Consider the following 144,179-nt stretch of genomic DNA (forward strand, 5'->3'; position numbering starts at 1 on the left):
ATGATCCCTAACGACACCTAAGGGGTCATATGGTGTCCTATGACCCCATAGGACACCATATGACCCCTTAGGTGTCATATGACCCCTTATGACACCATACGACCCATAACGACACCATATTGTGTCCTAAGGGGTCCTATGGTATTCTAAGGGGTCATAGGACACCGGATGACCCCTTAGAATACCATGTGACCCCTTAGAACACCATATAGTGTCGTTATGGGTTGTATGGTGTCCTAAGGGGTCATATGGTGTCCTAACAGGTCATATAGTGCCCTATGACCCCTTAGGACACCATATAACCCCTTACATGTTGTTAGGGTTCACATTGTGTCCTAAGGGATCATATAGTGTCTTATGACCCCTTAGGACACCATATGGTGTCATTATGGGTTGTATGGTGTCCTAAGGGGTCATATGGTGTCTTAAGGGGTCATAACACACAATATGACCCCTTAAGACACAATATGATCCCTAATGACACCTAAGGGGTCATATGGTGTCCTATGACCCCATAGGAGACCATATGACCCCTTAGGACACCATACGACCCATAATGGCACCATATTGTGTCCTAAGGGGTGATATGGTGTCCTAAAGTGTCATACGACACCATATGACCCCTTACGACACCATACAACCCATAACGACACCATATTGTGTCCTAAGGGGTCATAGGACACAATAAGACCCCTTTAGGACACCATGTGACCCCTTAGAACACAATATAGTGTCGTTATGGGTCATATGGTGTCCTAAGGGGTCATATGTTGTCCTAACGGGTCATATAGTGTCCTATGACCCCTTAGGATACCATATAACCCCTTACATATTGTTAGGGTTCACATTGTGTCCTAACGGGTCATATGGTGTCCTATGACCCCTTAAGACACTATATGACCTCTTAGGACACCATGTGGTGTCATTATGGGTCGTATGGTGTCCTAAGTGGTCATTAGGTGTCTTATGATCTCTTAGGACACCATATGACCCCTTAGGACACCGTATGACCCGTAATCACAACATAAAGTTTCCTAAGGGGTCATATTATGTCTTAAGGGGTCATAACACACCATATGACCCGTTAAGACACAATATGATCCCTAACGACACCTAAGGGGTCATATGGTGTCCTATGACCCCATAGGGCACCATATGACCCCTTAGGACACCTTACGACCCATAACGACACCTTATTGTGTTATAAGGGGTCATATAGTGTCCTAAGGGGTCATAGGACACCCGATGATCCCTTAGGACACCATGTGACCCCTTAGAACACCATATAGTGTCGTTATGGGTCATATGGTGTCCTAACGGGTCATATAGTGTCCTATGACCCCTTAGGACACCATATAACCCCTTACATGTCGTTAGGGTTCACATTGTGTCCTAAGGGGTAAAATGGTGTCCTATGACCCCTTAGGACACTATATGACCCCTTAGGACACCATATGGTGTCATTATGGGTCGTATGGTGTCCTAAGTGGTCATTAGGTGTCTTAAGGGGTCATAACACACCATATGACCCGTTAAGACACAATACAATCCCTAACGACACCTAAGGGGTCATATGGTGTCCTATGACCCCATAGATCACCATATGACCCCTTAGGACACCATACGACCCATAACGACCTCATATGGTTTAGCATATTGGGTTATATGGTCTATGGTTATTGTATAGGGTCGAGGATATAGCATATTTGGTCATACGATCTAGGGTATTTGTTATAGGTTTGAAATGGTTTAATTTTTATGGTTGTGGCTATCAAACTATAGGGTATAGAGTATAGATTATAGGGTATAGAGTAGAAATTTATCAAAGTTTAAAAAATTTCAATGGAAGTCATTTGGCTAGCGCCATATTTGGTGCTAGCCAAATAAGTTGCACTAAAAAACAGTTATATGGGACCCTTGAACCATGATCCAAGCCCACATTCTCTCATTTTGTCTTCTTTCTGCGCATGATCAGACAAAAAAAACATTTTTTGCATGGTGTTGACATTTTATGCAAGGTTATTTTATACATTCCATCAACTCTCCACCACCTTTTTTTCATTTGGCAACATCAAAGAGGAAGAACATAGTTTTTTTTTATCAAATTTGAATAATTGAGGTAATATTTTCTTGTTTTTAGAATTCAAATACTTATTAAGTGTTATTTTGTTTAAATGTTAGAATAAAAGTGTGAGTCAAAATTGATTATAATCCTATTACATTTACATTAGATTTAACAATGCATTTGAAGGAAGTTGCATAAGAAATTATTTGTTTAGTGGTTTAAAACAAAATTTACAATTTCATACATCCTTTTTAAGATCTTATGAAATAATTTAAAAAAGGAATACATGAAATAATTTCAATTTCATATATCCATTTTAATATATGCATAATTAGGACAATCATAAATGCATTAGGACTGTCCTAACATAATTAGGATAGTCATAGATCCATTAGGACTGCCCCTTACACCTCTTGAAATCTCTTTATGAATTCACTTTATTCTCTTTTATGTGCATGTACATGTAGAAATCATCATGATGCCGAGGAAATGACCAAAAAATGTAACACTGGAAGAGTGTGAAGCTAAGAATGCAAAAAAAAGAGAAGGAATGAAGCAACTTTGTGAAGAAAGGAAATTGAATACCATAGAAGAAGAGGTTCCAATTGAAGAGGTTCCAATTGAAGAGGAACATGAAATATCCATCCAATCTAAGAGAGAGACAAAATTGGCCACCCAAAGGCAACAGATGCAAAACTTTCGTGCAATGAGAAAATTGAATCCCGAGGTTGAGAGCATGTCTACCACAATTCAAGTTGAAGGCACCCCATCTCTTACATCTCAAGTTGAAGGCACACCATCTCTTATTGGCACACCGTTGGTGTCTACAACATCTCATATTGAATGCACTCCATCTATGACATTTGACGTTGCAAGTAATTCACGACTGACATCAAGTATTGGAGCTACACCATCTTGTACACCTCAATTTCAAGGTATGTCATCATTTTCATCTCTGGTTGAAGGTATGCCACCTATCCCTAATGTTGTTGACATTCCTAATCTTGAGGTAACTCAAAGTTTGAGAACACCTCCTAGAGTTTTGCATAGAAAGCCTAAGTATTTGATTGATATTGATGCTAATGTTTTGAAACCAATGGTTGACAAGATTCCGAAGTGTACTTGTCAAAGACATGCTAACCGGATATGGAAAATATTTTTTGAGCCTTTAAATGAGACAGGAAGATGTCATCTATTTGTTGAAATGATGAGAAATCTGAAATTTAGGCCCATAAAGAAGATTCTTGGGCTAAGAACATCGATTGAATCAAGTGACAAATCTATTGTGAAGAATCTGATGAATGCATATGATATTGTTGGTTCTAAGTCACGCACAAAAGATAGTAATGCCACACAACGTGTCATTACATCAACAATTGTAAGCACTCAAACTAAGAAAGCTCGCCTCCTTCGAAAGACAAGTAAACAATTGAAGATAATTAGACAAACTCTAATGAGAGCTATGGGAAGGCGACAAAGAGCGGAGGATCCATATAACAATGAGTTATGGGCATTTTCCGGTAGATTACCACGGAAAGATAAAGAAATTGTTGAAGCCTTGAGATCCCTAATTGAATATTTTTGGAAGAATAACACAAGGGTCTCTCCAAATAAAAGAGATGTTGTAAGAAGGAGGATTGGTAGTAAAATCCGTGATCCACATCCAAAACATTTTTTGGATGACTCAAACACAATTTTTTGTCAAGTTTCAATGTATGTATCCTCAAATTAAAATTAGTCAAAGATTCTTTGAAATGGTAAAGCCTTTTTATGTCAAAATAAATCACACACACACAACTTCTTGTTGTAGAGTTACATATTGAATTTTCTAACCATTATGATGTTTATCAACACGTGTATAGATTTGCATGCTAACAATGTTTTGCAGGAATGCAACATAAATGGTCCACCGACATCTTCAAGGGAATTCATATCTAGCATCTTATGTGAAAGAGTAGATGGTCAAGTATATTACAATAAGTGTTGCTTGGATGGCACATGTGTTGATTGTGGTGGATTGCGACATTTACAAATTTGTCAACATATGGATATTGGACAAGAAATTGGTAATGAATTAGTAGAATTTGGAAAATAGAAGATAGTGGCGTACATGCTAAAAGATGGAAAAGAAAAAAAAAGGCGTGAATTGGTTAGTGAGAAGATTCCAGTGTATCAGTTTATGGGCATCTTTCATGAGAATATAGTGTATGAGTATGCAAGGCATAACCATCGTGCTCGTTGGTTGGAATCACAATTTAAGCTATGCAAGGACACATTTCCACTTCATACAATCATTTCAATTGTTGACTTTGCAGAGAACTACACACTACAACCGCAGAATGAGGTGCAATCACAATATTACAACTCCACACAAGTTGCTATATTTGTGCATATAGCATTCATTCATGCACATGATAGTATGGAAGAGGATAGGAAGATATTGAGTGTGTATCATTTTTACATCAATGATGATCACTCACACTCTACAGAGTTTGTGCAAGGTTGTTTTCAAATATTCTATGATGATTTGGCGAGCTGAGGCATATCATTCCGTCAACATATCATATGGTCAGATAATTGTGCATTGCAATTTAAGAACTCTCAGATGTTTTATTGGTTGAGTAGGATGCATAAGTTGACTGTTATTGAACATATGTGGAATTTCTTTGAGGCTGGGCATGGAAAAGGGGAGCATGATGGTGCAAGAGCATGTTTTAAAAGAGCTTTAGCATGAGAAGAGTTAAAGTACAGAGGGAATGCAAACTTGAAAGATGAAAAATCAATTGTTTAGTGGTGCAATGGTACAATTGGTCTAGGTAATCAAGGAAAGTCTTCAGTTCGCAGATTTTTTTGGTTGGTAGATGATACTAACATTGCAAAATTAGAAGATTGTTGTACATTGACAAGATCAAGTGAGCTACACTCTTTCAAAAGCTCTAATGTAGGTTCATGGACTATCCATACGCGACGGATGACATGTTATTGTTCTTCATGTAGATATGGTTCCTATAATGAGTGTGAGTCAAAGGAGTGGGTGGACGAATGGTGTATGAGGCCTCTAATCCCACTTGAGACATATCGACCTCTGAGTGAACTACAACTAGCACAGATGGAAGCATAAGTTGACTTTGACCATGTGTCAGATTTAGTCCGACCAGGTAAATTATCCACATGCAATTTTTTGTACTTTAATATTTTACCTTAGTTGTTTGCTAAATTCTTCTCACTTTATCATTGTAGGGCATGTTTATGCAGTTATTGCAGTTGAAGACAATGAAGAAGGAACATATTATTACCTATGTTGTTGTGTGGACACAAAAAAGAAATTGGATTGCCCTGTGGTAGATGGAGAAAATATTGAGTACCCACAAGATCAATAGTTTTTACTGGTACATGGCTTAGTAGGTACCTAGTGAAGAAGTCTAACTTGTGGTTGTTCGAGGACTTTGAGACACATAGGAAGATTCTTCATTATTCTAACCTTGTTGTATCTTCAAATGTTCATTTGATCAGATATGGGGGTAGACCACTAAACAAGAACCTATGGAAGGTTTGTGAGTCTGACCATGAGGCCATACTAGACACGATAAAGAGTAGAGCAGATCCAGATGGTTCATTAGATTAAATGTAAATGTAAAAAATTGTAATATCAATCTTATTTGGATATATGTACATGACTTGTATTTTTGAATACTCGAGGCATTGTAATATAAAAAAATGTGTTTTTGTCTTGTTTTATGTGATTTTATGTAAATAATGTCATTTTGGACCATTAGAGATCACATGGGATCATTTTGTGAAGTTTTAGGCTAATATGGTAAAAGATGTAAAAATTGCTCATTTGTTGCCTATCACTCACAGTGTGAAAAATTGTCAAAATTTGGCATTGTTTTTTTTGATGTTAGTGACATGTAAGAACGATTCATATGATCCTGCGGTATTGTGTTTTGGAACTCTAAAAAATCCTCTCTCGGTTTAGGTAGACTAGGATCCAATTGCTCGTGGCGACACTTTCTCGGTTGCGACAAAAAGCGTCAGATGAGTTCAATGAAAAGTTGCACAATGCCACATCTTTCAATCCGCTCGTCATGGCACCGAACCGTTAGCTCGTACGCATTGAGGTGGCTGGGTTTATGCTAGGAATGCCTTCTTTTTGCTCTCCAACTCACCCGTTCGTTGTGGGCCACACCCTAGCAGAGAAATCGCCTAAGTGCTCAAGTTGCTCAAAGTTGTCAATATTTGGAATCACGTTTCTCGGCACCCGTTAATCATAAGAATGAGCCATCTAATCCTACGGAGTCGTGTTATGGCACTCTAAAAAATCCTCTCTCGGTTTCAGTAGACTCAGATCTAGTTGCTCGTGGCGACGCTTTCTTGGTTGCGACAAAAATTGTCAGATGAGTTCAATGAAAAGTTGCACAATGCCCCATCTTTCAATCCACTCGTGGTGACACCGAACCATCAGCTCGTACATGTCATGGTGGTTGGGTTTATGCTAGGAATGCCTTCTTTTTGCTCTCCAAATTGCTCGATCGTTGCGGGCCACACTCTGGCAGCGAAATCGCCTAAGTGCTCAAGTTGCTTAAAGTTGTCAATATTCAGCATCGCGTTTCTCGGTGCCTGTTAATCATAAGAACAAGCCATCTAATCCTGCAAGGTCATGTTATGGCACTCTAAAAAAGCCTCTCTCGGTTTTGGTAGAATCAGATCCAGTTGCTCGTGGCGACTCTTTCTCGGTTGCGACAAAAAGCCTCAGATGAGTTCAATGAAAAGTTGCACAATGCCCCATCTTTCAATCCGCTCATCACGGCACCGAACCGTCAGCTCGTACGTGACAGGGTGGCTGCGTTTACGCTAGGAATGCCTTCTTTTTGCTCTCCAACTCGCCCGATCATTGCAGGCCACACCCTGGCAGCAAAATCGCCTAAGTGCTCAAGTTGCTCAAAGTTGTCAATATTCGACATCACGTTTCTTAGCGCCCGTTAATCATAAGAATGAGTCGTCTGATCCTACGGGGTCATGTTATGGAACTCTAAAAAAGTCTCTCTCGGTTTTGGTAGACTCAGATCCAGTTGCTCGTGGTGACGCTTTCTTGGTTGCGACAAAAAGCGTTAGATGAGTTCAATGAAAAGTTGCAGAATGCCCCATCTTTCAATCCGCTCATCGCAGCACCGAACCGTTAGCTCGTACGTGTCGGGGTGGTCGAGTTTATGCTTGGAATGCCTTCTTTTTTCTCTCCAACTCGCTCAATTGTTGCGGGCCACACCCTGGCAGCGAAATCACCCAAGTGCTCAAGTTGCTCAAAGTTGTCAATATTTGGCATCGCGTTTCTCAGTGCCCATTAATCATAAGAATGAGTCGTCTAATCCTGTGGGGTCGTGTTATGGTATTCTAAAAAAGCCTCTCTCGGTTTCGGTAGACTCGGATCCAGTTGCTCGTGGCGATGCTTTCTTGGTTGCGACAAAAAGCGTCAGATGAGTTCAATGAAAAGTTGCACAATGCCCCATCTTTCAATCCATTCATCGCGGCACCAAACCATTAGCTCGTACGTGTTGGGGTTCCCGGGTTTACGCTAGGAATTCCTTCTTTTTGCTCTCCAACTCGCCCGATCGTTGCGGGCCACACCCTGACAGCGAAATCGCCTAAGTTCTCAAATTGCTCAAAGCTGTCAATATTTGGCATCACGTTTCTCGGTGCTCGTTAATCATAAGAATGAGTCGTCTTATCCTACGAGGTCATGTTATGGCACTCTAAAAAACCATCTCTCGATTTCAGTAGACTCAGATCCAGTTGCTTGTGGCGACGCTTTCTCAGTTGCGACAAAAAAGAGTCAGATAAGTTCAATGAAAAGTTGCACAATGCCACATCTTTCAATCCGCTCGTCACGGCACCGACGGTCAGCTCATACGTGTCAGGGTGCCTGGTTTTACACTAGGAATGCCTTCTTTTTTCTCTCCAACTCGCCCGATCGTTGCGGGTCACACCCTAGCAGCAAAATTGCCTAAGTTCTCAAGTTGCTCAAAGTTGTCAATATTCAGCATCACCTTTCTCGGCACCCGTTAATCATAAGAACGAGTCGTCTGATGCTACGAAGTCGTATTATGACACTCTAAAAAATTGTCTCTCGGTTTCAATAGACTCAGATCTAGTTTCTCGTGGCGACGCTTTCTCAGTTGTGACAAAAAGCATTAGATGAGTTCAGTGAAAAGTTGCACAATGCCCCATCTTTCAATCCGCTCGTTGCGACACCGAACCATGAGCTTGTACATGTCGGGGTGGCTAGGTTTACGCTAGGAATGTCTTCTTTTTGCTCTCCAACTCATCTGATCGTTGCGGGCCACACCTTGGCAGCGAAATCGCCTAAGTGCTCAAGTTTCTCAAAGTTGTCAATATTCGACATCATTTTTCTCAGTGCCCGTTAATCATAATAACGAGCTGACTGATCCTACGAGGTCATGTTATGGCACTCTAAAAATGCCTCTCTCGGTTTTGGTAGACTCAAATCCAGTTGCTCGTGGTGACGCTTTCTCAGTTGCAACAAAAAGCATCAGATGAGTTCAATGAAAAGTTGCACAATTCCCCATCTTTCAATTCGCTCGTCACGGCACCGAACCGTTAGCTCGTACACATCGGGGTGGCCAGGTTTACATTAGGAATGCCTTCTTTTTTCTCTCCAAATCGCCCGATCGTTGTGGGCCACACCCTGACAACTTAATCGCTTAAGTGCTCAAGTTGTTCAAAGTTGTCAATATTCGGCATCGCGTTTCGCGGCGCCCGTTAATCATAAGAACGAGCCGTCTGATCCTACGGGGTCATATTATGACACTCTAGAAAAGCCTCTCTCGGTTTTGGTAGACTCGGATCCAATTGCTCGTGGCGACACTTTCTTGGTTGCGACAAAAAGCGTCAAATGAGTTCAATGAAAAGTTACACAATGCTCCATCTTTCAATCCGCTTGTCGCGACACCAAACTGTCAGCTTGTACACGTCGGGGTGGCTGGGTTTATGCTAGGAATGCCTTCTTTTTGCTCTCCAACTCGCCCGATCGTTGCGGGCCACACCCTAGCAGCGAAATCGCTTAAGTGCATGCATTAGATGAATAGAAGTTTATGGGCTATGCAATTTTTTTAGAATGTGTATTGGTACAATGGTGTCTTACATTGTCTAATTTTGGTTCTTTCCATGTTTCCTTTATATAGTCTTATTTTGACTATAACTATTGAATTTGTGTTGATATCCATAAGCTTGTGTCTTGGATTACAAACACATATTTAGGTTCAAAGCTTAAGTAACAATAAACTTTGTGCAATTATTCATTTAATCATTTGTACTGCAATTATGGATAACCATGATAAATGATTTTCATTAACCAAAAATCTACAAATCCATGCAACATTGTATACCATTAAAACTATCAAATATATCCAGTACAGACAAATAGGCTTGCCAAAAGCCATATGGACATAGAATTTCACGTATTCATAAAACAAAACATATCTTCAAAATTGCTATAAAGGCATACAACATGATATCCAATAAAGTCAAATAGGGGCTTGCCAAAAGCCATATGGACATAGAATGTCACATATTCGTAATACAAAACATATGTTCAAAACTGCCATATAGGCATACACCATGGTATCCAATAAAGTCAAATAGGAGCTTGCCAAAAGCCATATGGACATAGAATGTCACATATTCGTAATACAAAACATATGTTCAAAATTGCCATATAGGCATACAACATAGGACCCTATTCTATTCATTTCCCTCTAGGGGAAGGAAACAAATCATGAGATATCTTTGCTTGTCGAGGGGATGGAGATGTATATGATGCAGGTGTCTTTCGAGTACGTCCACTCGACCTCCTCTCTAGAATTTTTTGTAACTCCACCTGATACAATGAAAAGAATGATGTTAGCATATACAAAAATTGAATTTTAGAATGACATATAATAGAATAGTCACTTACCGCATACAAATAATCATGATGTTCATCCACAACTGGTGCACGTTCATGATCTGGAGTGACAAGCCCCTCCTGTAAGCATCACAATATAAATTAAACTAAATACAAGTGTCGCTAAAATTTTCAATAACATATTATTAAGATAACAAATGTAATGCTAAATTTACTAAATTTACAAATATGTCTCATACTTCTGTTAAAGCAGTTGAACTTGCTACTGCTGCAACAACACCGCGCTCCATTGACGCGCGGACAACAGGAGGAGTCTTTGATGTCAACATCTGAAAATTAAACAAAGTATATTGATTAATTGCCAAAACTATCTATACTATTTAATAACAACATTAAAGATAAATTATTTACCTCGGTGAAATATTGTCGATGAAATACACTGCGAGGTGTCGATGTTGAAGCTCTAGCATCAAACTATTTGACATCCAAAATGAGTAATTAGAAAATCATTCACATAAGGTTAAACTATCTACATATAATAATTATATTTCTTCACTCGTTGTATACCTATGGAGTCGACGAAGTTGTGAAAAAGGGTGCTACAGGAATGTTGCTAGTATTGTGAACACTTTGACCTTGATTTTTTATCATAATAATTTACTAATTTAGATATATTCTCAAATTTACATATAAGATTTAATAAAAAGAATGAAATGAACTTGTAATGAAATTCACCTGGGTATCAATGCCAAATGTTTCGTTCAGCAAGGATTCTGTCATGACAATGTTCTCTGTAGCAAACTCCGCTTGCGCATGTGCATTCTCAGAACTATTAGGATCATAAGTGCAAAGAGAACCACAAGATCGACAAAAATGAGATGGAACTTGATGCCTAGAAGAATCACCATCATCACTCGCATCACCCTCTACTAGAGGCCTAGCATACGGTATAAGGGTCTGAGTGAGTGAGCTAATGGAGTCTAGAGTTTCGACCTCAATACTCTCCTTCACAATGGAAGGAATAATAACATGCTCCACCATAGGTCTAGGCAAGGGTCTTGGTGGGATATTTGGGTCACGCTGTGCACCCTCTCTATCATGTGAGGAACCCCCACCTCTACCTTGGAAATCTAGAAAATCAAAATAGTTTGGGACCTCATTAAGGACAAACTCACAGTATAGTTTTCTCAAAAAGTATTAGGGTACCTCATGATTATTGCATGAGGGCTGATCAAATACCATCCACCACCTATCCCAAAAATTGTTCTTAATCCCTTCATAATGACACCAATGAATAGGGAATCTCCTACATCCAGGGTGTAAAGGTTGATTCGTTCAGGGGCCCGTAAAAAGAGCACACAAGTCAAATTTATTAATTTTCTTTTTCTTCACTGCCGCATATGACAATTTGTCAGCATAAAATTGCTTTTGTTCTTCCTTCTTACTGGACCAAAAATTTATTTGCCCACTCACAGATTGTATGTGAGATACAATAGATTGCAAAGAACTGGCAAGGTTTGTACTATGGGAGTTTGTTCGAGTGGGATTTTTTAGCCTCGTGATTAAACCTTCAAGCTCTTTTTGGCTATTTTCTATTTGACCTAATAGGTTTTCTTGTGTACCTATGGGATGTCTAGGGATTGTAGGAGGTTCTTGATGTGCTTCTTCTTCAATATGGTCTTCATGAGGAGGTGATTGAGTGTTTCCAACATTTTCTTGCCTAATCTCATTTCATGATAATGAAAATAAATTTAAATCAATAAACCTAGTTTAATCTTCAAATTAATAAAAAAATGACAATAAGAAAACAAAAATACATACCTCTTTGAGCTCTTCGATGGCATGGTGGCATTTTGATGAGAGATGGACAACTTAATGCCCAATATCAAGCTTTTACAAAGGGCGAGCACAAGAAAATGGCACCCCAAATCGCCAAAACGCAGGTTTGGGAATGCAGGATGCATCCAAAATATGGAAATGGGTTTTTTTAAAGTTTGAAATGCTCATAAGGCGCACATTTTTTATTTTTTTTGAAGTGTGGCACCTTTTTGGTACCACAACTTCGTGCATATACCCTAAAGTGTCAAATCATCATTTTGGGGGGTATCTTGTGTGATTATGCCTCTCTATCTTGTGCTTTTTCATTTTGTTTCTATGGATTCTCCTAAATTTCCGCTTCTAACTCCACATTATTATGCATCATGGAAAATTAAAGCATGGATTAAGTTAATGGAAAAATGATTCATTCATTAAATAAATGGAACAATGACAACACCAACAGATCCTAAACCTAATCCTAATGCTCAATTGGAATGACATACTAAAAATTCTATGGCTCTTCGAACTTTGAGAAAGTATGTATCAGATGACCTTATTTTTCACATTGAGAAATATACTATACTAAAAGAGGCTAGGGATATCTATGCCAAATTGCATGCTCAAGTTGATGAGATTAGGGGCTACAAGATTGATAATAAACTCACAATGTTGGATCCCAAAGATTTTGATACACAAAAGAAACTAAGATACGAGAAAATATTAAGGATTGTAGCATTGACAAGAAGGATGCTCAATTAGTTTACATTTTTTTGGACAAGATTCCTCATTAAAGTGCCTCATTCACTCCACCATCATTTGATGTATTCATGAAGATGTTGATACTTGAGCAAGGAAGTTGATCAAGATGGGGGTTCTCAAGTCTTTAAAGTCCAAGGCTTTGGTGGATAATCAAGCGAATCAAAGGAATCAACGAAAAGGCAAGAACTAGAAGTAGTCTAAGCCAAAGCCACAACAAGATAGAGCACAATCATCCTCTCCACAACAAGGCAATTCTTCATGCTCTTCCAAGATGGGATATACAACTAAGAAGGAGAGGCCACCTTGTTCATATTGCAATAAAAATGGTCATGGTGAGGATCATTGTTACTCAAAGAAGATTGATGAGTTGACAAATATCATTAAGAAGAACAACATTAATTTCTCATCTGCCTACAAGAAGAAGGAATCATTTCCTTCTACTTCCTCACAGTCAAAGGGAAAAGGGAAAGCAATTGTGGCTAAAACAAGTTCTTCATAGTAGTGGATACTTGACTCGGGTGCCTTGCATCATATGGGTTCTACAAACGAGCAATTTTCCTCATTGGAGCCATCTAAGGTACCTCACATTTTCATTGGTGATGATCAATACATAAGAGGAAGTCGATGGAAATGTGTGGTTGCCATGGATGATGGAACTTTTGAGAATGTTCTCTATGTTCCTAACTTGACCACTAACCTTCTCTCTATCTACCAAATCACCCACTATGGAAATAGGAAGAAAGTCGAGCTTACAACTAATTTAGTTGTGGGAAAGGAACTTGAGAATGATGCCTTGGTAGAAGTGAAACAAGCCAATCACAATTCATAACTTTATTCATTCTCCTACTTTTTGCCTCAATCTCCTTCTATGGGCTTTTTCACTCATTCAAATTTAGAAAGTAAGGTATGGCATGAGTTGTTTGGTCACCTCAACTACCACTATCTTTAACAGATAAGAACTAAGGACATGGTCATAGGTCTAACTCAAATCAGTTTTTTAGAGGGTTTATATTCAGAGTGTTCCATGGGCAAGCATCCCGTAGAGAATTTTGATAAGGGGAAGTATTGGAGAGCTTTGGAGGTTCTTCAATTGGTTAACTCATTAATTTCCAAATAGTAATTTTAAATAAATAGTATTAATTTTTTTATGTATAGATAACACATACTCAAACCATAATATATGTTCGAACTTCTGTAAACTTAATGTATTATTAATTTCCAATCCGATCTGGTCGATGTTGATTTGACTTGCCTTGATGCTTCCTTGAATGTTGGGCATGTTCTTCTTATACTTCTCTATCAAGGGTGGAGGGTTGTGAACTTACCTCAAGTTGTGACCACTAAATGGGAAGTGTCCCTTCCTTGCAAATCACATGACTTTTCATGTCTCTTCGCTCCTCTAATATTTAATTATTTTTTAAACTAATCATCTCGTTGTAGAGGAGACTGGTATTGCTAAGTGGGGGAGATGGTCAATCAAACAATGAGTCTCATTGTCTTTGATATACAATATTTTGACTATTGTCAATAAGCGATTGTTCTGATGATCCATAAAATTGTGAAGTCTTACTTCATAAAATATTTTTATTTTGTGATCTTAAGAAATTTAATGTTTGAATTGGGTCAATGACAATTTGTTCTTCCCAAAATTGCTTGTCCTCAAGCAATGTCATGGGAGGATTGATTAAGATTATTCCTATTATGAAAAAGACTTTGGTTTTAAAACTCCTAACTTTACCTTTATGAAAATCTATCACACAATTCGCCTTTATTGTGTTCCTCTGATATTATCACTAATTGCCAACTTGAATTACTTAACCAAGGCATTGAAACTTGGAGGATTTGTAATTTTAAGATAAGTTTTCTCTCATCAATTGTAATTGTAATAACTGTTTTGGTTGGTCCTATCGATAGCTCTTCAAGACAAAGCAAGGGAAAACTTCGCATATATGGATAAGAGGATTAAAATAATGACTTGTATATATGACCTTCATAACTGTTTTGGTTCACTCTTGTTATTCTCATATTCTAGATCAATCCAAAAATAGTAATCATACACATGGATATAAAAACACATAGTAGAAATGCCAAACACAGAGCATATGCATAAAAACACGAAAAATACACATGGATATAATAAAACATAGAGCATACACACAAATACAAGAATTGTTAGACTCCTTATTGACTAGAATGCATTCATTTATTTATCTTTACCCTGTAAGCTCACAAGATCATGCTTGTATACCATTTGCAATGTCCCTTTTTTGTAAATGCCCTAGATTTCCCCTAGAATCAAAATTCCAAGTAACATTCTTACTAGGGTTAGAAACATAAACTTAATCATAAGATATCTCTAATTTATTGGGGAAATTCAACCACAGGGAAGCTAGAATAAGGTGGCTCAATAAGGTGCCTTAGAGATTCTCTACCCTAGGCCCAAGATTGGATATATCATCCATCTTAGCATCATGTGGCTTGTGGCATACATATGAGGTGGTGTACTTAGTGAGGTGTCCTATAACCATTCTCATTCATCTTGCTAGCCATTTACCACTTCCTATGATTGGATTTCTTAGTATATTAATTTGCCATGATAGAGGGATGAGGAGTATTCACAATAGGGTGCCTCAGAAGTCCATCCTTTCTAAGCCCAAAGGTAGTACCCCTTATACCCCCTTGGCGTAGTGGGACCATTTGATTACCGCCAATAGGTGATGTACCTAGAAAAATAACCCATCATCATAGCACTCTTGGTAATCCCTCATTACCCCTACCATGATTGAAAAATAATATATATATATATAAAATGTCAAGTATTCTATATATCTATTTATTAAATAATCTTAAGCAACAAAACAATATGAATTAGCAATGAACAGATGGAAATAATATTCATTTTGCTATAATAGATAGTCATAAACATCAATACATCACTAATCAGTAGTGTGCAGAAATGAATAGTTTTCATTGTGCTATATATAGGGAACTCATACCCAAACGACAATATATGTTTGAACTGTTGTATACTTGAATGTATTATTAATTTCGAATCTGATTTGATCTATGTCAATTTGACTTCCCTTGATGCTTCCTTGAATGTTGGGCTTGTTCTTCTTACACTCCTCCATTGGGGGTGGAGGGTTGCGATCTTCCCTCAAGTTGTGACCACAAATTGCATGACTTTTCATGTATTTTCACTCTAGTATTTTATTATTTTCTTAACTAATCAACCTGTTTTAGACGAGATCGCTATTGCTAAGTGGGGGAGAGGCTCGATTAAACAATAAGTCTCATTATCTTTAATCCACAATATTCCAATTACTGTGAATAGGCGATTTTTCCTATGATCCATGAAATTGTTTAGTCTTACTTCATAAGACAGTTTCATCTTGTGATCCGTTGAGTCATTTAATGCCTAGACATTAAACAAGGATGGACAATAGTTTATTTTACTTAAACTGGGAATGCAATAGTCAAAGGAGATTTTGGAATGAGAAGCACTACATATTAGAATTGCAAAAAATATATATCAAAAATTGGAATATTCTGAAGCTTGTGTAGTCCCATTTTGGTCTCTGAATGAACAATAATTTGTCGAATGTTTGGTGATACGAACAAAAATTTGTAGAAGGTTTTAGTTCATTTGAAGGTCAGAGATATCACATTTGGAATTTGTAGTTTTCTGATATTTAATTGATGCGGGAGTATCTATGGCTGTAGAGAAAAATTGCATCATTCAGAAATATTTTATTTTCATGTTACTGTCTAGGGTGTTAATATTTAAATGAATAAATTTGTATTAAGGGCTTAAACATTTATTAAATATTTTGCTAAGTTCTTTAGTATGTATAATTATGAGAGTGGGACACATGTTAGAAGTTGTCATAAGGCATTTTGGAAGCATTCACCAACCTAGGCACCCACATGGGAGAATAAAGAAACTCATGGACACTTGTTAGTGGTGGTTAAATGATCCTTTGGAAGGAATCTCTAGTTTTGATGTGGTATTTAAGAGTTATTTTTCATTTATGTCATATGCATGTTGACACATGTCACTTTCATGCCTCCCTAGATTTTGGTGCCCAATCTTGTTTATACTTGGATGTGTTATTTTTTGGTGTGGGAGGAGTTACAAAGCATCTTTATGACAAGAACTTGATTGTACAAGAAAGCGATGATCATGTCGAGGTCATCTAAAGCCATTTGCTATATTTAGGAGATGCCAACCAAGAATGGCATGGGGTCTCCAAGGTGGGTTTGTTGTTGGTTTTAGAATTGCAAAAGTTGTATTCCTCCTCACAAACATATCTATTAAACTAGGTATTGCATTAAAGTTTCTATCTTTCAGGTTGATGATGAGAAGACATTGAAGTTGGAGAGTTAAAGTTTGTAGGCAAAGCTCTATCTTTCCAACATTGTAAGGTCTAATTGGCCAATGCATGTAATATATTTTTATTTGAATTCATATTTTTTATTCAATAGAAGAAAAAATTCTTTCACTATATTGCAAATTTAGGCATTTTTTGTGTTTTTGTGTTTTTGTCTTTTTGAGTGGTGTACCCCTTCATCAAGTGGTATCAAAGTAGAAGTTTGTAAGTGTAACAATGGATCGTTTAATTTTAGGTGGTTTGCACAAGGACTGTGGTTGTGGGTCCATGATAGAAGTGAGCAAAGATGCATCCACAAAGACCTTTTGGTGTAAGAAATGATGGTGGAAGAGATATTGATATAGATGAGGGTTTTATATCCCTCAAGAGACAAGTCCAAGCATTACAAGAAGACCTATGTAGAGAATTTGATGTTAGAAGACAAGAGGAAAGATGATGAATATGAAGAAGAAGAACAATCTATAGGAGACCAAGAAGCAAGGAATCTTGAAGAAGATAGACTTTTGAGAGCAATTTCCAAGATTGGAAAGAGGCTAAAGATAAAAGTGTTTACATTTTCTAGAAATCTAAATCCAAAGGAGTTGATTGACTAGATCAATGATACGAAGAAATATTTTGAGTATGAAGAAATATGCAATCCTAAGAATGTCATGTTTTCCAAGACCAAGCTAAAGGCTCATAGTAATATTTTGTGGAAAGAATCCCAATTAGATATAAATAGAAGAGGAAAAGATAAAATAACAAGATGGGACTAGATGGTGGACAATTTGAAGAGACAATTCATTCCTATGGACTATGAGCTTGATTTGTTGAAGGATATGAAAGGGTTGAAGCAAGCCAAACAATCTGTTAAAGAATATATAAGAGTTATATCGAGTCTTGATTAGAACATACCATTTCATGGCCAAGAAGGAGAAAGTATCTTGTCATATTAATGGGTTGAAGCTGAGTATCCAAGAGAAGATGAGTTTAGTAAAAATATCTATAGTTTAAAATGCATATCAATTTTCTTTGAAGGTAGAAGGAAGTTGAATTCAATATTTGAGAGCAAGCAAAGAGGAAGAGGGCGTCGTGGAAAGACAAGTGGATGGGCTTATGGAGGCCAAAATGAGAATAAAAGAAGAATGATGAATCTAGCAACAGTCGGAATCAAATAGGAGATAATACCTACCGTTCCCATGACCAAAATAATGGAGACCAAAGAAGAAGTGGAAGAGGATGTGAATTGAGAAGAGGAGGCTTATGTTGAACCCATTTCTAGTGTGGATAAGAAGGATATAGAGCCTATGAGTATCCCCAACATCAAGGGAGGAAAAATCAAAGATCTGAGGTTACTGCACAAGTTGCCCATGTAGATGAAGATGTTGAGTCTTTACATTTCAAGGATGTAGAGAATAGAGAGGATCTTTTTACTAGAAGAGCTTTATTGAATGAAGAAAAAGAACCAACTCAAAGGAAGAATCTATTTTACACATGATGTAAGTGTAATGGTAAAGTTTGTAATGTGATTATAGATGGCTTGGTCCTACTGATAATCTTGTTTGAGAGGAAATGGTTGGTATGTTGAAGTTAGAGAGAAAAAGGAATATAAATCCATATCACATTGGTTGGTTGCAGAAGCACCATAAGGCTTTGGTTAACGAACAATGTTTGATAAATTTGAAAATTAGACAAGGATCGAGAGTTCAATGCAAGTTGAAGTCATTGAAGGAGATAGAGGAAAATGTATGCAATAATGTAACAATATGTTTAGTTGATAGAAGAAAATTTTTAGATGGCATGAAGCATGAGCATATGTGTTTTACTTTGATTCCAAAATCTAACAAAGAGGAAGTAGAAGATGTACCTATAGAAGTTACATATTTGCTGTATGAGTTTCAAGATGTTGTATTTGATAACGTCCCTAAAGGATTACCACCATTAAGAAAGATTAATCACTAGATAGAGTTGATTCCTAGAGAAACTTTGTTGAACAAGGCAGCTCACAAAATGATTCTAGCAGAAAGTGAAGAGGTAAACATACATGTACAAGATTTGTTGTAGAAGGGATTGATTCAAGAAAGTTTGAGCCCATGTGAAGTACCTACAATATTAGCAACGAATAAGAATGAGGAATGGAGGATGTGCATAGACTCCTAAGCTATCAAAAATATTACTATCAAGTATATATTTCCTTTGCCAAGGATGGACAACATTATGGATTGATTGAGTGGAGTTGAGTATTTCACAAAGATAGATTTAAAGAGTGGATATCACCAAATCCAAATTAGAGAAGGAGATGAGTAGAAGACAACCTTCAAAATGAAGGACGGATAGCACAAGTGGTTAGTCATGCCTCTCAGGATAACAAATGCATGGATCATATTCATGTTGTTCATGAAAAGGTATTAAAAGAGATATTGGATAAATTTGTTATTATTTACTTGGATGATATTATCTTTTTTAGTAAGAAATTGGAGGAGCATTTAATGCATATTTGCAAGGTCTTTGAAAAGATGAGAAGAAAAACCACTGATTAACATCAAGAAGTGTAGTTTTGTGAATAAGGAGTTTGTGTATCTAGGATTTGTTGTCTCAACAGATGGTATTAGAATGGATCTAGAAAAGGTGAAGGCTATCCTTGAATAGCCTACGCCATAGAGTGCTACAAAGTTGGAGTCTTTTCATGGTTTGACAAGGTTTAATAGAAAGTTTATTAAAGGTTTCAATCGTATCTGTGCACCACTAACTAAGATGATGAGAGGAGACAAGAAAGAATCCAAATGGGCTATAGGTGTAGCAAGGAGTTTTGATTTGTTGAAAATAAAAGTTACAGAGCAATCTGTTTTAGTACTTCAAAATTTTAATAAGGTATTTTATGTAAATTTTGATGCTAGTGGCAATTTCATTTGAGTTGTTTACAGTAGGGATCGTAAAAATGTTGCCTAATTTAGTGACAAGTTGAATGGTGGAAAGAAGAAGTATTGTGCTTATGATCAAGATTTTTATGCTACAGTTCAAGCATTAAGAAATGGAGACATTATCTTTTGGCAAAAGAGTTTGTTTCATTTATTGATCATCAAGCTTTACCATATTTGAATAGTCAAGGAAAGTTAAATCAAAGACATTTGAAATGGGTTAAATATTTGTAAATTTATACAATTATTTTGAAGCATAGAAGTGGAAGATCTAATAGAGTTGTAGATGCCTCAAGTAGGAGACGAAATTAGTTGAAATAAATGTAGGTTGAAGTGATTTCGTTCAATGAACTTAGTCATTGACTGCTATATAGGCCTCCTAACTATGTTTGCCTTGAATCTATTATCATATCAACCTCATAAACTCAGTCATATCCTTACCTTTGATTCTTCTTTCTACCAACCTTAATGCTCCTGCAATTTGTCTTTTTCCCAACAGACCATATCATACCATCTTCTTTGTGCCTCATTGTGTTTTTCCAGAAGCTCTCTTTTCTTTCTCAAGATCCTATCTTCATGTCACTATCCTTGTCAACACAAGCCTCCAACTTTCATGGCTTTTAACTACCCACATGGAATTAATTCTTGGATAGACCTATAGCATGATGCATCTAACTTTTTCTTGCCTAATTGACTGTTATATAGAGGGAATTTTCATTTTATCCCACCCATAGTTCTATGCTCTCATTGCCTACTAATGGAATCTAATGGCAAGAGACACTACATAAGTGTAGATAAGTGTATGGGAGTTGTCATTGATAGCAACCCAGCTCAAAGATTCCATCCAAATTGTATAGATTCATCCTATCGGAAGTATGAAATCCAGTTATACTTATGTATGGAAGGTGGAACACAATGTTTGGCAGTATGGGAGTATTTTGAGTAGAACTTCACTTTGGTTGCACATATTTTTTTGCGATAATACAGGTAGTTTGTTGGAAGTCTAGAGTAGCTTATTCCATAATCTTAGCCTCTAGTGTTGTCTTTCGTGCAAGATTGAAGATTCGGTATTCAACATTTCAGGAAGAACAATGTTATTTGGTTGACTAGTGATGTAATGTGTTATGTGGAATTATTGGAATGATTTTGGTGATTGATGTTGTGTTTGAGGTTTCTTGACGGACATGTGGGAAGTGTGTAGTCAATTTATTTTGGTTCGCATATGCATTGGTGAACAAATTCAACCAACACATCTTACACGTTTCATATTTTGCAAGTGTTCTTGAAGCCAACTTGTTGGCGAACTAAATTCATGTTGTGGATTTATGTAAGAGATTGGAAAGTTCACTTTATATATCAAAGATTATGTGAGTGTTATGTATGTGTAATTGTGCGTAGTTCCACGTACACAATTGAAGGACTTTTGCTCTAGATTAAAGCAGATCAACAAAATAGAGGAGTAAGTCTCAAAAAAGTGAGATAGTTGTCTTTTGTGCTTAAACTAGAACTATCCGAGACATTTATAGATGCCAATTTATAGTTCAATCTTGTTGTTACTCTTTTGTACTTCCTTTGGAAGGTAGCGAGCCTTCTGAGTTTGTAACCCTTAATGTAATTTGAGAAGTGAGCTCTACGTAGTGTGCCTAAATCTATGTGCATTCCTATGTAAACTTTTCACATACTTCTAATAGAGTATTATCTTACCATCGGTTCTTAGAAGTATCTAAGAAGGAAGACTGAGAGTGGGTGGGGGTGAATCAGTCTTCACCGGATTAGCAAATTCAAAAATAGATCTAATAAATTGCAGTAATAAGACAGATAAGTAAATTGAAGGCCCAACACACAGCACCAAAATTTTGTCGTGGAAAACTTGGTTAAGGGAAAAACCACAATGGGAACCTACCCATAGTAAGATCATACTTTGCAGTAGTATGTGAAAATATATTACAATGGGGAATGCGCATGCATTCCGGCACACTGCCTAGAGCTCACTGCTCAAATATAATGGCTCGGAAGGCTACATCCCTCAGGGAAGTCTCACTGACTTACAACAAGATTCAGACTATAATCCGGAAGAAATGAACTGAAGAAATAACATCTCCAAATGCTTGATTACAGTTCTAGTTAAGCACAGTTGTCTGCTCAGCAACACCAATCTCCACACAACACTTCATCGAAGGATAGATCTCTTTTTCACACATATACCAATCTATGATAATGTAGACACAATATCGACACCTAAATTACATGAATATATCACCTATATATACATTTCATCAACCTTGATAACAAGGTCGACTAAACCCTCAACCTTCAATTACAAAATTATATCACATGATACAAGGATTGACCACCAGACCAATATAATGATTTACATAGCATAGCATGGACCTAAATTAAATTCCCAAATGCACAACTCCACCAAAAATCACACCAAGACCAACCACAACACGGTACACCACCAAAGAAAACTGCATAACACAAAAATCATCACTTGTTGATAGAAACCACCAAAAACTTGCACAACGATCAATGCGGATCACCAAAACAAATAGGACATGACTAGGAAACACCAACAAGGATGCTAGAATCATCAGGAACAACTGCACCAACACCACTTATTAAATCTTCATCAATCAACATCTGAAACATAGGAACACAACTAATCAACAACTGTCACGAAGAAAGATAACTTGTGGAGCACCAAATCACGAACCATTTGAAATGAAGATACACAAGACCATCCCAAGCAATATTCCAAAATCTTAGCACAAGATCTGATCACACCGGAATATACCGGAGGATATACCGAACTCTGCAAAATTGTGATCAACAAAACAACACTGCAAAAACGTATCATAAGATCTTCCCAATCTTCAATCACCAGAGTAATACACAAGAATATGTTGAACATCAATGACATCAACATATCCTAGCAGAAACAATGACCAACAATATCCAAAAATCTCCCCCTTTGGCATTGATGGCAACATATGAATTGTTAGGGTTTAAAGCAGATCCAAAGCAAATATGAACTAACAATTATATGCAGATTTAAATACAAAAGATAAAGAAATAAAATAGGACACATATAACACAAAGATTTAACGTGGTTCACCCAGAATGGGTTACATCCACCATACACAGCTGTCCAATCTTTCTTATTATCCAGCAAAAACAGTACAACCACCTTACAATGCCTTAAGCATCCCAGCCGCTTATAACATGCGTTTTTAGGGCAAAAACAAAGTCGGCCTTTTTAGGGTTTTATTACAATGTCGGTTTTCATCAAAAAATACCAAAATTTTTTTTTTTCTCGGGGGCTCCCACCTCCGAATCCCCACTTTTCTCGGGGGCTGCCACCCCCAAACCCCTGCCCGGAGCTCGGCCCGACCCCGGACCCCGGCGAGGATACGTGCCGAGTGTACAGTACTTTGCTGATCAGTCGCCACATTTCAACAATCTCCCATTTGGAGACTGATCAGGCTCCACACCGAACAATCTCCCACTTGGAGACTGATACTACATGACACCATTGTACATGCAACATACACTGGATAGAACACTAGGACTCAACTGGTATAAATTCCACATTTATCAATCAAGAAGACCAACAGAAACTGATGAAGAAATCAGCTTATCCTGTGGAATTGCCTTCGTGAACATATCAGTAGGATTCTCACTTGTGTGAATCTTCTCAGGCCGTAACTGACCCTCCTCCAAAACAGTCTGGATGAAGTGGTACCTGAGCTGAATGTGCTTTGTCCTTGAATGAAAAGTAGAGTTCTTCGCAAGATGAATGGCACTCTGGCTATCAGTATACAATGGGCTATCCTCTTGTGTCTGACCCAATTCCTCCAGAAAACATTGCAACCAAATCATCTCCTTGCTGGCTTCTGTAGCAGCAACATACTCAGCTTCAGTGGTTGAAAGTGCAACAACCTTTTGTAGCCTAGAAGTCCAATTGACTGCAGTTCCCCCTATAGTACTCCTCCGTGAATCAATATCACCTGCCAGATCAGAGTCAACAAATCCACTCAGAGTAGCATTAGATCCTTTGAAACATAATGCCTTCGTAGTAGTTCCTTTCAAATACTGAAGAATCCATTTCATAGCATTCCAATGTTCCATACCCGGTTTACTCATAAACCTGCTCACAACTCCCATTGCATGTGCAATTTCTGGCCTTGTGCATACCATTGCATACATCAGACTTCCAACAGCTGATGAATACGGGATGTTAGAAAAAGAAAGGTTAGAAAAAGAAAGCATTCAAAGAGAGGTTAGAAAAAGAAAGCATTCAAAGAGAGGTTAGAAAAAGAAAAACATAAATTCTTTGAGGAACAAATAAAGAAGTGTATAAGGTAGTTTGACACACTTCTACCAGAACTGTGCAACACACTTAAGGAGTTCAAAACTTTATACAGAGACATTTGTAAGACAAACCTTGAGGTGGCCTTCTACTACTCTCATGACTTTGGCTTCTACTGCTGGTGTTGGCTCTAGGTATCCTACTGCCACCACCTCAAAGTTTCCTCACTTGGCTCTAGCTATTTTGCCACCTAGGTGGGAGGAAGGAGAAGAAGATAGAGACCTTGAAGATGGGTGGTTCATGTTGGACTCGACTCCTTACCCCGCTGATTTATGGGGCAAGAAAGATGATCCAGATCCTCCTTGTTAGGATTAATAATAGTCCCAAAGATAGTGAGAGGGGGGGGGGGGGGGTGAATCAGTATCTAACCAGTTGCCAGATTATTTAACCTTATTAAGTATTTTGCATTCTAAAACAGTGTACTAGTAAACAATAATTAATGCAATAAATAGGAACAGTAAAGACATCATAGAAAACACACCATAACAAAAGATGTTTAACGAGGAAACCTGGTGTGGGAAAAACCTCAGCCGAATTTGTGACCCACAATATTCACTCACTAGCCAATGAATAAAGATTACTTACAAGAGGGTCCTGCACATGTAGGAAGGCCAACTGCCTAGAGCTCACTGCTCAATCTACAAAATGGAAGTCTCGCTAACTTACAAATGGATTATGAAAATCCAATATAATGTACTGCTATAATTCAACATCTTCTATGCCAGGTTCAGTACCGGTTTAAGCTCATACTATAACCATAAACCTTATACAAAAATCTTCCTTAATATTCGCTCAACACTTCTACCATCATATGTCCATCCATTATTACAACATGATTTACAAGATCTCATACATATATGAGTCTATGACAATATGCCATGCTGACTTTACAAAAGATATTTACAATTAAATATAATAAACAAAAGTTTATTCCTGTTTGTTGAGATGTCAGTATACATTGTTGCCGCTATCGGTGAAGTGTCGGTCGGTGTCGGTGTATGCCGATGATTTACCAGATGAATGTTGGGTGGCTGCCTGTAGGTTGCCAGTAGGTTGCCATCAATGACAACACCATCATTTCTCACTAGAGTGTAGAATTCCAACAATCTCCCCCTTTGGCATTGATGGCAACACTCATGAGAAAAATCCAAAAATCTATTTCCAAAAATGAAGTCCAAAAGGTTACCAAAAATGTGTGCTCGCCCTGAGTAGATGATCTCCTCTTATTAGCCATTTTTCTCTGTCCCCTACTCCCCCTTTGACATCAATGACAAAGGTTGTCAAAAATTGTCTAATAAGTGCAAAATTTCAACTTGAACTTTGTAACCGGTTGGTTACAATCTAGAATATGTATGCTAATACCAAGTTTAAGTTGTGTATAATGTTAGAGTTTCAAGCAGATCCAAAGTAAATATGAACTAACAATTATATGTAGATTTAAGTACAAAAGATAAATAAATAAAATAGGACATAGGACAATCAACATCCATTGTACACAACACCACTGTACATGCAACATCCACTGTACATGCAACACCCGCTGAATAAACACACTAGGACTCGACTGGTATAAATTCCATAATTATCAATCAAGAAGACCAACAGAAACTGATGAAGAAATCAGCTTCTCCTATGGAACTGCCTTTGTGAACATATCGGCAGGATTCTCACTTGTGTGAATCTTCTCAAGCCATAACTGACCCTCCTCCAAAACAGTCCGTATGAAGTGGTACCTGAGCTGAATGTGCTTTTTCCTTGAATGAAAAGTAGATTTCTTCGCAAGATGAATGGCACTCTGGATATCAGTATACAATGTGCTATCCTCTTGTGTCTGACCCAATTCCTCTAGAAAACATTGCAACCAAATCATCTCCTTGTTGGCTTTTGTAGCAGCAACATACTCAGCTTCAGTGGTTGAAAGTGCAACAACCTTTTGTAGCCTAGAAATCCAACTTACTGCAATCCCCCCTATAGTAAAAACATACCCTATAGTACTCTTTCGTGAATCAATATCACCCGCCAGATCAGAGTCAACAAATCCACTTAGAGCAGCATTAGATCCTTTGAACCATAATGCCTTCGTAGTTCTGTTAAAATACCGAAGAATCCATTTCACAGCATTCCAATGTTCCATACCTGGATTACTCATAAACCTGCTCACAACTCCCATTGCATGTGCAATATCTAGCCTTGTGCATACCATTGCATACATCAGACTGCCAACAGCTGATGAATACAGGATGTTAGACATTTTATTAACCTCTTCCTGTGCCTTTGGGCACATCTCCTTAGTCAATTTGAAATGACTAGCCAAAGATGTACTAACTGTTTTTGCATCTTGCATGTTAAATCTTTTCAACACCTTCTTTATATACTCACTTTGGGACAAATTTAAGGTTCTATTTTTCCTATCCTGTGTAATCCTCATACCGAGAATTTTCTTAGTTGCACCCAAATCCTTCATAGCAAATGACCTAGCTAATTTTTGTTTAAGATCATTTATATATTGCATGTTAGACCCAGCAACAAGCATGTCATCAACATAAAGCAACAGGATAATATAACTGCCATTATCAAATCTCTTAAAATATACACAATGATCAGAATGACATCTATGATAATCGTGTCCAGCCATGAAACTATCAAATTTTAAATACCATTGTCGGGGTGCTTGCTTTAGGCCATACAGACTTTTTTTCAACCTGCACACCAAGTTCTCCTTACCTTTGACCTCATATCCCTGTGGTTGCAACATGTAAATTTCCTCCTCCAAATCTCCATGGAGAAAAGCTGTTTTGACATCTAATTGTTCAAGATGTAAATCATCTGCAACCACAAGACTAAGTACAGTTCTAATTGAAGTCATTTTTACAACTGGAGAAAATATTTCATCATAATCTATACCCTTTTTCTGTGCAAAACCTTTTACCACAAGTCTGGCCTTATATCTTTTCTGACTTCCTTCCTCCTTCCTCCTTCTTCAACCTATAAACCCATTTGTTAGGCAACGCTCTTTTTTCTGCAGGTAAAGGGACTAAGTCCCAAGTCTTATTTTTCATCAAGGAGCTCCCACTGTTGTTTGGCATCTACCTGCATTGCTTCTTCATATTCTTTTGGTTCACCAGAATCCGTTAATAAAATAGAATACAAAGAAGGAGAAAATCTTTCAGGGGGTCTACTTGACCTCGTAGAATGTCTAACACTTGTAGGAGTTTGTGGGACAATCTATTGTTGCTGAGCATTAGGTACCTGTGGCATTTCATTTTCAGGAATCTCATCCAACACCACATATTCTTGCTTGTCCTGTTCATGCTTCTTTTCTTGCAGCTGTTCTTTATACATGACCTTCTCATTGAATATAACATCTCTACTTCTAATTATTTTCTTATTTTCAAATTCCCATAACCGATAGCCATATTCATCTATCCCATATCCAATGAAGGTACATTTCTGAGATTTAGCATCAAGCTTGGTTCTGTTTTCTTTATCAACATGGACAAAAGCTTCACAACTAAAGGTTTTCAGAAAAGAATAATTTACCTTTTTACATGCCTCCTCTAGAATACCACCATCCAAAGGGGTTGAAGGTCCTCTATTTATCAAATAGACAACAGTATGTACAACATCTTCCCAAAAATGTAATGGCAATCCAACATGCAATCTCATGCTCCTTCCGCGTTCCATGATAGTCCTATTCATTCTCTCTGACACACCATTTTCCTGTGGAGTTCCTGGAACTGTCTTCTTCTTTTGAATCCCATTTAAGGAGTAGTACTCTTCAAATGCTTTGCTGTAATACTTACCTCCATTATCCGATCTGAGACACTTCAACTTTTTCCCTGTCTCATTCTCAACCAAAGCTTTCCATTTCTTAAAAGTTTCAAAAACATCTGATTTTTGTTTTAGGAAATATACCCATGTTTTTCTGGTTGAGTCATCAATAAAAATAACATAATAACAAGAGCCACCAAGAGATGATACCTGAGCCGGTCCCCATACATCTGAATGTACAAGCTCTAACTTCTCACTCTTCTTCTCTTTCCCAACCTTGAGAAATCTGACTCTTTTCTGTTTACCATAAACACAGTTTTCACAGAACTCTAAATCAATCTTCTTTAGTCCTGGTAATAGATTTTTGGAGTGAAGGGTTTTCATCCCTTTCTACTCATGTGCCCAAGCCTATGGTGTCATATTATCGAATCTGTTCTTGCAACATCTATTGTTGTTGTCCCTGCAGTAACTTTATCTATAGCAGCTAGGGTAGAGTAAGTGTTACCTGTACACAGATATAATGTGCCTACCTTCGCACCTTTAGCTATTACTAATGATCCTTTACTGACCTTCCACATACTGTTTGAGAGGGTAACTATGCAAGCTTCACTACCTAGTTGCCCAGCAGAAATTAAATTTCTTTTTAAATTAGGAACATGTCTTACCTCCTACAGAAACCAGTTATTTCCATTCTGCAACTTGATCTTTATCTTTCCTTTTCCAACAATTTGACAGGGCTCATCATCACCCAAATATACCTGTCCAAAATCACCTTGAACATAATCTAGAAAATATTTTCTATGGGGTGTAGCATGAAATGAAGCCCCAGAATCTTTTACCCAGGAATCATTAACATTATCCAAACATAAGATTAAAGCATCTCGTAAAGTATTACTTGCAATATTAGCTTCCTTACTGTCATTTTCATTTTTGTCTCCTTCTTTGTTTTTCCGAGACCAACAGTCTTTCTTTAGATGACCAGGCTTTCCACAGTACCAACAATCTTTCTTTCCTCTAGATTGAGAGCATCCTTTCTTTGACTTCCCTCGCGACTTCTCATTCCTAGGGCCTTTTCCTCTTTCCTTTGATCTTCCTCTATTCTCCACATTCAAAACACTACCCGATGATGTTGGAGTCTCACCTGTGCTTTTCCTTCGCATTTCCTCTCTTAGGATAACACCAACAATATCATCAAATACCAAAGTATTTTTACCAAAGACATAGTTACTTACAGCCATAACCAAGCTATTCCAGCTTTCTGGCAAAGAACATAAAATCAAGAGAGCCCTAACCTTTTCTGCAAAGGTAATTTTTACCGAAGACAGTTGATTGGTAATTGTATTAAATTCATTTAAGTGCTCTGCTACAGATCCTCCCTCACTCATTTTCAAATTAAACAAACGTTTCATAAGAAATACCTTATTTGAAGTCGAGGGTTTCTCATACAACTTTGCCAATGTCGCCATCAAATCTACAGTTGTTTTTGCTTCTGTTATATTGAATGCTACAGACGGTGCAAGGCATAATCGAATGGATCCCAGTGTCTTTCTATCTAAAATGTCCCACTCTTCATTTGACATTATGGTCGCTTTCTTTGCCCTTCCTTCCAATGGCCGCCACAAATCCTTTTGATACAGGTAATCCTCCATCTGCATTTTCCATAACTAATAGTTCTGGCCGTTAAACTTTTTGACCTTGAATTTGGAATCCTCCATTGCTCCCACTCAAATCTGAGAGTCCTGCCAATTTACAGAAAACCTCGCTCTGATACCAATTGTTAGGGTCTCAAGCAGATCCGAAGCAAATATGAACTAACAATTATATGCAGATTTAAATACAAAAGATAAAGAAATAAAACAGGACATAGATAACACAAAGATTTAACGTGGTTCACCCAGAATGGGTTACGTCCACCATACACAACCGTCCAATCTTTTTTATTATCTAGCAAAAACAGTACAACAACCTTACAATGCCTTAAGCATCCCAGCCGCTTATAACATGCATTTTTAGGGCAAAAACAAAGTCGACCTTTTTAGGGTTTTATTACAATGTCGGTTTTCATCAAAAAATACCAAAAAAAAAAAAATTTCTCAGGGGTCGCGAGGATACGTGCTGAGTGTACAATACTTTGCTGATCAGTCGCCACATTTCAACATGAATGTGGTGCAGTGAAGGTAGGGAGACCCAATTAAGGATAACCCATCATTGCAGCCTAACACATAAAGCATGCAAATATTCCGGTAACCGGTAACAAGATGCCAGAAATAGTACAAAGAACATTTGGTAACATAACATAACACATAACTAATAAATAATACAAACAATTTTTATTAGTGTAAAGAATTACACATGCCACATGCTAGATCATATTTTAGAATACAAACAATGCTTACAACACAATTACAAGATCTGCAGATCATCCACATATCGGATCGGCCTCCAAAAACAGTCTGTCAGTTCTACCCTAATCCGGACCTCAGCCTTTCGACCTCAGTCCATCGAATCAAAATCTTGCCGGATCTACATCTTCGCTCGATCTCTAAACTTTGTCTTCAATCTTCTAACTTTTGTCCCCCTCAAATGATTCACAAACTTCCATTTATATCGTCCGTAAATTATAACAACTTAATCAAGTCGGCTCAAAGACCAACTGGTTCATGAAATGTGTAACGGTAACATGTCAGCTCAAATCACTAAGAATAACTTTCAAAATGCATAAAACAACGCGAAGTCCTCCGGGAACATCAAACACGACACAAGAAACATAAATCCACGATCCATAAGAATCGTAGATCAACCGCAACCCGATCCAACTTCGCTCAACACACTGCTAAAATAACCGGTAAGAACATATCAACTGGGCTAATACTAGAATCGATAACTCATCAGGGTTAAATCCAAATGCCATGAAACTCTAACACGATAAAAACAACGAACACAAGGGTATGAACCCAAAACAACAACGCTAAACACTCAAACACGAAGAAATGCCACGATCTCAAGCAATTCCTGTTGGCATTCTGGTGATGTTTTGATTGTCATTGATGGACACACACTTTCTTGATGTATGAGTTATGCTCAACCGGTAATTGTTCCAACCGGTATTATCGGTGTTTTGCAGAAGATGTTAACCAATCACATATTGACTGAAGACCTCAAGTGGTATGGAGAACCCAAGCGGTATGAAGACCTCAAGCGGTTCGAGGATCTCAAGCAGTATGAAGAAACAAAGTGGTAGTTAACATTTTCCAGTCTTCATTTTTGACAACCGGTAGTCGGTATATTGTATGAACCGGTATTACTCTGTGATGAGTTACCAACTGGTATTTCTGTGATGAGTTATCATCCACCGACACTTTGGCGGTGATTTTGCGTTGTGTTACCAAATGTGTCTAGATGCATTGAACCTAGGAACTTGTAGTTTAATCCTATTGAACGGACATAAAATCAATTTCCTTTATAAGGACATCATGTCTAGGGTTTGTATGAATGAAAGATGTATGATGTATGAGAAGGTTATGTGTGATCTTTGCATAGAAGATTAGGTCTGTGTGAAGAGTTAGAGTGTGGAGATATTGAAGACTGAAGTAATGCTGAAATGCCTTAACAATGAGCTATCAAGGATCTAATCAAGCATATTGTGCTAGTATCTAGATCACTCACTTGTTGATTACTCATATCTTCGACAAGTCTAAAACCCTTAACCGGGTAGGCCTAGCAAAGCCTTTGTAAATCCTCTAACAAGGTGGTTCACAACCGTGGATATGAAATCCTTTAGCAATGTAGTCTTTAAAAGGACTTATCTCCTAACAGAGATCTAGATTCCTAACAGGATCTATTCTGGTAAAGAACATTGTATGACCTTAACCGGTCTGGTTTCTATTCTGCAGATAGTTACTTGTGAGTTTCTGCTCACCGTGGTTTTTCCCATTTGGGTTTCCACATCAAAATATCCTGTGTTATGGTGATTGTGCTTTTGTGGGTGAATGCTTTATTTGCTATTTGGTTTGCATTTAACTTTACCGGTTTATTAGTGAAACTGTTATACCGGTTATCTACTAAACTATTTAAGTGTTTGAGTTCAGTATTTTTTGGTATACTAATTCACCCCCCCCTCTTAGTATTCATCAATTGGTATCAGAGTCAACCTATCTATAAGTCTAACCACTTGGAAGGAGATATGGGGGAATACACTATGAGGGAACTTACTCATCGTCTCACTCAGACTGAGAGAGCCTATGATGAACTCAAAGTCAAGTATAAAGCCTCTTTGGCCAAAAGAAGAGAACATGTTAAGAAACTGATGGAACTTACTGAAAATAGCTCTTCTGATGAAGCTAACATGGATGCCCTAGTTGAAGAAGTTGAAAAACTAAATGAATCCAAAGCCAACTTGAGAAAGGAGTTGGAAGGATTGACTATCAGAATGTGTCAAGAGCTTGAGAACCGAAGGAAAGCTGAAGATCTAGTAAAAGACAAAGATCATGAGATCTCCAAGTTGAAGCAAGAAATCAGTGCCCTTACCGCTCATCTCCAAGAGAGTAAAGTGGAAAAAGAAGAAATGCAAGGTGAACTAAACATGGCTATTTCTGAGAATGCAACCTTGATGGAATCTAATGCTGCTATTTCCAAGGAACTTACTAAGTCAAAGGAGATACTTGCCAAATTCAATCAGAGTACTGCTAAGCTAGAGCAAAAGCTTGAATCGGCAAAACCGGTAAAGAATACCACTGGACATGGTTTCTTTGCGTATGAGGAAGGTGAAACCTCTAGAATAAAAGCTGAAGTGTCAAAGAAGCAACCAACATCCAAGGATAAAGGTAAGAAAAAGTTTAAACCTGTTTGCTTCAATTGTCTCAAGGAAGGACATACTGCTAATGTGTGTAGAAGAAAGGCCTACAATAATTTTCCTTGTTTTCTAAACAATAAGCCTATATCCAATAGATTCAATGGAAACTATTATGCATGGAACAAGTTTAGGCATAGATAATTTAAATGCATTTTTGTTTTGCACAACACTGGGAGATACCCTCCAAGGACTCAAGGAGTTATCCCGGAACCCTCTGTGAATCGGAATCCCAACCGGTATATTACCTATGACCATCGGTCAGGTGGCTATCAAGCGGCAACTGGTTGGAGAGCAACCTGTGATAACTCAATGATGAACGGATAGTACCAAACTGGTACTGAGAGGGGGGGATGAATCAGTACAGACAAAAACACAATCCTAAACCGGTTTGTCAGCAAACACTGTGCTTTGACAGACAAACAGTAACATCAGTCTTAAACAAAGTACAACCGACAAAACCCAGAATAACTGAGACAAGCATAAACCGGTTGACACTTATCTTTTCATACATTCTAATACTTCATATCCATTTCACCCTAGTGCATGAACAGGTAATCTATCATCAAAAGATATATAAGCAACTAGATCAACATAATTTACCTTTAGACACAAATCACTCAAACCATCACAAGAATATCACCACACATGACACACATATTTTTCACGTGGAATTCCAATTGGGAAAAACCACGGTGGGGATGAATACCCACAAGCTGTTTTTGAACTCTTTAGAAGTCCGCTCTATTAGAAGCCTTGTCCAGTTAAGGACTAATATAATAGGTTCTGTTAGGAACCGATCCTATTAGGGATCACCTGGTTAAGGGATGGCTAGAATACCCAATTAAGGGTTAAACCCTGTTAGAGGTTACCTTGTTAGAGGATTTCAAGAACTCAATGGTTTTGAGTCACCTTGTTAAAGGATTTATAGCAAGCCGGTTAAAGCTACCCTGTTAAGGGATTTCCCAACTGTTGAGGTGGCTAGAGATCAACAGGTATTACAATGATCTGGTAACAACACTCAATGCCAATGCAGATCCGCTTTAGCTCCTCTTCACCTTCTGCACTTACACTCCGCAGGTATCAATTCTCTCCTCTGGTCTGGCAAGCATCACGTATCTCTTCTCTTGGATACACACACACAACTTTTGCCAACAACCTCAGTAAGAGACACAACATCGACCTTATAGGAAATAGATAGGTCAGTAGCATAAACCCTAAACCCAAAACCTGTTAGGTTAAGGAATTCAAACGGTTCAATCTTGACCGTTGAGCATATTTCATTAAATGCAACAGTCTTGATCCAATCTCAAGACATTCTCCATAGTTCATTTTCCACCGATTTCATGGTGGCTGATAACCCATCACGCGTTATCACCATTTATAGGCTTCACACATTCTCGAGGTAGATAGGGACAATCTCCTTCATGCAAGATCCTTCACGCGCACAAAGCTAACGTAGCAACATGATCTGTTCTTCGTTACAATGCTAACTCATCACACAAAGTCACCGGTTGAGCCACATAGGCTTGAAGCACTTCAACCGGAAACCCTGAAGTTGAGACTACCAACCGGTAGTCACACAAAGCTTCCATGTGCCAGTTCCCATAACCACATGCTGGTTCACCTTAAACAAACACACCGCTTCACTTTGGCACAAATGTCGATTCACAATGTTATACCGGTTCTCACATATACCAGTTCTTGGTAACATACCAGTTCTCTCCTCTTCAGCATATTGACATCAATGACAACATACAATGTCATCATGTCTTCATACAGGTTCACATAATGCCAACAACCTATTTGATTTGTCATGGTAGCGGTCATACTGCTGCAACATGTAGAAGGAAGAATGGTAGTATGAATAATGGACCATGGAGATCACCTAGAATGGTATGCTATCATTGCAACAAACCGAGACACACTGCCATAATCTGCAGAATGAGAAAGAACCTATCGGATGATATACCGATCACTCCAGAAGGGAAGATTGATGTTGGAACCGTTCAAGCGGAAATGAATAAAACCTGGAAAAAGAAACCTGGAGAAGTGTCACAGGATGAACCGGTTTCTGCACCTAGTGTGAAGTCTCTGAACTGGCAAATTGAGCGTCAGAAAAGCTTAGGGGGAGGATATCAGTGAAATATTTGAACCCTCGGTTAATATCCGTTAAGGCCTTAACCAGTATACGATACTTGTCAATCAACATAAGACTTGAAGTGGTAAAAGGAAAAATTAGGGTTTGTATCCTAGCGATGATGCATTTATTATGGTAGGTGAAAGATTGTTTAAAAGGGATTCTTGACGCTATTTTCACTTATCTATTTTCAAGTGAAGAATTTTCAAGAGGAGCGACAAAGAGGGATTCGTCTAGCGATTCATAGCGAATTCAAAAATCTTGCAGAGGAGTCCAGCAGACTTTCAATCTATCGGTGAAAAACACTAAGTGGTGTTCCAAGCAACCAAAGTGGTGTGTTGTGAGCAACATTGGCAAAACCTAAATCTCAAAAATTTTGTTTGTCATTCAATCATGGCTTCTGCATCGCACTCCAGTTCGAGTATACCTTTAGATTCAGCTGATATTATTCAAAAGAAGATGAAATACAATGCCCTATCCCAGATACCCACCGGAGTTATAGTTGAGGAAGATATTTCAGGATATATTGATTGTAAATTGGAAGACCTAGGATCCCTAGTGATCCATTCCCGGATAGGTTTGTTTTGTGGGGATGACAAGAAAATCAAACCTGAATATAGCATCCTAGAGAGGAAGAAACTACACAATGCGGCTTATTTTCTGGAAGAGTTCATTGAAGATCACATCCGCATCATCCTCAGTAGAGTGCACGATGATAAAATGTATCTCGAGCCGACGCATGACATCACACCGTAAGCAATTCATGCTGTCACCAGTTTCTGTAACATAGGAGAGGTGCCATCCCTAAGGAAGGTCACCAAGACTGAAATGACTCAGCTCATTGGTTCTCTGAGCGACCAACAAGCGATGACTGTCAACACCATCAAAGACGATTTGGTTAAGTATGCTTGCATGGTGATCGGCTACCGGATGTTCTATGCCAACAGAATAAACTCTGTCCCTGCTGTTGTAGTGAATGCTGCCTACATAATGATTAAGGAAGATGCCTCATTTGATTTTTGTTCTTGTTTGCAGAAGCAACTGCTATTGAACCTGAAGTCCATCAAACAAGATAATGCTTTAAGGTTCAGGTTTGGACAACTTTTGGTCGGTCTATTTTTCTACTTTCAAGGCTATTTCCCTAGAGGAGGTGATGTTCAATGGTCTACTGACCAACCGATCTCCAAACAAATTAGGGAAAGTCTTCAAGTAGTGGGAACCAAATATCCCGAGGTTCTGAATAAATATTTTGATGAATTCAAGCGGAAAATGAGCCAGAGGATGAGGATATCTGGAGATATTGTGAAGAAGTATGAAGATGACATCTGCTTCACCATAAAAGTAGATGAATGCATAATGGAAGCAGTGGAACCAAGAAAGGAAGTAGTTGAGCCAATGGGGTATGAAGTAATGTATGATATGTTGCTCGGGTATGCCTCTACCCTACTTGCCTCACCATTAGATGCAAAGAAAAAGAGAACCAACACCTACTTAGAGAGGGTAACACCGGTTGAAGAACCAAAACAGAAAAAGGACAAGGTAGTGCCATCGGTATCGGCACCGGTTACCTCAACCAATCCAAAAGTGACCAAGCGGTCACCTACAAAGAAGAAACTTGAGGTTGCTCCCGCTAAAGTATTTGAGAGGAAGCGGAAAACCAAAAATAGCTCACTGGACTTAGTGGATACTGAACTGGAAGTACAACCAAAGAAAACCAGGCAATCAAGCAAGAAGGCAAAATCTACAAGTAATGCACCTGCAATGTTAGCACTGGTAAATATAGATATTTCCTCTTACAAGCCGATGACACATTGTCAGAGGACTATTAAGAATATTAAGAGGAAGGTGATTGATGACTTAAAAGAATATTTTGATGATTTTTCTGATAGTGAGAAAGAAGAAGTAGAGCAGGAAATTATTAAATATTTGTGTGTCAATGACCGGTCGCCATCTGAAATCAGATTGGTAACACCAGATTCTTTATACAATTCTTTAGATAACAAATGGCACATTGCCATTGAGAAAGAACATAAAATAAGGGAGAAAGTCTTTGCAAAATACTTTCCCGATGCCTCCAATTCTGAATTGTTTGAGATAATGGATAAAAACAAAGGTCTCTTCTTCATGAGAAGGAGAAGACTCAAGCTGCTAGAAGGCAGAGCTTCTGAAGTGGAGAAGGACACACATCTACATACCAAAGCTGTTGTCCAGTTACATCAAGTGTCTGAGGCCAATCTGAAGGCTGAATAAGCACCTGGTCTAACATCAGGCAAACCGGATGAAGTGTTTAATAGTGAAGGAGAAAGAGTTTCAAAATAGGTTGACACTATTGATGTTGATGCATTAGATACTGAGGATGTCACTCCTGATAAAGAAGAAGCAAAGAAAGTGAAACAGGACAAGGAAAAGGCTGATAAAGAGAAAGCGGAGAAAGAGCAAGCGGAAAAAGAAAGGCAAGAGGAAGACAAGAGAAAAGAGGAAGAGAAAAGGAAATAGGAGGAGAAGAGGAAACACGAAGAAGAGAAGAGGAAACAAGAAGAGGAGAAGAGGAAACAAGAAGAAGAGAAGAGAAAACAAGAAATGAAGGAAGAGGCCAAGAAAAAGGAAGAAATGGAGAAGAAAACACAAGAAGAGGAACAAAGGAAGAAAGAAGAGGAAAAGAAAAGCGCTGAAGAGAAAAAGGAAGTAGAGAAGCTCAAATAGGCCAAGGCAATCGATGATCAAATCAAAGCGGTTGACACCTCGAGTCCTATTGACCTTCAATCTGCAGATGAATCAGAGCTGCTTCAAAGCATAAATCTTGCACAGGAAAGATTGGAAGCATTAAGGAGGAAGAAGGAACAAGATGTCATTCAAACTGCTGTTGACACCCTCACTAGCCTGATTCCCAGTACTAACCTCCCTAGTACCGATTCCTCTTTAGCCAAGCTGAAACTTCTTTGCACTATAGTGGAGGACCAAGTACAATGCTTGGAAGATGTTGTCGTAGCCACTGCCAAGAAGAACCATGAAAAGGCACTCAACATTGCCTTAGTCAAGAAAATACATGAGCTTAGGTCACAACTTCTGAAACAACAGAAGGATATAGGTCTTGCTATGGATGAGGGCAAATTACTGCCGAGTAAAATCTACCAACCCCATTTATTTTGTGATGATGTGCTTAAGCAGAAAGATAAACTCCAATCAGAGTTCTAGGCATACATCAACAACTTCAAGATGCCCTATGATTCATTTACTACATATGGGCAAATGGTCCATCATTATCAGCTGCAGATTGTCAGAGTAGAATAAAAAATCTGCAACTGGACAAAAGATTTGCAGGAGCTTCAACTGGTTTTATTAACTAGACTGCAAATTCTTCAGAAATTTTTTCTCAATCTGGAAGTCATCACGGTAACTCAAGAAATGAGTACCATTGATGCAATGGAAGAACTGGTATTCCAGATGCAGATAGAAAGTGAGGTTGCTACCTCATTACTTGAGTCATGGTCATTGGCCATGAAAATTTTTATGCGAGATTTTAAATCTATTTTTGATAAGTTTTATTCCTTATTGTCATAAACATTTCCTCTATTTTTTATATATAAGGAAACAGGGGTTATTCTGCATTACTTTGTCATTGTTGGCAAAGGGGGAGTAGTATTTAAAATTTTGGTGAATGTTATGTATACTTTCATGTTACCACTTTTGGGGAGTAGTATACATTGTCATTTCTGCAAAAGGGATAGTGTATATGCTTAGGGGGAGTAATTTTGATTATGGCATACTTTTGTTGTGAAAAAAAAACCAAAAAAAAAAACTTAGATGTCAAAATTTTCTTAAGTGTTTCCATCAATGCCAAAGGGGGAGATTGTTGGCATTTTGATGATGTTTTGATTGTCATTGATGGACACACACTTTCTTAATGTATGAGTTATGCTCAACCAGTAATTATTCCAACCGGTATTATTGGTGTTTTGCAAAAGATGTTAACCGGTCACATATTGACAGAAGACCTCGAGCGGTATGGAGAACCCAAGCCGTATGAAGACCTCAAGTGGTACGAAGGAACAAAGCGGTAGTTAACATTTTCCAGTCTTCATTTTTGACAACTAGTAATCGGTATATTGTATGAACTGGTATTACTCTATGATGATTTAGCAACCGGTATTTCTGCGATGAGTTATCATCCACCGACACTTTGGCGGTGATTTTGCACTGTGTTACCAAATGTGTCTAGATGCACTGAACCTAGGAACTTGTAGTTTAATCCTATTGAACCGGCATGAAATTAGTTTCCTTTATAAGGACATCATGTCTAGGGTTTGTATGAATGAAAGATGTATGATGTATGAGAAGGTTATGTGCGATCTTTGTAGAGAAGATTAGGTCTGTGTGAAGAGTTAAAGTGTGGAGATATTGAAGACTGAAGTAATGCTGAAATGTATTAACAATGAGCTATCAAGAATCTAATCAAGCATACTGTGCTAGTATCTAGATCACTCGTTGATTACTCATATCTTCGATAAGTCTGAAACCCTTAACCGGGTAGGCCTAGCAAAGCCTTTGTAAATCCTCTAATAAGGTGGTTCACAACTGTGGATCTGAAATCATTTAACAAGGTAGTCTTTAACAGGACTTATCTCCTAATAGAGATCTAGATTCCTAACAGGATCTATTTTGGTAAAGAACATTGTATGACCTTAACCGGTCTGGTTTCTATTCTACAGATAGTTACTTGTGAGTTTCTTCTCACCGTGGTTTTTCCCATTTGGGTTTCCACGTCAAAATATCCTGTGTTATGGTGATTGTGCTTTTGTGGGTGAATGCTTTATTTTCTGTTTGGTTTGCATTTAACTTTACCAGTTTATTAGTGAAATTGTTATATCAGTTATCTGCTAAACTATTTAAGTGTTTGAGTTCAGTATTTTTTGGTATACTAATTCACCCCCCCCTCTTAGTATTCATCAATTCCACTAAAAACTGCCTCAACCGGTAAGAACTATATAGGTTCTCCTGCATCAAAATGTGAAAATAATCAATGCAAAGCAAGAGGATATCTCCAGCAAACTCCCCCTAAGATCAAGATATATAAAGCAATTTTTCGCATGATCTCTCTCCCCCTTTGATAGCAATGCCAAAGATCTCAAAACAAAAAACCAAACTCACTCTCCCCTTTAGAATATGAAACATAAATCTCTCTCCTCGAAACACAAACTACTCCAGTAGAGGAGCAGTACCAACTCACCAATCTGGGTAAAAAGATAAGGCTTTGAAATCCATTGGATTGATGCAACTCAATGCATCTAGTTCTCATCAGGAGGGGTGGATACCCCTAACTTGTCTCTCAAATAGATAAATGTATCTATAGGCAAAGGCTTAGTGAAAATATCAGCTATTTGTTCCTTTATAGATACATACTCCAGCTTCACCTTCTCTTCACTGACTTGCTCTCTCAAGTAATGATATTTGATTGACACATACTTAGTCTTTGAATGTTGCACCAGATTATTTGACATGTTAATACCAGTGAAATTATATATAACAGTAGGCTCATCATAAATAACTCTGATATCTTTGAGCATTTGCTTCATCCAAACTACCTGAGTGCAATTACTAGCAGCAACAATATACTTAGCTTCAGCAGTAGACACGGATCCAAAAAAAATGCTCCACTGGTAGTGCTCTTTTGGTCATCAACATCCCCAGCCCAATCTGCATCAGTGTAGGAACGTAGCACGAAATCATCATTCCTCAAATAGCACAAACCATAATCTACAGTTCCCTTCAAGTATCTGAATATCCTCTTAACAACAGTGACATGACTCTCTTTTAGATCAGCTTGATATATGGAAGCCATGACACAACATGCATAATGTCCAGTCTAGTCTGAGTAATATATAGCATTCCACCAACCATAGATCTATACAAGCTCTGATTAGCTTTAGAAGTTTCATCATTCTTAGACAATATACAAGTCACCATAGGAGTTCCAACCGGTTTGGAGTCATCTAACCCAAACTTTTTTAGTAATTCCTTCACATAGTTAGTTTGAGATTTGAATATACCTTTTCCAGTCCGTGAAATCTGCAAACCTAAGAAAAATTTCATCTCACCAATTATAGACAACTCAAATTCTTTTTTCATATCACCGACAAACTTCTTGCTCAAGTCATTATCACCTCCAAACATAATATCATCAACAAAGACTTCAACAATCAAGATGTTATTATTCTCTATCTTAAAGTACATATTACTATCACCAACACCTTTAGTAAATTCCAATTTCATCAAATATTTATCTAGTCTATCATACCAGGCTCTAGGGGCTTGCTTCGGGCTTGCTTCAATCCATAAAGAGCTTTATTCAACCTACATACCATGTCCCCATCATCTGATAATTAAAATCCATCAGGTTTCTCAATGTAGACTCCTTCCTCAAGATCACCATTCAAAAAGGCAAATTTGACATCCATCTGATATACCTTGAAATCTTTATAAGAAGCATATGCAAGCAATAGTCTAGCAGCTTCCAATTTGGACACCGGAGCAAAAGTCTCCTCATAATAAATTCCTTCTTTCTGAGAGTATCCTTTGCAAACCAGTCTAGCTTTATTTCTGACAACTTCACTGACTTCATTCAATTTGTTTTTGAATACCCATTTAGTACCAATAACACTCTTATCCTTTGGTCTAGGAACAAGTTCCCATGTATTATTCTTTTCAATCTGATCTAGTTCTTCTTCCATAGCTCTCATCCAACTTTCATCTTTGCAAGCTTTAGTAGCATCTTTAGGTTCAACTTTAGAAATCAAACATACTTCTTCAACAACTAACCTTCTCCTAGTCATTACATCTTTATTCTTATCACCAATAATCTGATTTTTAGAATGATCCAGTCTTACATACCTCAGAGTCCTCTGATTATCAGGTTCCTTCACTTTTTCACTAGCAGCAACAACATCTTGGTAATTGTCTCTATCAGATCATTATGCTTAGGCTCTTCAATCTAAAAAGGGGCTAACGTAACATGCTGACCATCATCATATCCACATGCTCTGATCTCCTTCCCAAGGTTCTCATCCACTTTCACATTTGTAATTACTACTATCTTTCTCAATCTGTTATTGTAGCATCGGTAGGCTTTGCTCTTTGTTGAATATCTCAAGAAAATTCCTTCATCACTTCTAGCATCAAACTTTCCTATATCCTCATTTCTCTTGATATAACATTTACTACCAAATACTCTGAAATATCTCAAAGTAGGAACATGACCAAACCAAAGCTCATAAGGAGTCTTACCGGTATCACCTTTGATATGAACTCAATTGAATGTGTAAAGAATAGTTCTAATAGCTTCTCTCCAGTAGATCTTCAAAACATTTCCTTCAATCAGTATAGTCCTTGCAACATCCAAGACAATTTTGTTCTTCCTTTCAACAACTCCATTTTGTTGAGGGGTTCTAGGAGCAGATAATTGTCTTCTAATCCCATGCTTCTCACAGAATGAATTGAACTCACTGGAACAAAATTCTCCACCTCTGTCAGATCTCCAACACTTTACCTTCAATCCACACTTAGTCTCACCTTTGCTTTGTATATCTTGAATTTGTCCAATGCTTATGATTTCTCCTTCAAAAAGACAACCCACATATCCTGGAATAATCATCAATTAGCAGCATAAAATATCAGTCACCCTACACACTTCCAACATCTGTAGGTCCACATAGGTCAGTATGCACAAGATCTAGCAGTACATCTGATGCATACTATTTGTTTTTTACATAAAACCTTGTTTGCTTACCCAACTGGTATTCCTTAAACATCGGATTAGCAAGCTTAACAATCTTAGGCAGATCTCTAACATCGTGTGTAGAACTGATCTTAATCATTGAATCAAAATTTACATGACACATTCTCCTATGCCACAACCAACTCTCATCAGTCTGAGCAATCAAACAACATTTCTTACCGACATTCAAGTGAAAAATGTTACCTTCAGTCTTAGTTCCAGATGCAATCTCTATACCGGAGGCATTTAAGATTTTGCATTTTCCATCCTTGAATTATAGATCATAACCTTTATCAACCATTTGTCCAACACTCAAAAGATTATGCTTCAAACCTTTAACATACAAGACATAATCAGTGTTATGCTTACCATCAAAAGAAAGAGAACCTCTCCAACGAATTACATAGGCTTTATCATCTCCAAATCTAACTATTCCACCATCATACCTTTTTGGTGCAGGAGTACCCTCAGGACCTAATATGCCTACAAGAGGAAAAGTTTATATTTATTCTTTGTATTATGTATATTCCAAGGAGGGAATCAAGAAAATCAGATTGGAAGGGCCAACACATTCCCTTTGACAGGTCCAAGTGCCCAAGTAGGAGGACAGGAAGGCCAAGGGTGAAAATGAAGCATGGTGATGGTGCAGGTTCAAGAATTGATGGCTACTTCCAGTGCCTAAATAAATGGAAGGGACAACTAGATGAAGGATCGTTTACACATTTCAGAGATGATGTGAAGACAAGAATACCTATGACAACTCCTTTGCCAAGATTCTTGGAATTATTTTAGGGGGGTTGTATGGTGTAGGAGCACCTAGGCACTAAATGCCTCATGAAGGATTTTACATTTGTCTTTGGTTGTAATGTGTTGTCAAAGCTATGTAAGGTCCTAAGGACCATTTGGAGTCAATCCAAATCACTTTGTATGGCTACTGAATCCATCTAGGCTCATAGTGATCTATGAGGTCTTGATAAGGTCAAACATGGACAAGCTTGAAAACAAATGTCCATGATGAGTAGAAATGGTGTAATTGGACTCATATTGTCCATTTTGGCATGTACTGGTGGTCATTCATCAATTTTTGTGGTCACATTGACAAGTTGGTCAAAATTTGTCATTTTGACAAAACAGTTGTCATGCAAAAAATGCAAAAAAAAAAGGTTGTCAAAATGCAAAATGGGTGGTTAGAGTTAGTTGGAGTCGGTTTGGGGGTTGGTTTTAGATATAGGTATTATATATTTAAGTGAGAGGGGTCGAATTAAGGTTGGTTGGGGTGTTTTGAAGAAAGAAATCAATAAAATGTTCACATTTTCCTTAATTATCACTGTTTTTCTGAATAATGCAGTCTGATATTTTTTTAGTTTCATGGTGAAAGCTATTTGTTTTGATCAGAAAGATATTGGATATTATAGGGAAGTGAGTTAAATTAATTGTAGTGTTTGTGGCATTTGATTTCATTTCTATTTGAAGGAGAAATCATAGTTTTCTTAAAAACTATCAAAACCTTGCCTAGTGTTCCTAGTCTCGGGAAAAATGCCATAACTCCCTTTTTAATCATTGGATCTTCATAAAAAATTCAAGGAAAGTCTATAACTATCTTATCTACAACCTCACAGGAGAGATTTTGTTTATTATGTTTTTTGTAAAAGTTATGGATGACTATTTTCCTGTCTTAGATTGAAAAAACAACTTAGTTAGACCTAATTGCAAAAGTACACTCATGATTTGAGAGATTTGGTCCAAAACAACCCTACCTAAGTTTTGGATATGTTTCAAAGAAGCCAAATGGGTGCTCAAATATGTTTTTACAATTGCTATATCAGGTCTTATTCAAAATTTGTGAAGGGTTGTTCCTATTTGGAGGGCTACTGGATTCTAGGCCTAGTTGTATGGACAAGATACATGTTGAGATAACCTAAAGCTTTTGATGGTTTTGATGGATAATTTATGTTATATTTGGTTGGTTTAGAATGTTTCCAATGTCAGGTCCAACGTTGTGAATTATTGAATGAAAATTTGTGTTTGTAGTCATTGAAGCATAGTGCCATTGTGAAGGAAGCTTAAGTTGTAAAGGATAAGAATGGAATGTTGGTTGTGAACTTGAACCCCACCTCTGCATCAAAGTGGTGTGTAGGAGCACCCTAGTGTGGGAGCACCCTCAAGACCTAATATTCCTACAAGAGGAAAGGTTTATATTTTTTGTTTGTAATATGTTTTTTAATGTGTGTAAGGTCATTTGTGACCATTCATGATCATTTTGGATCAATATGTCAAGTTTTGAGTCTTTTGGATAAAAATTGGAAAAGTTGCTCCTAAGTTGTAAAAATTGTTATGACAACTTTTTAAAAGTTTGTTATAAATTGTTTATGGGTAGTTGTAGGTTAGTTGGGTAGTTGAATATGATGCAAATTGTATAAATTTTTTTTCACAAACTCGAATTTGAAGGTTGGAGAGGGTTAGAGAAGGATGGAATAAAGAAAGAACTTATTTTTTAGCATCCTTACATTACTCTTGAAGTTTTCAGAATTTGCAGTTTGAAACATGTCATTATATTGCTTTTTGATGGCCTCATATTGAGTATTGTAATATATGGATGGAAAGATATTTGTCTCTAGTTTCCAAATATTTCTCTCATTAAATTTGATTGAATTTTTTGTAAGATATGACAATTTTGGTGAAGGATATCCTGAATGATTGATTTTTTTGTAACAATCTAAAAGAAATGTATGATATGGATTGGTAAGATACAATAACAGTCTAAAACGATTGAGAAAAAGTGCATAAATGAGTCTAGTTTCATTTCCTTTTGATCTGATCCAATTCATTAAGTTTTGAATGAGTTATGACATTTTTAGTGAGAGTAGGTTTGTGATAAAACTAGGGTTTCCAGCAAGCACTAAGAAAACTATATCTTTATAATGCATCATCCCAAAAGGCTCAAACTTGGTGAGAGTCTTCTTTACATTGCTACACAAGGCTCCTACAAAGGAATTTTGGTTATTTTATCATTTTGGAATGATATGGATATTTTTGTGTGTCTTTTCATAGTAAATGTTATCATGAGGGTTTAATAAAACAATACATTGTTGAGTTGTTTGGTGTAATGATGACTTGTGTGCCATCAAAATCCATAGTGAGAGGCCATGATTAGGCCAATATTATTTTCCCTTGCTGAATTTTAGATGACATGTGTGAAATAGACCAAAGAACCAATGTATCCAAGTGGTGTAATTGGAATGCACCTTGAATTTATTTAAGTATATAATGTATGTTGATTGTGTTAGATTCAAATACAGTTCCAAAGACACTGAGGGGGGGGGGGGGGTGAATCAGTGTCTAACCGGTTAACAGAATATTTAAACTTATTTATAACTTTACAACACAAAACAGTGTACTGGTAAATAAGAATTAATGCAGTAAACACAAATAACAGAGACAACATAGAAACACACCATAACACAAGATATTTAACGAGGAAACCCGGTGTGGGAAAAAACCTTGGTGGGATTTGTGACCCATAATATTTACTCATTGGCCAATAAATAAATACTACTTACAATAAGGGGCCTGCACATGCAGGGAGGCCAACAACCTAGAGCTCACTGCTCAAATAAGAGTCTCATTGACTACAAAATGGATAATTAAATCCAATACAATGTACTACTCAAAACAACATCTCTAATGCCAGGTTCAGTACATGTTTAAGCTCAGATAGATACCTTATCAAAAAACCTTCGCTATCACTAAATAATTATTTTCTACCATACATATCATATATGTCTCTTATCAAATGACCTATAATATCTCATACATATATGAGTTTTTTACAATATACCATGTCGGCTTACAAAAGATAATTATATTACAATAAAAAAAGTTAATCCCATATCGGTTGGAGTGTCGGTATGCTTTGTTGCCGATGTAATCTGAATGTCGGTGTAAGTGCCTGCCGGTGTATAATATATGTGATGTCGGGCATGTACAAATCTATTGCTGGTTGGTTTCCAGTTGGTTGCCATCAATGACAACATCAACTATTCTCATAAGAGTGTAGAATGCCAACAATCTCCCCCTTTGGCATTGATGGCAACACGCATGAGAAAAATCAAAACTATTATCCCAAAACTGAAATCCAAAAAGATGTGCTCCCCCTGAGCGAGTGATCTCCTCTGTACATGCATTTTTCTCTCTACTACTCCCCCTTTGACATCAATGACAAATGATGTCATAAATAATCAAAAGAGTACAAAAATGCTACCTCAAGGTCTGTAATCGGTTGGTTACCATCAGAAAGATGTCCACCAAAACTAGATTAAGACTCTACATAAACTTGTTTATGTCAGTTAGAATTGCCTCAGTCTGTTGGATCATACCGATGAGATAGTGCATTTGTTGCTCCGATGATCATTCTCCTTGAATTGTTGCCTTAGATAATTCAACTCTCTGAGTAATCAGATTATCCAACCTCAGACCAAGTTTACTTTTGAATTCCCGGGCATTGGACCTTATTCTTGCCTTTTCTTTCTCAAGCTTTTTCAACTTCTCCTCAAAAACTGATATAAGTCTAGATGAACCTATTATATTATCTGCAATTTCATCAATTTCTTTTTGTGTCTTTTTTATCTCTTCTTCAATGTCCTTTGTCAAATAGTGAGGTTGACATGCTTCTCTATATAACTCCTTATACTCCAAAATTGTAGAATTGAGTACCGGTAAAAGTGTGTCCAAGTGATCGGTACATTTCTTTATGGTGTTCTCAAAGAATGTATTTTTCTCTTTATAAACTCTCTCCTTAATGGTATCCTCATTCACCTTACCTATGGTTATTACATTATCAACAATGAATTTGGAAAATGTGTCCAATTTCCCTAAAGAATTATTAGTGTGATCTATCTTGCAATTAGGTGCAATCATCTTCAGAACAGGTAAAGTGTTATCAATTGCCTTAAATGCTAAGGCATTGCAATCACTGATCCTCTTAATGGAATCCAAAAGAACCTCTGTAATGTTAGTAGATCTAAATTCACCTGTAGATGTGCTTGGTTCTGTTGTGGGTTTCTTCTTAACAGATGTCTGACCAATTGCCTTCACTATATCTTCTTTACTTCCATCAGATGCATCCACTTTTCTTACATTTTCTTCCGGTTGATCTATCTGTGTTTGTACCTCTACCTTTAATGGTTTCTTAGTTTGATTAAGCTCCTCTGCAACTTCCGGTGTCACAGACTCAACATGAACCTCTGCCTCAGATTGTTTCTTTGTTTGTACCACTGCCAGTTTCTCAGATTCCGGTGGCCCTGTGCTAGTTTTCTTGTCCTCTGTTGGTTTCTCAATCTCCGATTTCTCTGCTTGGGCTAGTATCTCAGTGTTTTGAGAATCAACAGTTTGAGCCAGTATCTCAGAGACCTTGCTGTCTTTGAGATCATTTGCCTTAACCTCTGTAGTTTCTTTGTCCACAACAATGTTTATATCCCGAGTATCTACATTCATTGTAAAAAGTATCTCAAACTCCGAGTTAGTATCATCATGGGTTATACCTTCAGTAGCCATATCCGGTGGATTAGCTGTATGTGCCGGTGATAAAGGTTCTAATGGAGGGGTGTCCTGAGTTGGTGGAGGGATGTTATCTGTTACTTTTATAGAAGGTACACCACCCAATTTACCTTTTCCCTTGTCTTTTTGATATACCTTGAATGTCTTTTCTACTTTTGGTCTACTTCTTTCCTCTTGCTTTTCCTTCTCCACAAAGAATATGTCCCATTTATTTGCAATCTCATCTCCAATTTCCTTAACCCTTCTAGCCATCAGGCTCACTTGCCAACGTCCACTAACAAATACTGACCGGTTAGCTTTATAAATAAGCTCATCTATCTCTTCTTTAGAATTTACCAGATGTACAGCCAAGAGTGCTTCAACTTTCAACTTCTTGTCCAATTCCATCATAGATAGACTTTTAGCTTCCAATCTCATGTATAAATCATTGGGTAAATCATCAATTACTTCTATCATAACTTTCTTGTACATATCCAAATGTAGAATAATGCTTTCTTCAATGGTGTTTTTGTCAGAATCATTAAAAGAATTATACAATTTATTTACATTTACCATATTACCTTCCTGTGTAATCTCATTCAGTAGATCATCCAGTGTAGGGGTAACCGATGTCTGTTTCTTCTTTGGTGTAAGCTTCTTCTGTGGTTCCCTAATTGTCTGCTACTTCTTCCTTAGTGTCCTGGTTTTCTTAGGTGAAGGAGATGGTATCGGTGGGATTTTCCTTTTCCTTTCCACTCTCTTAAACTCAACAACCTTGCCACTGTCAGTATCTGAAGATGTTACAACCGGTGAAACATGTGCTTCAGGTTGCAGTCCTTCAAGCTCACTTGCTGATATACCACTGATATTCATGACATTTTCTTTGATTTCTTGGACCTACTTGGAGGCATCTCTGATAAAATTTTCTCTTCTTTTTGTCCTCTTCTGCATAGATACATTACTCTCAATGGTTTCTGCATTACCAAAGAATTTCTCAGATGTCTCCCTTGGTGCATCAAGTAGAGCTTTTGCATATGAATCCAAAACAAGTAGGTCTACTTCATAACCCATCTCAGTAACCCAAATAGTTCTAGGGCTTATTGCTTCCATCCAAGTTTTATCTTGCTTAACGACAAAACAGATTTGCTTGTCATACTTATCAATTATGCTCTGTGGTAGTCTCTCTCTTGCTCTCATCTTAGTTTGAAATATTTTGACGTAGTTTGTAATGTTCTTATCATAGTCAGTTCCCATACTAGTGATAGCTTCCAGTATTTGTTTTCCTACCAGGATGTCATAACCAGAATATTTGTGACCTATGTCAGGTATCTCTTTGGTAAAGTATAGCATTAGGCATACTAGTAGGTTTCCAAAACGGAAAGTACCTTTCTTATCTCCCTTAATCTTCTTTAAGTTATCAATCAGTTCATCTTTAAGCCATTCATACACACCAATCTTAGCATTATTGTTCACCATCTCATATGCACTGTGAATACAAAGTCTAGAAACAAAATTCAGTCTATTTGCATGAGTTGCTTTGCATCCTAGTACCATACTTACATATTTCACATTTATATCCTTAACATCATTCACTCTAAGTGATATGTTATCAGATGTGGCTTCGGTTAACTCCATAACTCCCTTGTTAGGTATTTTCTTTGTTTTATCAGGCCTACTACCGGTTGAAGGTAAACCAGTAACTGCCTTAATTGCTTCCTTGGTTATCTTGCATACTGACTCTAACCACATGAACTCTCCATGGACTCTGCTCAATACAAGTCTTACAACTTCCTTTGGAAATTCGGGAATGTTCATAATTTATACAAAACCGAAGTCTTCCACAATCTTATGTTCAGGTTTAATCACACCATTTCCATCGGTAATAACCTCATTAAATTTTTTCTTCAAATCCTCAGTCGCTAGGTTTTCTATGTTGCAATGTATGTACATTCTAGGGTCTTCAGCAAATGCTACACCCTTCGGAATTTTTGAAAAAGCTCCAACATAATCATCCTGTTTTGCAATCTCAGGGATAATCTTAAACACGGGTCTAGGGCATTTGATGTTTTCTACAATGATAGGTTTTGCAATAAACTCAGGAACAAAAGATGAGGTTGCCATTTCAAAAGATAAATACCTCTTAACCGAAATTATGAATGCCTGAAAAATCACTTCGCAGCTTCGCCTTAGGATGTCCTTGCTCAGTTTCATGCTATCTGATTGTTTGAATGCTCGGTGAGTTCAAAATGAGGGTTTTCCAGTTCTTTATAGCCAAAAAGGTTCTTTAAACCTGCATTAAATGCTCGCTGGTTAAGTGAAAACTTAACACACCTGCCGATAAAGAAGAAATGTATATTCTCACCATCAACTGAGGGTAGAATGCATGATTTTCAACTTGCTGCAATACCCCCTAAGGATTATTCCTCAGTTAGATGAAGAATCTCCTATCGGTGGAGAGTTACTTTCTTCTACTGGTGCAGAGATAGATTCATCAACTTTCTGATCCGCCTTCTTAATCCATTGTTTTGAAAATTCTTGCTTTACTTCATCTACCTTTTCTTTGCCCTTCAGACTAGATCCTTTATTGTTCGCCAGTGTATTCTTTCTTTTACAGAATTTTGCAATATGTCCAATCTTGTTACATGCATAACAAGTTACTTTATTCCTCTACATAGCCTTTCCATATCCTTGACCGGTTTGTGATCTGCATTGATTAGATAAATGCCCAAATCTTCCACAAACATAGCATTTCACATTCATTCTACTATTTTCTGAATTATGACCAACTTTGTTGCATTTGGAACATTGACCGGTGGGTGAGTTTGCATTCTCATTATTTCTAAATCTACACTGATTTTCTCTGTGACCATATTTGTTGCAATTAAAACATTTCCCATTAAATTTTTAAGTATTAGGTTGTCTTACCGGTTTGTTCTGATCTTGATTCTTTGCAGTACTAGAACTTTCTCCAATTTCAAATCCAAGTCCATTTGTATCTCCATCAGGTTTCTGTCTTTTAATCATGTCATCAAGCCTTTCTGAACTTTTCTTGAATGTCTTTGTGTTCATTTGCAGTGACCAACTCATTTTCCAGAATTCCAATTTGTCTCACAAGCTCATCTTTATCATGTTGCATGTGTATCAGATCTGTGTTTAGCATATCATTTTCATGACCAAGTCTTATATTTTAATTTCTTGCATCATTAAGTCTCCTACTCAAGTCTTCTTCCTATCTTCATTATCCTTACATAACCCCATAGTCATTTCTTGCATTTCATTCTTCATATTAGTGTTCTCTTGTCTCAACTTATTTGCAAGATCTCTAAGAGTTTCCTTTTCATCATCATCATTCTGCATTTTCTCATGAAGTTACTTTCTCTTATTTTGTGTTATAACAAGGTTCTCCTGAAGTCCTTTAATGAATTCCTTAGCAGTCCTCAGATCATCTTCAAGTTTGATATTCTTCAATTTTTCTGCATCAAAATCTTCAAGAGCTCCTTCCAACTATTTTCTTAAGTTCTCCATCTGTACCGGTGTCAGAATCTCCCTCAAGCTGTTAGGCTTTTGCAAATAGAGGAGTAGGCTCTGATACCAATTGTTAGATTCAATGACAGTCCCAAAGACACTGAGAGGGGGGGGGGTGAATCAGTGTCTAACCAGTTAACATAATATTTAAACTTATTTATAACTTGCAACCCAAAATAGTGTACCGGTAAATAAGAATTAATGCAATAAACACAAATAATAGAGACAACATAGAAACACACCATAACACAAGATATTTAACGAGGAAACCCGATGTGGAAAAAAACCTCGGTGGGATTTGTGACCCACAATATTTACTCACTGGCCAATGAATAAATACTACTTACAATAAGGGGCCTGCACATGTGATAGTTCTGATACTTAAAGATAAGTACAGATGCCAAGCTAATAAGCTGTTAATGCCAAGTTCAGTACTAGTTTAAGCTCAGATAGATACCTTATCAAAAAACCTTCGCTATCACTAAACAATTATTTTCTACCATACATATCATATATGTCTCTTATCAAATGACCTATAAGATCTCATACATATATGAGTCTTATACAATATACCATATCAGCTTACAAGAGATAATTATATTACAATAAAAAAAGTTCATCCCATGTCAACTGGAGTACCGGTATGCTTTGTTGCCGATGTAATCTGAATGTCGATGTAAGTGCCTACTGGTGCCAGTGTCTGTCAGTGTATAATATATGTGATGTTGGGCATGTATAAATCTATTGCCGGTTGGTTGCTAGCTGGTTTCCAATTGGTTGACATCAATGACAACATCAACTATTCTCATAAGCATGTAGAATGCCAACAGATTGATGTTACTCCAACCTCTGCATCACTTTCCATACTCACAAATTTTTTTTTATCACCAGTCATATGATGTGAACAGCCACTGTCAATTACCCATTTATCTTTCTCTTCAACTTTAGCAGCTAAAGTTTTCTCCTCAATAGCATAGCTAGTGGAATCAACAGGTACAGGTCTATCTTCCTGAATAGCAATAAACACAACTTCATCTCCTTTTGATTCTTCATTTGTAAAACCTTCATCAACAACATAATAACAGTTCTTCTAATTCCTATACTTTTGGTTAGGCTTGTAGGGCTTATCATACTTCTCATTCTTTTCATATCTATCATTCCTATCATGTTTATCAAACTTATCATTCCTGTCATGCTTAGCCATTCTCTCCAGGCATCTAGAAGTAAAATGTCCTATCTTATTACAAGAGAAACATTTCAAAGGCAACTTTCCATCATACTTACCGGACCCTTTAGGCAATCTCCAGGCAATCAGTTCTTCAAGCTCATCTATCTCTCTTTCTTGCTCTTCCATCTATCTTCTCTCTCTTTCATATCTAGATATTCTGCACTCATTAGGATAATACTTCTGCTTACCAGATATTGATGTTAATGCTCTAAATGTAGTCTCAGACTTTCCATGTGATTTTCCAAATTCACTCAGCTTAAATACAATAATCTTTCCAACCAGCATATCTCTTGTTACTGTAGTCACACTTCGGATCTCATCAATAACAACAAAATTATGTTTCTAAGGAGGAAAACATCTCAACACCTTAGCAACAATTTCATCTTCCTCAATGGTTCCACTGACACATCTGATGCCTAGGACAAGGTCATTCACCTTAGCCATGAAAGAGTGTATGTTCTCATCATCTCCCATCTTCAATGCCTCATATTTTCCTTTCAAACTTTGCAGCTTAGCAACTTTCACTTGTTTATCACCTTCATATAGGATCTAAAGCTTCTCCCAGATCTCATGTGCGGTCTGAAGTCCCATCTTAGAATCAGTCAGGGTACTAGGTAAAGCTTCCTTCACTCTAATATTATGTTCAGCTTCTTTGATCTCATCCGGAGTAGAAGGTTCATTCAGAGGAACAATATAGGCATTCTTTGTAATATTCCAGTAATCTTCTCCAAGACATTTCAAGTGCACTTCCATTTGGTTCTTCCATATAGCATAGTTACTTCCATCAAACCTCAAACTATCTTTTTTAAAGATAACACCTTGAGCTGCCATCATAGATCTCCTCAAGCGGTCAAGATTCTACCAGAGGATCTATCTCTGATACTAATTGTTAGCAACAACTAAGAAGGAAGACTGACAAGGGGGGTTGAATTAGTCTTCACCAGATCAACAAATTCAAAAACAAATCTAATAAACTGCAGTAATAAGAAAGATAAGCAAATTGAAGGCACAACACACAACACACAACACCAAGATTTTGATGTGGACAAATCGGTTAAGGGAGAAACCACAGTAGGAACCTACCCGCAGTAAGATGATACTCTGCAGTAGTATGTGAAAATATTAAAATGGGGAATGCACATGCATTCAGGCACACTGCCTAGAGCTAACTACTCAAATATAATGGTCTAAAAGGCTACAACCCTCAGGGAAGTCTCACTGACTTACAACAAGATTTGGACTACAATCCGGAAGAAATAAACTGAAGAAATAATATCTCCGAATGCCTGATTACAGTTCCGGTTAAGCACAGTTGTCTGCTCAGCAACACCAATCTCCATACAACACTTCACCGAAGGATACATCTCTTAAACACACATACACCAATCTTTGATAATGCAGACACAATATCGATACCTAAATTACATGAATATATCACCTATATATACAATTCATCAACCTTGATAACAAGGTCGGCTAAACCCTCAACCCTCAATTACAGAATTACATCACACAATTCAAGGATTGAACACCAAACCAATATATTTATTTACATAGAATAGCATGGACCTAAGTTAAATTCCCAAATGCACAACTCCATCAGAAATCACACCAAGATCAACCGCAACACACTATACCACTAGAGAAAATTGGATAACACAAAAACATCACCGATTGATAGAAACCACCAAAAACTCACACAATGAACAATGCGGATCGCTAAAAAAAATAGGAAATGACTAAGAATCACTATCAAGCACGCTAGAATCATCAGGAACAACTGCAACAACACCATTGATCAAATCTTCATCGATCAACATCTAAAACTCGGGAACACAACTAATCAACAACTATCATGAAGAAAGATAAATTGCAGAGCACCAAATCATGAACCATCTGAAGTGAAGATACACAAGACCATCCCAAGTAATATCCTAAAATCTCAGCATAAGATCGGATCACACCGGAATATACCAGAGGTATACCGAACTCTACAAAATAGTGATCAACAAAACAACACTGCAAAACCGGATCATAAGATCTTTCCAATCTGCAATTACTAGAGTAACACACAGGAATATGTTGACATCAATGACAAAAACATATCCTAGCAATAACAATAACCAACAATACCCAACATGGAAACTATGGAGTGGCTCATCAATGGTTACAAGAAAGCTATGGACGAAAACAAAAAACTCTGTAACAAAATCTTGATCCTGGAAACCATCAATACAGGGGAAGGGAAGACCATGGCCAACTTCATAGAGGACCTGAAAAGTACCATCACCAAAGTTGAAAACATAAGAGATACTTTCAACCCCAGGTTCGAAAAAATTGAGAAGGATTTGCTAGAAAGAAAGAATCTTGCTGACACTCTCACAGAAACTGTCAGCAAAATTGGTAAAATTGAGGAGTGCGTGAAGAACATTGCTGAACAGAGCCTTAGCATCCTAAAGATTTCAGTAAAAAACACCAACACTCTCATCAGCAAACTGGATGATGAAAAGGAAATCCTGGACATTGACCCAGAAACGGAAGGAACAGGGGAAGCTCAAGGCCCCAGAACCTACACCAGAGGCAAAAAGAAGGACAAAAAACCTAACAAGGATCTGGAAGACCTTAAAGCTGTCGGGGCTTCTTACGATTAGCTGGTGACAAAGGCAAAGGACTTGTTGAAGAAAATTTCTATGTAGCGCCTTCTTAGTTTCTTTGCTGTTGTTAGTTTTTCTGTCCTTTCGGTTCACTGGCTTTTTGCCAGTCTTTTTGTATGCGGTTCTTAAGCACTGATCTTTTTGGTGTCTTATCTTAATATCTTATGTTAAAGGTTTTGGGTCCTGAAAACCTGTTTTTTTAATTAATCAGAACAATATCCAACATGGGTAGGATTCCCACCATGGTTTTTTCCTTGACCTAGTTTTCCACGTACAAAATTTTGGTGTTATGGTGGTTTTTTTGTATGTGTTTTTCTTATGCCCATCTCTCTTGTTTATTTGCATTAAATGGTTTGGATAACTGGTTAAGAAAGCTAAAGGTTGTAGAACACAGATCCCCCCCCCCTCTTAGTGTTCATTGATTCCAACAATCGGTATCAGAGTCTAGTTCCTCGAAGGAAGCCTAATAGCTTGATGAAGATTCAAGAAGGCAAATCAATGGATTATAGTAGTCTTAGAAAGCAACTGGTTGTTACTCTTGAAGATCTTGATCATGAACAAGATGAGAACTGGCAAGTGAAATCAAATCTCAAAGATGCTGAAGAATGCATTGAAACATTGAAAGATCAGTTGAACAAGTCAAGGGAAACAAGAAAGGAACTTGTTGATCAGCTTAAGAAGAAAGAAAGTCAGAGCATTGATGAAGAAGTGTTGAAGGAGAAGACAAAAGAATGTGATAGACTTGTTAGAGCCAATACAGTCCAGAAGAATGAGATGGAAGCCATTGTAATGAGATTGACAAAAGAGATTGGAAAAAGGAAGAAGAATGAGGAGAAGCTTGCTCAGTCCCTGAAAGACAAATCTGAAGAATGTTGCAGACTTGAGAGTGAGAATGGACAACTAAAGCTTGGCTTGTAAGATGCTAGACAACATGAGGAAGACTTTGAAAGGAAGATCATTCTTATTAGATATGATCTTGATGTTGCAAATGAGTACAAGGAGAAGTTTTGGGTTAGCTCAACCAAGCTTGATGAGATGCTTGCCAGTCAAAAGAATCCAAATGATACTCAAGGTCTTGGATATGAGAAAGGTGAAAGCTCCAAGTCAGCACAACAGAAGAACAACTCAAGAAAGCCTCCAGTAAGATAACCTAATGCTCATAAATTCAAAAGTAACTATTTTGTTTCCAATAAATTTGGTCATATGGCTAGTTAGTGTAGAAATAGGATGGTTAATTATGGTCCATCTTTTACCGATCAATGTTTCAAATGCAACAAGTATGGTCATGAGGAAAATGTATGTAGAAGTGTGATGAATAACTTTCAAAATAGGAGAAATGTTAGATGCTATGCTTGTGGAAGATTTGGACATATTGCTAATCAATGTAGATCAAGGAAAAACCAAGGAAATTTCAGACCTAATTAGAGGAACTATGTTGTTTTCTATAATTGTGACAAATCCAGTCACATTGCTAAGTTTTGCAGAAGCAAGAATGCAAACAAGAAGGCTCTAGAAGATAAGAATAAGAATGCAAATTTAGATGAGAAGGGAAAGGTAAAAGTTGAGGAGATCACAAATCAAATGCAGAAGACATGGGTGAGAAAGAGTGATTCGGATGCAAGAAATGGATCCATACCAGTTTCAGGCACTGCAAAGTCCTCCGAGAATTAGATTATAGTCTTTGGCTTAAGGAGAGTTTTCATGCAAATCCAATTCTCCTTGCCAGATGTTGGTGTCGGATGATCGATAGTATGTTGGAAGCTATGTTTTGATAATGTAGATGTTCTGATGCATTTCCAGAAGATTTGAGCCGAACTGAATGCCCGCAGAAGAGAACTTTGTGAATACAGGGTATTCAGAAGAGTTAGGGCTAAGAGCATTTATTATACCTAAAAGTTAGGTATGCAGTGGATAAAAAGTGACCCAGCCTCCCGTTTCTCACTTTACATTCGAATCGATAAAGCAGTAGAGCATGGTGAAGGTAATTTTGCTACGACAGAGAGATTTGTTGAAGAGATCTTGCGTTCGGTTGAAGATTGAAAAGGTATTTCTCTGAGTTAGAATTTTTTTAGTTTGAAACCTAAATTTTCCGATATAGCATTGACTAGTGTTGTGACCCCATTAGTAGTTGATGTAAATGAACGAATTTCATCAAACTTCAAGAAACACTGCTACAAGTCGATGGAAGATGATTCGAACAAGGAATTTTCATTGGTGTAATGTCCCCTACCTGATTAACATAATTAATCTATATCATATACTAAAATTGATTGAGAGACTAATTATGAAGCCAGTCATTGATATTCTTCAATTTATTAATTCTTAACAAGTGCTTATTTATTTTCCTCATTAGATGATCAATTTCATTATTCATAATTCTTAATATAGGTATCATACCCTGCTACTACTTCAGTTTTAAGGGAGAATGGTCTGTGTATCTTACCAAAGCACTTAGAGACCAAATACAATAGGTTCCCTCAATGTTTACAGATCCTAGCCCTAACCTATCTTGGGTCTATACCCTCAAGGCTTATGGGTCACTGATCCCCACCCTATCTTGGGACTTAACCTATTACTTGGATTTAGACTGCCCCTCATTGAAAAATCTTCTTAAATACTAGCAGTAATAATATGATTTAGACTATAAGTATACTAATTTCTCATGTATTATGAATATATATAAAATTAAGTATGACTGTCATACATAGTGCAGTCTATACTAATATTACTATTAAATTTTGCATAAGAACATTATCAAGCATCATAGATTAAGCATACATATTAAGCACATCCTCATGCATACCACCAAGAGCAAGGATGTTACTGCCTGTAACTTAATAACAGTTCCGATCTGATCTAATCGACGGTGATCTCAGTGGATCCTTTTGATTCCTTTCCTTTATATCTCTTAATGTGAGGGAGAGGCCACACATCTTCATCATGTATGCCCTTTGGCAAGAGACACACCCTTTCACCATTAGCACCCTTTGAAAGAGTGCAACTCTTCATTATTTCTGCCTTTTGAAAGGAACACAACCTTTCATAATCAAATCTGCATTTCTTATTTAGATCTGCACTTCTGATTTTCAAAATTGTCCCCCTCTCAAATGAGGTTCTCTTCTCCCTTTTATATCTCATTGTTGAGGGAGTCACCAATTTTCCTTCCATGTCTTTAGACCATTCATTAACTTAATTAAATTTAATTAATTATATTTAATTATATTCTTTTATATTTTAACTTAATTTTTTTTATTCTTTTGTATTTTAATTTTATTATTATTAAATTATATTTCAAAGTAGGGACATTACAATCTACCCCTCCCAAATTTGCTTGTCCTCAAGCAATGTCAATTTTAATTTTCTCTAACTAAGTAATCTACCAATATGAATAAAAAACACATAGCATACACATGAAAAACATGGTGCATACACATGACATATATTTGCAAACATGAAGCATAGACGTGAATACATGTATTGTCAGATTTCTTCTTTGACTAGAATGGCTCATTGATTCATCTTTACCCTGCAAGATGGCAGGATCAAAGCTCTGATACCATTTGTAATGTCCCCCTACCTAATCAACATAATTAATCTATTTCATATAGTAAAATTAATTGAGAGACTAATCATGAAGCCAATAATTGATATTCTTCAATTTATTAGTTATTAACAAGTGCTTATTTATTTTCCTTATTAGATTATTAATCTCATTATTCATAGTTCTTAATATAGATAGCATACCCTGCTACTACTTTATTTTTAAGGGAGAAGGGTTGTTAATCATATGATCTGTGTAAATGTTGCAACTTTACATAGATCATATGATTAATGAGATGGGAAACCTAAAACCAGAATTCAAAACGCTTGAGGAAAAGGATCGCACAGTTTGTGAATTTTCCACTTTTTGATGAACCTGAGTGGGTCCAATATATCTTGAGCAGAATGCATGACAAGTTCATGTGGCTCTACAAACCACACAAGATCACCAAGACAACAATCAAGGCGGTGACCTGTCAAAATTCAACTGGTGAGGTACTTGGTCTAAGAAATGTGAAAAACCAAACCATAATGGAAGCAACTGGTTCACAATTTGACTAAAGGGAAATGACAATCAGTGACATAATTGAATATGATGTTAGATTTATATCGATGGTGACAAGATACAAACTCTATCAATCTAGCTGGAACAATTCAGTATCTAGTACGACCATCTATGTTGCCTACCAAATCTTGAAGAAAGGTAAGATGTAAAACCTATGTGAGGTGTTCCAAAGTTAGATTTTGGGAAATTTGAAGAAAATCAAGCAAGACAAGAAGCATGTGTTCAAATTCAACACATTGATTATTTGTCTATACTTCTACTTTACGAATGAAATTCCTGGAGTAGGAAAGGTTCAATGGGCCTATAATAGGTCAGTGGATGTGCACATCAAAGAGACACTTCAGGGTCTAGGAGATTTACAAGCACAAAAAGACATACTTTGGGGATACTTCAAGACATTTCAAAGCATGTAGCAAAGTAGAGAAAGGATTCCTGGAGAGATAGTTGAGAAATATCAAGATACTATTTTCTTTATGGTAGACACTGACCAATTCCTTATGGAAGATGTTAAGCTAAGGACTTCATGGATCATGCCCATGGGATATGAGGTCGAAGGACATGTACTTGATGCATATGCTTAGCATCTATTGAGGAAAACGATGGACAAGTCTGAGAAGAGGTTCGACGCATATAAGGAAAAGAGATCGAGCCTGTATTCTTAGTTCAATAAACCTGAGATACAAGAGAAGGTAAGGAAGGAGGTGGAGTAGCTAGTAGAGAGTATGGGGATCACCAAGGAGGTGGTCTGGATAGCCAAAGAGAAATACATATTGAAGGATGAAGATATGGTCAAGCCCAAGAAAGCCAAACCGAAAACCCCTCCACCTAAGCCAAAGTAGACAAGGAGCTCTGCACCCTCCTTTAGTGCTCATAAACCACAAAATTCTCTTGAGCCTCGAGCCCAGCCATCCGGTGGAACAACGAAGAGGAAGAAAGAGAAAACGCATAGAGTGTATGTGGTAACCCCTGTAGAAGTAGAGGAAACTAAATCTGATGAAGCTATAAAAGAACTGAAGAAAAGTACTACAATTTCCAGAGTTGTCAAGAAGAGACCTTTTGGTGAGGGGAAGCCTAGCAAGAAGCCAAGAGCTCAAGTAGAACAATCTAGAATAACACTCAAGCAAGTAAAGGAAACAACAAATGAACAAGGTAATCTCAAACTACTTTCTCAATTTTATGATCTATTGGATGATAAAGGAAAAAGATCATTGGAAGAGGCCATAGTTGTATACTTGAATAAGTATAATAGAGCTCTCATTGAGATTGTATCGGAAGTTCCCAAGAGCTTATATGATCTCTTAGAACTAAGGAAAGAGACAACTAGATTAGAGGAAGAAAGGATAAGGGAGCATGTGTTAGTACAACTTTGTCCGGTAATTGCTAAAGTGGAAATAAATAGAATTCTTAAAGAAAACAAAGAAAAGTTCAGGAGCAAATCGGGGGTGAATGGATTAATGATTGGGAAAAATGAAGAAGTACACAAGGAAACTTAACAAAATTTGAGGGAAATTCTTTCAAAGTATTAGTATGAGGTGATTCCTAATAAATCTTAGGAAGATGTTCAAAAGTTTATTCTGGAAGTCCTAGGAAAGTCATCCCTAGGAGATGAGCCAAAATTTGTTGAATTGGGAGAACAGACAGTCCAACAGGTTGAAATAGATGCTCAGGGAGATGTAGGAGTTGAGGATATTGCAACAGTGGAAGAAGATGTAAGTCAGAAGGAAGTTGATGCGGGTGAGGGAACTCAGAACCCTCCGGTGGTAACTGTTGAACCTAAGATGGAATAAGAGAAGGCAGTGGAGACAGGGAAGTGAGTAAAGGAAATAGAAAACAAGGTTGAACATATTCTAGTGGCAAGAGACATTGTGGAATCTGAGAAGGGGAAGCAGATCATGAGTGACACGGACTTCACCCATGGCCCTATCAATCTTGACTCTTTATCCCCTATCCAGGCTCTCAAATTGGCTGCACATGCTCAAGCCAAAGCAAGTGAAGACCTACTGAAATCTCACATGGAGGACAGTGAGGTGATATAATTAGCAACGAGTGTTCTTGAGAAAATTTTGCCATCTTTCAAACAGGACTCATCTGACGGACCCTCTGGTAAGCTGAAGAGTTTGCTCGAGCTAGTTGGTTCTCATTTTGAATCATTAGAGAAAGTTGTTGAGGCAAAGGTTCTAATAAATTTTAATCCTATGAGGATGAGTACAATTCTGAAAATGATTGAAGGAGATAGAAAAAGTTTTGTCACCTGTGTTAAAGGCATTCAAGAGGCATTGGCTGAAGGAGGAAGAGTCTACAAGTCATGCCTTGTATTGCCTAAGTTCACTATTGAGGTTGATAAGAAGATAAAGGAGTGTGAAGGGAAACTGGCCAACCTATCTCAATCTTATTATCCTTAGTTTGTTTTTGCGAGCAACAGAGAAAATTAGGTGATATTTCTACTTAATAAAATCAAGAGTGAGAGTCAAGAAAATGATAGGATTGTAGGAAGAGTGGGAGAGCTAAGAAATATAATCACTCCCTGATTAGACACTTTACTTAGTAGTTTGCAAGATGCTCAGAATGCATTGAATAAAAGTGATAACTCAATGATGATCAATAAGTACCAAACCGGTACTGAGGGGGGGGGGGTGAATCAGTACAGTCACAATCTCTTCTCTCGAACTGGTTTGACTGCAAACACTGCAAATGTCTGACAGACAGTAACACCGGTCTGAAACAGAGTGCAACCGGTAAAACTAAGAATAACTGTGACAAGCATTAACCGGTTGATCACTTAGCTTTCCACTCAACTTAATACTACACTTCCATTTCACCCTTATGCATGAATAGGTAATCTATCATCAGAAATATAATAACGGCTAGCTCAACATGATTTACCTTCAGACACAAATGACTTAAATCATCACATGAAAAATACTACACATGACACACAGATTTTTCATGTGGAAACCCAACTAGGAAAAACCACGGTGGGGATGAATACCCACAAGTTGCTTTTGAACTCTTTAGAAGTCCGCTCTGTGAGAAGCCTAGTCTGGTTAAAGACTGTTACAACAGGTTCTACTAGGAACCGATCCTGTTAGAGATCACTCGGTTAAGGGATGGCTAAATACCCGGTTAAGGGTTAAAACCTGTTAGAGGTTACCTTGTTAGAGGATTTCAAGAACTCAATGAGTTTGAGTCACCCGGTTAAAGGATTTACAACAAGCTGATTAAAGCTACCCGGTTAAGGGATTTTCCAACTGTTGAAATGGTTAAAGATCAACAGGTATTACAATGATCTGATAATAGCACTCAATGCCTAATGCAGATCCGCTTAAGTTCTTTCCTTCTGCACACACACAATGCAAGAATCAATCCTCTTATCTCATCTGGTTTGGCAAGAATCGTGTATCTCTTCACTTGGATACACACACACCATTTGCCAACAACTTCAGAAAGAAACACAACATCAACCTTATAGGAAACAGATAGGTTGGTAGCATAAACCCTAAACCCTAAACATTTAGGTTAAGCAATTCAGGCAATTCAAACTTGGCCATTGAACACTTTGCATTTGAATACAAAAGTCTTGAACATATCTCAAGACATTCTCCATCGTTCATTCTTCACCGTTTTCATGGCGGCTTGTAACCCATCACACGTTCTCCATCGTTTACAGGGACTCCGCACATTCCCAAGGTAGATAGGATCAATCTCCTTCATGCAAGATCCTTCACGCGCTCAAGCTGACGTGGCAACACGATCGGATCTTCATTACAATGCTAATGCATCACACAATGTCATCGGTTGAGTCACACAAGCTTGGAACACTTCAATTGGAAACCCTTAAGCTAAGACTACCAACCGGTAGTCATATCATGTTCAGTCCTCATATAGAACATTCCATATGCCAGTTCATATTTCATCATACTTGTTCTCTTGGACAAACATACCACTTCACCTATTGCTCAATATACCAGTTCACTTTGCCAACTGTTTGGCTTCAATATACCTGTTCACTTCTTTGCACATATACCGGTTCACCACATTGTACCGGTTCTCATTTCAGCATATTGCCATTTCACTCTTCAATCATATTGACATCAATGACAACATAATATCATCATGTCAACATACTCAACATAAATGCCAACAAAAAGTGCTCCTACAGATCTTAGGGTAGTGTTGATGTGTCTTTTGTACATGACCAGACACGGAATAAAATACCCAGAGGTATCTTATCCCCTCTTGAACAAAGCTCTCTGAATGCTAAATATTTCGCAGAAGGATCAATCAGAGTAACTCCAAGGTTTTGTTATGTAGGTTCTCTACTCATGGATAAGCACTAGTGGTTGTTGTGTTTGTTGTTTTACAAGGGGCCTTACATACTTTCTAAGAAAGCTTGTTCTTGCAACTACTTTTCAATAAGGAAACTGAATTCTCCTAATATTAACTGATGTTTCAAAAAAGGGCAAAAGATAAGGGATTTAAGAAGGCAATGCTAAACCAAGCCTAGGAATGACTAAATGAGGAGTGGTCTTGGTAAAACTCTACCAATTTCAGTATTGCCAAAAGATTACAACTCTACTGGAATCGGTGCAATCTTCTAAGGGGATTCAATGATTTTCAAATCATCAATGGAATAGATACTATCAATAAGATACATATCAATATCTCCAACAATGATCGAACTCTTAAACAATATTAATATCTTCAGTTGACCATACAAGGCGTGCTTACAATCAATAAGGAGCTAGTGGTTTGGACTATGAGTTTTACCAAAGATCAAACACAACATTCGTCCTTCAATCTAATTCTAAAATTTAAGTACTATTTCTACTAAGAGTGATTCAAGAAGATAAACAAACATGAAAAATAGCCACAAGGATTGCAATAAAACACCATAACTTCAATATTTCATTGATCTCATAGAAAAATAAAACAACAATTGCTCAACTTTCTCTCTTCACTACTTCTTTCTCTATTGCTAACAATTTTAATCTTTTTCTCTTTTTTTTTCTCTAACTCCTTAAAATGAATTGAGTGAGGGTTTATATAGCACTCTCAAATACAATAAACAGACTGGATCTAAAAAGGATCAAAGGCTGAGATCTTGACATTTAAACCCTAATTAGGTTTTATTACAAAAAAGACCCTATTTAGATAAGTATTATCATCCCATAGCCAATAGAAATTGGCACAAACAACAAGGAAACATAGCCCAATAGGAATTGAATTGCCACATCATTTCACAACAACTTTTCATCTAGAATTTTGTTCCCTTTTCTATCTTCTTTTCTAGCATATTCAATGAATCTAGACGTAATCCCCTCGATCTCAGCAATGGGAATCTCATGCAGGTTCTTTATTCGTTCTTCCAAGTGAAGGACTTGATCAAAAGCTGCAAGAAGGGTCATCTCCCATTTAGGCTCTAGCTCTTTTGTTTTCTCGATCAGGAACATAGTAGAATACATCTGATCTCGCTGCTTTTCTGTGGCCATGTTCTCCTCTTTGCAAAATATAATCTTGATCCTATCTTCCAATTCTTGGACATCTACATCTTTTTTGATCTCTATCCTTCTGTCAAGGATTGTACATAATGCATCAAACACCTTATCTTGAATAGGATGGATAGTGCCCTCAACTCGGCTGCATGTACTATTGATGTCTTAAAATAGAACTTCCTTCATTTGGAGCAAAGTTGACCATTGTAGAAGATTATGGGTTCCTCCATCAATTATCTTCTCTTGTGCTGAAAACCTGCCTTGATGTCTTTCTTACCACTTGTAATATAGGGATGACAATGTCTCTAGTGTGAGTGAATGCATCTACAGTTATCAATCTATTATGAATGATCTCAAGGACTTAGATAGCTCTGTGAACTGTCTTCATCATTCTTGTTACAAATTCAATGGCTTCCTTGTAGGATTCATCAATCCATGAACTCATGAGTTGGGCTAAGTTCTTCATCTTTTCTGCCTCATTTATTGACTTAGGAGGGAGTGCATGCAAGGGTGATACTGTTGATCCTATTGCCTTAATGGTTGGTTGAGGTGGCTAAAATAATTCCTGCAAGCGCTAACCTCCTTTTCCAGCCTCTTATTCTTTTCCAATTCTTCCTTGAGTTTACCATTAAGTGCTCTCACTGAATCAGTCACTTCTTCCATAGCCTTCTCAGAGGTAAGTGAACGAAGACCAAATGTCTCTAAGTCATATTATTTTGCCACAATCTCATCCTCATACTTTTTCACTACTAGTGTAGCTACATGTATCTTCCTAGATCCTTCATCATCTCTAATTACCTTTAACATCTTTGTAGCCTTCTTCCTTTCGATCTCTTCTTGAGAATTTCCTAGAAGACTTACCAAATCAAATACCTACTCTTCATCTTCAACTACAACTACCCTCCTAAGTCTTTCTTTCAGCCAATCTAGAATGGAAGACTTTCTTTCTCTTACTTGTATTTCCTCAGGCAAAGGCCCCTCAGCTTTGAAAGGAGATGTTGCTTCATCATCATTCTTTTCTTCTTTTTGCTCATTAGCACCAACTTGGAGAGGAAGAGACTGACTTGATGAGTGCAATGGTGTCTGTCCTTTGCCTTGTTTATCATTCTGCACTGTGGATTCCATAGACTCATCAACTTCATACACTATCTGTATTTGATCCTCTCCTTGACTTATCTCCTTTTCATGTCTAGAAGAGGTACTCGATGGACGATCAAGATTCACCTTTTGTTTCTTCTTGGAGGGTTCTCTCTTCTCAAGTCCTTTTCTCTTCGACCCCTTGGAATGAGAAGTATTATCACTCACACTTGCTTCTCCTTCTTTTGTTCTTGCTTCTAGGGTTAATGCCATGGCTATATTCTACTCCTTCAATTTTTGATGTTGTACGTTCAACCATATGAGAGTGCAATTTAAAATTGGGTCCACCAATGCTGTTAGGTCTGCAACTTCTTGCTCATTCCAATCAATCTTCACTTCTTTATCTTCCTTATCATATGATGATTGGAGATATCTACCACTGTCTTGTGCTTGATCGGCTACTCTATAAACTTTACATTTCCTGATAAGATCCAAGGGTAATATAGAATGCATATTTCTTTTCACCTCCACATCATCTTGAACATTCATCCCAAAGTCCTCTACTTGAAACTCATGTCTGTACTTCTTCCCATCTATCTCTTCTATATGATCATGACGATCAAAATTCTCTCTTGAGGCAAAGTATGTGAATGAATATAGAGATAATTCCTTTTCTGCATCTTCGGCTGCTTGAGAATTAGGACACACTTCAATTGAATGTCCCAATAAAATAGGTACTGGGATACCATTTCCATGCTTATGTCTTGATGCTTTAGCATAATCTTCCAACTGTCTAGTCACTTCAAGTAATATTATTCTATCTGTAGGATACCTTGGCAACATATAGGGAGGTGAAGGATATCCATGGACACTAATGTAGGTGAATTTTGGAAATTGAATGAACCATGCACCATGTTTCTTCATGAGCTCCTGTGCTTTCGGAGATAGTCGATGGTGAATCCCTCCTTGCAATGTCCTAGTGATATACATTGTGAAGGTGTCATTGACTAGCTTGTAGTCATTCTTAGGTAGATGATGCAGTTGAGCATAAGAATCACATGCTCTTATCTCTCTTGTCCCTCTCCCAACAACTCCTCTATGTGGTAGCCCTGCATTCTCAAAACTTTTGACTAAATAATATATAACAAATGAACTCATGTGGAATGACTTAGTAGGGACTATCCTCCTCAACTACACATCTAGGTTATTGCTAATAATTTTGGCCCAATTGAACATTCCTTTTCCTTGGACGATCACTTGAATAAAGAAGAACATCCACTTGTTGAAGAAGAAGGCCTGAGAGGCACCTATAACCCGATTGCGCATGGTTATCAAGTCTCTAAATTCCTCTTGGAAATCAATTATGTGTGGCATATTAGGTATCTTGTTGAAGCGAGGACTACTCTTGAGTAACCAATTCTTAGTGATGACGTTCAGACAGGTATCAGGATCGTCTTTGTAGATAGACCTAACTCCTTCCAACCTCTTGTAGATCATATCTCTCGGCTCCGGGAGATGAAAAGCTTCGCTTATAGCTTCTTCTGAAAGATAGGCTAGGATAGTTCCATCCTCGGCTGTGATTGTCCTTGAATGTGAGTCATAGTGTCTGGCACATTCGATCATTAGCTTGTGACATCTAACTGTGGGAGGGAAGCCTGCGGCCTTGATTATGCCACTCTCAATTATGTTCTTTGCGATGGGTGATGGCTTGGCAATGTAGGGTGCTTCTCAAAACTTCTTCACATTGAAGTTCCCTAAGTTGGTGTCTCGAATATTACTCCATTTGGACACGATCCTGGTCTCCAAATCATCATTCTTTTGATCTTCTTTGATGAGAGCCTGCCGAGTAGCTGATCCACTTGCCTTGGGGTTCGCCATTTGCTACCTATAAAAAAAAGAGGCTTAAGTTATGTTTAAGTGTAGAACCTTAGCTAGGTGACTTGAGATTACTTAAAAATTGAAATGATAAAACCTTGAAAATTATGAATTTTCAAACTTGGCATCACCTAGAAATTAAACTAGATATTGAAGACCTAGTCTTAAGAAAATTTAAAATAGAAACTTGAATCAGATCTTCAATACCTTGTCAAAAAAATCAGATTATACACCTTACCTTTGATTTCTAATTATCAACTTGAAAAGATGGATAAAAAATGGAGATTTTTGCTGGATTTGCACTCCTTCCAAGTAGTATTTAAAGGGTTTGAAAAGTCTTTGATCGGCACTTCAGGTTCACCCTTGTAGATTCAGTACTTAACCAGCCTTTATGGATCAAATAATCGCCTTCTTATTGCAATCTGCTCTTCCACTTCTGCTCCTCAAATTCGCTTTAGAAAGAAACACAAATGAATGAATGATTAATGTTTTTCAAACCTTCTTACCTTTATATGGGGATTTCCTCGTTTTCTCAAAAGGGTCGACCTCTTAGACAAACATTTAAAATTTCATTCTTAAGGTGGCCGACCTAGCCATAAAGATTTAAAAAAAATATAATTGGGCAGGAAAGGATGAATTTTTGAATTTTAAGGCTTAAAATATCAATTTAACACATTTGACAATTGTTTAATTAAGGCAGATTTGCATTATTTATCCAAATGAGGTTTGATTAGCAATGTATGAGAGGGAAAATGTGTCTTGAATGTGGCTTAATTTGTGAATCTCTTGAAGATGCATAGGCAAGCCTAGGAGATATTGATGTTTCTTTACTGTTTGCCACTTTTCTCCATTTTTTCATTATTATTCGACCATCTCGATCCTTAACCTCTAATGTTCTTGCCATTATGAGCATTGCCTTCAACCAAGGTAAAAAAAAAGAGGATTTCTAAGGACTTCACCCTGGACCGTTTGGAAGGGTCAAGAGCGATTTCTATGATTAGGCCCAAATTGTATCACTTCTTCACTTTGAATTGCTCCTGAAGGCAAGTATATGCTAGTCTTATCTCTCCCAAAGCTTAGGGATCCAATTTTTAGCCTCCATTATGAATGAATTAGGTAATCTTGAGAATTTCGCTCTGGACCCTTCGGAAGGGTCAGGAGCGAAACTCATCCCTTAGCTCAAAATCCTTACTTCTTGGACTCATAACCTATTCAAATGCATTCTTATGTAAATCTTTAAGTCCAATTCACCTTCATCAATGTTTGGCTTAACACAAATTTGGAAAAAAAATGATATTTTAAGGATTTCGCTCTGGACCCTTTGGAAGGGCCGGGAGCGAAATTGAATTTTTAAACTTGATCTTTCATTTCCTTCACTTAAATTCATCTTGTAAGGTGAAAATACATCACTCCACCTTTAATCATGCCATAGGAATCAATGTTTTGGCTTCACACAAGGAGAAAATAGGTGGTTTGAGGAATTTCGCTCTGGACCCTTTGGAAGGGTTAGGAGCGAAATTCTTCTTTTGCTTGTTTCCTCTTACTTAGCTCCATTATTCTCACTTTGTTCTTCCTTGATTCTCACCTTTGGATCCATCTCTCAACATGACTACACTTTCTTGACCCCAAAAAGGCCTGAAAGGAGAATTTTGCTAAAAATCATGGCCAGGGATAGGACCTATTTAGGATTTTGCTCTGAACCCTTTGGAAGGGTTAGGAGCAAAATCCTTGTCCTAGCTTAAAATCTTCATTTTTGGTGGCCATAATCCATTCAAGGACAATCCTAGGGGCCTCTCCAAACTTATTTCACTTTGATCAAGGTTTGTCTTGACACAAAAGATGGAAGAAAGAATAGGTTTTAGGATTTTTTCTTTGGACCCTTTGGAAGGTGTCCTAGGGCCTCTCCAAACTTATTTCACTTTGATCAAGGTTTGTCTTGACACAAAAGATGGAAGAAAGAATAGTTTTTAGGATTTTCGCTCTAGACCCTTTGGAAGGGTCAAGAGCGAAATCCATGTTCTTGATCTTATTTCTTCATTCTTCCACTTCAATTCACCTCAAAAGTCAAGGGCACATCTCTCCATTCCTATCTAGGCCATAAAAACCAAGAATTTGTCTTGTTTTGAAAGGGAAATAGGTATTCATAAGAATTTCACTCTGGACCCTTTGGAATGTTTAGGAGCGAAATTCTCCTTCTAGACCAAAATCCTTCACATTTGTTGATTACTAGCAACTCAAATTCATGCCTAAGGACATCTCCAATCCTAATTCACCCTGACCCACACTTGGCTTGGCACAAAATTGAGAGAAAAGGGATGTTTTGGGGAATTTCACTCTGGACCCTTTGGAAGGGTCAGGAGCGAAATTCAAGTTTTAGACTTGACTCTTCACCTTTTCAACTCCAATCTTCGTCAAAAGGCAAGGACGCATCAATCTACTTCCAAATACGTCCAAGGAACAAGGTTGGTAGTCTAAGCAAGGAAGCAAATGAGGTTTATGAAGAATTTCGCTCTAGACCCTTTGGAAGGGTTAGGAGCGAAATTCACAATCTTGGACAAAATCCTCACCTTCTAATGCCTTCAATCACTTCCCAAGGCAAGAACATATCAATCCACCTTCCAACATGCCTTAGGAACTAAGAACTTGGCCAAAACAAGGAACAAAATGAGGGCTATGTGGATTTTCGCTCTGGACCCTTTAGAAGTGTCAGGAGCGAAACCCTTGTTCTTGGTAGGTTTTCCACTTCATTCATCCAATTATCCTTCAAACTTGATCAAATTCAATCTCCTTTCTCCACATTTAAGTGAATCCACCAACAACCTAGCTCAAGACAAGGTCAACCTAGGGCTTAAGGTACAAAAGAAGGTCAAATTGAGGATTTCGCTATGGACCTTTTGGAAGGGTCAGGAGCGAAATCCATCTTCTTGGTTGATTTCCATCATTTCATCGCCTCAAACCTCCTCTCCAACGCTAATATGCATCCAAGTCCTCCAAACCATGCCTTAGAAGTTACAAATTTGATCATACTAAAGAGAAAAATAGAGGAAATATGAATTTCGCTCTGGACCCTTTGGAAGGGTTAGGAGCGAAATTCTCATTTTAGGCTCATTTTCACTTTTTTTTCTCCCTTATTTGGCTTGGATATAAATTTTTATGCCTCCCTGTATCATCATCTAGCTTAAATTGGTATTCACTTCAAGATTTTGTGAAGAAAATAGGGTCTTATATGAATTTCGCTTTGGACCCTTTGGAAGGGTTAGGAGCAAAATTCAAGATTTGCTTGATTTCCTACCTCTTTCATCCAATCAATCTTTAAACTTGATCAAATTTACTCTCCTCTCGCCAAATCCAAGTCCATTTTCCATCCACTTGGGTCCAGAATCTTCATTTTCAATGCCTTAGGTCAAATGAGGATTTTTCTCTGGACCCTTTGGAAGGGTTAGGAGCGAAATTCTCATCTTGAGGTAATTTCTTACTTCCTTTCTTCTTTACATGCCTTGGACACACTTTGTTAGGCTTCCTTCCATCATGATCATGCAAATTTTCTCTTTAAGTTGACATCCGGCTCAAGATTCTGAAAAAAAAAATATAGGGTTTCATATGAATTTTGCTCTGGACCCTTTGGAAGGGTCAGGAGCGAAATTCACCATTAGGCTCAAATCCTGACTCCATCTTTCACATTTCTTCATTAAAACAAGTGTTTTTCCTCCATTCAAGCCTAGGAATGGGTTAGCTCATACTTTGGTTCAAGGTGGAGTGTCTTGTAGAGGAATTCTCTCTAGACCCTTTGGAAGTGTCAGGACCGAAATTCCTATTCTTGGCATAAATTATTTACCTTTTTTCACCCATCATGCCTTAAAATCGCCTCCTGAATCTTCTCTTTGTCACTAGAGCTATTCAATCAACTTCAACAAGACAGAAGACGAGACTTTGACTTAAAAACCAACAACACTGACCTATCCTGACTTACAATCTTCAACCCTTTTGCACAATTTATCCATTTTCTATCTCCTGAGAGGCAAGATCCTTCTAAGATAACATTAGGGTTCAAGGCAGATGACATATGACTTTCCCAAGCCTAGGTCAAATTTGGCTCTGAAAAAAAACTTAGGTGAGCCCTTCGAAGGAAACCCTAACTTAGCTAGCCCAGGCGACCACTAACTCACTCAAAACACCTGGCAAGCAGAGAAAAAACCTAACCAAGAGAAAGCAAAACCAAAGAAAAAGAGGGGCTCCCCATCCTGATGGTGCGATGTGTGAAATGGTCACAACATCTGGCGACACTACTAAGAATGTTCGCAAACATTTGAGAATTAATCCCTTTGGGAATATTCGGAGAATCTCCCTCAACAAATCAAGAAATTAAAAAGCATTTACAAGAAGAGACTTTCATATTGAGAGAGTACTAAGTCCATGGTTATACAAAGGTGGACCTCCTGAACTTTAGGACTAGAAATAATGCTTGAGATACCTCCCATTGACAAGTAATGGGACATCTTCCCCAGTTAAGGTCTTCAACTTGAATGCATTCTCTCCTAGTATCTCAGAGATTTGATAAGGGCCCTTCCATAGTTTATCAAATTTATCGTGCTCACCTTTCTTTTCGTGGTCTTTATCCCCGTATAGGACAAGATCTGAGATCCTGAATGCTTTGATTCTTGCCTGTCTATCAAACCATCTTTTGACAACCCCTTGGTGCTTTGCAAAATTCTCTAAAGTTTGATCTCTCTTTTCTTCAAGATTCAGGATTTGTGTCAGTCGAGCTTGCACAACGTCAGTGTCTTCCATGTATTTCTGGATAAACCTTAATGTTGGGATTCTTGATTGCATTAGGAATACCGGGTCATGACCATAAACTAGGAAGAAGGGCGAAATCCCTAATGAGGTTTTGGTCTTGATCCAATCTACCCAAAGGGCAAATCTTAGTTGGGTATGCCATTCTCTTGGACTTCTTTCCAGCAATTTCTTGATCACAATGAGCAAATTTTTATTCGTGGATTCAGCTAACCCATTACCTTGAGGATAATAATTAGATGAAAATTTAAGGGTTATACCATATTCAAAAGCCCAATTTGAGAATTTTAATGATGTGAAGGCAGAACCGTTATCGCAAACCAACGCGTAAGGACAACCAAACCTTGTAATAATGTTTTCCTTAAGGAATTTAATCACAGCCTCCGTGGTGCATACCTTAAGAGCTTGAGCTTCAGACCATCTGGTACAATAGTGAGTTGTAGTGATGATATACCTATGCTGAGCTGAGGATGAAGGGTTGATGACACCAATAAAGTCCATTCCCCATTTCGCGAATGGTCTTGCTTCGATCACTAGATTGAGCGGCATGGCAGGATTCCTTTCTCTGAAAGCAACGACTTGGCAAGTATGACAAGTCTTGACATGATCAAATGTATCCTTGAATAGTGTTGGCCAATAATACCTTGCTCTCAAAATTTGATGAGTCATGGCCAGGTTAGCACCATGCCCTGTACTGAACTTAGAGTGAAAGTGTTCAATTATCTGTTTCGCTTCTTCCCTGCCAACACATCTTAGATATACTCCTTCATGATTTCTTCGATATAAGACAGAACCTTGAAGTATATAATGCTAACACTTTAATCTGAATGCTCTCTTTTGAGCAGGTGTCATATGAGCGGGGCACTTCTGATTGAGCAAGTAAGTCACAATTTCCTTGTACGATTCATCAAGGGTGACATCATCCAATTCATATACCTGCTGAACTAACCTGGGCCCGTCAACTGCCAGTGTCTGTGCTAGGGCTTGTCCTCGAAAAAGTTTCATGGGTTGTATTTCAATATCAAATTCTTGGATGATGGCAACCCACTTACCTCTTCTCTCTCCTAGTTCATTTTGCATGAGGGGGGTTTTTACAGCAGCATCCAGTACAATTGCATATATTTTGGGCCTCAAAAGGTAATGTCTAATGAAGGCAATCTGGTTCTCGTCTCTTCACTCCTTTGTGTGAGGATAGCCGCACAAGTATATTCAGAGGCAAATGAATACAGGTAGAAGGGCTTCATGTAGTCAGGGTTGATCAGTACAGGAGCCTTTGTGATTTCTGACTTTATTTCCTCGAATGCTCTTTGCGCTGGTACCGTCCATTCTATCTTGGCATCTTTCTTTAACATCTCATTCAATGGTCTTACTATCTCAACAAATCTTGTGATAAATTTTCTAGCAAAATTGATCTTGCCAAAGAATGATATAAGGTCTTTCTTACTGGCTGGAATGTTGATGGTTGATATAGCCTTTACTCTGTCAGGATCAATGGAAATACCCTTTTCTGATATGACATGGCCTAACAACTTTCCTTCTGTTACTCCAAATATACACTTTTTAGGATTGAGAGAAACACCATACCTTCTGCATCTCGGAAAACTTTTCTGAAATCATCCACATGATCTTCCCTTCTCCTAGAGAAGACTGTGATATCATCCATGTATATGATGATGCATTTTCCTATCAAGTCCCTGAAAGTGATATCCATAGCTCTCTGAAATGTGGCATCGACATTGATGAGTCCAAAAGGCATTCTTTTATATGCAAATGTTCCCCACTTGGTAGTGAAAGCGGTCTTCAATTGATCCTCAAGTTCTACTAACACTTGATTATAACTCGAATATCCATCCTGAAATGACATCATTTGTGATCCGTTAACAATTTGTAACACTTCATCCAGTGATGGCAATGGATAATTATCCTTCTCTGAAGCTCGGTTGAGATTTCTGAAGTCAACACATAATCTAATCTCTCCATTCTTTTTCCTGACAGGGATCAGCTTGGCAACCCACATTGAATGTCTTACTGGAAAGATGATTCTGGCTGAGAGCAACTTTTTAACCTCTTGATATATCAATTATTCCAATAAGGGATTACCGGCCTTTGTCTTTGTTTGAATGGTTTTCTTCCTGGTTTCAAAGGGATTGTATGAGTGATGATTGTAGTGTCAGAAGTTTTGAGATCTTCATAGCTCCAAGAAATGACATCTGGGAAATACCTCACATTTTTTAATATACCATCTCTCTCTTGTGAAGTACAGGTCTTTCCGATGAATACGTTTCTAATTTCTTCGCCATCTCCCACATTGATGGTGTCAAATACATTTCCTTCCATGCTATGGCCTTTTACTTCATTTTAATTTGTCGGGATCAAAGATTCTCTCCAATTCCACCATTCCCTTTGGGATAGTGTTTGTCTTTAAATTCAAGACTCCTTCTGCATCCAATTCTTCTCCTTCCACTTCTTCTTCATTGATTATTTGGGCTAAGAAGATGTCTGTGTTAGTCAGGAAATCCAATATGTGCTTGTCATCCTCAAAGACCTGAAAGTTGGTCATGTTGTCAGGAACTAAGGGTACTGGGGTCAATTCTACTTTGAATTTCCTCAATCCTTCCATGGCAAGTGGAACCAAAGAGCGAGCGGCCTGAGCAAGAGAATTAGCCACCTGATTCTAATGTCTGTATATGGACTTGATATTGAAGGCGTCAAAACTTTCAATGAGATTCCAAACTCGGTTTCAATACCTAGTCAGTCTTTTGTCATGGCACACATACTGCCTCCTAATTTGCCTTATTACTATTTCTGAATCTCCATATACATGCAATATTTTAGCTTTCTTTCTAATGGCTAACAATAACCCATGAATCAAGGATTCATATTCGGCAACATTATTAGTGCATGGGAATTGTAGTCTATGGGCGGTGAGGTAGGTTTCTCCTAACGGACTAATCAGTTCAAAGCCGGCTCCCGATCCTTGTTTGGATTTAGATCTATCAAATCTTAGTGTCCAAATTAGATTCTCCTAGTCTTCTGACTCTTCGTCCTCTTGGCTTTCTTTTGACGTGTTTGATAAAGTTTCTTCTCCTAAGGAATGGTCAACTTCTGGGGCTTCGATTTCCTCTATAATCAATGTTTGTGGGACCCTCTTGTATACTTGCTCTAATGCAGTCTTGCACATAGCACAAGATAATTCTAAATGGACAACATTATGTATCCTACACCAGTTGGGGAGGAGCACATCTCCGATGGATTCTAGGTTGCCAAGTTGCATACTTTGTTGCACATTCTTATGGACAAATTTTCTAAAATTCTTAAACATTTCATTGTCATCTTGGTCAGATCCTTGATCACTTTCCACAATAACTTCTGTAGATTCCCTCACCTCTTGTTTATTACCCCCTTTTCTTAGATCCTGTATCATCAAGACCTCTTCTACCTTAGGTGTGTATGTCCCCAGATCAGTTTCTAAGAATAGGACCTCATTATCTTCTCCATACTCGGTTTTCATGAGTCTCAATCTTGGAGTACTGTCAATTTTGATCTGGTTTGGAACTCCTCTCTAGGGTAGCCACATATGTGCAAAGTCCGTTGATACATACCCATTCAACTTTCGTGACCAATCTCTACTCAGAAGCATACCATATGTGTCAGGTATATCCACGACTGAAATGTCTATGAAATTTTGGACTCTTGGGTCTACTGCCAACTGCATGTGGATATTATTCAATTCTCCCATGACTGGAACCTCTGTCTTGTCCAACTGAGTGACCTTCCTTCTGGTGGGTGTCGGAGTTATACCTAATTTCTGATAGACGGCCAGGTGCATTACATTACTAGGAGCTCCTGGATCATACAAACAGTTGTGCAATAGTTTTCCAAAGATTTTGACTGATAGCAGGAATGGGGTTGGCTCATCTTTTCCTTGACAAAGAATTGAGGAGTCCTCATCATGTTCTTGATTCTTTATTTCACTGACCTTTGGATTGCCATTCTTTTTTGAAGTTTCTTCCTTTGAATTCTCTGCTTTCTTTGAGAACTTCCCTTTCTTTATCGCATCCTCCTTAGTAGAAATCCCTTTCTCGGGAAGGATCTGGCTTGAAGTGAGGCTTTCTTTGATAGATTTTCTTAACATTGCCTCTTTTAAGTAACACTTTTCTTTCTAACATATCCTCTTTTTTGGTTGGAAAGGATACGGTCTGAACCATACATTCGTCCTCCTCTGACTATTGCTTGTTATCAACTTCATCTTGAATCACATTAGCAGTGGCTTGAGTATTATTGGTTGTTTCTTTGGAAGTATTCCGACTATTTGGCTTTACTGCACTTGTTTCATTCAGGTTATTGATTATGGTGTCTTTAATTTCTGACACTTTCAACAACTCAAAGCGACAGGCTAATCTTAACCTTTTTAAGTTCTTCCAATACAAGCATAGCAAGCCTTTTCATTTCATCTCTTGGAGGAGGGGAGCATTCCTTTGTCTATACTCTTGTGCATCTTGCAGATAATTCGAAGTATTACTAGCCTTTGGATCTGGAGGAGTAGAGAAATTGTTAGGAGGAATGGATGTTGTTAGAGGTTCCTGATTTTTCTGATTTCTTTGGTATACCCTCAGACCTACGCCTCCTGAGGATTGGTGGAATACTTCTTTTACCCCTTCGACCAAGACACTATTATTCAAGAGTGGGAAATAATATTCTGATTCTTCAATAGGTTCATTTTCTGAAGCAGGTGGGAACTGGGAACCAGGAGGTACCATTGGCCCATTAGCTGATTCTGGTGGAAATCTTCCATTTTGAACCTGATCGTTCTCCCCTTTCGGTAAATGGTTGTATCTTTCCATGACCATGGCTTGATCATATCGAGTGGTCGGGACCATTTCATATCTGGTTGTAGGAGGGTTTTCGGGTGCATCATTGCTACGCATCTCCTGCTGAAATATGTCAGCTGCAATCTTGAATTCAAGACACTGCAATTCAGAATGCTAGTTCGTACTATGAAGTCTACACCAACTGGATAAGGCTGCCTCGGCTAGAAACACTTTACTGGTAGGATGATTTTCTTGATTTTGTGAACTTGATGGATTATCTAGTGGCGTCACCACATTTCCGTTATTAGGAGCCGTATTCCATGTTCTCCTTTAAAACCCTTGATTGTTGTTTCTGAAACCTTGATTGTTGTTTGCTTGAAAGTTTGGATTGTTCACTTGTTGCCCCTGATTAATTCTTTGCATACTTTGCAGTTGATTATTTTGATTCCTCAAGTGGGTCACCTCAGTTGATAACTTATTGACTTGTTCAATCAATTCTTTCATTTCGTCCTTTTCTTCCTGTGTTCTTGAAGAGTTTGTTGCATTTTGCAGGTACACAGGTTGTGTTGGTGGGGCTTGTGAAAGTGCAACTCTTGGGTGAAGCACCAACTGGTTTGATGGTTGTATGCTAGGATATGTTGCTTGCGGAATTGGATTCATAACTGGGGTTTGATGTGCCAAAGCCAGACTAACTGCTTGAATTTGGTTCAGTGCTGCAGTAGGTCCCATATGAAGTAGCGACCCAATAATGTTTTGCCCCATGTCCTTACTGACTTTAAAAGCTTTTGCATATCTTGTGTTTAAATCATTTGGGATAGGATAGGCCCTCATAAACATGGCAGTGAGATGATCTAAGGCTCCATAATAAATTTCCCTTGGGTCAGCAATAAGATATGGATGTCGCAACATCGTGTAAGCTCTATGGAACCTATTATTGAAAAAAGTGATAGGCTCATGTTCTCTCCTTTTGATTTCAACAAATTGCCTATATAACTCAGCAAGTGTGGTTGGAATGCCAAATTTCGCAATAAATGTGTCTTTTGTTGCATCCCATGTCCTGATTGACCCTGTTGGTAGATGAATGAACCAAAAGTATGCTTATTCTCCTAGTGAATATGGAAAAAGTCTGCAGGCCACATCTCCATATTCAATTCGCCTGTTGCGAAGAAGGTCTTTGAACATTTTGATATGATCTTTTGTTGTACGATTGAAGTCATTGGTGTTGAACTTGGGACAAAAATTATCTGGATTCTTAGGCATATCATGATATACTCCAAATTCTATTGGTGATGGATTATTGATCATCCATGTAGCGCTATTGAGTGCATAAGAAGGAGGAGGAGGAGGAGGAGGAGGATTGTGAACCATCGTGCTTTCTGAAGATTGGAAACATGGTTGAGAACTTGATGAACTGACCTGACTTATTGGCTGAGAAATTGCCTGGATACTTGACTGAATTGCTACTTGTACTTGTTCTTGAAGGGATGGAGCTTGTAATAAATCAGAAGTATTATCTGGCTTTGATTCAAGTTTTCTTGAAGTTATTTCTCTCTTAGCGTGCTTCAATCTTGAAGTGAACTGGAATTCAGTCAATTCCTTCGTGCCTGGTGTAGATCTCAATATCCTTTGATGTTTTTCGGGCGAAAAAGAACCAATACGATCCAGCGTGAAGATCTTACTTTTGAGAATTACTATGGGTTCCTTTGGTCATGAAGTTCCCTGGCGGCAACTCTTTAGCATTCTTTAGCTCTATCTGCTTCTTGTTCCAAGATAATTCTAACTCTAGTATACTCAACGTCACTCCTCCTCAAGTTCCACGCTAGGTCATTCAATCCTGAAATAATGTCTTCTTGAATGTTGCCTATGTCCAAATTGGGTTGTACTACCCTGTTCAATCCTCTATGTGGCAACACCATAGTGATACATGTTCATCTCAAATTTTGTTGAATTCTTTTTGAGGTAGGATTTTCTGAATGGCACGATTCCTCTTGGTGATCAAATTTTGTATAGAAAAGTAGATGGCCCTCCTTCTAGCGCCAATTCTGTTGATGCGTCTTTTGTACACGACCAAACACATAATAAAATACCCAGAGGACTCTTATCCTCTCTTGAAAAAAGCTCTGAATGCTGAAGATTTCGTAGAAGGATCAATCGGAGTAACTCCAAGGTTCTGTTATGTAGGTTCTCTACTTGTAGATAAGCACCAGTGGTTGTTGTGTTTACTGTTTTACAAGGGGCCTTACGTACTTTCTAAGAAAGCTTGTTCTTGCAACTACTTTTCAATGAGGAAACTGAATTCTCCTAATATTAACTGATGTTTCAAAAAAGGGCAAAAGATAACGGGTTTAAGAAGGCGATGCTAAACCAAGCCTAGGAATGACTAAATGAGGAGTGGTCTTGGTAAAACTCTACCAATTTCAGTATTGCCAAAAGATTACAACTCTACTAGAATTGGTGCGATCTTCTAAGGGGATTCAATGATTTTCAAATCATCAATGGACTAGATACTATCAATAAGATACATATCAATATCTCCAACAATGATCAAACTCTTAAACAATCTTAATATCTCCAGTTGACCACACAAGGTGTGCTTACAATCTGTAGGGAGCAAGTGGTTTGGACTATGAGTTTTACCAAAGATCAAACACAACATTCGTCCTTCAATCTAATTCTAAAATTTAAGTACTATTTCTACTAAGAGTGATTCAAGAAGATAAACAACCATGAAAATAGCCACAAGGATTGCAATAAAACGTCATAACTTCAATATTTCATTGATCTCATAGCAAAATAAAACAACAATTGTTCAACTTTCTCTCTTCGCTACTTATTTCTCTACTGCTAACAATTTTAATCTTTTTCTCTTTTTTTTTCTCTAACTCCTTAAAATGAACTGAGTGAGGGTTTTTATAGCACTCTCAAATATAATGAACGACTTGGATCTAAAGAAGATCAAAGGCTGAGATCTTGATACCTAAACCCTAATTAGGGTTTGTTACAAAAAGAGCCTATTTAGTTTAGTATTATCATCCCATAGCCAATAGAAATTGGCACAAATAACAAGGAAACATAGCCCAATAGGAATTGAATTACCACATCATTTCACAACAACTTTTCATCTAGAATTTTGTTCCCTTTTCTATGTTCTTTTCTGGCATATTCAATGAATTTGGATGCAATCCCCTTGATCTCAGCAATGGGAATCTCATGTAGGTTCTTTATTCGTTCTTCCAAGTGAAGGACCTGATCAAAATCTACGAGAAGGGTCATCTCCCATCTAGGCTCTAGCTCTTTTGTTTTCTCGTTTAGGAACATAGTAGCATACATCTGATCTCGTTGCTTTTCTGTGACCATGTTCTCCTCTTTGCAAAAAATAATCTTGATCTTGTCTTCCAATTCTCGGACATCCACATCTATTTCGATCTCTATCCTCCTACCAAGGATTGTACATAATACATCAAACACCTTATCTTGAATAGGATGGATAGTGCCCTCAACTCGGCTACATCTACTATTGATGTCTTCGAATAGAACTTCCTTCATTTGGAGCAAAGTTGACCATTGTATAGGATTATGGGTTTGTCCATCAATTATCTTCTCTTGTGCTAAAACCTGCCTTGACATCTTTCTTACCACTTGTAATATAGGGATGGCAATGTCTCTAGTGTGAGTGAATGCATCTACAGTTATCAATAGATTATGAATGATCTCAAGGACTTGGATAGCTCTATGCATTTTCTTTATCATTCTTGTTACAAATTCAATGTCTACCTTGTAGGATTCATCAATCCATGAACTCATGAGTTGGGCTAAGTTCTTCATCTTTTCTGCCTCATTTATTGACTCGGGAGGAAGTGCATGCAAGGGTGATACCATTTTCATGCTTATGTCTTGATGCTTTAGCATAAGCTGCCAACTGTCTAGTCACTTCAAGTAATATTATTTTCTCTATAGGATACCTTGGTAACATATAGGGAGGTGAAGGACATCCATGGATCCTGACGTAGGTGAATTTTGGAAATTGAATGAACCATGCACCATGTTTCTTCATGAGCTCCTGTGCTTCCGGAGACAGTCGATGGTGAATCCCTCCTTGCAATTTCCTAGTGATATACACTGTGAATGTGTCATTGACTAGCTTGTAGTCATTCTTAGGTGGATGATGCAGTTAAGCATAAGAATCACATGCTCTTATCTCTCTTGTCCCTCTCCCAACAATTCATCTATGTGGTAGCCCTGCATACTTAAAAATTCTGAGTAAAGAATATATAACAAATTTAGGGACAAGCCTCCTCAACTGCACATCTAGGTTATTGCTAATAATTTTGGCCCAATTGAACATTCCTTTTCCTTGGACGATCAGTTGAATAAAGAAGAACATCCAATTGTCAAAGAAGAAGGCCTGAGAGACACCTATAACCCGATTGAGCATGGTTATCAAGTTTCTGAATTCCTCTTGGAAATCAATTCTATGTGGCATATTAGGTATCTTGTTCAAGCGAGGCCTACTCTTGAGTAACCAATTCTTATTGATGAAGTTTAGACAGGTATCAAGATCATCTTCGTAGATAGACCTTCCTCCTTCCAAGCTCTTGTAGATCATATCTCTCGACTCCGGGAGATGAAAAGCTTCACTTATAGCTTCTTCTGAAAGATAGGCTAGGATAGTTCCATCCTCGGCTATGATTGTCCTTGAATGTGAATCATAGTGCCTGGCACAGTTCCATCCTCGGCTACGATTGTCCTTGAATGTGAATCATAGTGCCTGGCACATTCGATCATTAGCTTGTGACATCTAACTGCGGGAGGGAATCCTGCGGCCTTGATTATGCCACTCTCAATTATCTTCTTGGCTATGGGTGGTGGCTTGCCGATGTAGGGTGCTTCTCCAAACTTCTTGACATTGAAGTTCGCTAACTTGGTGTCTCCAATATTGCTCCATTTGGACACGATGCTCATCTCCAAATCATCGTTCTTTTGATATTCTTTGATGAGAGCCTGTTGGGTAGCGGATCTGCTTGCCTTGGGGGTCACCATTTGCTACCTATAAAAAAAAGAGGCTTAAGTTAGGTTTAAGTGTAGAACCTTAGCTAGGTGACTTGAGATTCCTTAAAAATTGAAATGATAAAACCTTGAAAATTATGAATTTTCAAACTTGGCATCACCTAGAAATTAAACTAGATATTGAAGACCCAGCCTTAAGAAAATTTAAAATAGAAACTTGATCAGATCTTAAATACCTTGTCAAAAAAATCAGATTATACACCTTACCTTTGATTTCTAATTATCAACTTGAAAAGATGGATAAAAAATGGACATTTCTGTTAGATTCACCCTCCTTCCAAGTAGTATTCAAAAGGGTTTGAAAAGTCTTTGATTTGCACTTCAGGTTCACCCTTGTAGATTCAAAAATTCACCTTCTTATTGCAATCTGCTCTTCCACTTCTGCTCCTCAAACTCGCTTTAGGAAGAAACACAAATGAATGAATGATTAATGTTTGTCAAACCTTCTTACCTTTATATGGTGATTTCCTCATTTTCTCAAGAGGCCGACCTCTTAGAGAAACATTTAAAATTTCATTCTTAAGGTGGCCGACCTAGCCATAAAGCTTTAAAAAAAATATAATTGGGCAGCAAAGGATGAATTTTTGAATTTTAAGGCTTAAAAAATCAATTTAACACATTTGACAATTGTTTAATTAAGGCAGATTTGCATTATTTATCCTAATGAGGTTTGATTAGCAATGTATGAGAGGGAAAATGTGTCTTGAATGTGGCTTAATTTGTGAATCTCTTGAAGATGCATAGGCAAGCCTAGGAGATATTGATGTTTCTTTACTGTTTGCCACTTTTCTCCATTTTTTCATTATTATTCCACCATCTCGATCCTAAACCTCTAATGTTCTTGCCATTATGAGCTTTGCCTTCAACCAAGGTAAAAAAAATGAGGATTTCTAAGGACTTCGCTCTGGACCCTTTGGAAGGGTCAGGAGCGATTTCTATGATTAGGTCCAAATTGTATCACTTCTTCACTCCAAATCGCTCCTCAAGGCAAGCATATGCTAGTATTAGCTCTCCCAAAGCCTAGGGATTCATTTTTTAGCCTCCATTATGAATGAATTAGGTAATCTTATTAATTTCGCTCTGGACCCTTTGGAAGGGTCAGAAGCAAAATTCATCCCTTAGCTCAAAATCCTTACTTCTTGGACTCAACCTATTCAAATGCATGCTTATGGCAATCTTTAAGTCCAATTCACCTTCATCAATGTTTGGCTTAACACAAATTTGGAAAAAGAAAAAAAAAGGATATTCTGAGGATTTCGCTCTGGACCCTTTGGAAGGGCCAGTAGTGAAATTCAAATTTTAGACTTGATCTTTCAAATCCTTCACTTCAATTCATCTTGCAAGGTGAAAATACATCACTCCACCTTTAATCATGCCATAGGAATCAATGTTTTGGCTTCACACAAGGAGAAAATAGGTGGTTTGAGGAATTTTGCTCTAGACCCTTTGGAAGGGTTAGGAGCGAAATTCTTGTTTTGCTTGTTTCCTCTTACTTGGCTCCATTCTTCTCACTTTGTTCTTCCTTGATTCTCACCTTTGGATCCATATCTCAACATTACTACACTTGCTTGACCCCAAAAAGGCCTGAAAGGAGAATTTCGCTAAAAATAATGGCCAAGGACAAGACCTATTTAGGATTTCGCTATGGACCCTTTGGAAGGGTCAGGAGTGAAATCCTTGTCCTAGCTTAAAGTCTTAATTTTTGGTGGCCATAATTCATTCAAGGGCAATCCTAAGGGCCTCTCCAAACTTATTTCACTTTGATCAAGGTTTGTCTTGACACAAAAGTTGGAAGAAAGAATAGGTTTTAGGATTTTCGTTCTAGACCCTTTGGAAGGGTCAGGAGCGAAATCCATGTTCTCGAGATTATTTCTTCATTCTTCCACTTCAATTCACCTCAAATGTCAAGGGAACATCTCTCCATTCCTATCTAGGCCATAAAAACCAAGAATTTGACTTGTTTTGAAGGGGAAATAGGTATTAATAAGAATTTCACTCTGGATCCTTTGGGAGGGTCAGGAGCGAAATTCTCCTTCTAGACCAAAATCCTTCACATTTGTTGATTACTAGCAACTCAAGGTCATGCCTAAGGACATCTCCAATCCTAATTCACCCTAACCCACACTTGGCTTGGTACAAAATTGAGAGAAAAGGGAAGTTTTGGGGAATTTTGCCTGGACCCTTTGGAAAGGTCAGGAGCGAAATTCAAGTTTTAGACTTGACTCTTCACCTTTTCAACTCCAATCTTCCTCAAAAGGAAAGGACACGTCAATCTAATTCCAAATACGCCCAAGGAACAAGGTTGGTAGTCTAAGAAAGGAAGCAAATGAGGCTTATGAAGAATTTCGCTCTGCACCGTTTGGAAGGGTTAGGAGTGAAATTCACAATCTTGGACAAAATCCTCACCTTTTAATGCCTTCAATCACTTCCCAAGGCAAGAACATATCAATCCACCTTCCAACATGCCTTAGGAACTAAGAACTTGGCCAAAACAAGGAAGAAAATGAGGTCCATGGGGATTTTTGCTCTGGACCCTTTGGAAGGGTCAGGAGCGAAATCCTTGTTCTTGGTAGGTTTTCCAATTCATTCATCCAATTTTGCTCTGGACCGTTTGGAAGGGTCAGGAGTGAAATCCATCTTCTTGGTTGATTTCCATCATTTCATCACCTCAAACCTCCTCTCCAAGGAAAATATGCATCCAAGTCCTCCAAACCATGCCTTAGAAGTTACAAATTTGATCATACTAAAGAGCAAAATAGAGGAAATATTAATTTTGCTTTGGACCCTTTGGAAGGGTTAGGAGCAAAATTTTCATTTTAGGCTCATTTTCGCTTTTTTTCTTCCTTTCTTTGGCTTGGATATAACTTATTAGGCCTCCCCCTATCATCATCCAACTTAAATTGGTATTCACTTCAAGATTTTGTGAAGAAAATAGGGTCTTATATGAATTTCGCTCTGGACCCTTTGGAAGGGTCAGGAGCAAAATTCAAGATTTGCTTGTTTTCCTACCTCTTTCATCCAATCTATCTTTAAACTTGATCACATTTTCTCTCCTCTCACCACATCCAAGTCCATTTTCCATCCACTCGGCTCCAAAATCTTCATTTTCAATGCCTTAGGTCAAAATTGAGGGTCCAATGAGGGTTTCGCTCTGAACCCTTTAGAAGGGTCAGGAGTGAAATTCTCATTTTGAGCTGATTTCTTACTTCCTTTCTTCTTTTCATGCCTTGGACACACTTTTTTAGGCTTCCTTCCATCATGATCATGTAAATTTTTTCTTTAAGTTGACATCCAGCTCAAGATTTTGTAAAACAAAAAAATAGGGTTTCATATGAATTTCGCTCTGGACCCTTTGGAAGGGTCAGGAGCAAAATTCACCCTTAGTCTCAAATCTTGACTCCATCTTTCACATTTCTTCATTAAAACAAGTGTTTTTCCTCCATTCAAGCCTAGGAATGGGTTAGCTCATACTTTGGGTCAAGGTGTAGTGTCTTGTAGAGGAATTCGCTCTGGACCCTTTGGAAGGGTCAGGACTGAAATTCCTATTCTTGGCATAAATTCTTTACCTTTTTTTCACTCATCATGCCTTAAATCGTGTCCTGAATCTTCTCTTTGTCACTGGCTCTGTTCAATAGACTCCGACTCAACAGAAGAGAAGACTTTGACTCAAAAACCAACAACCCTGACCTATCCTGACTTGCAATCTTCAACCCTTTTTGCACAATTTATCCATTTTCTATTTCCTGAGAGGCAAGATCCTTCTAAGATAACATTAGGGTTCAAGGCAGACAACATATGACTTCCCACAGCCTAGGTCAAATTTGGCTCTGAAAAAAAACTTAGGTGAGCCCTCCGAAGGAAACCCTAACTTAGCCAGCCCAAGTGACCACTAACTCACTCAAAACACCTGGCAAGCAGAGAAAAAACCTAACGAAGAGAAAGCAAAACCAAAGAAAAAGAGGGGGTCCCCATCCTGATGGGGTGATGTGTGAAATGGTCACAACATGTAGCAGAGATGCATGCATATCTATTCAACGCCCCCATATCTATTTTGGAGAATCTGAAGAAGGGATGGGATGACCATTTGCAATCATTGAAGAACATTTTTGTAGATATCTTCAAATTTTTGTAAGTTTTGAGAAAATTTTGTTATGCGGATACCTGCCTTTGTCATTGATGTCAAAGGGGGAGATAGGGAAGTGAAAAATAGTGTATAGTCTCAGGGGGAGTCCGTAGAAGTTTTTCTTTTTGTAAGTTTGTAGTGTAAGAAATTTTTGGTTTGACACTTAGTCATTTTTCACTAAGTGTTGCCATCAATGCCAAAGGGGGAGATTGTTGGCAAGAGACATTGCATAAGTGTATGAGAATTGTCATTGATGACAACCCATCTCAGAGATTTTCTCCGAATTGTATAGATTCATCCTATCAGAAGTATGAAATCCAATTTTGTTTTAGTATGGAAGGTGGAACACAATATTTGATAGTATGGAAGTATTTTGAGTAGAAATTCACTTTGGTTGCATATTTTTCTTTGCGGTGATACAAGTAGTTGGTTGGATGTCTAGAGTAGCTTATTGCAAAATCTTAGCCTCCAGTGTTGTCTTTCGTGGAAGATTGAAGATCCGGTATTCAGCATTTCAGGAAGAACAATGTTGTTTGGCCGACTAGTGGTGTAACATGTTATGCGGAATTATTAGTATGATTTTGGTGATTGATTTCATGTTCAAGGTTTTTTGGCTGACATGTGGGAAGCGTGTAGTCAATTTGTTTTGGTTCGCATATGCATTGGTGAACGGATTCTGTCAACACATCTTACACGTTTCATATTTTGCAAGTGTTCTTGAAGTTGACTTGTTGGTGAGCTAAATTCATGTTGTAGATATATATAAGAGATTGGAAAGTTCATTTTATATATCAAAGAGTATGCGAGTGTTGTGTATGTGCAATTGTGCCCAGTTCCATGTACACAATTGAAGGATTTTTGCTCTGGATTAAAGAAGATCAGCAAAACAGAGTAGTGAGTCTCAGAGCAGTGAGACAATTGTATTTTGTGCTTAAGCCGGAACTATCCCAGGCATTTTTAGATGTTAATTTATAGTTTAATCTTGTTGTTTCTCTTTTGTAATTCCTTTGTAAGATAGTGAGCCTTCTGGGGTTGTAGCCCTTAATGTAATTTGAGCAGTGAGCTCTAGGCAGCGTTCCTGAATGCATGTGCATTCCTATGTAAACTTTTCACATACTTCTAAAAGATTATTATCTTACTGTGGGTAGGATTCCCACCATGGTTTTTCCCTTGACTGGGTTTTCCACGTACAAAATCATGGTGTTATGGTGGTATTTTTGTATGTTTTTTGCTTATGCCTATCTCTCTAGTTCATTTTCATTAAATGGTTTGAAGAATTGGTTAAGAAAGCTAAAAGTTGTAGAACACTGATTCCCCCCTCTCAGTGTTCATTGATTCCAACAAAATCCTCGTGCTCAACTTGTTAACAAAGTGTTGTATTTCAGATTTGCAATGATAATGGCAAATGCAATTAGCACTTCTAACTAAACTCAAACATAGTGTTTTGTCATTAACTCTCATATTTGCACTGGGAGGTTCAAATTGATATTAGTTTACAATGAAAAATAATATCCGATAATAGTCCATTTAATTTCTTGAGTAAGAACAATAGATAGAGATAATTTTTGACCTTTACGAATAGACTTAAATTGAAAAATCAAATGTTTATATTGCACATACCACTCAAAATGAGTTTGGAACCATCTAGAACTACTAGGAAACTTGAGAAGTATCCAACAGTCACCTATATTTATGCTATAGCAAAAAAAAATTCTCCTAATATGCAACAACAAACCTATCCCTCAAACTTCTTCTAGAACAACTCAATTTTGACCTGCAATAATATTCTTGATCCCTTGGTAGAGCCGTACCTTTAACATCCACGATTTGCTATGAAATGATCAACCACTATTCTGTGTCAAGAATAACTCCTTTCAATCTCACACCCTCTTTATGAAGACTCTTAATGCCCAAAAAAGAGTTGAATCAACTCTCCCATTTAAAAGATTTGGATGGCCAAACCTAGCTGCAGATAGAAGCATTACATGGATAATTTCAACAACTACAAGATCAAAGAAACAAGATTTGACACCTCTTTCATCAGCTTAGACAGGTGGTAAGTCTAAGGTTGGCCCACATCATCGAAGTACCCCAAGAAACTTAACACCTAGCCCAGATAATACAAATACCTACCATAGTCCTAGAAGCAAAGAAGCTACTATTGCAAATTCAAGTACACACCCAACAACTTCAGATTGTAAAATCTCAATGGGACAAAATTTTTGAAAGCTTGAAAGAAATATACAGAGATATTCTTCCTACACAATATATTTGATTGAGGACACGTCAAAGTTTTCGAAAGGGATGATGATGTTGGCAAGAAGATGAACAATCAGCTGCAGTCATCCTACCACATCTTAATGCATCAAGTCTGCAATGCATGAGATTAGAAAGATAACATCTAGGATAGGGATACTATATGGGTCACATCCCATCCCTTAGATATAAGTATATAGTAAGATGTAAATGATAGAAGAAGCATGTAGAAAGATATTTTGACATATGCAATTGACTGTATATAAGAATGGAAGATATATCAATATATGAGAAGATATAAAAGATTATCGAAGAAGATAAGATGTATATGACAATGTGAATAATACAAATACTTCTGAGTTCCTCAATTGATATCCCCTAATCTCATCATCTTGACCATACAAGTCTTGAAACTTTTGCTAAGCATCTTTGATTAGAGTACACTTCTCAATATGAAAAATGAGATCCTTTGATACATACTTTCTTAAGGTACCAATTGCCATGATATTTTTAGTGAACCAATCCAAGTGACCAATTGGATCAACCTTAGGATCAGTGGGAGCAACAATAGTTCCATCAATATAATGAGTTAGTCCTTTTTCCATAAGTTTACTCCATGCATCAATTTTTCAAGTAGCATAATTATGAGGAGTTAATAGAGGAAACTTAGAAGAACCCATAGCAGCAAAAAGGAAGGAACACAAGAGCACAAAAGCACAAGAGACACCCCCCAAATTCACTCAATCAAAGTACCCCCCAAAAATGATGATTTTGGCACTTTATATGTAGTGTGTGTACAATAGGCCACTTGCAAAAAATGACAAGGTAGACTTCTGATTTTGTTTTACAACTGTCCCAATAGGCTGAGAACTACAAAGCAAAAGATCAGAAAGATAGATCTATGCAATACAAATGCCAAATTGGCCAAATAAGACCATATGATGAAAGTACAATTTCTACTAAAAATTGTTGAAAACTGATAGCAGATTATGAAAGTAGATGAAAAATTATGCACTTTAAAAAAAATGGCACCTGAAAAAGAGTCCATATGAGCCCAAATGAAGCTTCCAAAGTTGTAAAAATCGGGATTTCATGATTTCCGAAAAACCTATATCCGAAAATCCGAAAAATCCTGCACCATTGTACAAATCACGAAATTCTACCCCAAAACAAAAAAAATTGCTCGAAAAAAGGAGTCTGGATGAGTGAGATATCGCTATTTGAAAATTGCTTGCGAAATTATAATTTCTGGAAAATTTCCGCCGCGACTTCAAACTTCAAATGCCTCTAGATTTGGCCTCTGAAGTCCGATTTGAATGAAACAAAAGACAAAACTGACTTTCTTGGACCTCCTCAATCCAATGGTGACCTCAGATTTGACCCATCAAGCTTCAATAATAACCTACAATAGAAAGCTCCAAAATGCAAACCCCAAATAACATCAAATTTCTTTCAGTTGGCAAACCAATGACACTCTAATGGCTCTGATACCATGTGAGACATGGACCAGCTCTGATACCATGTGAGATTTTGTCAAGATCAAGAGGCAATGGAAAACACAAATAAGAGAGAACAAAATAGATGATATAAATAAATTATATTCTATCAAGATGAAAATACTGATCAACTGGATCATCAAGCGTTACATGCAATGAATATGAGTCTGCTTATATAGGCAAGCCTATATGGATATGTGAACATACAAACATGACATGTGGATCAATAAGAAACAAGGGTAGGTAGGAAATAGGTGTGGGTAGGTAGAGAAACAATATAATATTCCACATGAGGTGGATCACCCACCGAAGGTGGAATTATCACTCCACAATAAATGTATATGATAAAGTAGTAACAAGATCAACACCATAAAAGGTGGAATTTCTCCTACACACACTATCCCAATGTGGCACAAACACCCAAGTGTCTCATACCCAAACTACTATGAAATACATTTCTTAAATAAACTTAAGTAAGGTGTAATAATATCCAAATGAATAATTATTTACACCAACAAAGTGAAAAGTTTTCCAAGATAAATTGTGTATTTTGTTGCAGATTTCCATGTTGATAAAGAGTCAACATGCAATATCCTGGATGGCAGTTACAATATATGCCTTTACATCAGGTACACAAAAGTTGACGAAGGTTATCAAAGAAACGGTTACACATTCACCTTTATTTGAAGCATTGTAAGAAACTGCAGAATTCAATATAGATGAATATCTTCTGCAGCTCCAAAGCATTAACACCACTTGTGATGACTTGTATTATTGTTATCATGATCTGTAAGTCTCTGATATATATTTTCTTATTTGCCATGCCCCTGCCACGAGGTCGTCGCTTTTCAAACTAGATCGTAGCCTTAATAACAATAAGTCCTAGACAACAAAATAAAAGAAATCGATCAAGTTTAAAGAGTATTTCATGCCTCCACAATGATAGGAATAATTATAGCATATTCAACTATAGATCGCTGCGTTTATCCTTGAAAAAAAGTGTAGCGATTCTAAAGAGGGTCGATGAAGACTATTTAAGGAATATTATTAATCAGTGGTTCCATAAAATAAGCAAAGGACAATTAATATAGCAATACAGCATGGAACAATAAGTTTGAATCGGAGAAGAATTAAAAAATAAACCTGAGTCAGAAATTAAGAATAGTAGTGTATAATATTAAGGGAAATAATTGACATGTAAATATTGTTATATTTATTCATCTCAAAATAAATCTGTTAGGAAGCTTTTAAATCTGTTAGGAAGCTTCTAAATCTTATTTATATGATTCAATTGTCAATCCATCAAGAAATATAAGATCATTAATTATTGACCTAATTTTCATCAGCAACCATGTTTGGACTTAATGTGAAATGTCTTGCAAATAAAAAGATGCAGCAGTGCCTGTCTTCCCTCATCAAGTACAGCAAGTACAGCACCCCATGATGGATGGACTGGAGGTCCTGCCATACTTGTGGGCCAAGAGGCCAAATGGATAGGAGGTTCATTCCATACCCTTTGCTAGGTTGAAAAAGATAGTCTCCTTAATGTCCATCAGATTCTTAATATGGTTGACTATTGGAATAAGCTATGAAATATATAAAAATGATTTTAGAATACTTTGATTAATAAAGATTAATTGTAAAAGATCATATATTCTTTATATTAATGTTTTGATGTAAATTAGTATGGTTTATAAAACTATTAAAACATAAATTAAGATTTTATCTAAATTGATATTACAATTATATAATTTTATCGTAGAATTCTATTTATAAATAAATTACATTTTTTTAAATTATTACTTTTGAACAAAAATAGGAAATATTCCAAATTATAGTGACTAACCTATTTTGTTATCATTGCCCTCATGCCTCTCAAGATGCATCTTACACGTCACTGATCTTCTATCTTCTTACTAAGGTTATCATCTTGGCATCTTCATCATCGAATGCTACACAGACCTCCTGACTGTGATTCCCTTGAATCTATTGTCATATCAACCTTGTAAATTCACTCATAAACTTACCTTTGATTGTTCTTTCTGCCAGCCTTAACTCTCCCGAGGTTTCTCTTATTCCCAACAGACCATATTATACTATCTTATTTGTGCCTTATCGAGTTTGTCAAGAAAAACTCTTTTCTTTCTCATACTTGGGTAGACCTGTAGCATGATGTATGTAACCTTTTCTTGCCTAAATGACTGTCAACACAGGCCTAGATATGTCATGGATTTTTAACTATCCACATGGCACTAATACTTGGGTAGACCTGTAGAATGATGTATGTAACCTTTTCTTGCCTAAATGACTGTCATACAGAGGAAATTTTCTTTTTACGCCACCCATAGCTCTGTATTCTCTCTGTCTCTTAATGGAATCCTCTCACTCAACTTGCATACTTGTTGATGACTGTCATACTTTCATGACAAAGTATGGGGTCCTTTTCCTTTCTTAAACTTGCACTTCGACTTGTCTCTCTTGATACCTGAGATGTTTCACTTCTTTTCCCTGTCACCACAGTCCCTGCCATTACCTACCCTACGATCGAGGTCTTAGCTTAAAACAGGGTTTAGATAAGACTTAAACCATTAACAGTCTTCATGACTTGTATGCTTTTCAAACTGCCTTCATGGACATAAACCTTTATGTTTGTCTTCTACCATGTACCTCTGTAAACCTTTATGTTTGTCTTCTACCATGTACCTCTGTCATGAAACTGTCTTTCATGCGTTAATATTTTATGTCCTTCTAAGGTTCTTAGTGTTTTTTTCCAACCATGAGGGTCTAGTCTTTCATATTATGCTGCACTTTACTCACGACTGTCTCCTCATTTTTGCTTCATGCAAATTAATATCACGCAAATTCAATTGGCTGCCCTTGCCAATATTTCATGGACAGTCATTGCTGTCCTTCTGGAGGTTGTTGTGGCATTCTTAAAAGAGAATGAAGCTCATGCATGCTAAATTGTCTTAGAAGTACTCCTCTACCTTGCCGTCCATCAAAGACACTCTGACTACTCTTTTTCTTGCTTCGAACTATCAAGGGTTTAGACATGCTCAGTCATCTTATCATTTGACCTAAATTGTTAACTATCCGCACTACTGTACATTAATCTTTATTATTCTTTTCACATCCTCTTTGTGCCTAGGTCTCTGTAGTAGGCACGTAACCATTGTTTCTTCATTGTAGCCACCTATCCTTTTGTGTGCACCTCATGAGACTGTCACTTGATATTGCTAATGTCTCATATTTGATGCATCAAACCTCCCTAAACACAGTCATGATCTTTTGGACTTTGAGGCATATGAATGTTATCTAATAGTTTCTATATATTGGTCACACTTTGAAACCATTGCTTTGTATTTGTTTTCTTGTAGGGATTCTTGCGTATCTCAGAGCAGACAGCCCTGTTTACTACCAATTTTTTTTGCACTTCTATCAACTGAACATTATGTCAAACAGTTTGCATAAACAACTTTCGAAGTTTTCTGTTTATCTTCATGTGTTGATTAGTTATGCTAATAAAGTCTTGTATTTCAGATTTGCTATGCAATTTACCTTCCTATTGAACTCAAACACAATGCTTTGTCATTAACTCTCAGATTTGCATTGGGAGGTTCAAATTTACATAAACATCCAACGATATTCCATTTAATTTCTTGAGTAAGAACAATACATAGAGATACTTTCTGACCTTTATGAGCAGGCTTACACTGACAAATTAAATGTTTACATTGCACATACCACTCAGAATGAGTTTAGAACCATCTACAGCTGCCAGGAAACTTAAGAAGTATGCAGCAATCACCAGTACTTCTGCTGTAGCAAATCAACCTTTAGAACGTCTCCCTTAGTATGCAACAACAAACCTGTCCCTCAAGCTCCTTCAAGAAAAACTCACTTTCGACAAGCAATAATATTCTTGACCCCTTGGTAGAGCTGTAATCACCTTTTAACATTCACAATTTGCTATGAAATGATCAACCACTGTAGTGAGACCTGTTTCAGGAATAGCTCCTCACTCCATGTTTATGGCGACTCTCCCCTTCCCATCAGCTCCACTAAAGGCCTCAAAAGAAACCACCATGGAAATCTTGTAGCAAGCAGCGATGACTAAGTGAAAATTTCGAACCACCTCCAAAGCTCCACCAAGTCGAAACAAGACTTCAAATTCTCCAAATTAACAATTTGACTCTATTGACCACATAAGACCAAGTAGGAGCTCCCAAGCCTTAATAACATTTGAACTTTTTTTAAGTTGTTGGTGAGTTTTAAAAGTTGGTGTGGCGGCTCGCTTGCATGGTACCGCACCCTAATGGGAGACACAAGCATAGCTGGGTCTCAAACTCAGCTACTAAAAAAAATCATATTTTATTTGTATTCTCGCCAGAACACACTGCGCTGTAAAATTTAATCTTCCCACAAATAATTTATCTATTGCTGTAAAACTTAACCAATATGTATGGCAAATCTGGCAAACCTGAGCATTGATAAAATTTTCAACTATGAATCCTTGCAAACTTCTCCGTTTCGCACAAGCTGAGACCTGGATGAATCTCACTGTATTGATTAGGGTGGATCTCTCATCATAGTAGCCAATCTTCTTTTAGAAGGTTAAAACAAACAATCTTCAAAACTCAAGGTTTTCATGAGAAAAAAAGAGCCCTTCAAATCCAACAACTCTGAAAAGTACTATTTAATTTTTTTTTTTTTAAAACTCTATTTTAATTCTGAAAAATACATTTTCATAAAAATAATAAAAAATGGCATGCAAGGTCTTTGTTTTATGTGCTCGTGATTTAAAACATTTCTCTATTTCCGATGAGCTATAACACTAAGTTGCATTTAAAATATTTTAATATAATTTAAGCATCCTTAGTAAAAATAATTAATATGAGTTTGGGGTTTTCCCATAGTGTGTTGGTTAAGTTATGCTGTCATTGTTGTTGTGACCGTCAAGGTTCAAACCCCTGCTAGGTCATTATGATCGCAGACTTGTGCCTTTGTTGATCCAATGTGCTCATGGGTTTGAGTCTTTGCATTGTTAAATGGGGATGAGATCCCTCATTTGTGACCTCAGTAGTTCATAGCTTTGAGTCAAAAGTGTTTCACATGGTATTGATAGGCATGTTGTGCCAATAACACTAGTCATGTTAAAAAATTTATTCATCACTCCAATAATAATAATAATAATTAAAATGAGTCATTGATGTACCAATTTTGTGAACTATCAAAATGCATTGGAATCAAAACTAGTTGTACTAGAGTGATCCCAATGATAAATAATGATAAACAAAGACAATAGGGTGGTTTATTATAAATAGTTGCTCTCTCCAAGATTCTTGAAGAGCACACTAGAAGTCAAAAATCACCCCAGAAAGTGGCATATGAGTCTTCTAGCCCACTTGAGTTCATTGGAAACATCAATAATCCATTCAACAAGACAAGTCCACCCACCAACAAGTTCAGAATCATCTGCATTGTAAGAAAATCCTATAAAGGGGACATTGCATCTTTGTCATCACGTCTGCCACTTCTTTGTCTTTCGAATTTTTCCTCACTATGTATTGTCAAAGCACACATCATATGGTATTTGTTCACTAGACCTATGTCACACTACTCAATATGAGCGGTATCTCGTTTCTTAGTGTTCATGCTTATTTGCCTTAAGTTTTCTATCTTCTCTGAGAGTCATTACAATCCCCCAAATACTTTGTGTTTTTTGCCTCTCGTTACAAATTTTACCCATAATGTTGACAAATCATGGTCCATTAATGGTGATATCCCCTTTGATCTCTTTAACATTAGACTTAACCTACTTTCCAAATTGCCTTAGTCCACCTTTCTTTCCATTTCACACTACTCAAGCAACATATATCTCAAATGTTAAACTCACATGGACACTTGACTCAAGGTTTCATAAGGTACATGAACATTATCATTCATGTGTTTCTCAATGACAGTGATAAAGGCTTGGTGGGTTACACCAAATTTAATTTCACCCAACAAAGTATGTAAGATCACAAATGTTAACCAAAAGGTACTATTGAAAGTGGAATAATAGGTAGACAGAAACAAGAGATTATGATCAAGACAAGGGCTTAGGAGTTACGGTTCTAAGGAAAGGTTAAACAATGCAAATAAAGGCAATAAACAACAATATATGATGGGATTAACACAACAAATACATGGCATGACAATGTTGTTTCTTTCCTTTGGCTAAGTAGGATTTAACAATTTTGATGAGAGCTTTGATTCTATTATAGAAAATAAACTCAACAAAATATTCCATCATGTGGAACTTTACTATGATTTAAACTATGATTTCATCTTTCCCTTCTCATTAGCATAATAGGTCATATACCATTATCTCTATGCCTTGTTCATTTGCATGGAAATCCTTTAGGAAATGGTGATTGTATTTAAACTAACAAGCATGTGCCATTTATGGTGATGAAAGACAAGAAAGAAAGGAAAATGCATTGATTGTCTATTGCAACAAACCCTTTGCAGGTTTTCCTTTTCATGATAGTTTGAAAATATTCAAAAGATTGATATGAAAAACTCATCTATACTCTTGCATGAGAGGGATATAATTATACGTAGGGATAATACAACCTCCTCAACACATCTTTTCCTCATGGCAAATGAGTTTCTACATGCAACTTAACTCATAATATTGCTTTTAACACATGCAAACTAAACTAACCAAAGGTTCCAAATTGCATAACAAAAAACTAGAGGTCAAGTGCTAGAGAAGACCCTAATACTCCATATTTTCCTTTCATTATGGTGCTTAATAAGCTTTGGCTACCATGAAAAGCTGAAACCAGTCATGAAAAGCTTAAAAATATGTTGGAAACCCTAGGTAGGTCAACTTGTTTTGTTAAAATTTAAACCCCTTTTTATTTTAATGCAAAACTCCTTCATTTGCATCCACATAGTCTTTTGAAATATTAAAGTTTTGACACTTACAAGATAAGGCCATTTAACAATGTCAATGTAAAATAATTGCTATTTTTTGTAATAGGGAGGAAGACTCAGTGTACCACTAATTTCGTGTTACTAATTGGGAAGGAGTGATGAGTGTAGTGCATATTAAAACCTTAAATGGGTAATATTTGATTGTTATAAATATTACCCATAATGTTGACAATTCATTATTCATTAATGGTGTTAACCCCTTTGATATCTTTAACATTAGACTTAACCTAGTATCCAAATTGCCTCAGTCCACCTTTCTTTCCATTTCACATTACTCAAGCAACATTTATCTCCGATGTTAAACTCACATGGACTCTTGACTCAAGGTTTCATAAGGTATGGAAGTTCTTATTCATGTGTTTATCAATGATAGTGATAAAATAAAGGCTTGATGGGTTATACCTGATTTTATTTCACCCAACAAAGTAAATAAGACCACAAATGTGAACCAAAAGGTACTTTTGAAAGTGGAAAAATAGGTAGATAGAAACAAGAGATTATGATCAAGACAAGGACTCAAAAGTTTCGATTATAAGGCAAGTTTAAACAATGCAAATAAAGGCAATAAACAATAATACATGATGTGCTTAATACAACAAACACATGATAGGACAATGTTGTTTCTTTCCTTTGTTTGAGTAGGATTTAACAATCTTGATGAGAGCTTTGATACTATTATAGCAAATGGACTTAAAAAAATATTTCATCATGTGGAAATTTACTATGATTTAAATTGTTGTTTAATCTTTCTCTTCTCATTAGCATAATAGGTCATATACCATTATCTCTATGTCTTGTTCATTTGCATGGAAATACTTTACGAGATGGTGATTGTATTTCAACTCACAAGCATGTGCCATTTATGGTGATGGAAGACAAGAAGGAAAGAAAAATGTATTGATTGTCTACTGCAACAAACCCTCTGTAGGTTTTTCTTTTTATGATAGAGTTTGAACATATTCAAAAGATTGATATTAAAAACTCATCTATACTCTTTTATGAGAGGGATATAATGATGCACAAGGACAATACAACCTGCTCAAAGTATCTTTTCTACATGCAACTTAACTCATAACATTGCTTTTAACACCCATAAACTAAAATAACCAAATGTTTCACAAGGCATACCTAAAAATTGGAGGTCGAGTGCTAGAGAAGACCCTAATACTCCATGTTTTCCTTTCATTATGGTTCTTAATAAGCTTTAGTTAACATGAAAAGATGCAACCAATCATGAAAAGTTAAAAAATATGTTGAAAACCCTAGGCAGATCAACTTGTTTTGATAAAATTCAAACCCCTTTTATTTTAATGAAAAACTCCTTCATTTGCATCCACATAGTCTTTTGAAATATTGAAGTTTTGACATTTAATAAAATAAGGCCATTTGACAATGTCAATGTAAAATATCTGCTAAAGCCATTCTAAGGCAAAAGACATCTATATCAATTTTTTGCCTTAAAGAGACCTTATGGTATGTCTTCGATTTTTTAATCATGGTTATTTTATAAGCTTGTAAATATATGTTCTCTCATGGGGTTATGCAGCAAATGGTTTGATCAAACTTGCATTTTTTTGAATGAGTGGGAAGACTTAGTGTACCACTACTTTCGTATTACTGACTGGGAAAGAGTGATGAGTTTAATGCATATAAAAACCATAGGAAGGGGATTCCTATAAGTAAGAATAGGAAATTAGTTGTGGGAGTTTTGTATTTGAGAAATAAGGTAAGTAAATATGGGTTTTGATAAAATAATATACATTCTATGAATAATTTTAATCACATGTTTAACTAATCAAACATGGTTGTTGTTACAAGAGGAAGTAAAGCCCATGTTTTGTTTAAGTGTACAAATTGATCAACATGTTCTTAATTTATATAATAAACTTTAAAAACTTTATTACATGAATAAAACCAACTACGTGCTTTCCTTTTAAAGTATGAAAGATAGTAGAAAGAAGAAGATGTTCATCATAACAAAATTCATGCTTAGAGGCAAGAAAGATTTAATGTGCAAAAGAAGATATTTGTCATTAGTAGATGCTAGTAGAACTAAAGAGACAGAAGCATAAGTAATATAAAGTGAATGTATTTTTTATAAGAGAACCACTAGTAAAAGAGGAAATATGCGAATCTTCTTTACAAAATACATTAGATTTTAGTTGAAAATTGATCAATAATATCCAGTGTTCATTTTTATCATATAATATGATAGTATTATTGAAAGAAGTGAAAATAGAAGTTTCATGAACATTCTTTGTTGAAGCTTATGACCAATCCTATCAATGATCCTTGGTGTGTAAATCTTTCCAAATGAATCTTATGGCAAAGCCCTTGCATAAGCTAGAAACAAAGCATCTATAGACTTACAAATATATGATGAATGAATTGTAACATTTAATTTTTTTTTGAGTTTCGAGTAATGCCGAGATGAATGCATGTTCGGCTTCAACCTTTCAGTGGGGGTGCTTCCATTGCCCTTGTCTTGCTGGGTATTTCTTCGCTTTCCCGCTTCATGCATACCTTTGTTGCTGGCGTGGTAGATATGTACTTGTTATTTTTCTCGCATTTTCCTCTTGTGGCGCTGGCAGATTTTTGTGATTAAAAAAATAGTTCTTAAAAAGTATATCATGACAGCATTACATAACACCAATGACAGAAGTATAACAGAAGTTAAATTAATCATGACAGTACTAAATATATCGTGATTCAGATTCATAGCTAATGATATGAGTTATCTTACAGTTAACAGTAAGAGTAATAATTTGAATTTCCTGATTTCATTGTTCAAAAACGTCTCAAACTTCAAAAGTCCTGAAATGGTATTAGATATTTTATATTAAAATTCATCAGTATTGTCAGTTGCCAAAAAGATTAAGGGTGCATTGGCCATGGTATTGTGTCTGAGATATCGACAAACAAAAGTTTTTAAGAATGTGGTTGACATGCAGTCTTTTGTAGACATTATCGAACATCATTTACAGTCACTAATTTCTAGAAATTTGAGCATCTTTCTTATATACATTTTTAAAACTTTCATATGTATAGCCGTTCTCATACCGTCCACAAAAAATGGCCTCAGACTGTCGACTTGATATCCCTATCTTGGAAACAGTGTGTAACATAGCTAAATTGCGATCTTTAACCAAACTTATAGACAATAACCCTGACAAAATATTTGTGTTTTAACACATTTTTCGGGCCGTGGTAGTGACTTATTTCGTCCGATATGGAATATTGGCAACTGAAACTTAACAATGGAATTTTGAAAGATTTTTTATTTATTTCTCAACTCAAACCATTTCCTTTCAATAGATACAATGAACTTTTCCTTGGCTCATTCGTATTGTAAGCAGGGAAAGCAAATTGAGGAGGAGAATGGTAGACTTCGCCTGGAGGTAACTGTGTTTTCTCGAACTTGCATCTCTATTTCTTTGCACTGCATTTCCTCGTTTTGATTAAAACAAAGGTGACTACATGTTGAGCAGTTGAATCAGCGCTTCAATTTGGAGAATAACACTGCAGTGGAATCCTTGTTGATTGAGCTTTTGGAAACTCGTGATCATTCTCAGTCACCTGAAAGTTTACATAATTCTTACACTCCCATGAGCCAACACAAAACAAGCATTCAACACAATGAAGCTTCAGATGCTTCCCTGCAATTGGGGTAGGCTGCTTAGACTTTTTCTATTCGGCTTGATTGGATTTATTGGGCATTATTGAACGATTGATAAGATAATTAAAACAATTATTGTTTGCTGTTTCAGGTTGTCCATTTGATACCTGGTTTGGTATTCACTCACGAAACAAATTTGATGTTATTTTTAAGTTTTAAACTTAATTTTTTTTCATGAAACACAGCATTAATTCAAATCCCTTGTTGATTAATAACTGGTTAGACTGAATTTTAAGGAGCTTATGACCTGAATTGTGATAAAAATCGTTTTATGGAATATTATATACTTGTTTTCGACGATAAATGATATATATCACAAATATTAGAATTAGAACCACGAATATTAAAATTAGAATATAGTCATAGATTAAGGATTTGACATCAACTTTAAAACTGCAATGTTAATTCTGATTTTATCATGTGATAGATGACATATATTTCGTTGGCAAAGATTCCCATATTTCTAATTTTATATTCAGCTGAATTATTATATAGATGTGATGCCATAACAAATTTGTGTGTATAGGTGAATGTTTATATGAACGTGCTAACCAAGTAGAGGAGGAAGGCCTAGTCGAGGGAGGAAAGGAGAATTTGGTTTAATGAGAAATTTCTGTTACGTGTGGGAGAGGAAAACAACAATCAAGTGTGATTATGTGTGAACATGTCATTTGTGTTGGTGAATTCATCTCTCACAGTTTCAAGTCAATAGATGGCAATAATAAATTTTACTACAATAGATTATGCTCATACATGGCAATACCAACTCTGACTCACAATAGACCATGCTCATACATGGCAATAATAACTTGGACTACAATAGACTATGGATTAAAATGTTGATTTTGAAATCTCAATTAAGCTTACAATTGATATTACGTAGAGAATAGAGCTTTAGTCATTTGTTTTTTTAAATTAGATAATAGTTATTTTTCTCAATCTGAAAGATAGATGATGGTCACCTTGGTAGAGATGGAATCATAGTTATGCTGGCAATTGACACTCATTTGATTGGTTTCATATGTTGTCATTGATGGCAACATGTTCCAGCTTCATTCTTTGGTTTAGTTCTTCACTGGTAGACACTTCAACGGCACCGACATGTATCTTCACTGGTAGGAAGGATTCTATGGGTACCGGCATTGAAGACCGACATGATTTGCAGATTAGGCAAGGATAAGAACCAGCAAACATGGTACTAGTATAGGAGGTCGACATCATTGGGATATTTGACAATCGACAATTTATTTTGTTATTTATGTATATATGTAATGATCAGACATGCATAATCATTTTGTAATTATCTATGTAAGCCGACATGAGTCATAAAGGATTGTAAGGGTATGCAGGTCAGTTGATTAGAACATTTTGTGATATGATGCAATGATTGTAATGATAGGAATGTTGATGTTATGAGTAATGTGAAGATTATGTATGTGTGGACATTTATGTAAGAGGTTATTTTCCATGTATAAATTCTATGTGTTATGGTGTTTATTTGTGTGATTGGTTCATTGATTGCTTTACTTCTTTCAATTATATATGTACCGGTTTACCGGTTGGTGAATGCATGTTATAATAAGATTAAAATTGAACATTGTGATAGAACACTGATTCACCCCCCCCCCCCGTCTCAGTGTTCTCGGATTCCAACAATCGGTATCAAAGCCTTGTGCCTCGAAGGAAGTCTAACATCTTGAGGGAGATCCAGAATCCAGAATCCATGGATATGAGTATGGAGAAGCAACTTGAGGTAGCACTTGAAGATTATGATGCTGAAAGGATGAAGAACTTGAAATTACAAGATGAATTAAATTTTGCAAAGGAATTCATTCTTATCCTACAGGAGAGGTTGTCATCTGTTCAAGCTAGGAGGAAGGAACTTCTACAAAATCAAGATAATGAAGAGAAAAATGCCCTTATGAAAAATGTCAGAAGCTAACTCAAGAGAATATGGTCATGAGGAATGAAATGCAAGCCCTAACTATGAGGATGTCAAAGGAAATTGAAGACCAGAAGATGAATGCAGAAAACCTTGAGAGATCTTTGAAAGATAGATCTGAAGAATGCATCCGGTTGGCTCATGAAAATGATATGTTAAGAACATAATTGGTGCAATCGCAAAGCAACGAACAAGAACTTGAAAGACAGATGATAATCCTAAGAGATGATCTGGCTATTGCAAATGAGTACAAGGATAAATTCAAGGTTAGTTCAGTACAACTTGATGAATTATTGAAAAGCCAAAGACAAAATGGAGATTCCAGTGGACTTGGATTTGAACAAGGTCAAAGCTCCAGTGCTGCAAATGAAGATCAGAACCATAAGACACCGGTAAGGCAGCTTAATGCTTACAAATTCAATGGTATATGTTGTGTTTGTAATAAATTTGGTCACATGGCTAGGCAATGTAGAAATAGAGAAAATCAAAACTATAATTCTACTCTCGGTCAATGTTCTAAATGCAATAAGTATGGTCATAAGATAAGAGATTGCATGTGGAAAATTTGGACATATGGCTAATCAGTGCAGGTCAAGCAATTATACTAGTTATAGCAAAGCAATTCAAATGAACAATGTTACATGTTATGCATGCAACAAGATTGAATATAAAATGTCATGCATGTGGAAAATTTGGACATATGGCTAATCAACGCAAGTCAAGCAATTATACTGGTTATAGCAAAGCAATTCAAATGAACAATGTTACATGTTATGCATGCAACAAGATTGAATATAAAATGTCATGCATGTGGAAAATTTGGACATATGGCTAATCAACGCAAGTCAAGCAATTATACTGGTTATAGCAAATCAATTCAAATGAACAATGTTACATGTTATGCATGCAACAAGATTGGACACATAGATAAGTTAACTATGATAGACCAAATGATAAAGGGAAAGAATAGGTCATTGAAATCTGGCAAGATCATATCAAGAAATGGGTCAGGAAGTCAGATGATCAATTAGCAGATGGAATTGCTCTGGTTACTCAACCGACAGAGGAGATTGCTCCTACACTGACAGGAAGCTCATCCGGTAACTAAGGCAGATGCCTTAGGGGTAGGAAAAAATCATGAAAATATTGCATAAGCCCTGGGAAGGAGTTTTGGAAGATGTTCCTGACATTGGAAAAGGTTTATCTGACATGGAGATGTTCAATCGAGATCCGGTATGTTCCACCGGAAGTCATTCATATCTATGACGGATTAGGGTTTCTTGAAGGTTAAAAGGTTGAATCCACTTCATTTTTGTTCACCTTGCATTTAGAGAGATTAAGAGTGATACAGAGCAAGTCTAAGGCAATTCAATACGATTAGATATCTTCTTCAGGGATTCCACCAGCGATCGGAAGAGTTCTCTAGGGTTATTCACCAACAACCATTTCTCAGGTACTTATCGAAGTCATCTTTCATCATGGAAGCTGGATCATCCTCTGCACCTACTTTCGTTTCAAATCCAACTATTGTTGAGGTTAAGGATCGTCCCAGGCCAATTTTCAAGCAATGTCCGCATATTGCCACCTTGGATGATTTGGTTGGTGCATTTTCCCGTGTTATGGAAGGAGTTGTTTATGTGAAAGAGGTCAAAGCATACATTCGTTGCTACATTAACGGTTTATGTACCAGTGACATCAAGAGTATGTATATGAACGATTTGATGGGTGACTTCAGAAAGATCAAGCTCGAGTATAAGCATATTGAGGATCTAGGGTTTACTGACATTCTTGATATCCCTGAATTCGAAGATGAGATCATCTAATATGTATTGAGCAGAGTTCATGGAGAGTTCATTTGGTTGGAAACACCTTATAAGATCACAAAGGAGGCCATTAGGGCCATCATCAGTTTTCCACAGATTGGTCAGCGTCCGGAGAAAAAGATTTCAAATGATCAAGTTAACAAACTCACTGGTGCAACCTCGGACCGACGATCGATGAGGGTCAGCACCATCACTGATAGAGACATCAGATTTGGCAGCATGATCATTGGGTATAAGGTAACTCAATCCAATCATCTTAATTCTGTTTCTAGCTCCTACATATATGTTGCACATAAGATTATAAGGGAAAATGAGAAGATAGATCTTTGTGGATGGATGTTAGATGAGTTGTTAATTAACCTTGGGAAGATCAAAGGAGAGAAAAAGGGGATATTTCGGTATGGGAATCTCATTGTCTTCTTGATGCTATTTTTCCTTAATGAAACTCCTGGTTTTGGGAAGAGACAATGGGCGTTTGATATCCCGATAGGCAGACAACTGAAACAATCTATTGCTAGTTTGCATAGTCAGTGAGATGATAAGGTTTGGGGTTATTTCAAGGCATTTCAGAAGGCAATGAAATCCAGAGAGAGGGTTCCTAAACACATTGTTGAGAAATACTCGAACGAGATTTTCTTTATGGTCAAAAAGGATGAAACCTTAATGGAAGTAGTTAAACCCTAGAAGAAATGGATAGAGGAGATGGGATATGAGGTTGATGCTGGGATTCTGGATGCTTATGCCAAGATGTTGATTGATGCTCCTGTTGATGAGGCTGAAAAGTCCTTTGGAACTGCAAAACAAAAGAAGCAAGAGGTTCAAAGTGAATTCAAGGAAGAAGAGGGAGAAATAGCAAGGCAAAGCCAGCAAATTTGTTGAACAAGTATCCCAGGACACCAAGGCCTTAATGGATGTTGTTCTGGAAAAAGGAAGGAAGAGGAAAGAGCCTGAAATATTAATTGAGCCTATTCCATCAAACTCTGGAATTGAAGATGACACTCCTTTAGAATTCAAGAGGGCATTGAGGAAGAAAGTTGGGGAGTCTAAGGAGGAAGAAAGGAAGCAATCGGTAAGGAAGGTCACAATCAAGGTACCAGCCAACCAACTTGCAAAGAAAAGAGCTCCAAAGGAAACATCTCATACACCTTTTGCACCATCCGGTATTGGAAGAAGAAAGAAGATGGATGACACAGACCTTGCTATTGTATCCCATAATGTAACTATAATCCCACCCAAGACTTGTGTAGAACCGATAGATGAAATCACTAAGGATGTTATGTTGAAAAATGTACAATTCTATTATGAGCACTTAGATGATGATGAGCAGAAAGAAATTGAGAAAGAAATTTTGTTATAGCTGGATATATTTAAGAAGGCTTTGTTGGAAATTGAGAAGCAAATACTGGAACAATTGTATGACAATCTATATGCTAGGAGATTATCTACGATGGAGGAGGACAAGCGCATAAAAATTCAAGAGTTATTAACTACATGTGGATCAATTACTCTAAATGAGTTGGATATGACACTTGAAGTTATAGACAAAACAATTTTTCGCAGCAAGCACATGATAATTAGTCTTATGTCAGGTAGGGTTAATGAAATAATCAGTGAAACCCACAAGGCATGGGTTCAGTTCTTTGTTGACAACCTTGGTTTCTACACTTCACTGAAAGCTAAAACTGATACTACTGACATCCCAATTGAAGGGAAAGGCAAAGGTGTAGTGGGTGCCTCACCCACATTTTTGAAAGATAATAAGGCATTGGATGTAGATCCCCCGATAGAATCTAATGTACATGACACAGAGGAGATACCGGCAAAAGTGGATATACCGGCAGAGTCATAGTGTACATGTTACAAATGTTGAGGACAATAGTCCTTTGGATCAGAATGTACAGGTCAAGGATACAGTTCATGTGGAACTGACAAGAACAGATACTGTACCAAGTGGTGAAGCCATCGGTGCAAAAGATGAAGTTATTAAAGTTAATAAACCATTAGAGGAGAAGGGAGAGGAATCCGGTAGGGAACCAGTAGTGAGCACATCATTGTTGTCAATTTCTACCTCATAGGTAGAGAAGAAGAGCATAACTGAGATGAGTTATACTAAGCTCATGATGATGGGTTCTCAAAAGATGATGAAGGAAGGATAAGTGGATAAAAGAATAATTGATCAATCAATTCCAATTTTGGATAGACTTGTCCTAGAGTGCCATTTTGAAAAAGGAGCAAGCCCATCCGGCAAGCTCAAAATAATTATTGAGCACATTTCTAAGGATTTTCAATCACTGCAGTAGATATCTAACCGACATGCATTGGAGAGATTCACACAAGCTAAGAGAGCCACTTTTGATCAGATGATTGAATGAGAAAAGAAAGAGATTACTAACAAAATGAAGTTAATTGATAATGTTTTAAGACAATGTACAAATATATATAGAGTATGCTGTAACACTCGATTACTTACTGCAGACATATTTAAAGGGATTAAGGATTCACATGATAAAATTGTAGGTATAGTCAATTCTTTTGACGGTTCCAATTCTTTGACTACATCTATTGATGGGCAAATTTTATCATTAGAAGCTCAAATTTCAACTCATGAAAGGTAAAAATACAAAATCATTAGGAGCAGTAAAGGGCTCAGAGGATTGGTGAGTCCCCGGTTGGACTCCTTGAGTGTACATAAGAAGGAATGCATAGATATGGTTGGTAAGTCCACACCGACAGAGCTTAAGGAGAAAGAGTCCTATTCTCATATTCTTAATGCACTTGTATCTATTTCTAGCACATTCAAATCTGGTTGGGACACTTATCTAGAGCTTTTGGAGAAAACTTATTCAAAAAATTTCAAGTATATTCAACTCTGGCAAGGTGTTTTAGGACACATTCTTTGTACAAAATTTCATTCTTCATCCCAGTTTTTGGTGTATTTTGGCATTGATGTCAAAGGGGGAGGTATAGGTAAAAAATATATCCTTGACATCAAGAGTTATGGAGTATATTGTATAGATCACGATCACAGATGGATATTCAGCTCAGGGGGAGCAGTCTCAAGGTGAAACTGACAGATGGGAACCATTATCATTTTTCACATGAGTGTTGCCATCAATGCCAAAGAGGGAGATTGTTGGCAATTGACACTCATTTGATTGGTTTCATATGTTGTCATTGATGGCAACATGTTCCGGCTTCATTCTTTGGTTTGGTTCTTCACCGACAGGTATCTTCAATGGTAGGAAGGATTCTATGGGTACTGACATTGAAGGCCAACATAATTTGTAGATCAGGAAAGGATAATAACCAGCAAATAGGGTACCGGTATAGGAGGCCGACATCATTGGGAGATCTGACAATCAACAATTTATTTTGTTATTTATGTATATATGTAATGAGCCGACATGTATAATAATTTTGTAATTATCTATGTAAGCCGACATGAGTCATGAAGGATTGTAAGGGTATATAGGTCAGTTGATTAGATCATTTTGTGATATGATGAAATGATTGTAATGATAGGAATGTTGATGTTATGAGTAATGCAAAGATCATGTATGTGAGGATATTTATGTAAGAGGTTATTCTGGTAAGGGTTTAGGGTTTTCAGAACTAGAACAGTCAAAGCCTAAACCGAAACTCAATCAGGCATAGCAGATGCATTAAATAAGTTTAGTTTTATGTTTTGTTATTCAAAGTGACTGTAGTCAGTGAGACTCCTTTATTTTGAGTAGTGTGATCTAGTCTATAAGCCTTCCTACATGTGCATGCCCCCATCTTATGTAATATATTTCCATATGGCCAGTGGATTGATATTGTGGGTCACAAATCCCACTGTGGTTTTTCCTCTTTGAGATTTTCCATGTATAAATTCTCTATGTTATGGTGTTTATTTGTGTGATTGGTTCATTGATTGCTTTACTTCTTTAAATTATATATGTACTGATTTACCGATTGGTGAATGCATGCTATAATAAGATTAAAATTGAACATTCTGGCAGAATACTAATTCACCCCCCCTCTCAATGTTCTTGGATTCCAACAAGTTATTTTAGTTAAAAGATAAGAAATGTTGTCTTGTGATAATGAGATGGTGTCTTGAATATCAAGGTTGTCTTAGGATGATGGTAATCCCAATTAAAAAATGTATAGTAATTCCTTATCATAATGAGGTGTTCACTTGTTCATTTGTGTTTAGGCTCATTTCAAAGTTCTTATACCCCTCCTGAATTAAGTCATGATTGTAATTGTAAATCAAATGTTAAAGATGTATCTCTTGATATATTATCTCTTGTATGTATGAATGTGGGATGGTTACATCCAAGGGGTATGAATCCTAGAAGAGTTGAGTGGAAAAAGTTAATATTATTGGAGGGGATGACTAAAATATTTATTAGTAGACAGGTTGTCAAAATTCTTACTTATCATGCACCTCAATGATACTGTTCTGATGTTGAATACCCCTATTATCAGGGTGTTATAGAGGCAAGGAAGGATTGATACTTGAGTTATTCATTTAAGTTAAGAAGGTGGTGCAGTCACCGGTTAGGAGGGACCTCAAAGAGATCAATCCAAAACGGCTTGCAAGAGTAAACACAACGGAAACATAAGGATATGATGGAGGTAATATAGAACTAAATGAATTAGATCATAAAAATTGATTATAAAAAACCGGTAACATTCGGGTTACAAGATTTGGCTCACTGGCATGTCGCATACATGCTCAACTACAAAATTGGTCAACTTCGAACTTCTAAATCTTAGGATATATCTTCTATGTTCTATTTTACTGAATTATGATGCTATATTACATTGATTTAAATGGTCTAGAGGGATCCGGTCAGCCCAAGAGGGATCAAATGCCGAAGAACAAGATCAAACATGTAAAACACTAGGTCGGGCTCCACTAAAGAGATTCCACTAAAAAATATAAAGGATGAAGTGCAAATCAAAGGGAAGGTCGACCACATGCCAAGGAACATTGGAATCAACGAACTGAAGCTCCATAGGATACAACAAGGATCCGCAAGATTCACTAATAGCAAATAGGTCCAAGCGGTTCTGGGGCTAGAAAACTATCTTAGAATTTGGAAGCAATAACTTCCCAGTAAATGATCCAAATGCTCTGCGGTTTAGGAATAAGGAAGATGATCATGTCCTCAAGCAAATTCCAACTCTGCAAGATCTGGTGAGCAAATGCAATAAAATACAGAAAGAAATGTTGAAACTGCAAAACAGAAAACAAACTAGAAAGGAAATATTTTTTGGTTGATGCAAGATTGCCAAGAATCGGGGATGCTCTTGCATTAGACATCCGGGGTTGTTGAAAAAGTGAGTCCCTCACTTTGCTGGGGCCAGAAGAAAACCAAGGTGGTCCACCTCTGGCTGAGAAATCCAAGATGAATCTTCAACTAGTATGTCCTTGCACTTCACAAGATACTCCTTGTACTGACTATTCCTGGTACTTTGCCCAATCCTACTATCCAAAATATCTTCAATCTTCTCTAGTTCCTTCCGGGGAAAATATTTCTCCCAGTCTGCAATACTATCTTCTCTGAGTTTTGATTCATGATACTGATGTAGATCTGCAATGTTGAATATAGGTGAAATACTCAAACTATCTGGTAATTCTACATATGTATTTTCGGAACTGAACTTCCTCAAGATCTTACAAGGTCCAAACTTCCTCATCTACAACTTGTTATAGGTTCCAACTGGAAATCTTTCTTTTCTCAGATATGCCATCACTTCATCGCCAACTTCAAATCCCTTATGTCTTCTCTTCTCATCTTCTTTCTCCTTATACTTGTTGTTCATATCCTCCAAATGCTGCTTAACCTGAATATGTAAATCCTTCATGTGATCTGTAAATTCTTCTACCTCTACACTTCGCTTGTCTCCATTACTGATATCTCTCAATTTTGATATACCTCTAGGGTGTGCTCCAGTAATAATCTCAAAAGGTGTTCTTCTGGTACTCCTGTTCACTGAATTATTATAGGCAAACTCTGCTTGTTGAAGAATCAAATCCCAACTTCCATTTTCCTCTCCTACTAAGCATCTCAATAAATTTCCCAAGATCCTGTTTACTACCTCTGTCTGTCCATGACTTGTGGGTGAAAAGAAGAACTGAATTACAAATTTGTCTTCATCTTCTTCCAAAGTGTTCTCCAAAAATAACCTATAAATTTAGTATCTTTGTCTGAAACTATGCTCTGAGGTAATCCATGCAATCTCACCACTTCCTTGAATAATAAGTCAGCTACAAGTACTGCATCTAATGTCTTCTTACAAGGTATGAAATGAGACATCTTCAAGAATCTATCCACCAGCACAAATATAGAATCATTCCCTCTCTGTGTCTTAGGAAATCCACGTATGAAATCCATGCTTATATCCTCCCAAGGTCTCTCTGGTATTATTAAAGGCATACAATCCCACATTTTGACTACTTCCTTTTTCAATCTAATAAGCTCTACAACTCTACAATTTTTTTTTAACATCCTTATGAATTTGAGGCCAAAAGTAATGTTCGCTCACCAGTGCTACCATTTTGTCAATACCAAAGTGTCTGACTAATCCTCCACCATGCTTCTCCTTTATTAGTTTCTCCCTTATTGAACTTTTAGATATACACATATGAACTCCTCTGAATAACATCCCATCTTGAATGAAATAATCCATCCATTTGCTTCTATCTACCATAACTGGTTCTCTACATGATTTTGAAGGTTCTGCAAAATCTGGGTCATCATCATACAAGGTCTTCAACTCCTCAAATCCTACTACTATCACTCTCATCTCTGTCAGCGGATTCCTCCTTCGACTTAATGCATGAGCAACTTTGTTTGACTTTCCACTCCTATGCTTCAACAAAAAGGTGTAACTCTGTAAGAATTCTACACATCTCATATGTCTCTAATTCAACTTGTTCTAATTGTTTAAATACTGCAAGGCTTGATGGTTAGTATACAACACAAATTACTTAGGCAACAGGTAATGTCTCCACTTCTTCAAAGCTTGAATTATGGCATTAAATTCTTGATCATACAATGAATATCTTTTCCTGGAATCATTCAACACTAACATATTTGTGGTCGTTTTCCAATGAACTCTCGTTGTAATTTTGACATATTAATGTTGTAGATCCGATGAAACGGCCAAAAGATTTTTGTCTCCCAAATTTCGTCGGAATTCTGATGCCTTCTTTGTCGAGAGTTGACACATAATGTGGCAGTCTAATTTATTGGAATTTTGATGAAGTCACCAGCGTTCGATGAACCATGCATTGGGGTTTTCGTCGGAATTCCAACGAAAAATGGCACTATGCTCCGACGGGAATGTTGTACCTATGACAAAAAAAATTGTCGCAGGTACAACATGCCCGTCAGAGCATAGTGCCCTTTTTCATTGGAATTTTGATGACAAATGCAAGGAAGCTCTGATGAGAGTGTTGTACCTGCAATTAAAAAATTTTGTTGCAGGTACAACACTCTCATTAGGGCCTATGTCAGGCATGTCCGTCAGAATTCTGACAAATAGCCTATATTTTAAAAAAAAATAAAAATTGCCATCAGGGAATATAAATCATTGCAAATATGGAATATGATTTGATAAGCTTTCTCAAATATGGAATATGATTTGATTCCTCATGATGTGTTGCTTGATGTGCCTTTTGTTTTTTAGATTCTCTTTTGATGACCCTTAATGCTCCATTGAGAAAAGGATACAAAGAGACTAATCATTTTGTGGCATTCTCATATTTGTATCTTTATTCTTCTATATATTGTATACATGTGTTGTATATGTGCTTTTGTGTTATCTTTTGGTGATGATGCAAAGTGTTGATTCTTTTTGGTCTCTTCCATGTTGACCTAAAAGGACCCTTTGCTCCTCATTTATTCCTCCTCTAATAGTTTTCATCATCAAAGTTCAGGTATCTATGAACAAAAGATTCAAGAAGAAACCTCAAGAGTATAGGAGCGATCTAAGCAAAAAAACATGAAGGAATACAAATTGTAAAGTTATTGATTTTGTGTCTCAGACTGCAAAAGACAACAAGATTGGAGTTGTTTGGGTGGATATAAGAGTGAAGGTGAACTTGGAAGGTTGGAGGAAGGTAGTAAGGTATGTGAGGGGTTAGTGCAGATCCTTCCAAAGGCATTGTGGTCCTTGGTGGATCAGATTGATCATTATTAATATGACTGTCCTAAATTGAGCCTATAACTATCCTAAAAGATTAGTGGATTGAGATCTTATGAATAAGATGCAAAGATTGGGTTTGATGAGTGGGAAACAATTGGGAAAGGTGTGTACAGACCTTTAGTGACCCTTGGAGGTGCTAGAAAGTCCTAGTTGGAGGAGAGGATTCCATTTGTCATGATTGTCCCAAAGACAGTAAACCTGCAATAAATGTTGTTGATTCCCTTAGGGTGGATGGGGAGGGGTGTAGAAAGGTGGTTTGGTCAAGAAATAAGAGTCTTCAAGGGAGTTGTGCATGTTTTGGAGAGAATTATTATGCATTGTGAGTTGGTATTTGATGAACAAGATTCTTATTTAAGGGGTAGTCCTAGTTGAGTAACAATGTGAAGTTTGAGAGTGTTTGTGAATTTTGGAACAAGATTGTGGGTTCAAGAAGGTTAGATATGTGTGGAAGTATGTGTGAGTGTGGTTGATCTTTATCCCAAATAAACTCAACCAATTGGGGAGATCTTTCTCCCTAACAAACTCAACCAATTAGGGAGATATTTCTCCTGACTCACCTATTCAAACAAGGTGATTACCCTTCCCAAACTTCAAGAGCCCTCACAAGGCCACTAGGTACTCACAAGGTTTGCACATCCCAACAATGCACTCGTGCTTCCTAACCCTCATCCAACTATTAATAAACATTAGTTTAGGCTTACTCAACTTTCCCAAGACCAACTTGAGGCTCTCCACTTCCTAATTCACACCAAACCCCGAAATCCTACTCACACAAGGATACCTCCTAAAGGACTCCTAATTGCTTATATACACAAATTTCAATGCCAAGTAGGCACACACAAACAAAAGGGTCTTCATAAAAACATCAAGGAGACTCCTACACATTGAAAAAACACCACTCCTTACCCTCCCTTCCACTTAAAAGTCTCAAGAAGACCTACTGCTGCAATTTTGCCTTTCTATGAAAGTCATACAGATTTAGGACAGTCATAAAGAACTAAGCCATTTCCTCATTCTAAGGTCTCTATACACCTTCAAATGCTTCTCAAAACATCCACACACCTTAACCAATCATAAACCAATCATAAAACCCATTCAATACCTCATACTCACAAAATATCAGTTAAACAACTCTCTCGGCCAGCCACATCCCCACTCTAGGATAGTCATAAAATGATGAGTTTCTTGGCCATCCAAGTGCCACAATGAATTCTCTTAGGTCTGCACTAACTCCACACATAATCCCAAACACTCACTGACCCTTGGAGATTCATCTTTTACAAATTCACCTCTCTAACACATCAATTCTACCTCCTCAGTGTACTCTTGCAAACCCACACTCCATGAGTATGCCCTAGGTGCACTTCCCTGAAGACACACAACTCTCGATCTGAGTATCATTTGTTTGCTTGGTGTTTTGGGAGAATTGTGAGTTATTGCCCCAAAACTGAAAAACCTAGGGCTAGTAGGATTGTGAAGCATTTGTGAAGAACAAGGATATTAGGAAGTTTAAGAATCACTTCCAATGCTTGAATCATGTCTCATATGATGTAAAAAGTAATTGTCTATGGGTGGTTTGGGTCTATGCAATATTGTTGGTGTATTGTCTTTGTAAGGTTATGTATAGCCTATCTGGAATTGCGGCTATAGCAAGAAAGGTCACGTTGAAAGCATGTGTTGTCAACCAATGACTTGTTGAGTCGTTTGAGAAGGGTAAAGTGAGTAAGTCCCTTGGAAAGTGTGTATGTGTGTTTGGATTGGGTATTCTATCAAGTTTCCTTGTGACTCTGCATCAAAACATCTTTCCTCAATCACAATGAAAGTCATGGATCACTTCAAAATGGCTTCCACTTTTACTAAATTTCTCACAATAGTTGGATCTCAGACTGATAAATATTGATCTTAGCTACTTAATAGACTTAGCTAATCTTTGATCTCAGACTTTGACAACTATTTTGTTTATTTGGTGACTGCCCTTTTAAAAAGTTAAATGAATATTTTCCTATGTAATCATCAATATAAATATAAATACACATCCCAATAATGCACTCATGCTTCCTAACCCTCATCCAAACATTAATACATATTAGTTTAGGCTTACTCAACTTTCCCAAGGCCAACTTGAGGCTCTCCGCTTCCTAATTCACACCAAACCCTGAAATCCTACTCACACAAGGATACCTCTTAAAGGACTCCTAATTGCTTTTAGACATAACTTCCAATGCCAAGCAGGCATACACCAACCCAAAGGTCTTCATAACAACATCAAGGAGACTCCTCCACATTCACAAAAACACTATTATTTACCCTCCCTTCCACCTAGAAGTCTCAAGAACACCTACTGCTGCAATTTTGCCTTTCTATGAAAGTATACACATTTAGGACAGTCATAAGGAACTGAGCCATTTCCTCATTCTAAGGTTTCTAGACATCTTCAAACTCTTCTCAAAACATCCATACACCTTTCCCAATCATAAACCAACCATCAAACCCATTCAATACACCATACTCACAAAATCTCAGTCAAACAACTCTCTCGGCCAACCACATCCCCACTTTAGGATAGTCATAGAATGATGAGTTTCTTTTCCATCCAAGGGTGACAATGACTTCTCTTGTGTATGAATTAACCCCACACATACTCCCAAATGCTCATCGACCCTTCGAGATTTATCTTTTGCAAATTCACCACTCTAGCACATCAATTCCACCTCCTCGATGTACTCTCACAAATCCACACTCCATGAGTATGCCCTAGTTGCGCTACCCTAAAGACACACAACTCTCCATCTGAGTATCATTTGTTTTCTTGGTGTTTTGAGAGAAATTTGAGTTATTGCCCAAAAACTGAAAACCTAGGGCTAGTAGGATTGTGAAGTGTTTGTGAAGAAAAAGGGTATTAGGAAGTTTAAGAATCACTTCCAATTCTTGAATCATGTCTCATAGGATGTAAGAAGGCATTGTGTATGGGTGGTTTGGGTTTGTGCATATTGTTGGTGTATTGCCTTTGTAAGGGTATGTATAGCCTATTGGGAAATAGTTCTATAGGAAGGAAGGTCACATTGAAAGCATGTGTTATCAACCAATGACTTGTTGAGTCATTTGAGAAGGGTAAAGTGAGTAAGTCCCTTGGAGAGTGTGTATGTGTGTTGGGATTGGGTATTCTACCAACTTTCCTTGTGACTTTGCATCAAAACTCATTGCCTCAATCACAATGAAAGTCATGGATCACTTCAAAATGGCTTCCACTTTTACTAAATTTCTCATAATAGTTGGATCTCAGATTGATAAATCTTGATCTTATCTACTTAATAGACTTAGCTAATCTTTGATCTTAGACTTAGGCAACTATTTGGTGACTGCCCTTTTAAAAATTTAAATGAATATTTGTGCATGTAATCAATAATATGAATATAAATACACATCCCAACAATGCACTCATGCTTCCTAACCCTCATCTAGCCATTAATACACATTATTTTACGCTTACTCCACTTGCCCAAGGCCAAATTGAGGCTCTCCACTTCCTAATTCACACCAAACCCCGAAATCCTACTCACACAAGGATACCTCGTAAGGGACTCCTAATTTCTTATATACACAATTTCCAATGCTGAGTAGGCACACACCAACCCAAGGGTCTTCATAAAAACAACAAGGAGACTCCTCCACATTGACAAAACACCATTCTTTACCCTCCCTTCTACCCAATAGTCTCAAGAAGACCTACTACTGCAATTTTGCCTTTCAATGAAAGTCATACACATTTAGGACAGTCATAAGGAAATGAGCCATTTCCTCATTTAAAGGTATCTATACACCTTCAAACGCCTCTCAAAACATCCACACACCTTTCCCAATCATAAACCAATCGTCAAACCCATTCAATACATCATACTCACAAAATCTCAGTCAAACAACTCTCTCGGTCATCCACATCCCTACTTTAGGACAGTCATAGAATAATGAGTTTCTTGGCCATCCAAGAGCCACAATGACTTCTCTTGGGTCTGCACTAACCCCACAAATACTTGCAAACACTCACCAACCCTTGGAGATTCATCTTTTACAAATTCACCACTCTAACACATCAATTCCACCTCCTCGATGTACTCTTGCAAACCAACACTCCATGAGTATGTCCTAGGTCTGCTTCCCTGAAGACACACAACTCTCCATCTGAGTATCATTTGTTTGCTTGGTGTTTTGGGAGAATTGTGAGTTATTGCCCAAAAAATGAAAACCTAGGGCTAGTAGGATTGTGAAGTGTTTGTTAAGAGAAAGGATATTAGGAAGTTTAAGAATCACTTCCAATTCTTGAATCATGTCTCATAGGATGTAAGAAGGCATTGTGTATGGGTGGTTTAGGTTTGTGCCATATTGTTGGTGTATTTCCTTTTTAAGGGTATGTATATCCTATTGGGAATTAGGGCTATAGGAAGTAAGGTCACATTGAAAGCATGTGTTGTCAACCAATGACTTGTTGAGTCATTTGAAAAGGGTAAAGTGAGTAGGTCCCTTGGAGAGTGTGTATGTGTGTTGGGATTGGGTATTCTACCAAGTTTCCCTATGACTCTGCATCAAAATTCCTTGTCTCAATCACAATGAAAGTCATGGATCACTTCAAAATGGCTTCCATTTTTACTAAATTTCTCACAATAGTTGCATCTGAGACTAATAAATCTTGATCGTAGCTACTTAATAGACTTAGATAATCTTTGATCTCAGACTTAGATAACTATTTGGTGTATTTGGTGACTGCACTTTTAAAAAGTTAAATAAATATTTGCCTATGTAATCAACAATATGAATATAAACAACAAAATCTATTTTCTGTAATCAACAATATGAATCGAAATAACAAAATCTTAATCAAGGACCTTACCTATATTGGTCTCCACTAAGTAACTTCTTGTGATGTTGTTCGTGTTCGCTCTGTTGGACCCTGCAACTAAGATTCAATACATATTATTCAATAAGATTAACAATGGAGCATAATTAAATATTGAAAAGTGTGTTACCTTATTGAGCTTCTCTTCATTTCAAGAATAGTTTAATACTCTCTACTTAACAGGGCCAACCATGTGAAGGTGGAAGCTCATTTGTCCCCCCCCCACCCTAACATCACTCTAAATTCCTCGTTAACATATAACATTCATTCATTCTTTCATCCATTAATAAAATATAACATTCATTCATTATCACATAACATTCATTAACACATAGCATTCATTAACACGTAACATTCATTCATTATCGCATAACTTTCATTAACACATATCATTCATTAACATTCATTAACACATAAAATTTATTCACTAAAAAATAATATGATTACAATCATTTATTTATTTATTAAAGCTAAGTAAAGACTAAGTGGAGCATCATTTTCTTCATCATTTTTTCTCTCTTCAGTTGTTGTGTCCTCTGCTTGTGATCTTAATGTATGCCTAGTCTTGTACTCACGACGAGGACTCCTAGGCAAAGGGGGTTCCATTGCAATAAAAGAGAAATGGGTTAAATTCATAAGATTTTTAATTATTGTTACAAGTGTTTCATTAATTACAAGAACATTATAGGGGTTCTCTTTACTTAATGGTGCCTCATCATCTTCCTGATCATTTTGTCTAGCCTCATCCTCAGCATGTTGAACACCCTCTAAATCCTCTCGAGTTGAAACATGAAAGGTTACATTAATCAATACACCAATTGCAATTAAATCCATTTGAAGGAATAACAATGGTCCTCTTTACCTCATGGGGGAACATCACATTCCTAATGTTGTCTACCCTTATCATGCTCCACTTGTTCACCATGCTCTACATGCTCTAAAATAAAAACAAGAGGTTACATTAATTACTACACCAATTTCAACTAAAGATGTTTAATTGTAATAATTACATTAAAAAAAATTGTATAGCACATGAATACCTCTAGTACTGAGATGCACACCATGACTTTCATCATGTGCAGGTTGTGTTCCACTCTTAGTCACTTTATGTTGGAAATTAACATTGAATAGATTATTGCTCAAGTATTTAATTTTAAATAATTTTCATTTAGCTTATTTACTTGTGTGATAGATGCACCGAAATCTTGTGTTTGCCCACTCAATTCTCTTAGGCATTCATCCATGACTCCATAGCCTTACTGGAAGACAATTTTTGTGTCATCTTTTGTGGGCGCTCTATTGAATTCAAAGAACTGCATTTTTGCTTAATATCATGAATATTGCTTCTATTGTTTGATTAAAATAAATTATTTGTAATTTATTATTTTTATGCGATATTTCATTTATTGATACTTACAATTCGTGCGTCAACTTTCATATAACCATCAGAGCCAAGTTTGTGTTGCCCGTGCTTTTCTAGTCTTTCCTTAGTTGCCTTCTATGTGTCAGGAATTCTATGAAAAGTTTGCAATATGTTAAATTATGTAAATATAGAGAGTAATTAGTACATAATTACACTATTAATAGTATCACATACCTTCCTTCACCCGGTGGTGTATATCATTTTCTCTTTTCATCTTTCTACTTTCCATCCAAAACCAGGTCCTTCCACTCCCTCTCTAGAATCATGGGGGGTGCTTGTACTTTATGTTCTTCTCTAAATGTGTCCTATATTGGTCTCTCACATACTTTAGATATGTGCCACCTTTCTGAAGGACCTTGGTTTTATTGAATGTGTCATTTCCAAACAACACAACCAAACGGTTTATGAGTTCATCTTTTAATTGTTTATTTTGGGCATTCCACCGTGTATGTATGGTGGGATCGAAGATCTACAATGTAATATCATTTAGATTTTTTTTTTAAATCATGGGATCATTAGTCCAAAACGAGTGATCAATAAGTAAATTACAATTGGACTATATATAATAATAATTTTAAAGTACCTAGAACATTCTCTATCTTTATGGGAAAAAGATCATCGGTCACCACAAATGTGACCAACAATGTTCACGTACTAGTAATATGAGAAGATCGAGTAAATGCTGCTAAAATATCACCACTAGTGGCCTCTGCATCCCCAGGTACATGTCTTGTTGCACAGGTCGGTGTAGTACTCGATGCTTGCATGTTGCATGTTGCTGACATTGCAGTCAACAATATAGGTGTGAATGATGGGGTCAGATGAGGTGGTGTATGCATAGGAACGTGAACATCACCTAAAGAATAATACATTGAATATATAATACATTAAATATATGAGAAATAACACATTAACGGAAGGACAGGAACATGTAAAAATATGAGATGGTGTATGCACAGAACGTGGTCATCACCTGAACTACCTAGAGTACCCTGATCATGGCCACTAACTTCATGAGGATGCAAAAAATCTTGTAAAAACAACACATACATATTTTAGTTCAGGACATAAAAGAGTATAAAATATAAACCATGAATAAACTTATGTTATAATTATAGATTTCACGACTTCTTACTTGCAAGTTTTGTGCTCTCTCTATCAATTGTTTCACCCTCTCATTTACTCATCCGTTTGAGGGACTATGAATAATAATTTAAGAATTTCTTTATTAATTTTTTTTTGCGTCTTTCTTATCATTTCAGCAAGGTTTGTGGAGTATGCAATGTCATCATCGCATAATAGTGAGTCCACCTATGTATCGATTTTCTCAACTACTGCAGGTGTCTTTTCCCGAACATCCGTCTGTGACAAGAATATTAGTAACATTATCAAAATTATCCAAAACCCTAAAGAAAATAACATAATAATATAACATTTTTCTTGTATCTAATTTGTACAATAACAATGAGGTTTACTTGCTAGATAGAAGTGCCTGAAGCTACATCCTGGTCTGTGCTATGTGTCAGATCAATGTTGCACTATGACAAAAATTAAATATAAAAAAATATTAGCGAAATGAAACCAATAGACTTACCAAAAAAACTTAATAATAAAATGGTATATTGGAGTCATTAATTGGAGGCTGGTTTAAATGGTATATAGTATGTACCACCCCCATGATAGTAACTTTATTTGTATCTATGTGATTCAAATTGTAATTGATTAGTAGCTCTTCCCCTGCACTTATTGATTTTATCGCACATGCAAATACACGGTTTCCCTCGCATGCCTCGAATATGAAATTGGGTTGCCTTTTAGTTGACCTAGGTCGTGTGCTGTTTATAAAACCTGCAATATTTCCTATTGCTTTTGGCCTTCCGTCAATGTATATAGCCACTCTTTTAATTTGATCATTATCTTTTAGCTGTATATAATTTGCTGACAGTGCATACCTACACATACTTTGTGTATATCGAATCAGCTGCATCCAATTTTTGTAATTGTAATAGGGTCTGACATACTCCATCCATTCAACAACTTTGTTGTAATAGACCTTTATGTCATCCATGGAAAATAGGCCCAAACTATGTAATGATGATGGTGCTATGCAATATATCCTCTCATTAACACAAAAATCAGTGTTTATTGGAGGAAGTTATTTGGGTACCCATTGTTTTTGTAGATGTTTGTACCTCAAGGGCACCTCAATGTCGCCTATGCTCTCATCATCATAAGAACATGACCCCCCTTGAGCAAGAAAAAATTCCACGCATTTATGGAATTTTCTTCTAGTCTTTTGACCTTCTAGTTGATCTTCCTCTTTTATACCTACTACATGTCTCTCTTTCCTCTTCTCTTCCTAAATTTCCCTCACTCGAGGAAGACACATCTGACAAATACCTATTTGGTGGTACCTACACTCCATCAAATGAGAGAGATAGTTGGGAGAGGGTCGATTGTTATTGTGAGAGGAAATATATTTTAAGATTTTGTGGAGAGAGATGACAAGAAGTTGTAATAGATTATTCACCATATCTTGTTGATTTTTTGTAAATGTTGCAAATAGATTTGAGGGTGGGTTACCAAAGGTCCATTGCATGGAATGATAAGAATGGCTCATGATTTATCCCCAAATTCATCATTGAGGGTAATGTTGATGATAATTCGGCTCTAAACTTGATGTTGAGAATTAAATTCTAATAAGACCAACTAGGGCCTCAAGTGTTGATAATTGTATTAGAGTTTTTACTAATGTTGAGGTTTCAAGAACTAAGCAAGTTTGTTTTCCTAGTAATTTTGGAGTTTAAAAAACTCAGAAAAATAGTCTTCCTTGTCACTTCAAGCATATAGGAGGGCCGAGAAAGTGGAATGAGATATACCATGTGGATGTCAAGGTGGTTAAGGTGAGAAAAAAGTCAAAGTTTTGATGAATACTAAGTGGGGGGGGGGGGGGGGGGGGTGAATTAGTATACCAAAAATTACTGAACTCAAACTCTTTATCAGTCTAGCAGTAAACCGGTATAACAATTTAACTAACAAACTGGTTAACACAAATGCAAACCAAATAGCAAGTAAGGCATTCACCCATAGAAGCACAATCACCATAACACAAGAGATTTTGACGTGGAAACCCAAATGGGAAAAACCACAGTGAGATAAAACTCACAAGTAACTATCTACAGAATAGTAACCAGACCAGTTAAGGTCAGACGGGTTAAGGTCATACAATGTTATTTACCAAAATAGATCCTGTTAGGAATCTCAATCTCTGTTAAGAGATAAGTCTGATTAAAGACTACCTTGTGATAGGATTTTAGAGCCATAGATGTGAATCACCTTGTTAGAGGATTTACAAAGGCTTTTCTGGGCCTACCTGGTTAAGGGTTTCTAACTTGTCAAAGATGTGAGTAATCAACAAGTGAATGATCTAGCAAATAGCACAATCTACTTGGTTAGATCCATGATAGCTCATTTCTAATGCATTTTAGCATTACTTCAGTCCTTAGTATATCCACACTCTGTTATAGCACACAAACTTGATCTTTTCTGTTAAGATCGCACATACAAGAACTCATCAACCACCACAAACCCTAACAGCTACACACATACTAAAACCCTAGACATGATGTCCTTAAAAGGAATCTGATTTCATGTTGGTCCAATAGGATTTCATTGCAAGTTCCTAGGTTCATTGTATCTAGACACATTTGGTAATACGACACAAAATCACCGTCAACTTGTCGGTGGATGGTAACTCATCACAAAGATATACTGGTTGGTAACTCATCACAGAGTATTACCGGTTTATACAACTTTACCAATTACCAGTTGGTAACTCGAAGTAATACCGGTTTAACAGATTACCGATTGGTAACTTAGAGTAATACCAGTTTAACAGATTAGATAGATTACCGGTTGATAGAAATGAAGACTGGGAAAATGATAACTACCGCTTCTAGTTCCTTTGCTCCGTTCTGCTTGAGATCCTCATGCCACTTGAGATTGGTAAACACTTTCTGCAAGGCACCGATAGTGTAAAGACTATAACATAATACTGGTTGAGCGTAGCTCATACATACAAAAAATGATCTCATAGCAAGTGTGTGTCCACCAATGACAATCACAACATAATCATGAAAAATGCCAACAATCTCCCCCTTTGGCATTGATGGTAACACTTAGGAAAAATTTTGACGTCTAAGTGTTTTTACAAAAAAAAATGTCATAATAAAAAATACTCCCCCTAAGCATATACACTATCCCTTTGTAGAAAAAAGATGAGTATACATAGCATGATAAACATGAGTATACATAGCATGCATCAAAATTTTAAATACCAGAATACTTCTCCCCCTTTGCCAACAATGACAAAATACAACTGAATAACCCTTGTTTCTATTAGCTGAATAAATGTTTATGACAATAAAGAGTGAAACTTGTCAAAAATTGATTTAAAGTCCTGCATAAATTGCTTCATGGATAAGGACCATGACTCAAGTAATGAGGTAGCAACCTCACTCTCCGTTTGCATCTGGGATACCTATTCCTCCATGGCGTCCAATGTACTCATCTCTTGAGTAACGGTCAAGGCATCCAGATTGAGATAGCACTTCTGAAGTATTTGCAGTCTTGGTAGTAGAACAAGTTGTAGTTCCTATAAATCCTTGGTCCGGTTGCTGATCTCCAAATCAATTCTTGCAGCCTGAAGTTGAAATCGGTGAACGGTTTTCCCATAAGCGGTAAAGGAGTCATATGGGGTCTGGAAGATGCTTATGAATGACTACAAATCAGTTTGCAGTTTGTCTTTCTGGGCAAGCACATCATCACAGAAGAGATGGGGTAGACATATCTTACTGAGCAAAAATTTCCCCTCATCCATTGCATCTTTGATGTCCTTCTGTGCCTTTTGCAAATCGGACCAAAGCTCATGTAACTTTTTCACCAAGGCAGTGTTCAAAGCCTTTTGATGCTCCTTCTTGGCATGTGCTTCAACAACCTCTTCTAGGCTTTGTCTCTGGTCCTCCACAACTTTGCATAAGAGTTTCAGTTGGGCCAGAGAGGAAATGGTACTGGGTATCAAATCGGTAAGAGTGTCCACTACAGCTTGGATCACGTCTTGCTCCTTCTTCCTCCTTATCACCTCTAGGTGTTCTTGAGCAAGCTTAATTCTTTGTAGAAGCTCCGATTCGTTAGCAGATTGGAGGTCAATGGGACTAGTAATGTCAGCCGATTTGGCTTGACTACCGGTTGCCTTTGGGGTCTCCACCTATGTGCTCTGTGCTGCTTCCTCCTTCTCTTTGGCTCTTAACTTATCTTGTTCTGCCTTCTTTTGCTCCTCTGCTTCTTGCTTTCTTTTCTCTTCTACCTTCTTCTTCTCTTCTTCTTTCTGCTCCTTTTCTTCTTCATCCTTCTTCTTCTTCTCCTCTTCCTACTTCTTCTTCTCCTCTTCCTGCTTCCTCTTCTCCTCTTCCTCCTTCTTCTTCTCTTCTGCCTTTCTCTTCTCCTCTTTCTGCTTCCTTTTCTCCTCTTTCTTTCTCTTTTCTTCTTCCTGTCATTTCTCTTCTTCTTTCTTTTCTTCTTTCTTCTTCTTCTTCTCTTCCTCTTGTTTCTTTTCTTCCTCTTTTCTCTTTTTCTCTTCTTCTGTCTGTTTCTTCTTTTCTTCTTCTCGTTGCTTCTTCTCTTTCTCCACTTGCTCCTTGGCAACCTTTTCTTTGTCCTGTTTTTCCTGTCCTACTGCTTCTGATGGTGTACCCGGAGTGACATTTTCACCATTCAAGGCATCAACATCAATAGGGTCCATTTGATCAGTGACCTATTCTCCTTCACTGTCATATACCTCATCTAGTTTATTGGTTTTCGGTTCTTGCTTAGCTTTCCTGTTGGCTTCAGCCACATGATGCAACCTTAAAGCGACTTGGGCATGAGAGTGGGTATCTTTTACCACTTCAGGAAATTTTCCTTCTAGCAACAAGAGTCTCCTTCTTCTCATGAAGAAGAGACCCTTATATCTTTCCACTACTTCATAAAGTTCAGTTTTAGGCACATGAGGAAAGTATTGTGCAAATACTTCCTCTCTTATTTCATGTTCCTTCTCTATGGCAATGCACCACTTGTTATCTAAAGAATTATCCGAAGAATCAAGTGTCTCAGATTTAATTTCTGATGGCCATCGGTCATTAATACATAAATAATTGATGACTTCCTGTTCAACTTCCTTCTTTTCATCATCATTAAAATCATCAAAGCACTCTTTCAAATCACCAAGTACTTTTCTTCTAATATTCTTAATAGTTCTTTGACAATGTTTTAAAGGTTTGTAGGAGGAAATATCAATATTTACCGGTGCAGATGTTGCCGGTTCATTCTTTGTCTTTTTCCTCGTTTGCCTAGTCTTCTTAGGCTATTCTTCAGACACAATGTCCTCTAAGTCTGGTGTGGTGTCTTTTGTCTTCTTCTTTCTCTCAAATACTTTGGTGGGTGTAGCTTCTAGTTTCTTCTTTGCTGGTGATTGCTTGGTCACTTTGGGACTTGCTGTGGTAACTAGTGTCGATACTTAAGACACTGCCTTTCCCTTCTTTACTGATGATTCTTCAACCGGTGTAACCCTTTCCAAATAGGTGCCAGTTCTCTTTGCCTTTTGATCAAGGGGCAAGGCGAGTAGGGTAGAGGCCTACCCATCTAGCATGTCATACATTACCTCATATCCCATTGGTTCCACTTCTTCCCGTCTAGGCTCAATCGCCTCCATTATGCACTCATCAACTCTGATGGTGAAGCAGATGTCATCTTCATATTTCTTGACAATATCACTTGATATTCTCACTCTTTGGATCATTTTGCATCTGAACTCATCAAAGTATTTGTTCAGAACTTCTGGATAACCAGTTCCAACCGCTTGAAGGCTTTCCTTGATTTGCTTTGTAACCGGTTGGTCGGCAGACCACTGAATATCTCTGACTCCTAGGAAGTAACCTTGGAAGTAGAAGAATAACCCAACCAATAGTTGTCCAAACTTAAATCTCAAGGCATTGTCCTGTTTAATTGACTTTAGGTTCACCAGAAGTTGCCTTTGCATACAAGTGCATAAGTCAAATGATGCATCTTCCATGATCATCTGGTAAGCAATATTTACCGCTACAGTAGAGACAGAGTTGATCCTGCTAGCATAAAATGTCTGGTAACCTATTACCATGCAGGCATATTTGACCAGATTGTCCTTGATGGGATTTATGGTCATTCCCCGTTGGTCGCTCACAGAACCGGTGAGCTTGGTCATTTTCGTCTTACTGATCTTCCTTAGGGTTGGCACTTCACCGACGTTATAGAAATTGGTGATGGCATGAATCGCTTCTGGTGTGATGTCATGCATCCTCTCTAAGTACATTTTATCACCGTGCACTCTGCTCAGAATGATGCAGATGTGATCATCTGAAAACTCTTCAAGGAAATAGACTGCATTGTGAAGCTTCTTCTTTTCCAGGATGCTAAATTCTGGTTTAATCTTCTTGTCCTTCCCACAAAACAAACTCTACTGGGAATGGATTACAAGAGATCCTAAGTCTTCAATTTTACAGTCAATGTAATCAGAAATGCCTTCCTCCACTATAACACCAATGGGTATTTGAGATAGGGCATTGTATTTTGCCTTCTGTTGAATGAAGTCTACTAGATCAACGGGTGTACTAGGGCTAGAGTGTGATGCAGAAGCCATGATAAACAAAGAGATTTGAGAAATACCTTCGTAATTCAAAATTTAGGGCTTGCAAATTACACTTCGCCACACACTCCTTTGGTTGCTGAAATACCGCTTTGTGCTCTACACTTCACCGATTGATATTCGCTTCTGATTCTTCTTCAAGATTTTGAAAATTCTTTGAATCGCAATCCAAATCACTTTTCATCGCTTAGTGCTTAAAAAACTTCTTTGCTTGAGAACTGATAAGTAAAAAATGACTTGAAAAATCCTTTTAAACAAGTTCTCCACCTACCATAATAAATGCTCCACTATTAGGGTGTAAACCCTAATTTGCCTTTTACCATTTTTGGTCTTCTGCCAGTTGACAGGCATCACTTACTAGTTAAGGTCTTTTACTGGTGTAAACTGAGGGTTCGAGATATTTCGCCATTTGCTCCCCCTAAGCTTTTCTGATGCTTAGTTTGTCGGTTCATTGACTTCCACACTAGGTGCAGAAACTGATTCTTCTTGAATTATTTCTTCTGGCTTCTTCTTCCAAGTTTTCTTCATATCCGCTTGAATAGTTTCAACACCTATCTTTCCTTTCGGAGTTACCGGTATATCATCTGATATATTCTTTCTCATTCTGTAGAATCTGGTTGTATGACCTGATTTGTTGCAATGATAGCAAATCATTCCAGGTGCTCTCCAAGGTCCATTGTTCATGTTTCCATTCTTCCTTCTGCATGTAGCAGTAGTGTGACCATTACCATGACAGATCAAATAGGTTGCTCTCCATCTAGTTGCTGCTTGATAGCCACTGCTTCCTGACTGATAATTATAGGTATTAAACCAGTTTAGGTTTCGGTTCCCAGAGGGTTCAGAAAAAGCTCCTTTACTCCTTTGAGGATACCTTCCGGTGTTGTGCATGATAGACCTGCATTCAAATGCTCTATGCCCAAAATTGTTACATGCATAACAATTACCATTAAATCTATTGGGTCTAGGCTTATCATTTAGAAAATAAGGAAAGTTATTGTAAGCCTTACTTCTACATACATTAGCAATGTGTCCTTCCTTGAGACAATTAAAGCAAACAAGTTTGAACTTTTGCTTACCTTTATCCTTTGGTGCCGGTTGTTTCTTTGATGCTCCATCTTTTGTTCCAGAGGTCTCACCTTCCTCATATTCAGAGAAACCAAGTCCATTGGTATTCTTTATCGGTTTAGCTGATTCAAGCTTCTGCTCTAGCTTGATAGTGCTCTTATTGAATTTGGAAAGTATTTCCTTTGACACAGTATGTTCTTTGGTAATAGCAACATTGGATTCCTTCAAGGTTGCATTCTCAGAAACAACCATGTGTAGTTCACCTTGCATTTCTTCCTTTTCCATTTTATTTTCATGAAGATGAGCGGTAAGTGCACTGATCTCTTGCTTCAGCTTGGAGATCTCATGATCTCTGTCTTTTACCAGATCTTCAGCTTTCCTCCGGTTCTCAAGCTCTTGACACATTCTGATAGTTAGTCCTTCAAGTTCCCTTCTTAGGTTGGCATTGGACTCATTCAGTTTTTCAAATTCTTGAACTAGGGCTTCCATGTTCGCTTCATCAGAAGAACTGTTTTCAGTTAGCTCCATCAGTTTTTCAGCATGCTCTCTTCTTTTTGCCTGAGAGGCCTTATATTTGACTTTAAGTTCATCATAGGCTTGCTCAGTCTGAGTGAGCCGATGAGTAAGTTCCCTCATAGTGTATTCCCCCATATCTCTTTCTAAGTGGTTAGACTTATAGAAAGATTGGCTCTGATACCAATTGATGAATACTAAGAGGGGGGGGGGTGAATTAGTATACCAAAAATTACTGAACTAAAACTCTTTATCAGTCTAGCAGTAAACCGGTATAACAGTTTAACTAACAAACCAGTTAACACAAATGCAAACCAAACAACAAGTAAGACATTCACCCACAAAAGCACAATCACCATAACACAAGAGATTTTAACATGGAAACCCAAATGGGAAAAACCATGGTGAGATGAAACTCACAAGTAACTATCTGCAGAATAGTAACCAAACCGGTTAAGGTCATACAATGTTCTTTACCATAATAGATCCTGTTAGGAATCTCAATCTCTGTGAGGAGATAAGTCCGATTAAAGACTACCTTGTGAGAGGATTTTAGATCCACAGATGTGAATCACCTTGTTAGAGGATTTACAAAGTCTTTTCTGGGCCTACCCGGTTAAGGGTTTCTAACTTGTCAAAGATGTGAGTAATCAACAAGTGAATGATCTAGCAAATAGCATAGTCTACTTGGTTAGATCCATGATAGCTCATTGCTAATGCATTTCAGCATTGCTTCAGTCTTTAGTGAATCCACACTTTGTTACAACACACAGACTTGATCTTTTCTGTTAAGATCACACATACAAGAACTCATCAACCACCACAAACCCTAACAGCTACACACATACTAAAACCCTAGACATGATGTCCTTAAAAGGAATCTGATTTCATGTCGGTCCAATAGGATTTCATTGCAAGTTCCTAGGTTCATTGTATCTAGACACATTTGGTAACATGGCACAAAATCACCGTCAAAGTGTCGGTGGATGGTAACTCATCACAGAGTATTACTGGTTTATACAACTTTACCAATTACTGGTTGGTAACTCAGAGTAATATCAATTTAATAGATTACCGGTTGGTAACTCAGAGTAATACCGGTTTAAGAGATTAGACAGATTACCGGTTGATAGAAATGAAGACTGGGAAAATGATAACTGCCGCTTCTAGTTCCTTTGCTTCGTTCTGCTTGAGATCCTTGAACTGCTTGAGGTCCTCATGCCGCTTGAGATTGGTAAACACTTTCTGCGAGACACTAATAGTCTAAAGACTATAACATAATACCGGTTGAGCGTAGCTCATACATACAAAAAGTGATCTCATAGCAAGTGTGTGTCCATTAATGACAATCACAACATAATCATCAAAAATGCCAACAAGTTTTGACAAAATATAGCTTCTAAAACTTGGCTTATTATTAAACCACTCCAAGATGGGTGTAAAGAAAAAACAAGGAAATAATAAATGGTTTCTATAGGGTGTATTGACTTATACATGTCGATCCATGAGAAGAATCATCACCTTGCCTTTATGTAGACTGTGCAGGATCCTCGTCAAAGGGGTTAAGGTTCCTTGATATGTAATTCATTTATCTTATGTTAGCTTACATATTATATGAAGGTCAATCATAATCAGATTTACATAAGTCACATGATACGTATGCTAAAAATTACATAGTAGACAACATGAATAGATTTATTTCTTGTTACAATATGCAGTCATCATAGTTTATACAAATAGTGGAATGAATGGTAAAGAGTATTCTTTGAGATTGTAAAAAATCAATCATTTCATCACACTACACAATACACAATTATGGGTAGGTAAAATTAACTTATTTGCTTATTAGAATTAGGTACATACAACTAAATACATGATTTTCTTAAGAATTTTATCAAATGGTTTACTACCTTGCATAAACAAGGCAACAAACTATTTGAAAAAATGTCTCAAAGAAATGTGTTCTCATGGTGATGGAATGCCATGACAATCCATAGTAATTTGACTATCATGGCATTCCATCACCATCATTGCATTCCATCACCATGAGATCACATTTCTTTAAGGTATTTTTTTCTGACAGTTCACTGCCTTGTTTATGTTACCACATTTTTCATACATTGCTTATATTGGTCAAATAGTGCAAAACATATATTAAACATAGCTTGGCACTGTTCATTCAGATCACAAATTCTCTAATTACATATAAAAATGTTTAATATCCCATAGGTCAATTTTGACTTTTACATATAATTACATATAGAAATGTATAATATCCCATACCTTAGCAATGTTTACTTATAATTTCATATGAAAATGTTTAATATCCCATAGGTCAATTTTAATTTTGTCGCAGGTACAACATTCTCGTTGCAGCCTATGTTAGGCATTATATGGGATATTATAATTAAATCTGATATAATATCCCATTTAATAATAATTACCATGCAAAGAAAAATTCATTTCTATGTAATTGAAATATCCCATTTACATATAATTATAATATCCCATAGGTCAATTTCAATTTCAAATTACTCTATAAAGCAAAAGACTTTGAAAAAATTCATTCCTGCAAGGCAAAGTAGAAGACCATTGACACGAGAAAGAGAGGAGATTCGCTGAAAATTACCCTATCAAATCGGATAATCTAAACCTAAAACCCTATAGATGGTAGGGAACATATGTCTATGAAATTTAAATATCTCATTTACATATAATTATAATATCCCATATAATTACATGTAGAAATGTATAATTATAATATATGGGATATTATATGGTATATTTCAATTTCATAGATATATGTAAATGGGATATTATAATTATATGTAAATGGGATATTATATGGGATATTATAATTATAAGTAAATGGGATATTATATGGGATATTATAATTATATGTAAATGGGATATTTCAAAACACAAGAAGATCTTTTGCTTTGTATAGTAATTATAAGTAAATGGGGTATTATGATTATATGTAAATGGGATATTTCAATGTCAATTTTTACATATAATTATAATATCCCATATAATATTTTTTAATATAAATAGCACCCTTTTGAAAGAGTGCAACTCTTCATTATTTTTGCCCTTTGAAAGGGACATAAACTTTCATAATCAGGTTTGCACTTCTTATTTAAATCAGATGTACACTTATCATTTCCAAATTATGCCCCCCTCAAATGAAGTTTTGTGTTTTGAAGTAACTGAGATCAAAAGTTAATAGACAAATGGTAAAAATGAAAGCCATTTCGGAGTGATGCAATAATTTCATTGTGATTGAAGTGATGTCATTTTGAAGTGATGCAACTTCTAGGACAATCATACACTATGCAAGGATAGTCATACCTTTATACTTCTTCACTCTTATCAATGCCTTAGGGACTTCTATGAATTTGATAGTAGTTACCCAAACTTCTCCACCAACACTAATCATCTAGCCAATCAAGAATGAATCTTGCAAATATAAGTTCCTTATACACTGTCAACAAGGGTAGCCACTGTCATTTGTAGGACAGTCAATGGTCTTTTCTTTTGGGGTTGTTTACTTGCCTTAAACAACCTTGTAACTCTCCAATAACCTTTAATCACTCTCCTTCCTTCCCTTAATCCTCTTACTCAATGAATCCTTTGCATAAGCTTCATCATTAACCATTCCTTGTTGCTATATTTTGACTGAGACACATTTTCAATCATAAACCATTGTTTGAGCACATGCCAACATTTCTTTAAGACTCTGCAGACAATATTATAAGCAATAACACAATATGATACAAATATTTCCTCTTTGGTATGATCAATCAATCAGGAACTATATCAAAATACATTTTATTTGGCCACTGATTACCCTATTGAGGGTTTTGATTGTGATTCACAAGAATGAATAGATCTTCTTCTATACACAACCAAAATAGATTGTAACTACCTTCAAGTTGATTTTGAACCAACTTTACATCATTTTCTTCCAAAATGCAACTTTTGCATGACAACATTTTTTGTCAACTTTAACAATTTTGCACAAAATCCCACCTAGACCAAACCTAGACCTCAAATGACCAAAAATGGATCCAAATAGGTCGAATTACATAATAAATAGACTTTTACATTCTAGTTTCCCTTTACAAGAGTCATTTAAATTTACCACAAACCATATTGAGTGTTCAAGGATTGGGAAACATTGATTGTCAAGAGAGTGTATGTGGGTCTTGTTTTCATTCCCATATGTGTTTGCAAGCAAGGGTCTTGAGTTTCATTATGACTGTCCTAAATGTGGATGTGTGTTGAACCAATGGAATGTGGTTTGACAACCGAGTGTTGTGAGAACTTTAGGGGTGTGTGAAGGTATTGGGTCTTGTGTTTAGTCATGGAAGTGAGGTACATGGTGTTTATCAAGCCTTTGGGTGGTTGTAGATGTGTGATTTTGTGAATCCTATTAAGGAAAGGCATTGATGATTTAGGAGAGTGAAAGAACCTAGTTGATGGAACACACCTACTAGATAGGTGATTTGGGATAAGTTGTCCCTAATTGGTGAGTTTGTGTGTGGATTCTCTGCATCAATTTTGAAGTCGTTTGTTTTGCATAGTAATTTGAAGTATTTTACTCTAAAATTGAAATTGACCCATGTGATATTATACATTTATATATGTTCCTAACAATGAATGGATCCCATTATGATCAATTTTGATGTTATCTAATCTTTGATCTAAGAGTTAGACAACTATTAGGTGTATTCGGTGACTTCCCTTTTAAAAAGTTAAATGAATATTTCCCTACGTAATCAGCAAAATGAATATAAACAACAAAAATCTATATCCTACAATTCATGGGTTAAAGTCCTTGACTCAATCACAATGCAAGTCAAGGATCACTTCAAAATGGCTCCCACTTTTAGTAAATTCCTAACAATAGTTGGATCTATGTCTGATCCAAGACTTTCATTGTGATTGAAAACATTAATAAAAGAAGATGAGAAATATTGCTGAAATTCATCTAACTATACAACTATTCTATCCTTGGTTCATTTTCGGGTATATGAGAAGAATCCATGGATTTGACATAGGTCTATAATAGTTTTTTAGCAAAAGGGAAACAGATAAATCTGATTATGTTTGAAATGCACATAAGATGAAGCTAAGTGATTTCTCACCTATAAACTGATTAGATAAGTGATTGATCCTGAGGCAGCTCAACATAACACTCCAACGACTTCAAGCCTTTCCTATGTATGTATATGTATACACACACATACACACACACATATATGTATACATGTGTGTGTATGTATGTACATACAAATATATATTTGTACATGTGTGTGTGTGTTGAGAGAGAGAGAGAGAGGTTAGATCCTAGATATATTCATCCCAAGTGAGGTTAGATAGAACTTTGTAGTTTTAACAAATGATTTAGTTTAAGCACACTTTTTTATCTAATACATTGGAAGTTAAATAAAATTATACATTTCACACTAGCTACATATTATGGTTAGCACTTATAATAGTATGGTGTTTCATTTATTTGACTTTTTAACATTTTGTCTTTACAAAGTTTCAAACACTTTTCTTATTTTACAACATTGTGGGTTATGGCGTCTTATTTTCAACCCTTGATAGATATTGCATCTACTTACTCCACCTTGAGAAAAAAATTGACTTTGGTTCATATCTATGTTATTTACCATCAAGTCCTAAATTAGGTATACAACTAGATATAGTTTGTATCTAAAAGCTAATAAGAAAATATTTTGATATCCATACCTCAACAAAAGTAGATTACCAAACAATTATCGTATTTGTTGAGTCAAGATTGGCCAAAGGAGTCTAAATCAACCTATTTTAGTGTTTTCTTAAGAAAGTGCTTGCGTAATGACCTTTGATGGTAAGACCTTTTATTTTCCTAGTTGTATATAAGGTGTATACTAGAGGCATGTAATCATCATTTTTAACTCATTTCTATTTCTCATAGATTCCTTGGCCTTTGGTTTTGATCATTCACATCTCTTGGTTAGGAGGGTTCAAGGATAGGTTGCACATGATGCCCTTAATCACCCAATTGTATACTTCAATGGTTAGCCTCTGCATCATTCTAGTTGTACATGACTAGGCTTAGGGAATCACAAAAATATAGGAAGAAAAATAAAAGAAATAAAGTATGATTGCCTAGAAAGGGACTCTTTACTATTGATAATCGTATTAGACAAATACTTTTTTTTGGCTTCCCGATTTTCCTTATTTTAACATGTTGAGCATCTTTTGGTTTCTGCATTTCAGCCCATGAATGAAGATATTTGATTCCCCTTCTTTCATGATATTGTAAATGAAAGTCAATTTTTTTCCCATTAGAGATGTGTCACTACCCCATATGGGTGGATATTGTTTGTCTATTCATGCTACTATGGTTTAACTTGCTAAATGTGTTGTTGGACTTGCCACTATAACAGTGACCAGGGATTGACCCAAGTTTCTAGCAAATGAGGTAGATGAACTCCCTACCATCTATAGGGTTTTAGGTTTAGATTATCTGATTGGATAGGGTAATTTTTAGCGAAAGGGAAACAAATAAATCGGATTATGTTTGAAATACACATAATATGAAGCTAAGTGATTTCTCACCTGTAAACTAATTTCCTCCTCCTACGCAAGTGAATGAATTCTTCATTCACCACCATTTGCAAATCTCCTCTCCTGCATGCGCCAATGGTCTTCCGCTTTGCCTTGCAGGAATGAAGTTTTTCGAAGTCTTATTTGCAAAGTAATTTGAAATTGAAATTCGACCTATGGGATATTTCAACTACATAGACATGACTTTGCTTTGCATGGTAATTATAATTAAATGGGATATTATAATTATATGTAAAAATTAAAATTGACCTATGGGATATTAAACATTTTTTATATAAAATTATAAGTAAACATTGCCAAGGTATGGGATATTATACATTTCTATATGTAATTATATGTAAACATCAAAATTGACCTATGAGATATTAAACATTTCTATATTAAAAGTTATTTATGATATTTTTCAAAGGTTTATTGCTCACAACCTATTAGTACATTGATGCAATATTTTGTACCACGTTCTACCACTACATTGTTTTGAGGCTTTTAGTTTGAAAGATAAGTAAGGCTAAACATGAAGATAAATATATTCAAATTTTATAGGGGGTGATCAAGAAGGAAAGTTAAGGTTGACATTATGCTCACCATGACTAGTTCGTAGTTTGTTCCAGGGTGTTCCAAATAAATGCACTAGAGTATTGCGCTATGCACTAGCTAGACAAAGTGTGTAGATGTTATTGGAGCAAGTATAGTTTTGGTTGGGTGACATGTAGTTCATGTCCCCACTCTTGGAGTAACGTGTGGGTTTTAGGACCTAATTGACTAGACATTGTGATTGATAAACTAACTTGTGGATGACTTATAGATATTATGAATATTATACATCTCTCTCTCTCTCTCTCTCTCTCTCTCTCTCTCTCCCTCTCTCTCAAGTCTCTCTCTCATTTCCTCTCTCCCTCTCTTCCTCTCTCTAGCTTACATTCTATTAGACAACTCAGATAACTAGTGAACAACTGTGAGGGGGGCAGGGGGTGAATCAGTTAACAAATTATAGAACTTTAAGCATGAAAACCTTATTAGTAGAATACATAAACCAAATACCGGAATAGAAGATATAACGGTTAAGAGCAAATATAATCCATAGAACATTTACCAACCATCCACAAAAGATAAGACCATGATTTGTACGTGGAAAACCCGGTAAAGGGAAAAACCATGGTGGGAAGCCTACCCACGATCAAATAATACTTTTGCAGTAAGTATGTGATTACATAAAGAGGGGCCTACACATGTAGGAAGACCAACAACCTAGAGTGCACTGCTCAACACAAAAGGAGCCTCACTGACTACAAAATAAATTTAGACTACAATCTAGAGAGAAGAGTGAACTGCAAGAATAGCATCTCCTATGCTTGAATATAGTTTCGGTTAAGCTCTATACCAGAGTTCTTAAACCTCTTTCACCAACCCAATTTGATCACCTATGATCAACCAAAACCTCTGCATATGATTACAACCCTATTCGCACATAGATAAACCTATAACCTTAATCCCATGACTATGTCCATATGCCCATGATCTACAAAAAGATCTTACATCATATTTATACCTTCCCGGGACCTAAACAATTAGGTCAGCCACCTAAAATATAATATAATAAATTCATAACATAAAACCATAATCCAATGATCAACCAAGTCAGCCTAAGACCAAAAAAACATAATCCAATCAATAGATCCAACCAGAAATGCATCAGGATCATCCATCAACTGGTCCATAACCTAGTTGAATAAGATAGCATTAGGTCTAGACCCAAATCCAGCACCACGGATCAACAAGAACATGAACAAGATAACCAACATCATCCCAAAAGCCATCTAGAAGCTGTACCAACACCACTTATCATGTGCATCAAAAGATCTTCAACAAAGCTCTGCCGGTAGAGCCCTTATCGGTGACCAAAAGGCTTACTAGAACAAATGATATCTCCTGAGTCATCAAATCCCGACCCAAATGATCATGATACACATCTGAATAAAATGAATGAAAGATCCAAACCAATACCACAAATCGAAGCATACCAAAGCATATTGGATCAATATGATAATCCAACCACTCTACCAAAAACTGATAAACAACAAAAATAGTTGGTGTTGCCATCAATGACAAAACATCAATGCAACACATAATCAATTCCTCCAATTTCCAACAATCTCCCCCTTTGGCATTGATGACAACACTAGATGTGAAAAGACATCCAAGTGCCAAGAAATGCCTAACAAGTCTCCCCCAAAGGAAGACAACCAACAGTCTCCCATAAGATGATATTCCAATGAACATAACAAACTCCCACTGTGAATGATATCCTTGTTAAGCTCTTTTTTTTACATATATCTCTCCCCCTTTGACATCAATGTCAAAAATCTAACATAAATATCAAAGAAAAATCATAAATCCACTGAACCAGACAACTGACTACTCCTCTTGAGTAGTAGCACCAACATATCAATCCAGAATGAATAGTAGCTCTATAAATGCATACCAGACTGATGCCAATAAGAATCACTCAGGTCTCTACCAGAGAGGCAAAAACCCCCAATTATTCTCTGAAGTACTCAAATGATTCCTTAGGCAAAGGTTTAGTGAAGATATCTGCAATCTTCTCTTTAGTGTCCACATAACTAGGCTAACTTCATTTGCTTCCACCTTCTCCTTCAAAAAGTTGAACTTGATAGATATGTGCTTTTTCTTAGAAAGAAATACTAGATTGTTTGATATGTCAGTAGCAGGAGAGTTATCACATTGAATAACCGTAGGTTCATTATAGTCCACCCTTATATCCTTCAACATTTGCTTCATCCATAGAACTAGTGTACAGTTAGTAGCAGTAAAAACATACTCAACTTCAATAGTAGATAAAGAGGTACATGATTGCATCTTGCTGGTCCGTGAAACAAGTTTCTTTCCAAGAAAGAAATCTCCACCGGATGTGCTCTTTCGGTCATCAACATCTCCATCTCAATCTGCATCTATATGTGCATAGTGTAAAATCATCATTTTTAGGATACCACAAACCATATTCTATTGTTCCTTGCAAATACCTAAAAATCCTTTTCACCGCACTCTCATGATTCTCTCTAGGATCACTCTGATATCTTGATACAATACAAACTGCATTCATTATATCCGGTCTAGTGCAAGTCAGATATAACAAACCTCCAATCATAAACTTGTACCTTGTAGGATTTCCAGGTGTTAATGCATCTATCTTAGTCAATTTATCACTTGTAACCATAGGTGTACCAACCGGTTTAGAATTTTCTAAACCAATTTTCTGTAACAACTCCATAGCATACTTAGTTTGACAGATTAAAATACCTTTATTAGTCTGAGTAATCTGCAAACCTAAGAAAAATTTCATGTCCCCAATCATAGACATCTCAAATTCATTCCTCATATTATCAAAGAATTCCATACATAACTTATCCTCACCTCCAAAAATGATATCATTAACAAAGACTTCAACAATCAATATGTCATCATCAGTGATCTTATAATATAAATTACTATCAGCATTACCTTTAGTGAAACCAAGCTTGAAAATATATTTATCCAATCTTGCATACTAGGCTCTAGGGGCTTGTTTCAATCCATATAAAGCTTTCCTTAACCTGCAAACCATGTTTTTGTTATCTGAAAGTGAAAATCCATCAAGCTACTCAATATAAACTTCCTCTTCATGATCTCCATTCACAAATGCACACTTAATATCCATCTGGTAAACCTTGTAGTTCTTATGGGTAGCATAAGCAAGAAATAATCTCATATCTTCAATCCTAGCTACCGGAGAAAAAGTCTCATCATAATCAATTCCTTCCTTCTAAGAATATCTTTTACAAACAAATCTAGCCTTATTCCTCACAACTTATCCATCTTCATTTAATTTATTCCTAAGAACCCATTTATTCCCAATAACATTCTTATTTTTAGGCTGGGGAACTAAAGTCCATGTATTATTCTTTTATATTTGATCTAATTCCTCTTCCATAGCTTTTATCCAACATTCATCTTTACATGCTTCAATTACTGATGTCGGTTAGATTTGAGAAATTAAACATACCTCATCAGCTGCCAACCTTCTTCTTGTCATCACTTCTTTATTCTTGTCTCCAATGATCTGATCTTATGAATGATTTAACCTAACATACTTAGAGTCTTTTGATTTTTTGTTCCCCTGCTCTGATCTTTAGTTACTATTGAATTTTCTGATACTGCTGGAGTAACAAGGTCAATATTTTGTTCTGGTGTAGGTGCTACCAGTTTAGTTATGATCATTTCCACTACCGGTTCTCTCTCATAAGTTCTTATTTGACTTCTGTTCAGCTCATCCACGTTGATATTAGTGCTCTCCACAATTATCTGCAATCTTTTGTTATAACATCTATATGCTTTGCTTTCATTTTAATAACCAAGAAATATCCCTTCATCACATCTAGGATCAAACTTTCCAATGGAATCATCTCTTTTGATATAACATTTACTACCAAAGATTTAGAAATACTTAACTATAGGTGTATGACCAATCCATAACTCATAAGGTTTCTTACCGATGTCTCCTTTGATATGAACTTAGTTGAATGTGTATACCGTCATGCTCACAGATTCTCTCCAGTATATATGAGGTAGATTAGCTTCCATCATCATAGTTCTAGCTGCATCCAAGATAGTTTTGTTCTTCCTTTCCACAACTCCATTCTGCTGAGGTGTCCAGGGTGCAGATAACTGTCTCCTTATCCCATTCTTCTCATAATAACTATTAATTTCACCGGATGTAAATTCTCCACCTTGATCAGACCTTAAGCATTTAATATCGAATCCTGTCTCTGTCTTAACTTTAGCTTTAAATATTTTAAATTTTTTTAATGCTTTAGATTTCTCCCTTAGAAAAGTTACCGACATCATTCTAGAATAGTCATCAATGATTAGCATAAAATATCTATCACCCTGAAAAACTCTTGATTCTAGCAAGACCACATAAATCAATATGAATAAGATCAAGAACATCATTATATTTGTCTTGTATACTCTTAAAATAATTTCTAACTTGCTTTCCCATTTGACATTCCCTACATATCGAATTATAGGGCTTCACAATCTTAGGTATATCTCTAACTACCTTAGTAGAACCGATCCTTACAATGAAATCAAAATTCACATGACACAACCTCTTATGTCATAGCCAACTCTCATTAATTTGTGCAATCAAACATGTCTTCTCACCAGAGTTCAAATGAAAGAGGTTACCTTTAGTCTAAGTACTAGATGCAATCTCCAATCTAGATCTGTTGATAATCTTGAATTTTCTATCCTTGAACTATAACTAAAATCCCTAAATTATTGAATGTGGGATTCGGGCTACTAAGTTGGTTCTTATTGTAAATTTTGAGGGATCCCTATCCAACAACGGATTCTCAGAGCAAGCCACTTAAGATATTAGTTAAGCTTATTGGTGTAAGGAAGGCCCCCACATATATCGAATTCACTCAATACTCTAGCTACCTAACTAGTATATTTATATAGCGGCTCAAAAAACCCACTCGAGAGTACACTGGGAGAGATGATATCCCGAATGCATCCCAATTCGAAGTACCTATGTGGGGTGATGAAATCCCTAGTCAAAGATACCCCTCACTACTACAATGAAAAAGTGGGTGTTGTTATCACCTTCTCCCTTTCTCCCAAGACCCCGAAGGTGGGTGGAAAGGTAGTTAATGCAACAATAGGTCCACCCCAAGCACAATAAAAAAGTTATTTCCCTTAAGATAAATGAAATGTGATTTATTCTAATGAGAAGCCTGATTCATGTTTATTTTAAGATCCAAACTTAGGTGTGAGATATGCATGTGCATGTCAAATTTAGAACACCAAGTTGAAGTGTGAAAGAATGCATGTCCATTTTAACGAGGTTTATTTTAAGCCCAAAATTGAAGTGTGAAAGCATGCATGTCAATTTTAACCAGGTTTGTTTTAAGCACAAAACTAAAGTGCGAAAGCATTAGTGTTTATGATTCAGTAGTAATCCACTCGTCTTTGTAAATTCACCACATGCTGTAGACAAATTATCAGTAACCCAAGAAAATTGATAGAACACAGAAAACTTAACTAAAAAAAATGAATGCGTAATGATACCTGAGCGAATGCGTGATTCTGCAAAAGCGATTGTGTAATTTTGACATAGTGATTATGTGATTCTAAAAAAGCGATTGCGCAATTCTGATAGAGGGAATGCGGTATACTGATAGATCAATTGCGTAAAATAACAAGTTGAATGTGTAAATATGTCAACATAAATGTGTGACAGTGACAACATAATTGTGTGATACTATCAGGATCAATCCATGACACCTACAGTGAATGCGTGATACTTATGGTGAATGCATGACACTTATGGAAAATGCATAAAGGTTTTGGATATTGCGTGACACTTATGGAAAATGTGTAAATATATTGGCGAATGTGTAACACTTAAGGCGAATGCGTGACATTTACAATGATTGCGTAAAAATATTGGCGAATGCGTGACTCAAACCAGAAACTGAAAACTATGAATGTGTATTGGTATCTACATGAATGCATAAATTTGTCTATGCGATTGCATGATGATGAGATGCACTTTGGAATCCATACAAAACCTATAAAAAATGAAAAAAATCTGTACAACAAGCAAAAATCACACAGAAATCAGAGAGGTTAACTAGATATTGTTCACGTTAGGTTCACCAAAATGTTGTATGCTAAAATTCATAATCAAATCAATCAGAAATCAGAGGGAAATCACAAATCGCTATCCTAATAGAATTTAAACAAAACTCAATAAAGTATAGATGCATATAGAATTATTCTAAACAATGTAGAACTCCCTATTGTGCATCATGGCTTACATTGCTCTTCTTCTCTTTGTGGTATGGTGGCTCTCATATATTGCACTAGAAACTTGCAAGTGACACAAAGATTCAAAGTTTGTGATTGTTTAAAATGGAGATTGAATGCTCAATTTATAGATTATTGGATAGGATTGATTGAAAGGTGGAATAGATTGATCAAGAGGTGGGACTCGGGTGAGCTCACATGTTGATTGACAGTTGAACTGCTGATTTGGAGATGGAACATAATAGATTGAATAGATAAAATGAGTTAATTGATTAAGAAAAAAGCTGATTGAAAGATGAAAAAAATGAATGGAGGAAATAGTTAACTGATTGAAAGTTGATTGAGAGCTTTAATTAGAAAAATCTAACTAGAAGATAGAAATAGGAATTGAAAAGATAATTAAATTTGTTAGACAGTTCAGGTAACTGGAAGACAACTGAGAGGGGGGGGGGGTGAATTAGTTGTCACAGATTAAAGGAACATTCAACAATTAAACTTTAATACCGGAATAGCAATTAATCCAATTAAGCATAAACAATAAACACAAAATAAAAGCCATCCACACAACACCAAGATTTGTACGTGGAAAACTCGGTAAAGAGAAAAACCATGGTGGTAATCCTACCCACAGTTAAATAATAATTTTGTAGTAATTTTGTGAATTACAATGTAGGGGCCTGCACTTGTAGGAAGGCCAATAGCCTAGAGCACACTTCTCATCATAAAAGGAGCCTCACTGACTACATATAAATCTAGACTACAATCCAGAGAAGTTTTGAACTGCAAAAGATAACATCTCCTATGTCAGAGTACAGTTTCGGTTAAACTCAATACCAGAGGACTAAATCCTCTTACAAACCCAATTCGATCTCCAATGATCGACCAACTCCTCTACCTAAATGATATTACATTATTCGTACATTACATTCCTTGACCATGACCTTTTACATTAACCATGATGATCTACAATGAGATCTTACATCTATTTATACAAACCCTCGACCATAAATAATCAGGTCGACCACTAGACAATAAACCAATTACATAATTTCAAACTGTGTCTGCCTTTGAACAAACAAGTAATATAAACACATAAGACATTCCAGAAATACATCAATAGGTCCTATCCACACGTTACATTAAAGTCGGTCCATAACCTAGATCAATTGGGACCATGTATAGGTCCACACGCTTCACACATGATCTCCAACCACCAAGTATCGAAAATGATCACCAGCAATATCATGAAACTCCATTAGTAGCTGCACCATCACCACTTATGCAATTCATCAAAGATCTCCATCAAAATCTCTACCTGTGAAACCCTCGTCAGAACCAAAAACCAAGCTTCTAAGCAAGCAAGATAGCATCTAATCACCAGACTGAAACCAACTAACCAAATATGAGTATAAGTATCATGAACAAGCCAATTCCATCACCAGACTATACCAGAGTCTATCGGATCATGCTGGATCCAAGTTAACCAAAAACCACTTATCCTACCAGGACCAAAAGGGTGCCGATAAAGCATCCAAATAGCTAGTGTTGACATCAATGACAAAACACCAATGCAACACATAATCAATTCTAACAAATGGCCAACAATCCCCCACTTTGGCATTGATGGCAACACTAGATGTGAAAAAAATCTAAG

General features: G+C 36.9%; 1 long non-coding RNA gene across 1 annotated transcript; it reads right to left on the minus strand.

Moving 5' to 3' along the window:
• Positions 1–10,239: 10,239 nt before the first annotated feature.
• LOC131075945 (uncharacterized) lies at positions 10,240–94,643 on the minus strand. Its single transcript, XR_009113290.2, has 3 exons — positions 94,537–94,643; positions 10,398–10,460; positions 10,240–10,315 (listed from the first exon to the last, which is right to left on the minus strand). It is a non-coding gene; the product is annotated as an uncharacterized LOC131075945 (long non-coding RNA).
• Between the last annotated feature and the right edge of the window lie 49,536 nt (positions 94,644–144,179).

Source organism: Cryptomeria japonica, chromosome 10 (genome assembly GCF_030272615.1).
Source record: "Cryptomeria japonica chromosome 10, Sugi_1.0, whole genome shotgun sequence".
NCBI lineage: Eukaryota > Viridiplantae > Streptophyta > Pinopsida > Cupressales > Cupressaceae > Cryptomeria > Cryptomeria japonica.